The 144,179-nt window shown below is 41.9% G+C and overlaps 6 protein-coding genes and 1 pseudogene across 6 annotated transcripts; 4 read left to right on the top strand and 3 right to left on the bottom strand.

The window, feature by feature from the left end:
* The first annotated feature begins 28,296 nt into the window (after positions 1-28,296).
* Positions 28,297-44,288, top strand: LOC146610136 (hippocalcin-like protein 1). Its single transcript, XM_085346893.1, has 4 exons — positions 28,297-28,392; positions 33,788-34,069; positions 38,348-38,453; positions 44,191-44,288. The coding sequence occupies exons 1-4, from the start codon at positions 28,297-28,299 to the stop codon at positions 44,286-44,288; spliced, it is 582 nt and encodes a 193-aa protein (XP_085203019.1).
* Positions 44,289-47,539: 3,251 nt separating this feature from the next.
* On the bottom strand, positions 47,540-60,070 carry LOC146610137 (keratinocyte-associated protein 3-like). The gene is made up of 6 exons (XM_085345980.1): positions 59,957-60,070; positions 58,617-58,813; positions 55,543-55,602; positions 52,315-52,506; positions 48,758-48,898; positions 47,540-48,674 (listed from the first exon to the last, which is right to left on the bottom strand). Exons 1-6 carry the CDS (start codon positions 59,967-59,969, stop codon positions 48,279-48,281), a joined length of 999 nt encoding a protein of 332 aa, XP_085202106.1. The 5' UTR covers positions 59,970-60,070; the 3' UTR covers positions 47,540-48,278.
* A 1,245-nt stretch (positions 60,071-61,315) lies between these two features.
* Positions 61,316-62,047, bottom strand: LOC146610138 (gap junction beta-3 protein-like). The gene has a single exon (XM_085347059.1). The coding sequence runs from the start codon at positions 62,045-62,047 to the stop codon at positions 61,316-61,318; it is 732 nt and encodes a 243-aa protein (XP_085203185.1).
* A 1,926-nt stretch (positions 62,048-63,973) lies between these two features.
* On the top strand, positions 63,974-64,940 carry LOC146610139 (uncharacterized; annotated as a pseudogene).
* A 398-nt stretch (positions 64,941-65,338) lies between these two features.
* On the bottom strand, positions 65,339-66,240 carry LOC146610140 (gap junction beta-4 protein-like). The gene is made up of 2 exons (XM_085347045.1): positions 65,705-66,240; positions 65,339-65,615 (listed from the first exon to the last, which is right to left on the bottom strand). Exons 1-2 carry the CDS (start codon positions 66,238-66,240, stop codon positions 65,339-65,341), a joined length of 813 nt encoding a protein of 270 aa, XP_085203171.1.
* A 3,112-nt stretch (positions 66,241-69,352) lies between these two features.
* On the top strand, positions 69,353-88,548 carry LOC146610141 (homeobox-containing protein 1). The gene is made up of 11 exons (XM_085345810.1): positions 69,353-69,562; positions 70,482-70,593; positions 72,242-72,671; positions 72,944-73,029; positions 74,697-74,807; positions 76,028-76,246; positions 81,036-81,192; positions 84,222-84,304; positions 85,243-85,338; positions 85,474-85,592; positions 86,674-88,548. The coding sequence occupies exons 2-11, from the start codon at positions 70,512-70,514 to the stop codon at positions 86,818-86,820; spliced, it is 1,530 nt and encodes a 509-aa protein (XP_085201936.1). The 5' UTR covers positions 69,353-69,562; positions 70,482-70,511; the 3' UTR covers positions 86,821-88,548.
* A 27,995-nt stretch (positions 88,549-116,543) lies between these two features.
* khdrbs1b (KH domain containing, RNA binding, signal transduction associated 1b) lies at positions 116,544-129,448 on the top strand. Its single transcript, XM_085345820.1, has 9 exons — positions 116,544-116,937; positions 118,760-118,881; positions 120,407-120,523; positions 120,903-121,049; positions 125,262-125,395; positions 126,294-126,534; positions 126,976-127,043; positions 127,365-127,423; positions 128,138-129,448. Exons 1-9 carry the CDS (start codon positions 116,844-116,846, stop codon positions 128,242-128,244), a joined length of 1,089 nt encoding a protein of 362 aa, XP_085201946.1. The 5' UTR covers positions 116,544-116,843; the 3' UTR covers positions 128,245-129,448.
* Positions 129,449-144,179: the final 14,731 nt, after the last annotated feature.

Consider the following 144,179-nt stretch of genomic DNA (forward strand, 5'->3'; position numbering starts at 1 on the left):
CCACATAATCTGCTCTGATCCTAGTTGGGAGGGGCGTCTTCTGACTGTCAGACATCCAGTCTGATAATGACTGCGATAAGGCCGAGAGAGCAGCTGCTCTGCTGGAGGTGGATGGTTTAAAGCAAAATGCTAAAATCCAAAGATTTTACCTATCAGTCCGAGGTGAACCTCCATTTACTCTGTGGGCTTATTAGAGCATCGGTCCTGGGTAAATTAGCACAGTAGTGCTTTGCATTTTATGAGCATCTTTTGAATCAAGCGAATGAGACATGAAGCTTAATCAAGACTATTGTTCAGGCTCCTTATTGTAAGATCTAGCTACTCTGTCTCAAATCTCTGTCTGAAATCAAAAGGAAACAATCTGAGTTCTGGATTTGACAGAAGTGTTTTGTGACGCTTCTTTTTGTCCTCTAATAAAAGGACCGAAAATAAGTGAAGAAGGAAAGAGCAGGGAGTTAAAACAATAAAGTAGCTAGTGAAAAACAATAAAACAGATCACAGGAAAGCAAGAAGACTCTGAGTGGAGGTTTTATTTATGAAATGACTGTAATTCTGCTTGTTTGCCTCTTGATCTCTCCTTGCCTCTCCTCTTGCCATTAGGAGGCTGAAAGGGCAGCCAATTACTCCCTGAGCTCGGTGTGCAGTTTGGCTAATGAAGCCAGGGGAGGAAAAAAATGTGTGAGAGCAGGTTCTTTAGCATAAAAGGGCCACAAGCTCTCAACTGATAAGGCGTGGTGGGGAACACACAAACATGCACACGCGCTTCAGATCATATCTCAGTGCAGCTTTATCTTCCATGTCTCTCCCAGACCACAAAAATATTTCACTTTAGTGTCTTTAGAGCGATTTCTCTCTTCATCTCTTCCGTTCAATCAAATCTCTTCCTGTCCATCCACAAAAGTACCTCTCTGTCTGTCTCTTTGTCGATTCCAAAAGGCTCCCTAAGAAGCGAAAAGTAGTTTAATTAGTCCCTTCACTCCAAGAAGCTGTACAGTAGGAGAGAAAACAAAAATATCTTCGGTTCTCAGGGCGCTCCCCTGACTCTTCGCTCCTCCGGGCCTTCTCTCTCAATTTAGATGCCTCCCTTCCACCTGAACATAATGCAAGGAATTTTATGGAAGAATAACCACCAGCTGTGTCTCCACCTCAGTCTCATAAACATAAACAAAGTGGTGGTTGTTGTCGCGTCTGTGTTTTCTTATTTATTTATTATTATATATGTCACTCTAATTGTATTGAACATGGAGATAAAATGTTCCCGGTGACAAATTCAGCCCGTGCCTTGGAACAGTCAGTTAAGCGTTGCTCTCCACCAGTAGCCTTCTTGCAGGGCTCCCGCGACAGTAACAGAGAGCCAATCAGAAATAAGAAAATCGATCTGGGATCGGCCGGTTTGTATGCATTTACAAGCAGCCGTAACAACTGCAGACTCATTTCTCCGGCTGCTGGTGCAATCACACAGCAACCTCCTTCTGTCGAACTGTGAGCAAAAGAGCAGCATTATTCTGTGGAGTCTGCTCGGTTACTGTAAATGCGCTTCCTGTCTTTCAGGCCGTGGCATGGTGCTCTTATAATGTGAACAGCTTTTTTCCCCCCTGTTCCCTCATTTGACACAGTCACTTGTATGTTTCTGGAGACTCTTTTTCTTTTGTCTCCTTTGCAGCTGGGAATATGACTTTTTGCATACTGACTGATCACACTAATGAGCACGTATTGATGCTGCTGCTGCTTCAGAGCTGTTGGTTTGAATTACCACTAATCAATGGCATCGTATGAGGAAGGGATCATACAGGTCTGTGGACTCCCTGCGAGTAACTACCTACTGCAACGCTCCCCTGAGTACTACATACCTTAAGGGGCTTTCCTTTTCTGTTTGCCTTCCTACCACCAATAGGAGGGCTAGTGTGACATATTAGTTGGCATAGCAACAGCTAGAATGGTGTCGATGGTAGTAGCCTGCAAAAGGAACTGTCAGAAGGTGGTGGTAGTGCTCCTGAAAAGTGTTTACCAGCCCCCATTAAACAAACAAGAAGGAAAACATGTTACTAAGTTCCAGGTGTGGCAGGTGTGGCGTGGTGACGTTAGAAGCTACTGAACGAGCAGGAGAAGCTTGGAAAACCAAAGACTAATTAGAAAGAACTTAAAATGAAACGTGAGAGAGTGTAACTGCGTAAAGTTAGCCTGTTAGCAGTTAGCAGGGTGGTGGGAGATCTAGTTGAGTAATTGCCAGGATATAATTTTGTATTTTTTCCCAACTTTCCCATCTGTACTGATTAATCTTTTGGCTCACTGTGGTGAGGGATAGCATCTAGTAAAACACAGGAATTCAGATCCACCTCAGCTGTTTTTACTTACTTTATTATCTAATTTCAGATTCAGCACATTGTTTCACTTTATGTGAATACCCAGTCAGAGGAAATGCTAATGAAGCTTTAACAAATTGAAAAAAAATATTTCTCAGGTAGCTAAGGTCCAAATCCCACTATAATGCCACTGTTATATATTTTTTTTCTTATCTGGCAGTTCTCTGTGTCACAGTATTAAAGGCATTCTTACATCCAGACAAATCAGTCTACAGTTACATCACTCAAACGGTCCTCCACAGAGCTGGAGAGTATCTGTCTTGAAATAAAAGGCAAGAAAAAAATCCACAGATGGGGTTCCAAGATCTTTGATAGTTTATTATTCCTTCAGTGTCAATACACAAAAAGGAATACTTTCATTAAAGGTCATAAGATCTCTGAAAAGATTCCTCTGATCCTAAAATACCTATTGATTTGGGCCAGGGCTGAACTGGTGCCATGCAAAATGGTTTACATTACAAACATTATTCTTTTCAGTCATTGATTTCCTTTTCTAATTTGTAGCTATTCTCATGGAGTCAAACATCATTCTGTGACTTCATGATGATAATTGCTGAATCTTTGCAGCACAGTGGCAAAATGCTTTTTCTGACTAAAAAATTATAGCATTATCTTATAGCATAACACTTATACTGTGAAATTTACCCCATAATCATTCTGTAAATAATAAACCACTCCCTAAACTCGCTAGTTTCTGAATGAATGCCGCATAAAAATAATGCTAACTGTAATATCTTCCTTTGTTTCTTCCACCATGAGAAACATGATCGGCTAATTCTCCTTCAAATTACCCTTGACTCTGGGGTTGGCTTAGAGCTGGAGTTGGTCCCTGAGTGCTGCACACAGCTGCCCACTGCTCTTAATACTTGGTTTGGTTAAATGCACATATAGAAAGATTTCCCCATAATAGGATAACCTTACTTAATTTAATATGAATGCTACCTAAACATACTCAATCCTAAACTTAGTTGTGGATTTAATGCCGTTGCTTTCAGCTGTGGTGCTTCTGCTGCATCACTTAACTGATGTCACATGTTACATCAGTGTTTTATGTCCCTGCCTCTGAATTCATATTCAAAGCTGCTAACTTCACATCTCTGTAAAATTGATCCATGGATTTTAATTTTAACTACTTGACTTATTCGAAATTACATTTGATTTATTTTACTGACGTTAAGGCTCTGGGACTACCTTTAGTCTTAATAATGCTACAGATCCAACCGCTGGTGTAAAACTGCCAAATCAAAGATGGAGAGCTAGCTGCTGTGGTGTCACCACAGCAAAAGACCACCCAAAAGCATTTTTATGCTACCATGTTACCTATGAATACGAGATAAGTTAATCTGTTCACCCTAAGTGCCTCAATAGCTCAACTTTGGAACATGAAACAGTTTCACGATGCAATGGTTTATACATTAAACTAAACTACTCATGATGCAGTTAAGAAGAAAACTATGCGCCCTTGCAAACTGCTCCTCAGATGGTTTGGTGATGTATTTATTTTTTTGCCTTGACATACTAAAGAATAAACCAAAATAACCTACTTAATTAAAGGGCAAGGGGGTAGTCCCACTTAAATAGACTAGCTGTAGCTTTAGGATCTGAAAAGCAAAGGTAGTGTTGAAGAGCATTAAACCTGTAGACTTTCTAATAGCCAATAGAAGGTTTTTTTCTGGTTTGAAAAGGAAGTCTGATTCTATAGACACCTATGGGAAAATGGCACGTCTGCTGTCTTGCCCTGAGACCTCAGTAAAATGTTTCCCAACACATTTACTGTCTCTGTCTTTAGTTACATTTTATTGAATACAACACGATGTTTGTTTTATGAATTTTGGTCCCCATTAGAGGATAAGTAGGGTGGGCCCATAGTTATTCTCATATGAGCATGCAGTGTCACGTCCACTCTTCAGTTTCCACTATCGTCAAGATGTTGATAGTGGAAATTTTCTGCCCAGGGCTTCACAACAGAGCTTCACTGACCACCAGTTGCCATCTTTTATATACAGTCTGTGCCTAAAACACTTACACTCCAAGTTGAGGTTTTCTGTTATGGACTGAATTTGTTTTTCAGAAGCAAGTTAGATCTTTGCTGTAGCTCAGAACAAAACTGTACCTTGTTCTTGTAAGTCAGATATTGGGTTGAAATAAGCTGTTTTCTTGTGAAGCCTTTTGAATTTTTTTTCAAATGCATTTTTCCCAAAGGATCCCGCCTTGAATTTAAATGCTGAGTACATTAAACATGCACTGTTTACAGTAAACAAGAAAAACAAGAAGCAGAGCTCATTTCATTTTTTTTTTTTGCCTCAATTTATACCCTGGTGCAGTAAGGAATCTCTCTTCCAGTGGTTGCATTATAAAAACGAGTAACCCGAGCAGCGGCTAAGCAGCACGAATTCTTTGCTCGGTGTCGATGGACTGATGTGTGAGCTTCACAGCCTGCAGGAGACAAAGGAGTAGGTAGAGTGTCAGAACAAGAGAGTCTACAAGCAAGAGACATGAAGTTGCCTGAATGCGTCAGCGTGCCCTGCACTTCAATACACTGCAAGTCACAGCACTGCATTGTGGGATATCTTCATCATGCAGCTATCGGCGAGACGCGATCGTTTCTGAAGGGGAAATTCTTGCTGAGCTGGCTCTCTCCCTTCACGGCAAAGGCTGAGGGTGGGCTGGACTTTTATTTAATGCTTCCTCTGTTTTCATGGCTGGTTCAGTGAATCTGAAAGTGAGACATCTATAATGTGGGAAGGTGTGGAGTGTGTTTTTTAGCTGTCCCTGTGTCTCCTGTCCCAGGCTTAATCCATCTCTCTGCATATGCAGCACTGCATTTAAGAAAGGATCTACATACATTCCTCACTCTTGAATTGTTTAATGTGGCTTTACTTGTCTTTTTATCTTAAGCAGACCAGGGCAAGCAAACCGGCTGCACATTCAGGGACGCGTCATCAGCTACATTCAATCAAACATCGCTGTGACAAGAGAGAAGTCACAGTGAAATAGGCAAGGCTGAGCAGGAGGTAGATTATGGTTGTGAGAACACAAAGTGGGGGTTAAATCCTCTTTATGTAAGTATGTTTGAGGGCAATGTTCTTTGCTTCATTTTAATATGGTGACTTAAGGGCAGGATCTCTCCCTCTTCTGCAACAGGGATACTCATCGGAGCTGGAATCAGTGTAATCACCAAGTGTAACACAGGGAATTTGAATTTGAGGATCTTCTTAGGACAACTCTGCGTTATGTACAGATAATAGGATTATTCTGAATAGCAGCCAAAGACATGCAATGACGAGTAAATATTACATGTTCTTTCTTTAATTACAAGAAAGTTTTAAGAAGTAATATTGTCAAAGCATTGGAACAACATTAGTCTAAATTATTTGGACAGTGCAAAATGGAAGTGATATGAATAAAAATGAACGTCTTTACTCGACATACTGTCACATAATGTGTGAAATGAAGCAATATGGCACCTACAGTTCTCCTACACATGCTCTGCAAACAGAAACACTGCCAGGTTATATATATTTTAAGTTCCATTCAGTACATTCTGCTTTGTGAGTCACGCATTTCCAAAGGATGTGTGATCTCCATATGATGGCTGATGCGAGGTGGAATTCATCCAAGAAGTATGGGGGGGGGGGTTGCTGGTGATTTTCTTGGACAATTAGCAAAGAGAACATGCAACGTCGCCACGAGAGATGTGGTAGAGGAAGAATGAAGGGAACCAGATATGGGGGAAATGAAGTGGAAAGCTAAACAGAGAGCGAGAGAGAGGGGACAAAAAAGCGAAAGGGTCGCAACCTTGTCGTCAGTGTTTGTGCCAGCTAGCAGCTGGAAAAGACTGATGCTCCTGCCTCTCCCATCTGCCTTTCACACCCCGCCCCGCCAACCATCAGCTCCACATGACCAAAGCTTCTCGTTTCTCTTCTCATGTAACTGTGACTTTTTCTGTTTTCTATCACCCGCCTTAAGATCAATCTTAATTTCACTGATGAATAACTTTTGTCTAAGTTTCCCACACGACTTTTTTTCTAACGATAACGAGGCGATAACTAGGGATGGGTATCGAAAACCGGTTCTTGTTGAGAACTGGTTCCCACTGTTTCAATTCCTTGGAATCGTTTGCCACTTTTAAAAACGATTCCCTTATCGATTCCAGTCGCCCCGAATGACGTCATCACGCTGAGTAGCGTCTTTTACCCAGTAGGAAACACGGCGCCTGAGCGGCACAAACGCTCAAAAGTTTGGTTACACTTTATGAGAAAGGATGACAACAGGGCAACGTGCAATACTTGCAAAGTAGAGATTTCATCAAAGGGAGGAAACACTACGAATATGCAAAAGCATTTGCTCAAAAAACACGCGATTGCTTTCAACGAATGTCGTGTTTTTGATCCGCTCCGGACTAGCGAAGCTCAACCCAGCAGCAGCGGTAGCGTTTCCACGTCCTCTCCCGTTAATACTGCAGGTAACTAATCAATTAGCATTGCATATTATGTTAGCGCGATTTACCTTATTACAAAACCTGCTATTACTGTGCGTTGCATTTAGATAACCATGATGAGAGAGACAGAGTCTGGCTGGCTCAGATGCTGGCAGTTCTCGCTGCAGTCTACCGGTAGCGTCTCCTTTCAGGCCAGGATAGACGAATGTCACCCAGCAGTGTCTAAGTTTGTGGTCGAAGGCTTGCACCCATTTGCCACAGCAGATGCCCCCGATTTCACTTTGGAAAGTGAATGTGTTTAATTGTAGGCAGGGACATTACTGGATATTCTTGTGTAATTGCTACAGAATAATTTATGTTAAACTTTGTTATTGCTACAGGAGAATATTTATTTTATTATTTTACATATACATTTTTTTTTCCTGGGGACCCTGTGACACCCCATTGAAGAGCCGTAGGCTGTGAATCTCTTAAGATCTCACTGTTGGGTTTGTAAGGCCATGTTACTCCTAAATTTCTATCTTGTTCAAAGAGAAGATATAAAACACAGTTCTAAGCTAATCGACTTTAGTGTTCTCCTTTTTAAAAAAAAAAAAGAATCGATAAGAGAATCGATAAGGAATCGAATCGTTAAACAGAATCGAAAATGGAATCGGAATCGTTAAAATCTTATCAATACCCATCCCTAGCGATAACTAAATAAATACTAATGCAGTGAAAAATCCATGATGACATGCATTGACACTTTCTTCATAAATGAGACGAAAAATTACGCAGATTGAAAAGCTGTTTGCATAAAAACATACTTGGTTTTTCCAAAAAAGGCTCAGGCTGGGGTCAAGTACATTAGAGGGTTACCTAGGCAACTTGAATGTCCACTTGCCACTGAATTGAGAAGAGTCACTCTTTCTTTCGGACACAGCTTTATACCTAACAGGGTTAACAACTTTAAGGTGTCGCTGTCCATGTAGCGTTAATAGTGTGGTTTTATTTTGTTTTCTTTGTTGTTCTTTGTTTCCTCACTGTAACCATAGGCAAGCAGAATATTTATTTTTTATTCTTATTAGGTTGTTCTCCCAAGTCAGGAAACAAAGAAGATAATAATTATAAAACTATACACACATATAAAAAAAAAAAAATTCCCCACTCGCCCCTGTGGGCGGTCAATCCTTCAAGCTTGGGTCCTCTACCAGAGGCCTGGGAGCTTGAGGGTCCTGTGCAGTATCTTAGCTGTTCCCAGGACTGCGCTCTTCTGGACAGAGATCTCCGATGTTGTTCCCGGGATCTGCTGGAGCCACTCGCCTAGCTTGGGAGTCACTGCGCCTAGTGCTCCGATTACCACTGGGACCACCGTCACCTTCACCCTCCACATCTTCTCGAGCTCTTCTCTGAGCCCTTGGTATTTCTCCAGCTTCTCGTGTTCCTTCTTCCTGATATTGCTGTCATTCGGAACCGCTACATCGATCACTACGGCCGTCTTCTTCTGTTTGTCTACCACCACTATGGTTGGTTAGCCACCACCATTTTGTCCGTCTGTATCTGGAAGTCCCACAGGATCTTAGCTCGGTCATTCTCCATCACCCTTGGGGGCATCTCCCATTTTGACCTCGGGACTTCCATGTTATACTCAGCACAGATGTTCCTGTACACTATGCCGGCCACTTGGTTATGGCGTTCCATGTATGCCTTGCCTGCAAGCATCTTGCACCCTGCTGTTATGTGCTGGATTGTCTCTGGAGCATCTTTACACAGCCTGCACCTGGGGTCTTGCCTGGTGTGATAGACAATCCTCAATGGATCTTGTGCTTAGAGCTTGTTCCTGTGCTGCCATGATTAGTGCTTCCGTGCTGTCTTTCAGTCCAGCTTTGTTCAGCCACTGGTAGGATTTCTGGATATCAGCCACCTTCTCTATCTGCCTGTGGTACATACCGTGCAGGAGCCTGTCCTTCCATGATGGTTCCTCGCCTTCCTCCACTTTCTTGGGTTTCCGCTGTCAGTTGGGGCCATCTTCGTGATGTATTCATGGATGTTCGTTGTCTCATCCTGGACTGTGGTGCTGACACTCACCAGTCCCCGGCCCCCTTCCTTCCGCTTAGCGTACAGCCTCAGGGTGCTGGACTTGGGGTGAAACCCTCCATGCATGGTAAGGAGCTTTCTTGTCTTTATGTCAGTGGCTTGTATCTCCTCCTCTGGCCAGCCTATTACCCCAGCAGGGTACCTGATCACGGGCAGGGCGTAGGTGTTGATAGCCCAGATGTTGTTCTTACCGTTCAGCTGACTCCTCAGGACTTGCCTGACCCTCTGCAGGTACTTGGTGGTTGCAGCTTTTCTAGCGGCCTCTTCATGGTTCCCATTCGCCTGCGGGATCCCCAGGTACTTGTAACTGTCCTCTATGTCTGCAATGTTGCCTTCTGGTAGTTCAATCCCCTCAGTTCTGACTACCTTCCCTCTCTTTGTTACCATCCGACTACACTTCTCCAGCCCGAATGACATCCCGATGTCATTGCTGTATATCCTGGTAGTGTGGCTCAGTGAATCGATGTCTCGTCTGGGTGGGTGTTAACAGGTTGACAAAGATGTGAATTTTTCCGACTAACTGCGCAGTAATGATGGAAGCCTGCCAACACTGAGACCTGAACGTTCTCGCACAGTCACAGCTCAAACCATAAATATCCCATGATATCAATAAAATAGAAGTCATTTTTCTTGTGGCAGTTATCTTGAAGAACCAGACTTTTGTTTTCATAAGATAAAGAAATAAACTGATTCATATTCTTGAGAAAAAAACAGCTTTGTTACCTTGAAATTAGGAATCAGAATACAATTTCCCGTTGACTGACATAAAAAAAATGGATAATATAACTGCGATATCAACAGAAAATGTAAAAAAGCAAATGGTATCATTATCTTCCAAATTAATCTATAACTTTATTGTTGTGTGTCTCTTTGGTAAGTGAAACAAACAAGGATGCAGACACAGTATCGACATTTGGTTTGTCGCTGTCAGTTCATGATCCAAGGACATGAACGATTGTGTTATCATGTAAAAGATAAAAAGGTGCTTTCAGTTCACCTAAGACTGATGTGTATTATGACCAAGTAAAATATTAAAAAGGAAAACTGAATTCTCTCAGGCTAAAATGTGGGAACTGCCACAGTGAAGTCCACGGGCCTGTCTTCCCCCCCCCCCCTCTACTCGTTTCTCATCACAGAGCAATCCTTGACCTGAATAAGCGAATAATTGCCTTCAGCAACAAAAGAAGGAAGCTGATGCTTAGAGAATAATTACCAGCTTCATCTTGGGAAGTGTGTGTGACACTGCAGTGTGTCTTTGTCTCGTAGGACTCCTGCACGCTGCTCCGAGTGCGTCCTTGGGGCTAGTGCAGGTTGCTGCTGTGGGACATGAACTAAAATACACGTTAGTGCCTCGACAGCTCTTCACCCTGGAGGTGTCGCTCCATAAGGGATGTCCCCTTTTTTCGAGCCCCTGGAGAGCTCCAAAAACAGCGCAGTCCACCCTTTCATTCTCTCATCAGTGTCTACAAGACATTTCACTTCCCAGGCAATGTGTTACCGCTTGCAGGTTGAAAGGAGAGAGGTTTCAGTATCTTGTTTAACTTACCATTGCATTATCATCTACATTGTAGCTAAAGCTAACCAGAAGCCTTTCAGAAGATCAGAGAGTTGCTAAAGTCTTAAATTTTTGTCACGTAGAATTATGTTATTCTTGTTTTCCCTGATTGCCAAGACTCGGGCAAGCTAAGGGTTAGCTTTAGGGTTATGGCTGGGGTTGTTGCAATGACTTAGATGGTAGAGGGTTGACTTTACTACTTTGGTAGCTTTTTAATAGTCAGGTAGCTAAAACCAGGACACTGCACGGCACATCTGAACCCACTTTTAGTTAGTTTAATAATGAGGAGAAAGGCCACAGGGCTGGGTTCTAGGTTCTGTTGCCAATTTGCATTGGCAGGAACGGGACAGAAAGATCTAGAGCAGTGACACCATGGGAGCACAAACAGCAGCAAGCTAGCCCAAGGCATTTACTAAAGATCAAGGGCTGTTAGAAAATGACAAACTGACACTAGAAATGGTTTAGAGTGGACAGAAGATGCTGGAAGGAGGACAGAGGATAAGAAAAAGGAGAGGGTAAAAGAGAGGATAGGGAAGACGGGTGTGGTATGTCAGCAGATCAATTCCAGCTAAGGATAGAACTATATCAGGATCCTCCTTCACCTCAGCGACAGGAATAGCTGCACTTGTAACTCCTGGGGGAAATTTGTGGATACTATAGATTTGTTTAGGGGACAGTCTCACAGACACAATTTCAGTTATATCCTTGATGGTGATCTTGGAATGCTATAAATGAGCTGGACAGTTTGCTCCGTTGTCCAGTCGTCCTGTGTTTGCTGCATTGCCAATGACTGATAGTGTCGCTGACCGGGCAGCAGGATGTTAATGTGAGAGCATAGTAATATCCATCCTCTATGGTGCACAGTGTGGGCCCCAAAACAAAACAAAACAAGGAAGGAAGATTAACATAAGAGGATGGATATGAGCCAGGCACTAAAATAGTATTAACTGATAACATTTAGTAGCTCTTTACTTTTTGACCTTAAACCTGTAGGTCTACTATAGGTTGATGATGATAGACTGATCGATGAAGCCACTCACACACACATATTTATTTCAAAGTATGCAGAAGTGTAGGCACGACCTTGTGTGCAGGTGCCTGTGCATGCCCAGACATGCCTGTGCTGCAAATAATGGGTATATGTGGAGATGCGACATGAAATTATAGTGAACTTCATATTAATCTCCCAACATCATCGTCCATCGGCACATCCTGGGGTTCAGTTTATTAAAAATGATCAGTAACAAACATCTGCATCAGATTCAGATAAGGATTGGTGACATTGGGGGTTTTTTTTCTAAATAAGCCGGTTTGTACCAGTGAGGGAAAAAAACAAGAACTTTCTCACTTGAAATTAAAGCTGTTAGAACTTGAACTGAACAGAACAAACACTAAAGATATAATCAGGAACACAACTTGTAGACTGTTGCAAACAAGGATTCAGATATTAATGGTTATTAATCTTAGATGACAGATCGAAGTGATCCATAATTTCCACCTCTACTTCATGTACACTAATATTTTCCTACATGTGGTATCATTGGTGAGAACTGCTCCAATAATCTGCCTATAATCCTTAGTCCATCCACAGGAGGATTACCATGCCCTGATAGCTGTGTGGCTGCTATACCAGCACGTTACCATGGGACTAAATGGCTCAGATTATGATGAGTTAAAGGACATCAGGTTAAATGAGTGGTGCAGCTCAGTCTGATGGGTAATTATTTTGAGTTATTACTCATGCATAGATTAGATTCTATCTCTGCTAGGGCTTTGGTATATATGCATCTGCACATGAAAGGAGACAGACAAGATGTGCATCTGCAAATACCTTAATAACCAAGTACTTTGAGACAAAGTAACAGATGAATATTATTGACAATCCCTCGGCAAGTTTCTCATCCTGTCGATTGGCTCCACAGGCATGGACTGTAGCCAGTAATAGTAGTATTTATGCTTTTTGCTGTTTAAACTCAGCACAGTAGGACATGAACCAGTTCTCCTTCTTGATTTAAAACATTGTGTTTAATTCATGCTGTAGATGGTGTAGCCCAGCACCCTAGAATGTAGCCTCACGTATATCTGACAACAACACGACATAGCATCGCAGACCCTAATGATTGTGATAGGTCTGTTTGGTAGTAAACATGGTATTGATTAGTTCAAGCTTACTTGTTTCTAGCGTGCTCTTGCTAATGCTAATGCAGTTGTAGCCAATTTTCTTATTCTTTCTTATTCTTATTTCTAACAATAATCTAAAAATCACCCCAACTGGTCGTGGCAGATAGCTGCCTGTCCCTGGGCCTGGTTCTGCTGGAGGTTTCTTCCTGTTAAAAGGCGCTTACTCATAGGGGGTCATACGATTGTTGGGTTTTTCTCTGTATGTGTTAATGTAGGGTCTACCTTACAATATAGTGCCACTGTTGCTATGATTTGGCAGTGTATAAATAAAATGTAATTGAATTGAATTAAATATTCTGTGTGAGGGCTTGAGAGTTTCTGAAGTTGTCTTTCTTTTCTTCATTTCAGTGAAAATTTGTTTGAGATTTATTAGCCCCAAGTCCAATATGGATAGCTCTGTTTTACTTTTCATGGTATTACAATGGAGACACACCGGGGGACAAGTTAAAACCTGTCTGATCACAGGACAAGAGAATCACTGGAGGGACAGCTGAATGATATTTGAAACTGATCTACCTGCCCTGCCAGCAGGAAAACACAAGAAAGGAAGGGCGAGTGCTAGCTGGTTAGCAGCAACTGAACTTCCAAAAAGCCAGGGACTGTCCTCTAGAAAATCAATTGTGGTTGGTTAATATACCAGGGCAAATAAAGTCTGTGTGTTGGAAATGTTGATCAGACATGATATTTACCTCAGAACGTTAGTTTAAAAAAAGCTGTGAAAGGTTTCCTAACTGTCAGAAAGCCCGTGATAGTGGCTGGTAGTTTTCTGTCTGGGTTTTCATATTGGTTTTTTCTTGGTGGAAGCTGTAGAGCATGTCTGGCAATGGAAAACCTTCCTGACAATGAGTTAGAAGTATTTAGTTAGAATATTGCCTAATATTGTGTTACAGACTTGCCATGCTCAGCTGCTGAGGTCAAGTTGTCTCCAGGAGGAAGATGAGCAAACTTGCGGCTGTATCACCAACCCTCACCCCTTCTCCCCCATGGGAGCTCGATTCCTGGTGATATAATAGGCTGTCTTAGTAGAGGGCCATGGTTCAGCCTGTCAGCAGCCTGTCTCCTGTCTTGGGTTTGCACAATGAGCAGCAGACCCTATGGATTTTCATATATTATTATGCTCAGGCCCTGTGCTAGAATTACACACTCGCTAAAGGTCAGAGCGGTGCATAGAGCAGATACGAAAACAGACGGCGAGAGGAGGGAGGGAGGGAGAAAGGAAGAGGAAAAAGTCACATTAATTATCCATCAGTGTTCCACTTGTTTTGTGTAGTCTTTTTTTATTGCTCCTCTTTTGCTCTTTCTTTTCCTCCTCTTAATCTGCTACCTTTACAGAGTGAAACCTAACCTCGCAAACATTCTTCAGTCATGATGTCTCTCGGTCTCACATATGGTCTAATCATCGAAAGGAAAAAGCTCGGCTCCCTTTGATGCGCCAACTGTGCCGACACCCTGCTCGCAGTCTCCTCAAACCTGGCCCTTCCCACACAAGCACATGGTGCGCTTCAGTTGGGAAGCTAGCTAGAACACCCTCCCGTGCTGTGAATGTGCAGACAGATGCAGAGCTGACCTGAGCCGTATGCTTGCTAGCACACAAGTCTTCCTCAAAGCAACAGCTCAGAGTGTTCGTGCACTCAGCCAAATGCTTCGTTTTCTGTCTGAACATGTTTACGGTGCACTGATGGGTTTTCGCCATTAGCTGCAATGAAATCAAAAAATAAGGCTGTAATAGCTGCCCGCACCTTCCCGTTTGTGAACACTCTCCCTACTCTGTTTCCATGCATGAAACGGTTAGTGTAAACAGCACGAAGTGCATTACCAAAGGTACTGTTCAGATTCTGTTTCAACCTAAAAATTCATAACAAAAAGTGTGTAGCTACAGCACACAATTGCTTTTGCCTCGGACGCAGCGGTTGTGTGCGTTTGCAGTCGCTCAAGGCAGAATCTCTCTGCAATTCTGCCCCATGCATGTGTGAGGGGAGCAGAATGAAGTAGTTAACAAATGCATGCTGGCTACATGGTGAATTTTGCCTTAGTGACTGTGAAGATGAGCTTCCCAGTGTCAATATTTTATAAGGAACTGCCGTGAGTAGGCTTTCCACCAGTCCGGCTTCTTGAAAAATATTACATAAATATTATATAAATGAATATCTTCTTTCTTTCTTGTCACGTGGGACTGGCTGGCTCATATATCTTTCCTATGAGCAAAAAGTAAAGAATATCCGTACATTCCTGAGTGCTGATATATTTGGGCATGTGCATCTTTTTTTTCTTTTTTTTTGTATCATACACGAACCCTCTGAGGTCTAAATTATCATTTATGGTGACCCTGCACTAACCCTGTGCTACCAGAATATGTAATTTTGTTGTTTTTAAAAACTGTTTCTCTTGGGTCTTGGCAGTCAGGAGAAAGTAGTGAAAATTCTTACTGGCACTCATAAAAATCTGATTTTGATGTTTTTCAAATCAAAGTACTTTTACTTACCCCTAAAACAAAGGATTAGGTTTGGGATTGGAGTTTGGGGATAGGGTTGATGGTGTTGCTGATGATGACTTCAAGCACAAAGAGGTAAAGGTATTTAAGTCATGAAGGTAAACCTTTTTCCCACAAGTCAGTCAAAAACTGGAGCAGTTGGTGGTATGGACAGTAATTTCATTTTGAACCATTCCTGTTCCCATTAAACAAAGTGTTCACGGCTGGATACAGATCGTTTATGGAGTTTCCTGTAACTCCTTACAAACCACTATCACTGCTTTCCAGAGTTTGATTTGTCTCAGTTGGAATGATTATTTTGTGTCTGCTAGCATAGAGTTAAGTTTTAGGGTCATCATCAGATTCCCTAACAGAGAGCCAATCTGTATTCTGCCGATCTGTTGGCGACCCAAGGAAATAGATAAGTTGTGGGGGAGGGGGACTGCTGAATGCTTTCAGTCATGAAATTGAGATTTGTACTCCTGGATGCAGAACATTATTTCCTGTCTTTGTGACCTAGATGGAAATAGCATTGCCCTCTGATGGATGTGTTATAAATGAGGTCAGCCTCCTCTCAGATGGAGGTCTGAGTTTTTGAAAAGAGGTCTACAATTGGGCCGATGACGAAGGAATGCTGGAGGTATCGCAGCATTAATACCACTTGCCTTAATGGTGTGTAGACTGGTCTTTAGACGTCGAAACCACTTTTAGCTGTTTTAGCACTGGGATGTTGGCAATAGATTCTTACATTTCGGTGCACTGGGGTTGGATGATTAATTAGACTTCAATTTATTAAGATGTTGACCTTTAAGAGAAGAGAATCCAGTTAAAATGATTATTTTTCCATATATTCACACTACAAGGTTTTCCCCAATAGGAACCATTTGAATTAAAGCAGTGCTCATTCATCCTTCTCAAAACCCCAAACTTACTTGCCGTTTAGTTCAGATGGAGCCGAGACAATGGAAAAAGGACCTTTGGTCATCAAGACTATATCTGAAAAATGTCAAAGTCATAACAAGATTTCCAGAAGGGAACCTTTGACAAGACCATTAACTGTTCCCGGCAGCTGCCTGTGTCTACAGATCCAGCAGCTTGTGGTGGAGGCTGTGCCATAATTTCTTTATTTATAATAATAATAATAATAATGGATTGCATTTATATAGCGCTTTTCGAGAACCTCAAAGCGCTTTACAATTCCACTATTCATTCACTCTCACATTTACACACTGGTGGAGGCAAGCTACAGTTGTAGCCACAGCTGCCCTGGGGCAGACTGACAGAAGCGAGGCTGCCATATCGCGCCATCGGCCCCTCTGGCCAACACCAGTTTTTTCATCTAAATTAGAGTTTTAACTGGCAAAAATTCCCTGTAAAAAGATGCAATTTTCAAAAAGTCAGTAATGCACAATTCTTGAACGAGTTATTGTGTTACATTAAGAGTTTTGGCATAACAGAGTAGACCCTGTTTCCATGCACTGGACCAATCCCAGTTCACTCTGAAGATCTTGAAGATCCATTTGGGATGCAAGGAGTTTGGAGTCTTGGTCTCTTCACAGTGCTCCTTACTCGTGAATAGTTTTTGTTTTGTGGGTGAATCCGATGGAGAGTGGGACTGTACCAAACAGAAGACTGCTTATAACTGGGGATCTTCTTACTCAACTAAACAAGGAAAAAATATTAGACTGACCGCTGGTCTAAAACTAAGAAACACTAAATATCAAGTTAAATTTGAGAATTGCTTAATGGACCATATCAAAAACCAGTAACAAAAACATTTGAAACCATTAATCACATTCATTCTTTTTCTGTCTTCTTGGTCATAAAAGCAAAGCAACTATAAAAAAATCATAATTCACGATCAGTCACTGAGTAGAGGTTTTCAGTTTGACCTTTCGAATTCACAGTGGGGATTTACTGCTTTTGTGAGTTTCCATGACAGTAAATGGAATATCATTCGACTGTAATTTATAGCATCCTTGAAATCTTTAGCTTCACTATTAATTGCAGCATTAACCTCTTGACATATAAGTGTCTGTGGTTAGGGCTAGGATGATTGTGAGTCTCATGCTAAGCCAGCACATTTTTAGAAAAACGTTATTTTTTAAGTAAAGGATCATTTTTGTATGTCTTCCTTGCAGCTCTTTCATAAGCTTTCACAAGTTTTTCCCATCTCAAATGGGCAAATTTTCCATAAAAAGAGAGCCCTTCCACCAACCGGAGTGAGACACTGCGATCTTGGTGCAAACAGAATAAATAGATATCCATTGATTATGTTCATAAACAGAATACATATTGAACAAATAGGAAAGATTAAACAAACAGTTTGCAGTTCTCTGAATCGATTGCAATAATATGTGAAGAATGATTAGCAGCTATTTCAATCATGTGAAAAGCTCCATCAAAAAAGGCGTCCCTGATTTACCCCTAAACTCTCCTCTTCATCTGTCTGTTTTTCTCTCCGTCTCTCAGAGAGGTGAATGCCACATAAGCCTTTTAAGCCTTAGCCCGCTGCACTTATGTGACCTTAGCTGTTACTTCATCATACCCCAATCTCTTCTTATCGTTTTATACATTAGTCATTTTGAATGAAGGAGGAACGGTTTTAGATCATACTGTATTGCATTGTGTGTGTGTGTTCAGATAGCCGTGACTACTCAGTAATGTGTGTGTTCCCTGTTTGATGGCAGGTTATTATCAGCATTTAGTCCTGCTCTGAAAACTCTCTCTGCAGCAGCAAAGAGCTCCACACTGAGGACCAGTCCTCATTCTTATTTTTAACCACTCCATTAATGTTTTTTCTTTCAATAACTTTCAGTTTCTTCAACAATCCTTCTTCCTGTCCTCTGCCTCTGCTTCTTTATGTCTATTTTTCCCCACTGCTTCTTAAGATGGAAGCACAAGAATTTGGAGACTTGACGAACTGATTTGTATTGATCAGCTGCCTCTGCCAGGCAGCCAGTGACAAGGCACAATATGGAGCAGGTTAAGGAAAGGAAGGATGGGGTTGATGGGAGAATTATTCTTAAAGGGCAATGATCATATTTATTATTTACACAAGAAAAGCTCTTTCTTGGTTCATTTTTGTGAAATACTAATGAATTGTTACTAAATCAACATTCCCCCTATGTTTTAATGAATATTTTAGCATTTTCCAGCTTCTGTCTGATTTAGTCCCATAACATCACGTGTTTGGGGGGGTTTGTCTTATGAGTCTTTATAAGTTTAATAAGTTTTATGAACCCCAATTCAAAAAGCAGACAAAGTAAATAACTAGAAAACTTTTAGCACAGACTTTTGTTGCTAAAGATCTGAACAATCCCTCATTAGTTTTAGCAAACAAGCTAGCTAATGCTAGCAATGAAGTGCTAATGTTACCTTTTGCTTCAAAGGCATTTGCAACCATTTATAAAAGGTGTTTAATGTCATCACAGTTTGTAAAATGTAATTAAAATGTTCACAATCAGAGGACAGTGCTTTACCGCTTTTGCTACATAGCAACCATTAGCATTAAGACCTTTGATCTTAGCCTTTCAAAAGAAATGGTCCCAGTTCAATCATACTCGGGATGATCAGTTATTCCTTTAATCTTACATTACTTCATCTATCATACCACCACTTTGCATTCTGTTGATAGCATTAGGTACTTTTGAAAAAGTTTAAACTTTTTTTTTAAATTAATAGTTAGTAGCTTTAAAGTTGCCAAAAATCTCATCCCAGTGTATCGGTATTTCATTATGCCCAAAACTCTGCTGAATGCTTTAGTTCACCATAAGTGTGCTGTTGAATATATTCAAAGTTTTTTAAACGAGGTCTAAAATTGATTTTCCTCATTGGTGCCTTCAGGGATGCTGCAAAAAAAGATTTGTATTCATGAATTATTTTGCCCTTTAAAGGATAAACCATGAAGAATTCTGGTGGTGACTGGATGTCATAACGGAGATAGGATTTCAGAAGCAATAAAGGAAGAGTGAAATTCAGAAATAAGTTTCGGGAATAAGATTTGCAAGTTGCAGTCAATGACACAATGACCCAGCAGTTCTGATAACTCGTCGATCAGAAATCTTTTTGTTCCTACGTGTTCACAAATAATTTTATTTCCAAATAATCTATTCTTCCAACACTTACAGTTCACTCTTCACCAGCTTCACTCTTTGCAGGCTTGAGAATCTTAACCTCTTAGGATCCTGCTTCCACATATGTGGACATCACATTTTGGGTTATTTAGACCAAAATACTCAATTTTACTTCACAAGGGCCTGATATCCACTTACGAGAACATTATACTGCCACTGTTCTATCGAAATTTTAAATGAATATCCTCATATGTGGCTCTCATTTTTCTTAGAAACAAAAATTAGGTAAAAAGAAAATCTGGTAATTCTTTGTTTTTACATTCATCAGGTCCCAATCAGCCCAAATATCAAAGAGAAATTAAAAATGCATGCTGTGGAAGAGTTTGGGTCTCAGGAGGTTAAGGTGTGTTTTCATTGTTTTTGGTTAGGGTTTTTTGCTGAGGCAGTCCGTGAGGGTGGAAGTTGTTATATAAAAGATATAAAGGAGTGCCTTCAATCTGCATTCTTTCTAATGTACAGTAGGGGACGACTCCTCTGGTTCCAAAAAGAGGTGCATTTGTATAGAATTATATGAGAAAACAGCCCTGCGCTGGATCTGTGAGCTCAGTAAATGCTGTAATATCAATATAATACATTTATAGGTTTGGCTGCTAGTTTTAAATCTCGTTGAATACAACATGATGTTCATTTTGCAAAATAAAGTATGAGCCCATTACATACAATTGATTTATACTTCTGTGTAAAATATTTCTGAAACCTTATGCTGGAGCCTACGCTGTAAGCTAACATGAACCTCCCTGGAAATGCATCCATATGATGAATTGACATAAATGCTGGCAAAGGTGCTGACCACTTGCAAAGGCTTTATTGTAGACTCTACACAGATTCATGGCAGTAAAAATAAAAATATAAAAGTATCATTTAAGCTTTAGAAACTGCAAGGGTACGTAACTGGTGAACAGGAGTGGACCAAACGATGACAATAAAAAGAGAGCAGTTAAGATGCAAATATCTTTCAATCTTTTACTATGTTACCATTTTCTAATTTGTCACCTACACAGTGCACAAATAAAGTTATCATCAAAAGTGAGAAAAGGTGTCAAAAAATAAGACTCAAATTCTTTTGTGAGAACAATCGCTGTGAGACCACGCCAGGCTATCGCTTATCCCTGCAGTGACAGGGAGAAGCACCAGGAGGGCTGCTCCAATAGAAGAAAAGGAAATTGTTGGGCAGAAATTACAGAAAATTGTGAGGGAGATAAAAGCATGAAGAGCAGGACGGGAAGGAAAAGAAAGCGGCCCAGCATCTCAGGTGGCCTCTCAGATTGCTGCTCTTTGGCTCTTTGAGAAGAAGCAACGGGAGACGGCAGACTGAAAACACTCGAGTGGAGAATAATAAAATGAAATCAATGGTGCCTGTCAGTTTTTTTGATCTGTCGCTCTTTTCACATGGCACCAGCTTAGTGTGCTTTATTCAAGTACCGTACCACCCCTGTTGTCTGTCTTCTCTCCAGTCCTCTTGCTTTTTTTCCCTCCCTCTCTCTATCCCTTTTCCTCCCTAATGACTGAGCTACTGGCAGGCGATATGAAGGCGGCATTTTCTCATCGTAAAAGCATATTAACTCATTCACTGCCAGCCATTGGCAGTGAATGAGTTAAACCCATTGACTCATTCACTGCAATTGACGGCTATAGACGTCAATGGCAGTGAATGAGTTAAACAGTCAAGAAAGAGACCAACTCTCTGAAATGTTAAATTGAACTTTGGACTTATCTCTAGCTTGCCTTTTTTTTTTTTTTTTAAACATTCATCCTTTCTCTTTTCCCATTTCCACCTCTCCATCTCAAACTTTTCTGCCTCACTACTCTCTCTTTCAATTTATTGCTGCTAAAATTGGGCAGATGTTCTGTAAAAGCCTTTTATTAAAAACCTGATATTGGCCAGCCAATGCCATCCTCCTCTTTTATAATGGCAGTGCCTCCCTGACCACAGTTAGTCAATATAGTTTTAATACTTTTTATTTCACATGGGCGCCCAGAGAAATAATTTCAGCCTGGTGTGGGAGGATTTTACTGAACGGTCTGTAAAACCTGCAATGAAACCTGCTTCAATCCTCCTTAAGGAGCAGCTTACACAACTAGAAGAACTAAATTACTTGTAGAATCAACTGATGTGCTCTAAGGTACTTCTGATGGGTTTTCTGGGTAATATAATTGTATCTATCTATCTATATAAAATGTATCTAGCACATACAGTGGGGCAAAAAAGTATTTAGTCAGCCACCGATTGTGCAAGTTCCCCCACTTAAAATGATGACAGAGGTCAGTAATTTGCACCAGAGGTACACTTCAACTGTGAGAGACAGAATGTGAAAAAAAAATCCATGAATCCACATGGTAGGATTTGTAAAGAATTTATTCGTAAATCAGGGTGGAAAATAAGTATTTGGTCACCTCAAACAAGGAAAATCTCTGGCTCTCACAGACCTGTAACGTCTTCTGTAAGAAGCTTTTCTGTCCCCCACTCGTTACCTGTATGAATGGCACCTGTTTGAACTCATCATCTGTATAAAAGACACCTGTCCACAGCCTCAAACAGTCAGACTCCAAACTCCGCCATGGCCAAGACCAAAGAGCTTTCGAAGGACACCAGGAAAAGTATTGTAGACCTGCACCAGACTGGGAAGAGTGAATCTACAATAGGCAAGCAGCTTGGTGTGAAAAAATCAACTGTGGGAGCAATCATCAGAAAATGGAAGACATACAAGACCACTGATAATCTCCCTCGATCTGGGGCTCCATGCAAGATCTCATCCCGTGGGGTCAAAATGATCATGAGAACGGTGAGCAAAGATCCCAGAACCACACGGGGGGACCTGGTGAATGACCTGCAGAGAGCTGGGACCAAAGTAACAAAGGTCACCATCAGTAACACACTACAACGGCAGGGAATCAAATCCCGCAGTGCCAGACGTGTTCCGCTGCTGAAGCCAGTGCATTTCCAGGCCCGTCTGAAGTTTGCCAGAGAGCACATGGATGATACAGCAGAGGATTGGGAGAATGTCATGTGGTCAGATGAAACCAAAGTAGAACTTTTTGATATAAACTCAACTCGTCGTGTTTGGAGGAAGAAGAATACTGAGTTACATCCTAAGAACACCATACCTACTGTGAAGCATGGGGGTGGAAACATCATGCTATGGGGCTGTTTTTCTGCCAAGGGGACAGGACGACTGATCCGTGTTAAAGACAGAATGAATGGGGCCATGTATCGTGAGATTTTGAGCCAAAACCTCCTTCCATCAGTGAGAACTTTGAAGATGAAACGAGGCTGGGTCGTCCAACATGACAATGATCCAAAACACACCGCCCGGGCAACAAAGGAGTGGCTCCGTAAGAAGCATTTGAAAGTCCTGGAGTGGCCTAGCCAGTCTCCAGACCTCAACCCCATAGAAAATCTGTGGCGGGAGTTGAAAGTCCGTGTTGCTCGGCGACAGCCCCAAAACATCACTGCTCTCGAGAAGATCTGCATGGAGGAATGGGCCAAAATACCAGCTACTGTGTGTGCAAACCTGGTAAAGACCTATAGTAAACGTTTGACCTCTGTTATTGCCAACAAAGGTTATGTTACAAAGTATTGAGTTGTATTTTTGTTATTGACCAAATACTTATTTTCCACCCTAATTTACGAATAAATTCTTTACAAATCCTACCATGTGGATTCATGGATTTATTTTTCACATTCTGTCTCTCACAGTTGAAGTGTACCTCTGGTGCAAATTACTGACCTCTGTCATCATTTTAAGTGAGGGAACTTGCACAATCGGTGGCTGACTAAATACTTTTTTGCCCCTCTGTAATAGCAGGGTGCAAGATGCTAGCAGGCAGGGCATTCATGGAACGCTATAACCAAGTGGCCGGCATATTATGACAGCAACATCAGGAAGAAGGAACAAGAGAAGCTGGAGAAGTACCAAGGACTCAGAGAAGAGCTCGAGAAGATGTGGAGGGTGAAGGTAACAAGCTAGCCGAGTGGCTCCAGCAAATCCCAGGAAGAACATCTGGTATCTCTGTCCAGAAGAGCACAGTCCTGGGAACAGCTAAGATACTGCGCAGGACCCTCAAGCTCCCAGGGCTCTGGTGGCAGACCTGAGCTTGAAGGATAGACCGCCTGCAGGGCCCAGAGGAGACATTTTTTCTACACGTGTTACATAAATGCCTGAAATCGTGAATGCTACGAAAAATAACTTATCATATTAGTTTTCCAATTACATAAAAGCAAACAACAATAAAATGGTAAATAGAGCTTTAGCATCAACAGCTAACTTAATATTAATTTAACATAAGCATAAATAACACTGAGAAACCCAGTTATGTGATTCATTAATACTGCAATGTATGTCGCTAACATTAGCAAGGCAGCTAACTTGTTGACACAACTTTGTTCGATGGGATTTGCATGGTTTGGTTAGTCTGTATCCCCCACCTCCAGCTCTTGAGCCAAGCGAGCTAGCTAGCTTTGAACTGTACGTTTTGCTGAATGCGGCGAGATCACTTCAACACCTCGATCAGACTCCCTCTAAAACAGCAAAGCAACAGCAAACTAAGTACCAAGCTTTTAAAGAAATGGGCCATTAGGTGATGTGAAGTTATCAAGACATTAGACTGTTACCTAAACAGGAGGGGCTACTATGAACCATACATCAGCTACAAAGGGACGTATAATGAGTGAATCGCTTTGTGTTTACTCAAAAATACCACATTTCTTTTTAATTAGTGAGAGTGTCAGACTGCAGTGCTCTGAAATTGCTCTGAAATGGTGTTTTTGGATTTTCAGGAAGGTACTTGGAAAAAACACAGTTGCAGATACTGTAATAAGTTTTGGTAGCACCTCTAAATCCACAGATCTGACTTTCTGTCACCTCTTTTCCCTTTCTCTCTGTGATCCTGTCTTTGTTCTTAAGCCATTTGTCTGTGTAGCTTTGTCTCTCTTCTTCGCCTGCCTTTCTCTCTTTTCTCCATGCGACGATCATCAGGGTAGAAGTCAGTGACCCGCTTAGCAGCTCTGAAACAGATGTTCACAGGGTTTGTGTATGTGTGCGTATGGACTTATGACGGGGCCTGACAACAGCAACTAACAAGCAGTGGGCACTTAAACTGGGGAGATGGATTAATGTTTTTTTCATGTTTCAGGATGGAAGGATAAGCAATAAAGGGACAGTAGGGATTGGGTTTGGGAGTTAGATTGGGATTAAAATAACTGTGGCTGTGGCTTCTTTGACCGACTGACATGCACACAGAGTTGTTGTGGATCACAGCTTGGTTAAAGAACAATTCTAAGGGGAAAGAAGAGAGTTGTGAGTTCACAGAAAAGGTCAGTGTGCTAGAATAGGTTTTGTTGTGCAGTTGTAGCATAGAGCACTGTCAGTCAGGCTGTCACTTTGTATTATTGAGTCTTTAGGACAGGATCTGACTGACTCGTGGCAGTAGCAATTTTTGTCAGAGCTTTAGGGATGGTCTTGATGAAATAATGTAAAATATGATTGTAAAGATCACCATTGTGTTTAATACACAATGCTAACAATCTTATTTGTTGTGAAGACTCAGATCTAAAAGCCGAGCAGATTGCAAAAAAGCGCCATGACATTCCAGATTTTTTCATATGCGAACTTGTAACATATAATATGTTGTATAAGATATACACACATGGAAAGGATTGCATTTCTGCATTGTGAAAAAAAAGGAAGTAAACATCAAGTGATTATGAGCTGGTCCTGATATTTCAAAACAAGAAAAGGAAGAAATAGAGGTTCAGTTCTCAGCAGAAGGCAGCAACGGGGAGGTCTGAAGAGTTGAGGCTGTATGACGGCTGCTTTTGTACACATTTCAGGATGTGAGTGGGGCACTTTCAGCTCTTCACTTTCAGTAGAGGTGGGACCACATCAAAATTATGCAGGTGGTGTGAGCGGCTGAATTGAGAATAGTCGAGGCCCCAACATTTCTTTAACACACAAAATATTTTCTGTGTCCGGTGTGTAAAGGCCTTGAGCGTGACTACGAAGAACACATGCCTAAAGTAAAGTCCTTATAAGGTAACTGTTTGTTTGTTTTTTGTTTTTTTAAGTCAGTTACTTCAAAAGCTGGATGAGCTTGCTCATAGGATGCAGCTGTGGTTCCCATTCTGAGCCTTTCCACCAACAATAATTGCAGTGGACCTCCATGAGAAGAGGAAAATCCCATGATCTGAGGATCTGTGGCTACATGTGGCGAAAAGTTCTCAAAAATCCTGATGTGAACATTTTAGCAGGTCTTCACAAACTCACTCACTTTCTGTTTGTTTTGTTTAGATATCAGCCCAAATCATCTGCAGCGTTTCACAGAGACATCATGTGGAAGCAACCCTCGTGGCTAATTGAAGCAGAGGTTGACTGTTTCTGTTTGTCATCGGGAAACCTTTGTTGCTGTTATTTAATCACCTTTGTCTCAACAATTAAATTTCACATTTGGGCAGCGTGGGAAGGAATTATTAATCGTTACAGGAACTAGAAAGTGTGTGCATCAGTGAGTGCGCGATGGGTGTGTGTTCTCCAAATGCTCATCCAAGGCACAACGGTGCACTCGGTCTGTTCAGCTAAAACGTAAATTACTGGTTTACAGCAACTACCTACTCATTTCACATATAGCCTTCAGCAGTGCAGGCACCACCACCCAGTTACTCCTTGAGGAGAAATAGATTTATGTCTGTCTTTGTGGTTGGATTGCACATGATGTTTAAGACAAACTGAACTCTGCTCAGAGTAAAAAAATCAAAGGTTTGTGTGTTGAAAATTTGATCACTCAAACTATTTAAAAACATCCTGGACTTAAAATTTGAAACAAGCTTTTCTGGGAAAAAACAAAAAGAAAGCACTGGTCCTCAGGTGTTTCTAAAATAACCTTCAAAACCTGACGCCCTTCAGAATCAAAGCAGCTCCAAGGTGTGAACTTGACAGGAAACACTGGCGTTGCGCCAAGTAAACTGCATTTTTCTGACAGCTGGCAAAGGGTCGAAAATTGCAGTGCATTCTGGGTAGTTGCCACCATGTTGGTGTTCGCTCAAAACCTAAACAAAGATGGACATCAACAGGTAGTTACTCAATATTCAATGCTGTACTGTAATGTGTTTTGTCTTTTTTCCAATTCGATAAAACACAACATTTCCTTATTATTACATACTAATATTTTGTAACCATGTAACAATTACTGTAGATGTGTAACTGAAGTGCAACGACAGCACGAAGTCGGGACTGCAGAAGTTTTAAAACACGAAAGTATAAAGCTTTTGTTTGATTCAAGCCATACCACCATGTAGCTACAGCCTACATATAACTGCCACATTTGTAATGTAGCAAAATCCCTACGATGTCTTCAAGCCGTACATCGTCGGCTTCATGACCAGAGCAAAAGTCTTCCTCCACTCTGTAAAACACGGCTGTGCCACAGCAGTTCACCATTCTGATGACCCAAAAGCATCTTCAGTCTCTGTATTTGCTTTTTTTCAACTTGGATTTGCACGAACAATGGTCCCATAATGCACTTTGTTGGTGACGACACGATCCCAACCTCCGTCACATCCCAGTCCTCCCTCTGCAACTTTCACCAGACCCCAAACAGGAAGGACTCATAACTGATGGTTGCAGTTCCAGCGTCAGCAGGCTGGGGACTGACTATAAGAATTACTGTCAGTGCTCAAGCGTTTACAGTAAAGCCTAATTTTATTAGCCGAGTAAAGAGATGGTTGAGTGCGTGGGTTTCGCTTCTGCGATGGTGCAGCTCTCGCCAGTCAGTGATAAACACTACGCCGTCCACCTCAAATGCCCCACCAGCTTACTTTGACTTTGTAGAGGTCACGTAAACACAAACAGGCCCGCGCTTGTTCCCGCTTCTTTGGGCACGTACACGAAAAGCTGACGGCGTAATTACCGAGCTCAACCGAGGAGAAAGTGTAGGTCAGGAAGCGTCTCGTCAGAGGTGTTCAAGCCCCACTGATACTGTAATTTTAATTTGCATTGCCACACACACAGAAGTCACAGAACACTTTGATGGCTGAGCACAAGCTAATTAGTGGTCCAAAGTAAGGAAACAAAGTTAACAAGCACAAGTTTGTTGGACCTTTTTTTTTTTTTACTGAAAGATGTTACAGTGCAGAACTATATAAATGTTTGTATAGAAAGCTCTACCACAAGAAATACCACAAAGACATCATTTTAAATGAGGCAACCACTGCATTTCAACCCTAATTGGTGGCAATTTAAGGTATATTTAGTTTTTTTTCCTACTGTTAAAATCTCTTACTCTATGTATTTAATCTTTAACCACTATTGCAATGTCCAAATTGCCTCCAAAGTACCTTCATTACATTATTAATAGGTAAGTGAATTGGATTTTATACAAGTGATGTACTCCTTTTCTTAGTAATGGTTTTATTGTTTAGTTGAATCATTGAAATCGCATTTTGTGCAGCAGGTTGATCTGACATGAAGATTAGGAGATCTGAAGGCACACACCACACGGCTGATTTGACACACAGACACGCAGCTGGCTAAATAATCCCATAAAAATGTGATCAGTGGGCTAGCGCTTGACGTCACCGGGGCACGCTCAGGATTATTTAACGTTTTGCGACTGTGATGCGGCAGTTTAAAGACTTGCGTAACATCTTGTGTCAAACGGACTGGGAAACAATACCGTCACAAGGCTTGCTTTGATTCCATTAAAAGACTTTGTGTGAGTTGCAAAGCTGTGCTGTCTGTTTGGAAGTGTCTATGTTACTGTTCCATGGTTTGCCCGATCATTTTATTTGTTCAAGCAGAAAGCAGCTGCTGGTTTTAATTGTAGCCAACAGTCGACTGTGCGAACCCTCTCTTCTAATCCCTCATATGTTTTGTTTTTGTTTTTTTCGTCTGTTGCCGAGCAGCTTTGGTGACGTTGCGCTGTTTGCACTTCTCAATTGTCACTCGAGTTCACCCTCCTCTCTTCTTAATTGTTGCTGACCTCCCGTTTCCTTATCTCTGATTGACAGGTGTGAAAAGCAGCCTGGCTAGTGCTGTAGTCGCTGTTGTTGTCAAGGAAACCCAAAGTCCCATCCCGTTGCCATGGGGAAACAGAACAGCAAACTGCGGCCAGAGGTGTTGCAGGATCTCCGTGAGAATACCGAGTTCTCCGACCACGAGTTGCAGGAGTGGTACAAGGTGCACAATTCACACCCTGAACACTGTGCAAAAGTCTCGAGCCCGCCTTCAACTCTTTATACTCTCCTTCCAAGGAGCAAGACTTTATTGTAAATTTTTAAAGTGGTCTTGAGCAATAGTTCTCCAGGCTTTCTGAAGGTGTTCAAAGTTTTTCTTTAGACATTGACTCATTTTCACAGGAATGCTTTCTCTTGTTTGTTGAGCCACATAACCCTGACGTATGATTCATTCTAGGATAAAATGGCACCTAATGCCACCTAAAGGCACCAAACCTGTGTTGTGTCTATACATAACAGACCGCAGATCAGTAGATGAACAGTATCTGAAAGTCACATCCCTAAGAAACAGAACAAAATCCAGCAAAGACCTGACACAGGACCTGAGATGCCTGAGAGATTACAGCTGGCTCTTCAGCTGTATTTTGTGTATCAATGTGTACAGAGGAGGTCAGGATAGAGGTACAGATAGTCTGTGGCTGCATCCATCTGTAAAACATGATGGAGGCTTTGTCGTGGTTTGGGGCTGCATTTCAGACAGTTGTGTCAGGGATCTTTTGGATGATGATGGAAAAGATGGAAAAGTACTATCTGATTTTGATCCACCATTCAGTACCATCTAGAAGGTGTCTGATTGGCCACAGCTTCATTTTAGAGCATACAATGATCATAAACAAACTGCCAATACAGTAAAAATCCTTCCTGGTAGAAGAACTAACACAATGGAACACTTTCAGTCATGGATTGGCCTCCCCAGAGCCAAAAATCCAATGTTTTGAAGCAATGTGGGATCATCCTAACAGACAATAGAACAAAAGCCAACATCTAAAGAAGAGCTTTGACTGTCTTTCAAAGGGTTTGACGAACTATTCCCAAAGATACTTGATAAAATGATAAGGAAGCTGACCTAAAAGAGTTCAAGCTGCGTGGGAGAGTAAGGCTAGTCATACCAAATATTGACTTTCAAGCTCATTAAAACTATACAAACTTTAAATTTAAAGCTTTAAATACTGTATTTCTAATTGTGTTCCCACATGCTGCAATAAATTGCTGCATGAGAAGGAATGCAGAAAATAAAAAGAAATGGTGAATGGCTCAAAACCTTTGCACAGTACTGTACTATATTATAGCTGTAGTCTTACACTACTGTACTTCTAAGAGAAATACTGTATTTTTTTGTTTTGCAGATTTATATTGAATTGTATATAATGACAGATCTGGTATTTATATGGCATCTACATAAAATGGACCAGTAATACTAATATAACTATAAGAGGTATCGTTTGGCATAGATGTTTATAAAGCCGTACGATGAAGCCAACAGCAAAGAACCAAAAACTGCAGTTTCTCAAACGGCCATCTGAGGCTTGAGGCTCAACTTTAGTACAGAAATAAACTGCCCAGGTTCTCTGCATATGGCAACTGTGCAGGCGGGGTTTTTTTTCTTCAGTTCTTCCATTTAACATTATACAGGAATAAATGTTAGCTATTAATGAGGGTGGGGCAACTTTGAGTTACAGAATAGTGCTCACCTCAGGCAATTTATCTCTCTTAAATTCTCTTATTTGTGGTGTCGGTGCCTTTTGGAGCATATTCACTGAAGTTATCCAGCAAATAATATGGATTTCAGTTTGGTTATTATACAGACAGATTGTCCAACAAATCCATGATCCTGTGTTGTTTGTTGACTTACAATCTTTTATTCGATCGTGGGATATCTTGATGCATGCTCGATCATCCATGTAAGCAAATCCCAAAAGGCTGATTCTGTTCATCTGGACGTAGCGTTTTCACTCATCTGCAGGTTTCCTCAGCCTTCAGTGGGCTGGTTTCAGTTATTGTGCAAATGTACTTGGGGAAACCTGCAGTCAGTTAAGACTGAAGAAGTCACTTGGATGAGCGACGAAACGTTTCTCCGATTGAAAATGCTACGTGCAGATGAACAGAATCAACCTTCGTGGGATATGTTACTTGGCTTAAATACAGATACCAGGTATCTGTACGATCTACTCATACAATGCCAACTAAGCTTGCTAGTGTTAGCTGATAACACAACCATTTTTGTCAGATTCTTTGGCTATTTGGGAGCAACACAACTAGCTAGCAACTAGCTCAGGGGTGGGCAATCTCAGTCCACGAGGGCCGGTGTCCCTGCAGGTTTTAGATGTGTCCTCAAACCAATACAGCTGATTTAAATCTAAATTTGCTCCTCAACATGTCCTGAAGTTCTCCAGAGGCCTGGTAACGAACTAATCATGTGATTCAGGTGTGTTGACCCAAGGTGAGATCTAAAACCTGCAGGGACACCGGCCCTCGTGGACGGAGATTGCCCACCCCTTATAGCTGAACGCATTAGCAAACTAATAAAAGCAATAACCCGGAGCATAAAGATGAATAATCTGGTCGATTTAAGTAGATTCGTCACCTTGCATGTGACACAGCACAATCGGATCAATTGGTGTTAGAAAAATATTCAATGTTGCACCTTTAACTACCGTCTGAACAGCATGGCTTGAGTTATCATCTTCTGATATCAAAGTTGCATGTTTTAAAATAAGTCTCTTTACCTATTGTTTCTCCAAAATCAGAATCTTCCTGATCTTCAAACATTTCAAAAGTGCTTTGGATCCTTTCATTGTTGGTAAAAATAAGTCCTAAACTAGGCAAATATGTCACACAGCAGAGTTATGATTTATATCACGATTGTTAGGACATCCTTGCGTCTTCTGTACAGACATGTTTCTATCTGTGATCTGTAACACTGACAGCAGTCTTATCTCCGTCCACCACAGAGCACTGTCTAAACCCAGTCCTTTATTCAGTGGGGAGCTTAGCATTATGAAATGCCACAGTGACCTGACCTCACAAGTTATCTCATCTTATGCACATGGATATATGTGTAGTGGCTGCAGAGCTTTACACGTGGGTTAAACCTATGGAACAGCTGTGCGTGCTGTCCTGAATAAGAGTTGTACAAGTTAAAGCCCACCCCTCACTGACCTGTCACAGTGGTCACAGCTCTCAGCAGATCAACTGCTTCTGAGTGTGGGAGATGCTGGATGCTTCACTAAACACAGTGAAATTTTGAACACTGTCAATTAAAAAATATTTATTAGGAGCACAACCCTGCTGATTTTTCCCCTCCAGTTGTGAGTAGAAATCCCAGCCATCAGAAATGGTTTTGTTACCTCATTGCCTCTATTTTAAAGGTCTTTGTAAAAGAGCTTTATTTCTTTTGAACAAAGACCAGGGATAGAAGTGACTTTTACCTCCCTTTTTTTCCTCAGGCACAATTCCGCTTTATCAAATGTGAGGGCTTGAATAGAAGATAGCGTTGGCTTTTCTGATCCAAGACTAAGCTCCTTTTCAAAATCATTCTTATCAGAATAAGAAGTTAAATGATTGAAAATGTTACTACTCAAAGTTTTGATTGAGAAATTTGATCTCTGACTGTTCTGATGTTTTGAAAAAGTTATGTTAGTTTCCTGGCTTCTTGCATATACAGTTGTGGTCAAAAGTTTACATACACTTGTAAAGAATATAATATAATGGCTCTACCGAGTGTCCCGTTATTTCTAAAACTCTGATTTTTCTCTGATAGAGTGATTGGAACAGATACTTCTTTGTCACAAAAAACATTCATGAAGTTTGGTTCTTTTATGACTTTATTATGGGTTAACAGAAAAAAGTGATCACATCTGCTGGGTCAAAAATATACATACAGCAGTGCTAATATTTGGTTACATGTCCCTTAGCCATTTTCACTTCAATTAGGCGCTTTTGGTAGCCATCCACAAGCTTCTGGTTGAATCTTTGACCACTCCTCTTCACAGAATTGGTGCAGTTCAGTTAAATTTGATAGCTTTCTGACATGGACTTGAAAACATGTGGACAATGCTGTTCAGCATTGTCCACATGTTTTCAATGGGGTTTAAGTCAGGACTTTGGGAAGGCCATTCTAAAACCCTTATTCTAGCCTGACTTAGCCATTCCTTTACCACTTTTGATGTGTGTTTGGGATCATTGTCCTGTTGGAACACCCAACTGTGCCCAAGACCCAACCTTCGTGCTGATGATTTTAGGTTATGTTGAAGAATGTGAAGGTAATCCTCCTTCTTCATTATCCCATTTACTCTCTGTAAATCACCAGTTCCATTGGCAGCAAAACAGCCCCACAGCATAATACTCCCACCACCATGCTTGGCTGTAGGCATGGTGTTCTTGGGGTCAAAGGCCTCACCTTTTCTCCTCCAAACATATCGCTGGGCATTGTGGCCAAAAAGCTCAATTTTTGTTTTGTCTGACCACAGAACTTTCCACCAGAAGGTCTTATCTTTGTCCATGTGATCAGCAGCAAACTTCAGTCGAACCTTAAGGTGCTGCTTTTGGAGCTAGGGCTTCCTTCTTGCACGGCAGCCTCTCAGTCCATGGAGATGCAAAACACGTATGACTGTGGACAATAACACCTGTGTTCCAGCAGCTTCTAATTCTTGGCAGATCTGCTTTTTGGTGATTCTTGGTTGACTCTTCATCCTCCTGACCAATTTTCTCTCAGCAGCAGGTGATAGCTTGCGTTTTCTTCCTGATCTTGGCAGTGACGAAACAGTGCCATGCACTTTATACTTACAAACAATTGTTTGCACTGTTGCTCTTGGGACATGCAGCTGCTTTGAAATGGCCCCAAGTGACTTTCCTGACTTGTTCAAGTTAATAATTCGCTTTTTCAGATCCATGCTAAGCTCCTTTGACTTTCCCATTGTAGCGTTTGTGGGCGTTTGTATCCAATGAGCCCTATTTAACTGGCCTAAGAGAAGTCAGCAGCTGTAGTCACTCATAATCACTCACAAGTTAAGAGGCCATGCTATGAAGCTCAGTTCACTGACAATTTTGTAAGTCACCAAAATTGCTAATTCATGTTGCTGTATGTATATTTTTGACCCAGTAAATGTGATCACTTTTTTCTGTTAACCCATAATAAAGTCATTAAAGAACCAAACTTCATGAATGTTTTTTGTGACAAAGAAGTATCTGTTCCAATCACTCTATCAGAGAAAAATCAGAGTTTTAGAAATAACGGGACACTCGGTAGAGCCATTATATTATATTCTTTACAAGTGTATGTAAACTTTTGACCACAACTGTATGAGCAACACAATGCTGAACTGCATACTGCATTTATTACAACAGCAAGGCTTTATAATAGAAGAGTCCAGGTACTAGACTGGCCTATCTGCAGTCCAAAATAGACACTGATCACCTAGAATTCAATGCATTTTATGCAGCATCCCAACTTTATTGGAATTGGAGTTGTTTTATATTATTCTATAGACATAAAGAAAAAGTTAAAGGTCTTATTTTGAACCCTGTCTCACCTAATATCTGCTTTTTTTTAACCTCAGGGTTTCTTGAAGGACTGCCCCAGTGGAACCTTGAATGTGGAGGAATTCAAGAAGATCTACGCCAATTTCTTCCCGTACGGCGATGCCTCAAAGTTTGCCGAGCATGTCTTCCGAACTTTTGACACCAACGCCGACGGGACAATAGACTTCCGGGAGTTCATCATTGCCTTGAGTGTGACGTCACGAGGAAAGCTGGAGCAGAAGCTTAAATGGGCCTTCAGTATGTACGACCTGGATGGAAATGGGTATATCAGCCGCGAGGAAATGCTGGAGATTGTAGAGGTAAGCAAGGGAAGCTGGTTAGTTTTGGTGGAAGTAAACACTTCTTCTGGCCTCAGGTGCTGGTGGAGGGGTTGTCACATGTAGACCATGCGATTTCTCTCAAAACCTTCCGTTATAGCTCATTATGACACTTTTATTAGGGCCACAAGGTTACTGCCATTTAAAAGCAAACTGTTGTTGCAGTGCTATCTACTGCATTTAGCTAGGTCACACATCACATTTACCTCTTGACTGTATACGCTTACCTAATTGCATAGTGAGTTGATGTTGGTGGCATCTCCCCCACCACATAACCAACAACAAGCTAATTAACTCCCTTTAAATGGAAACTCAGGCTAGATAAAAAGTTAGCCATGGCAGTTTTGAAGTTGTAACACTGGAATCATTAGTAGCATCCTAGTTTGCGAACATGAATTAGAGTGCCTTAGCAGCTCACAGACACTTAGTATCATCACTAAATAATATAAATACTTGTGCAAAAATACTTTGTCATCTCCCTAGCAGGCCTTTATATTAGTGCTGTCAGCATTAATCTCGTTAAAATGACGTTAACGCCATAACCGCGGCAAATCTCCGTTAGCAAGTTACCGCGGATCACCCCGTGCGTGGGGCTGCAAGGTGTCAACGTGTTAACGAGCTAACCGAGTACATTAAATCATGAATGAAATCACTAATGTAGACTCTACAGTATGCTTGCCATATGTGTAGAAGATCCCTTCTTATCTGTAGCAGTTGTAGCTCAGGATATAGAGCGGGTCGTCCACCAGTTAGGTGATACTCAACCCCCAAAATTGCCTGTGATGGACCTGTGGGCATGCTATGCGAATGTAGCTTGTAGTAAAAAGCACTCAGTAAGAGTAGTAAAGCACTTTGATTTATGGTCCATTTCAAATTCTAAATCCCCAAACCTGATTTCATTTTCATAAACACACATCATGCGACTGAAACAGGAATGTTCTTGAATAACTAATTTGATCTCACCAGGAGTCTCAGTATGTTTTCTTGCTTTTTCCTGCTTGTTCTTTCCATTGGTCCTTCAAATTTTCATCTAGCACATGGTGCAAACTACATTACAGTTTGTATTGATCAGCCAATCACAGAGATTTATACAATACTAAGAAAAGACAGAGCACCTTTAATAAATACTCCCATTAGTTATGTTAAGTAAGTTAATGCATTCATTTAAGTATGTGGATGAATGCATTAATTTACTCTAATAGGCACCCTGAGTGCAGCATTGGCACAGGCAACAGTTTGCAGGAAGGCTGTTAAGTAGTGCTGCATCTAATCCTTTCACTGTTGAAGAGAACAAGCAGAAGGACTCATATGTCAAGATATTGGACTGAGGATCTCGCTGTGTATTCTGTGTGTGTGTGTATGCACTTCTGGATTCTCATGGATTAGCAAGTTAAATTTAACTTGAGTTTATCCCTGAGTGTGCAGAATGCTAGGATTATCTACAGGCTCACTGAGGTTACACACCGTTAGGGAAAGGAGGGGACCATTATGTGCTGAGAGTGAGCAGGAGAGTGGAAGGGTCATGACTGAGGTCAGATTTGTTTTACACCACATTATCAGATTAATAAAAGCTCTACACTTTTGCTGATCAATGGACGTGTCCATCATTATAACCACAATTTCAATTTCTTGCATATTGTGAGTTGTATGTGGGTGTGGACACACAGGAAGGAGAAAAGGACTCGTGCAGATTGGTTAGACGGAGAGATCGAGGTGGAAACGACGTGCAGCAGGTCAGGGTGATTAAAGATAGATATTTGCTAACAAGCAAAAGTTTGCTGAGAAAATGGAAGGAGCAGTTTGAGGAGCTGATGAATGAGAGAATGGGGAAAGATGGTGAACTGGGAAGTGCAGAGGATTAGTAAGGAGGAAATGAGGGACAGAGGGCGGTGGACTTACTAACCAAATTGTTCAACACAATCCACAAGAGTGAGAGGATAACTGAGGAATGGAGAAGCCTGCTGCTACGGATTTTCAAGAGGTGTCATGTGCAGAGCTGTAGTAGTGATGAGCCAGCCCAAGAAAATATGGGAAAGAGCTGCTGATGCTAGGTTGAGAAGAGAGGTGACGATCGGTGAGCAGCAGTGTGGCTTCATACTGACAAAGAGCTCTACAGATCTGATGTTTGCTTTGAGAGTGTTGATGGAGAAGTGTAGAGAAGGATCTCCACTGTGTCTTTGTGCATCTAGAGAAAGCAGATTATAGGGTGCTAAGGAGTGTCAGGAGGGAGAGATGTATGTGAGGGTGGTGCAGTGCATGTATGAGAACAGCAAAGACATTGGTGAGGTGTGCGGTAGGAGTGGCAGGGAGTTAACCCTAACACTAACCAACATGGAGGTGGGATTACATCAGGAATGAGCCTCTTCTTCTCCAGAGGGTTGGTGTGACAGAGGAAGATGTTAGTGATAGGCTGAGATATTCAGATGATCTGCTGTGGGGAATCTTAAAAGCAACAAGCTGTGCCCTTCAGTGAATCCTTTACAGACTATGGCCTTGCTATGGTGGAGTCGCTTTTTCTACTCTGGCACAATTAAAATTGGGTGACTTATTAACAAGTATCATAACTGCTCTTCCAACATATCTTTTCTGTGAAATTCATATTTTAGAGTCCACGTCTTTACTCATAACCTGAATTTGAGTAAACACCTGCAGTTCAATCCAAATGTGATTTTTATCAATTCTATTTTTTTGTGTAAACCTTAATATTCACATCCATGAAATGTGCTAAAGATATATAATCCAAAGTTGTAATACCATTTTGTACCACAAGATGGTGCAAAGACTCACTATAATATTTAATGTAACCAGCCAAATCGATTGAAAACTGAGCACGGGAGGAAGTAAGAGGAATATCAAAACATCTCAACCATCTACAGTCATTCATCTCAACACAGTCAGTTGTAAAATGCTGCCCCCTGGTGTTTAAAGTTTTTTGTTTTCCTCAACAAATGCAGGGATAACGTCCACATCCCAAACCGTGAACTTGTGTATCACAAAACCCTGTTTTCTCACTAATTTTCTTATGTTCATTTTATTTTATTTTTTAACTTTCTAGCTACCTTAGTAAGTCAGCTTAGGACAATATTAATCAAATATTGAGCTAACGCTGGTTTGAATGCTGTTTGTCTGTCTTAATGATGGATGGATGCTACAATATGCCCTTAAAATGGTATAAAGTAAGAGTACAGCTGGGCTCCATTTCAACTTGAGCTGATATCTCTGCAGCAAAATCCACAGACATCTTGGACATAACGTCATCGCTGTTGTGTCTTCAGATTCTGTTGTGGTCCCGAGTCATTAGTGAGCCTTCCTGGGAAGCACATCTGAGGATACCTCTCATTACAGGGAGCCACCTGGCACACCTGTTGGCATTAGCTTGACATTCATTGTTGGTGAAAAGATAAAAGGAGCCAACCATGAAACTGAAGGGTTGTTGCACACTAATGATGGCATAGCTGAATCATCTGTGCTCAGACTTAGGGCAGTTAAAATACCTGATTATTTCTGTGTGCCTGACGCCTTTGTCACTATTTTTCTCCTTGGAGTTTTTTTCCCACAGTTTTTTGAACGACGGTGTGGGCATGAGACTTTACAGTCAGAGGAGATAACATTTTAGAGCCAGTGTATCTTTCTAAAAAGCACAGAGGGCTCATTTCCTGCGAGCTCCCTGCCTCTGTGACGATGCTCCTGTGACACCGATCTACAGTTGCTTTTACACCCTATACTCCCAGCGGAGGAGATTTAATAGGCACGTAAGCTGATTTTAGATCTGCGCCTGAGGCCAGCTGATACTCGGAGCTTCTCTTGCAGAGGTTAATTTAATGCTATCAGGGGACGCGGCGTGCTCATATCGGTCAACAGATAAAGATGTATGAAATCAATAGTGTAAGCCCTGCTTGTAAGCCCTCCGTCCCTTTACCCCGCTGCCACATGTGACCCATGTCACCGTGGCGCGATGGAGCGATTCTATAGGCACACAAACGCTGCGTGGGTATTTCTGGAAAAGCTGCCCAGGGAGCAGCTCTTAGCATCAGGAGCAACAAATGTCAGTGAATCATGTGGACTTTCAGAAAGGCTGTTTATCAGCATCTTGAAAGCTGCAGTGACTTTATTTTTTTTAGTTCAGTTATGTTTTACTTCTTTCCTGCTGAGTCTCCTTAATGGGTCCCTGCTGGCTTGAATTCACTTATCTTTCTTGTTCTCCTGTCACCGCCCACCCAACCAATCTCTCTCTCCTTCTTTTTCTCTCTCATCTCTCAGGCCATCTACAAGATGGTGTCATCTGTGATGAAGATGCCAGAGGATGAATCCACGCCGGAGAAGAGGACGGATAAGATCTTCAGACAAATGGACCTCAATAATGATGGTGAGAGGAGGAAATGGCAAAAAGGAGGGTGCTGGGGAGAGACAGAAAAAGAAATGAGGGTAGCGCTGGGTGAATGTGACAAGATCATCTTTGAAATGTGCTAATTTTGTTGGGGACAAAAGACTTTGTACAGAATTCAAACAGCATATATGTGTCCAACATTTACAAAAAAAAAATGTGGCTTTCATTCACACGTGAAAAACAAACCATTTTGTGTGTGCGCGCATGTGTTTAATGAAAGCAATTAGTCTTTATGTGTCACCTTCTTGTTAGAATAGCAATAAACAGTGCAGATGAGGCCAGAACTATTAGCCATCGTCTGAAATTGTATTTGACTAAAGTATTTCCCAAGTGCTGTCAAACAGAGCAAGGGTTTTTAAACACAGCTCTTTGAAGGTTTGATTTTGGATTCTTACATTATTTTTATTTTTTTACACAAAAGCAAAATTATTTACCCCCCACCCCTCCCCCCTGCCGTTAATTATCAGCCCCCTGATGGTAATAGATACTTGTTGGTATCTTTTTTTGCTGGATAACAGTCTGCAGTCATTTGCTGTAGTCTCAAAAACACTTCTGAGCTCTCCACACTCCACATATTTTCAATGCAGTGCAGGTTGATGCAGCTTGGGGCTTTGTGACTTTAGGAGGTTGTGCTTCACCAGGAGCGACATATATTTTGGGTACTTGTCATGATGAAGGACAAAGTGCTGATCCAGACCTGGTTTTACTGCTGACTGCTTGAGGCTTTCTTTCAAAATCTTTACATCCTCCTTTCTTCATGATTCCTTCCACCTTCATGCATTTCTCAGTTCAAGATGTGCTGAAGCATCCTCACAGCGTAAGACCCCCACCACCGTGTTTCACTGTGCTGAGGGTTTTCTTTGGGCTGTGCATCCCTCCCTTCTTTCTCCAAACATAAGAAACACCTCTGTGGCCAAAAAGCTCTAGTTTCATCTAATCTGACCAAAGGATGTGCTTCCAGTACGCATAGTCTTTCTCCAGGTTGTCCTCATATGGAAAGAAATATGTCTCAAAAGAGTTGCAAATATGGACGATATGATATAAAGCATAAACTAAGATTCACGAATGTGTCCAATGATTTATCTTTTGCTCAGCTCACAAATCCAATAATTTTCTCTTTCAAAAACCTTTCTGTGCACAAAAATGTGTAAAACTACACGTACCATCTCTCGCTCACTCACAAAACGTGTGGCGAATTACCAGATGCGCACAGATCACACCGCATGAGACTGATTTAACGCACAAATCCACAAATGTATGCTGCTTTCAAGTCCCAGTGTAAAACTGGGACATCTTGCCTTCCACTGTATAGTTGAGGGTTTGTTTTCTTTTTGTTTTGCTACCATTACCACCATGATTATTCATTACACTAACATTAATGTTAGCCTGCCTTTATTAGTGAATGGTGACATTAACATTAAAGTGTTATTCCACATTATTTGCCTTAAATATATATTCAAACTATACAGAGATTAGTTAGCATACACTCAGTCCAGAGGATGATCCACAATGATGTACAATCGTGGTGTTCCATATCTGCAGCTGAGCACTGGCTGACTTTTCCCAGAGGAAGAACGTCCAGCATGTAACACCAGATTATTTAAACCACATATTAACCTTTATAGGCTGCTGTATAGTATCTGTAATTGTAAGTCATGTTTTCTAGTTTGTTTTTGTTAGAAAAAGAAACATCAGGTATACAGTGGAAGCCCAGATGTTCCAGTTTTACACTGGGACTTGAAAGCAGACATATTTCTATCTATATCCTTAGCATACTTTAATGTGGTTTGAAGGTGTGTCTTCTGCAGAAGAGCAGTTTTTCTTGGTCTGTAACCTCTGCAGGGTTCTAGTGGTTGTCTTCTTTGAGACTACAATTCCCAAAGTGGTTATGAGAGTCATCGTGTCTTGGCAGATGTTCTGGGCTCTTCAGAAACATCTCTCACAAGTTTTCTTTCCAGAGTCTGAAATCTTTCCTCGCTGAAGTTTTTATACTTTGTGTAAATTGGAAGATAACCATGGTAACTGTAATTTTGTCTGATATTGTGTGCAAAAAGAAATAACTTCACAGACTATCACTGCCTATTGTTGTGCATCCTTTATGGCCTTGGCTTCTTCCAGCATGCACCAAATCCCAAAGCAAAAGTTATGTGAAAATGGTTTCATTGGCATGGGGATGTGGCTTTACTGTTGGCTGATTGACAAATATATTGGTTATCATTGGTTGACAGATCTTTGTTGAGATATTTTACTAAAAGCTAAACTTTTGGGTAGGTTTATCCTACCCAAAAAGCATTTCTAAGGCATTAACTGCAACTCTATGTATAACGTAAGCACAATGAACTGTGGGTAAATCTGCGAAGTCAACAACAAATTCAGACATACCAAAAGTGTTTGCCAAAGAGCCCACGTGTACGTAAAAACTTGGGGTTGGAACAGACATAAGCCCAGACTGATTTAGCAGGAATGCAACTCAAACTCTGTAAGTCTGAGAGTGTGGACATTGGGATTGGGCTTCAAACTCCATGACGCAGAGAAGTAAGGGTTTAAAGGCTGTAATGATGTAGCTGCACAGGAAGAGGCCAGCAGTAATAAAAATTAGAAAAATGTTGCAGTAACTGTCGAAATAAACACTGGATTGATTCAAATATGATTTAACCATAATTCTGACATAAAACACGAAAGATCGTTACATGATTCTGAATAAAAATCTTCCACTTGGTTCTAGTGTTGGTTCTATTTATCTAAAAACAGAAGAAAAATGAAGGCAAGAAATAAAATACAAAGAAAAGGAAGATGAATGGGATGTAAGGATCTGTACTTATGCCTTACCTACCTCCATTAAAAGCTAACTACATAATTGATGAAATACATATACAAATACAAGACAGACTACTCTCACATGCTTGGGGGCAATTAGCTTAGCCTCGCATAAGAGCAAAAGAAGGAGCAAGTGTTTATCAGGTGGTTTCTGCTGGTGTAAAGATACACACCAAACACACATGTATCATTATACATATATATTCTATTATACATTATAGCATTAGTAAATGTTCAGACAAACTGTTTTCTGGTTGAAATTTTATGCTAACATAAGCTGCTACAGAAATGGAATTGTCAAAGTTCCTGAACAGAAACACCACAGCATGTATGTAGTGTTCAAGCTAGCATAAAACAATTACATGATCATAGCTAATGCCACTAATGGAGAGCTAACTACATATTTGAAGCTACACTAGTGTTTTGGTGCCACCATGTTTTTTGTTGTTGTTGTGGTTTTGTTTCCTGCCAGAAGCAAAGAGCGCTAATTTATCAGCTATTGCTAGCAAGCTTGGCTAACTGCCACTACCCGATCCGTACCAGAAACAAGATCGGTACCACGCATGTGCAAAAGGTGTCTACTTCTGGCCGAAGCTTTTTACGATAGTTACGGGTCAGAGTATCTGTTAAGATGTTAAGAATAATAAGTATAGCTTAAAATGTTTGCAATAATGAAATATTTCAATATAATGTAGACAAAAACTAAAAATAAAACGACAGTTACGGATCAGGACTCCCCGATCCTTACTGAGCATGTGCAAAGTTGGACTGTACAAATTGGTCTACCCGATCCATACCGCCCATGTGCAATGTTTTCTTCTTCTTCTGTTTTGTTTAATGGCAGTTTACTCCCCAGTGTATGAGGATACTGTCACCTGCTGACCGAGCGAATGAGCCCTATTGTAAAATGAACTAGCATCATTACAAACGCGTGTTAAATTTGATTTAGTGATAGTCGTGTGTTTATGCTTGTCTGTGTAGAGAGGATTGTTGGAATAGTAATGATGATGTCAGCTATCACTGTCAATTGTCATTAAACACTTAATCTGACTGATGAATCTTCACGTGACATATTACTAAGTCAGTATTATTAAGTCTGTAATTAGGCGCCATTCTTCATACTTTACGGCGCTGTTGTTCAATTGTGGGACGATCTCTGTTGAGGAGAAAAGCATTAATTTGTTTGTATACGAATTATCCATTGTTTAAATGTCCCGGGCAGTCGAAAAGGAGGCAGAGCTGTTGAGAAATGCTATGAGCTAACTGGGCGCTAACCGTGTCACTCAAATACATTAACTGTTGCAATCTTGGCAAAGAGAGGAAGTGACGTAAGATTTGCGCATGCGTGGTACCGATCAGGTTTCAGGTACGGATCGGGTAGTGACACTAACAAGTAGCACTGATAAACTGTAAGGATACAATGTGCAGACACATTGGCTAATTGTAGTCTGATAATCCAATAAAATGCTTCAAAAGGTGCATTTTAAACAGCCCAAACACACACACTGTATATTCTGTAAACATACATTTTAATTCTGTAAAGTTGGCCATTTCACACGGAAATACCATTTTTCCCACTTGTATATTTGAGGAGGGCGTTGAATACATTAGTAGGTTAGTTTGGAATGTGCACTATCAACTAGTCACCAGCTGTAGTATTGTGTAGAACAAGCAAATATTTGTGGACATGACTTTGTTGAGGCTGACACACCTCTTTATCAGAACATTAGTTATAGTAACAGTGTAGGTACAGAAGCTGATACTTCTTAATCATACTTCCCTTGCTCACTCTTTTTCAGCATATTACCAGTGTTGGTCAAGTTACTTGAAAAAAGTAATCAGTTACTAATTACTGATTACTTCCCCAAAAAAGTAATCCCGTTACTTTCAAAAGTAATTAATTACTTAGTTACTTGGTTACTTTTTAAAAACACGATTTACAACCTGAATAGGTGATAAAGCAATAGATCTTTCAGCCCAATTCTACTTTTTCTACATAATCCATCATACAAAATGTAATCAAATGGAAAAGTCTCTTTTTAAAACTTGTTTTATCAGTTTTAATCTTTTAACTTTATGCATCAAGCAAATATTAAATTATATGCAACATTCTCTGACTGGAAGAAATTTGTTTAATATTTAAACCTATTTTCTGCACATTCCAGCATATAAAATAAAATATTTTTTTGTGTTTACACTCAGTCTTTCAAATAGATGCAAGTAAAACACAGCAGGAAATAAATAAAGTCAAAGACTAGCGGTCCTGTTGCTCTATTTTCACCTGTAAAGCAGGAGTAGGGTAGGCGGAGGTTTACCCTGGTGCAGGTGTGCCGCAGCGGTCAGTGGAAGAATCCGCGAGTTTCTCTGCGAATTTCCCATTACGTCGTAGCGCACTCGGTGCTTGCTTGGAGGTTTAGGGGTTTTTTTTCGCTGTAAAAAGAAGTTTTCTTCCCACGCACAACGGATTCTAATATTTTTGTCACTTTTTATGGAATCAAACTTAAAGTAAGGTCAGTACTTCCACGCTTAAAAAGCTGCACGCTCATACTCTCTCCCGCACTCGATATATGATCCATTGTTGATCTGCACACAGCTGTTGTCACGAACGTCGCACTTGCTTACGTCACTGTCATGAGACATTCTCGCAAAAAAACCACGGTTTTAGTAACGCAGCGTTCCTACGGGAAAGTAAAGGTAATCTAATTATCGTTTTTGCAATAGTAATCCCTTACTTTACTCGTTACTTGAAAAAAGTAATTGGATTACAGTAACGCGTTACAAGTAACGCATTACTGCCCATCTCTGCATATTACACACATTCATCTTCAAAATATCTCCACAAATTAATAACAGCATTTCTTTTGTTTTTGTTCTTCTTCTCTCCCTGTCTCTCCTGCAGGCAAGCTATCCCTGGAGGAGTTTATCAAAGGTGCCAAAAGTGACCCCTCCATCGTTAGGCTACTCCAGTGTGACCCCAGCTCGGCCTCCCAGTTCTAAAACTGTCCCTACTGCAACCTTCTTTTTTTTTATCCACAACTTTGCTCTGTTGCTCTATTGAAACAGTCAATCAAATCAATGCATGATGGTTCTCGTCTCTGATATCTTTCTGTTGTTGTTGTTACTGTGTGCAAGGATGATAGAGGAGGATAAGGAAAGTCGTCACTGTCATTTTACGTTTATGTTTGGGAGAATGAAGGGACTAGGTATGACTGACAGAGACGCCTGCTAATGTTCCATAATATCTGTCTCTCTCTCTCTGGAGCGTTGGATTTCCAAGGAGCTTGTGACGGCGTGTGGATGTTTGTTTGTTTTTTTCTTTTTTCCGCAGGGAGAGGAATCAGTTCCTACTCCTACACATATGCACATGTAGATGTACATCATGTATATACTGTACGCCTGTATATCATAAGATAAAGTGCATCTGTCTTCATATAGGGGCGCACACTCTTTGCCATTGAAAGGCAGTATTATGTAGCGTAGCTTCCTGGTGGTCCATCTGAATGGGCAGTTTAAGGGGGTGGGATGGGGGCGGGGCTTGTACATCAGATTTCTTTTATTTTATTTTATTTTTAATTTAAAATGCTTTTTATTTTCCTTTTGTACATACTGTTTTCCTCCTTCATGGTTTATTTATTCAGTTTTTATTCTCATTATTGCGCTTTTACTTTGATAATATCGAGATGATCAAATTCCAGTTTACAGTGACGGGGAGAGAGAGAGAGAGAGACAAAACTAGTCAAGATTGACCTCTTTGTGGACTCGAGCGGAGGAATTCCTGTAAAATAACGGGATCCCATTTGTTGCATTTGATCAATGACACCAGTAGCACATATCAGTCGAGCCGCCATTTGTTTATATAAAGTATGGCTGTGCATTTGGGTCTGAATGCGTGTGCGTGCATGTGGACACACACACTGTATGCTTGAGGCTAACTTTTACAGTATTATCTTGTTGTGTTGTTTCTTAATTTGTAAGTATTTTAAAGTTCTTTAACGATGAGCAGTAAACTTAAGATAGCTGTAACCGTTCGCTATACTACTGCATGATCCTTCGAACCCGGCGACGACAGAATCCACAGACACAGTTTACGCACAGCGGTAACTTTTTGTAGCTCTTCAGCCTCCTCAGCATGGACCCCAGGCAGAAATGATTCGATATTTGTCTTGCTCTGGGACAGCACGGGCCTCCTACCCCCACGCTCTCTTTTCCTCTGACAGAACGAGAACTCACTAAGGGCTTGTTCATCACTCTCTAGCTTAATGATTTTTTTATTATTATTATTTTTTAACCTCCTGGATTAGTCTGCTTGCAGAGCAGTTAGATGAAGGGACGTGTTTCACAAGATTGCAGCGAGTCCGGAAATGTGTTCTAATTTGGATCTGTTTGATCTTATTTATAGAGCAGAAAGAATGTTGAATATATTTTAAAAAATTTAAAATTATAAACTTGTCTCCTGTATCAGTGACAAATAAGTATTGTGCGTTGTTGAGGTTTTAAAAAGACCAGATGCAGTTGTGAAGAAGACCTGAACCTGAAATAAACATAGTCACTGGTTGCAGCACGGCCAGCACCATTCTCCTTTATCACGCCTTAAATGCCCCGATAGTCAGATCACTATTGCCCTCTTGTGTTTTCAAGGTAAAACACACACACTCAAATTGAAGCAATGGGACAAAGCTAACAGAAAATGTGTGGATATGGCGCATAAGGAAGTTGGACTCAAGGATATCAGTTTGTCATGATGGATTTTGTCATCATGGGTGTCGTGATGAGCAAAACACAAAATCACGTTAACGGTATTTCAATAGTTATAGAAAATAATGCTCTCGGTCAAATTTTTTGTCGTCTTTAATGAACACAGCAGGGAGGAGGTAGGAATGTAGTCATGAATTCATAAATACTCAAACAACATTGATATTTTATTTTTAAATATCAGGATTATTGTTAATTCAAAGTTAGCATGGCACCTCTGGCCTGTAATATTAGTTTCAATGGTGTGTTCTGCAGACAGAACGCCAACACGTTGTCTCCTTTCAATTTTATCTTGACATCATTAGCCAGAATTTAGCTAACTTACTGAATACTACTGTAGCAGTGGGGGCTGAGAGTCGTCCTGGTGCTGCTGCATCTATGTGACATTTAACTAGTACCAAACACTCGCACAGGAGCTTCCTAACCAGCCGCACCTCTGCTTTGGGGATCCTTTAGTATCACTGCCTTCTGCTGGTAGGATAAAGAACAACAGTTGCTACTCTCTGATCTATTACAGTGTAATCCTTTTCTATTCTCACTGCCTCTGATAAACTGGTACTTTGTGTTGGATAAATACGAACCTCCTTTCTTCCTTCCTACTTTTCTGTTGCATGAAAACCTCATCTGAGGATGTCATGTTTATTCTGTTGAACCTGAAATCGAAATATATGTGTTTCTAAGCTGCACGTGTGCACTGCGTCCTCATTTGTGGTCATTTTGGATATGTGTGGAAAACGTTAAAACAGGGGTCGACATACAGTCTGCTTTTGTCTTAACTGGATCAAACCAATGAAACTCTGTGAAACTGCTTAGAGTTGTAAACCACTGACATTGTTATCATATTAAAACATTTAATTATCTTAATATAGGAATAAGACGCTCAATTTTAACATTGTCTCATTTTGTCTACATGATATAGAAATGTAGAATGCAGTTTTAAAGAAAAACATCTGCTAGCATTAATCTTTGGGCTTAAATTACAAGGGGAAAAAAAATCAGCAGAAAAAAGTAGGTCATTGCCCAGACGGTCCTCTAATTATGGAGCAGAAAGATTTTTGTTAATTCACATAAAATAGCCTTTTTTTGCAGACCCATTGTACAAAAAAAAAAAAAGAAAATCCAACATTTATTCCTTTCTCTCCTTTTTTTCTAAGCAGCCCAGTCGACCGAATTGGGAGTCTGTGGTGGCCCAATTCTGGTCCCCAAGCCTTATGTTTGAGCAGATCGTGTCTGATCTGACAGCTGAACTGTAATATAATTAAAACATGACATATATATTCCAGGCACTTCTTGACGTGCACCTGCAGATGGTTTGTACCAACCTGGCTAAAAGTCATGCATAACCAGTCCTACCTGTCAGGTCACTCACGAGCTGCTGGGGTTACCATGTGCTAAAAATGTTTTGGTGCCAAAGTTCAGAAACAAAACACATAACAATGGTGTGGTTTCTTGAATAAAAACTTTATTTACTTAAGAAATAAAAAAACAACATGTGCAGTGCTAATTTGACTTGAGCTAAAAGAAGAAAACAAAATGCATCTCATACCCTGTTAGGCAAACCTGAGACTCTATCCTCAACAAAAAAGAGGAAAAGCATTGTAACACCAGGAGAGCAGCTCATTTACATCCCAACAAAGTCAGAATAAAGAATATTTTCATCTTGTTCTTCCAATTCTGTTGGCATTGTGCAAAAGAACCCACCAAAAAACCCCAAAATGAAAACATTTTGTGGTCACATTTTGGCGTGTGTGAAATACTGAGCTTTGAATTGTGGTAGAGATTTCAGTGTTGGAGAGCGCTAACTTCCAGATTAGCCCTGCCTCATGGCTTTATAATGGGAAAGTGTGAATCGAGTTTTAAACAGGTCCGAACAGCTGACATCACAGCGACATCGGATCATTCATCCAACCCTTGACAACAAACTGACCAGCTATTTCTCATAATCCCATTCAGACCCGGCACTGTGTCCTCTCTTTGCAGCATCTCTCCTCCTGATGTGCATATTTTGTTCAACACGATGACAAGAATGAGAACTGACAAATTCCCATAACTGGGAAATAATCTGGGCCTCAGAATATTCATAGATCACTTCCTCTTAAAGAAACATCTTCATCTGAGGCCAGAGCTTTAAAGTACTGACAGGTTATGAGCATGAAGTTTGACTCCAAGTACTGTAGCTGGAACCTCATAAGACTTTTTCTGGCTCTTCGAGTAGATCTGCTGCGTTAAATAACGCTATATCCAGAAGCTGGACCTTTCCAGCGCACCCCTTTGCAAGAGCCGGTGTTGCTCCGTCGCCATTTGCTGGCTTCCAGCTCTTGTTACTTGCCTTTCTCTGTCTGATCTCACTCTGTGTGGCTGGCGAAGAGGTTGCCTCTCCGAGGGAGGAAGACTGTGGTCCTGACGAGGAAGATACTGTGGAGGGGTGGGAGTTCGGTGCTGGCGTTGTGGAGTTGCTGTGCTCCTTCTTGGTGGTTGGCTGTAGGTTCTTGGTGGTTGGCTGTAGGTTCTTGGTGGTTGGCTGTAGGTTCTTGGAGGCTCTGTATGCCCAGGGGCAGGTTCATTGTAGCTACTTGGAGGTCTAGAATAGTGAGGAGAAGCACCTTTCTCGATTGGCACCACAGCGTTAATCTACAGAGACACCAAAAAATGGCTTTAGTTATAGTGCACAGACTGCCAGTAGAGTTCAATAGATGCCCGAGTCAAAATCTCACCGATCTGCCTCTGGGTCTCTTCCTGGTAGGACAGCAAGGCAGACCCAGAAAGGAAATGCAGACAGCAAGGCAGCGGGCACAAAACACCAGCTGGATGAGACAAGTCACGATTAAAGGCACCCAAAGGATCAGAGTCGTACTCTGGGGAGGGAGAAGGTGAAGATGAGCTGGGGGGAAACACCAGCTGGACCATTCAGAGAACAATATCTGTAAAGGTGCTCTGCAGTCTCACATAAAATGGGGAAACTGTATAGATAATAATGTGATACAGAAGTGAACGTGTTCTCAGATTGCACAGCAGGGCTGCAAATCAAAAAACTTCTGGTTTGCAGCCCTGCTGTGGGAATTTCAGTTTGCACAGGAGAGGCTGGATAAAATATGCAGAGCAGAGTATCAGCATGAAATGCTACAGAGGGAATTCAAAGAAATAGAGATGCCTTTTGTTGTTGGGCACACTGACTCGCAGACTACAAAGAGAATAAAAAAGTGCACCGCTCGAAATTTGGAGCTCTCTTTGTAAATCATGATGAAATATGCAGGAAGCACAGAACATAAGGCTTGCATAACCATCATTACTGCTTCTAAGCATGCATGTGTGCCAGAAAAGTCCAAAATACACTCTCAGGTGATGTAATGTACCCTCCGGCAGCCATATTGGAGGCCGCTAGCTAATACACAGCACTGAGTGAACAGCATGGTCTGCAGTCTCAATAGACTAAGACAAAACTTGATGCTCTGGGGTCCAGCTTAAATTTGGTCCATCACAAACTTTATGTGGCTGTAAAATGAGGAAGAAACACACCAAAGATGATAATCCAACCCTCATTCCAGAAAGAAAGCAGAAGAACTTGGGTTTAAATCTTACAACTTGTCTAAATTTCAGATAAGTATTGCTCAAGTTTTGTTTCACAGCTCTCTGTTGACTTATTGAACCCATTTTCTCTCTTTTTAATAAGCTTTGATGGTAGCTACTTACTATATTAACAAAAGTATTGAGCCACACCTCTTAAGATTTGAATTCAGGTGTTTTTAGTCGCATTGCCACCGGGGAATAAAACCAAGCACCCAGTCATGCAGTCTGTCTTTCCAAGTCTTTGAGGGTCGTTCTAAAGAGGTCAGAGAATGGTACTGTAATAGGATGGCACTGCTGCAGCTGGAGAGTTTGTCTTCCCTCCTAGATATTTCAGGATCACCTGTAAGTGGTATGATTGCACAGCAACGCAGCCGCAAAGTGTCAGCAGACAAAGATGGAGAGCGAGGGTCACTAAATACAGACTCCGTAACCACAATCTTCCTCTGGCATTAACATCAGCACAAAAACTGTGTGCCAGGAGCTTCAATAGGAATCCTATTATTACGCTTATTACGCAATAATTCCCCCACTTTTCCTTTTAGCTTCATTTCCTTCTACCACTCCCGTTCACGTCCTGTCAGACTGTGGCAGGTTCACACTGATTTATTTATTCAGAGGAATTCTAAATAAAACACGAAGAAATCCACATAATTAACAAGACAAGTTTCTTCTCTTTGCTTAAATTCTAATAAATGTACTTGTTATTAATTATTTTTAGGTCTATGAGCAATTGTAATCTCAATATTGAACAAAATAATTCTGTATATACAGTGGTCCCTCGTTTATCGCAGGAGTTACTTTCTAAAAATAACCGGTGATAGGTGAAATCGGCAAAGTAGCCAACCTTATATTATTTTTTACATTTATTATAGATGTTTTAAGGCTGTAAAATCCCTCACTGCACACTTTATACACTTTTCTCAGACAGGCATGAACATTTTCACACTTTTCTCTCAAAGTTCAAACCTTCGTAGAAAAATAAGTTCAGTATTATAGAATGAAACCAAAGGCACCCATGGTTTCCTTTGACGGTGCAAAACATTTCATCGACATTGTTGTGTTTGTCGGGGAGAAAACTTACATACTGTACAGCACTTCAGACTCACGCTGCTAGCGATGGAAGATTTATGTAAAGTTGACAAGCTGAATGAAAAGTGAACCGTTATAGCGAGGGACCACTGTAATGGAATAACAAGCAGCACTAGTGCATTTTTGGCTTCTTCAGCTATACTATAATGTGAAAACACCTGTGTTATTTAAAGCAGCTTGAATGTCAGGGTTTTAAGGTAGTACGTCTGAGTTAGTCGTTGCTTTAACTGTCTTTTGTGATCTTCAGGATGATTTGCCCTGTTCTCATCCCAATCATCCGGTGTAGGGCACTAAATAAAGTAAATAAAAGCACGATCCACAGGCGGTTACAATCATGGTTAAATGACTTACACAGATGTATTGATTCAAACGGAAACATATCTGTTCACCCAGAGAAACAATGTAGAAACGAGGCATAACATGCTACCCTGTGATTACCGCTCTCTATCATGATGAGTGACGATCTGCACTGCAGACACGACTGCACGATGGCAGTCTCCTTTTCAATATTTAGACAAGTGAAGCCCTCCCACTCACTGAGCCACACAATTGACTGAAAGAATACAAACACGGTGGCGGTGGGGACTGTCTGCCCAGGGCCGTGTCTGTGCTACTTACAAATGATAACCTACACCGCGTGCAGCAGCTGTGCCATTAACCCCCCGTGCCAAGAATAAATCCACTCTAAGATGAAGGTGACTGATGCAACAAATTGTCAACTACATTGGGTGTTAAAACGCCAAAGTGTTGCTGATGTGTGGATGTTTCCGTGAGGCTTAGTGCGTCTGACAGCGTAACGGTGTCTGGACGCAGCCCGGAGCTAGCTGACGGGGTCAGGTCAGCGTTTGTGCCACCAGTCCGTCAGCCGCACAAGCGCGACAGCCTGAGTGACAGAGAAGACAGACACCCAGCCTCCCACTCCTTCTCCCACACCCTTATGATGGACATTATGGACAATGCCAGGCATCCTCTGCACACGGCCATTAACAACCAGAAGAGTCTGTTCAGTGACAGGTTGCTTCTCCCAAAGACAAGAACTAACAGACTTAAAAACTCCTTTGTCCCACACGCCATCAGACTGTTTAACTCCTCTCTGGAGGGGAGAGGGAGGGGAAACAGGAGGACAAAGGAGGGGGGAACAACTAAGCTGTAGTGCCTCTTCACCTCACTGTACAATACCTTGTGCAATACTTTTGTAAATAGTCAACGGTGCAATAGACTCAATACTTGAAATGTGCAATTCACTTGTATTTTTATTTTTATTCCTATTTATTCTATTTATCCCCTTCGTATATTTTATTTATATTGTCTCTGTATTTATATATGTGTGTGTGTATAACTCTGTAACTTCTGTCGGTGCTGTGCTTTTTTGGAAATCGAATTTCCCAGAGGAACCCACCCGAGGGATTAATAAAGTTCTATCTTATCTTATCTTATGTACACACACACACACACACACACACACAGTACAAAAGGGAATGCTGCCACCATGATGCACAGCCTCTGTTGTGATTATGTCACAACAGTCAGCTGTTCAAAGAGCCATCTGCTGCAGAAAAGGTCACAGGTCACGCCTTGATCTCAGCATCTGTGGCGCGCACACTAATGCACTCACGTAGATGCGTGTGGGGTCAAAGGGACACTCGTTGGTGACGCTGGAGTAGCCGGTGGCGTCAGGGAAGCGGCAGAAAGTCATGAAGCTCCGCCCACCGTGAACAATGGCCCTCACCACGGATACAAAAAGGCCAATGGCTGAAGCCGCTGCCGTGAAAGACGCAACCAGACTCACTGTGAAGAGAGACCACGTCTAGGGGAAAGGAAGAGAGAAGCACAACTTAGATGATCAGGAAAGAAAAATTCTCCCAGCTGGGAAACTGGGGCATCTCCGGCTGGAAATAGACTTTAAAAAAAAAGAAAAGAAAAAGACAGCAAAAGAGAAACAAACATTAGTAGAGCTGAGATTATTCACAGCAGCCGCTCTGACATGTCAGAGCAACAAAAGCACAGGTGTATTAATGATTCTGGTTCCACTCCTGCTACTGTGCGTGCTGATTCACTGCCATAGACTCCTCATCCTCCCCACCCACAACAAGAAGTTTGCAATACAAACAGGGTTAGTTAGGATAGTAAAGCAAGCAAAAGCAGGAGCAGGATTTTGACTGATGCTCATAAGGAAATATGCAAAGAACAGCAAGACTAACTCGACAAAAACAAACAAAACAGTTTGATATTTAACAACCTCACTTCAACAAGGGGGTGCAGTGTGGAGTTTGCATGTTCTCCCTGTGTCTGTGGGCTCTCCAGTTATACTGGCTTCCTCCCACAGTCCAAACACACAAATGGGGTTAGGTAAATTGACCATAGGTATGAATGTGAGTATGAATGGTTGTCTGTCTCTCTTTGTTAGCTCTGTGGTGGACTGGCGTCCTCTGCCTCTATGATATGATCCAGCTGCCTCCGTGACCCTTAATTGGATAAGCAGAGGAAAATGGATGGATGGCTGGACTTTAACCATGCTTTTGATTAAGTAGACTTTAAATTGTTGTGTCCCTCCATTTATCGCAATTTGTCATTATGCAGCCTATCAGATTTCATATACCAAGATAAGTGTTCTTGTCAAAAGAACTCCTGTGTCTGAATATTGTGTTTCTGTCTTCAAAGAGTTGAGCTCCCTCAACACACAAAAAAACAACAACCCTAAATTACAAAAAAAAAAAAAACTAAACCAAAACCCCAAAAGAAATCGGTTTTTCTCTGCTTGGACATGTTCTCTCGCCTTGCTTGTCCTGACTGCACTGCCATAACCTAGCATAGCGTCGCATAGCGTAGCGTAGCATAACATAATAGGCTCTCAAAACACATTATGATTTGAATGTTGATGGCTGCACAGTAAAAGCTACAGATAGCAGCCTTAGGCTCACACAGGATTAGAGAGCGTTAAAAGACTGCCTGGCAACCATTGGTTGTTATTAAAAAAAAATGTTACCCAATCTGTTGCAAGTACTTGCTAGAGGCTGCTGGCAGTTGCTGTGAAATCGACTGCTAAAGCCCCAATCATACAGGCTTAAAAACCTGCAATGCCTTCTGCTAGCCCCTAGTTGCTAGGGAAAAATTTATATTCCCTAAATTGTTTGCAAGTGGTTGCTGGAGGTTGTTAGCTGCTGCTAGGTGAAACTAGTTGTAAGAACTTATACAGCTGTGCTGACAACCTCCTTGCAATTGCTTTTGTTGCTAAAAACATTGCTGTGGTTGCCTGTTTGTATGTTGCTCCTTTTGCCAAGTGTTGGTTTCAGAGGTTGGGGGTTGCTGCAGCACTCCTTCTGTGACCCATCACAACAAACAACCTCCAACAACCACTCACCAACCAGTCGGCAATTAAGATAGGCCTGTGTGATTAGGGGCTTAGCAATCCATCCATTTTCTACCAATTGTTCAGGGCCGGTTGGCGAGGACAGCTGGATGCCAACAGAATCACATCATCTACAAAAAGCAGAGATGAGATTCTGAGGCCACTAAAGTGAAAGCCTACTGCCACCTGGCTACACCTAAAACCTATGTCCATAATATCTGAAAAGAATGAAAAGAATCTGTGACAAAGGGCAGGCGTAGCAAAGTCCGACACCCACTGGGAACGAGTCTGGGTTATTGTCAGTAGTTTCGATCAAGCTCCTGCTGTAGATCTACAGCAAACACCCCATAGCCTGTAGCACCCCCAACAGGACACTCGGAGGGATGCGGCTGAATGCCTTCTCCAAGTCCACAAAACACAAGTAGACTGTGGGTTATAGATTTGAAATGAAAATTTTGATTTGATCACAATAAAAAGCTTGGGTTAAAAACAATTTTAAATGGGAACTAAAGTCCAATTTAACCATGAACACAAACATTGCAGTTTATTTCCTGATGTTTTACAAATGGTGTTTCCTAAGTACAGTCATCGCCTGTTCTAAGGAACTACTTATGATTTGTTTTAAAAAAGAAAAAATAATAGTAATCCATTCAGGATGTAGCACGCCTCTTGGACAATGCAACAGGAATAAGCTCCAGCCTCCATGCATGATAAGAAGATAAGAAAATAGACTGATTATGCAAGCCTTAGCCATACTTGTATTACAAATGAATGATGCACGATAATGAATGATACACTGGGTGGAGAAACCTATCCCGAATTTACAGAAGGTGAGATGCAGCTAATCAGCGTGCCCAGATATTTAAAGTCAATTTGCGAAGATGACTGAGCTGTTAAATCAAAACCCGATAAGGCCAGTAAAAAGAAAAAAAAAAAAAAAAAAAACACCTACAGCAGCCACATGTAAGAAAGGCCCGTGTTCACTCATCACTTGAAGTGGATGACTGAGTTACATAACAAGATGTAATGGACTCAAACTGCCGCCTCACAGCCTGCTTCACAGAGGCACTCGCTAACAAAGGAAACCGGAGTGGTTTATCAAGCTACAGCTCACTCATGAGCAAGCTGCCTCGTCAGTCCCGTCTGAGCAGCCCGACAGCTAACTGAATAAACATAGAGGAGATGCAGGGAGTGAGAGGGGGGGAAAAAAACAGAAACACACACACAAATCCAGCTCTGCAGGGCTGAATTCAGACACCTGAGGCAATGTGCAGGCTTTTTTTTAAGTCACGACAGAGAGAAAAAGGTGAGGAAGCTGTAAAATATCAAAGCAGAAGCAGGCGAGCAGAGTGCTGGAGCGCTGTGAAGGTACCGCTCTGGCACAGTAATGTTAGATCAATAAGAAAAGCAAAGGAGAAAAGGTGGATAACACAAGGAGAAAGGAACCTACTCTCCAGATATTGAGATTAAAAAGCATACTGCAGAGATACTAACCAGGGATTTACTCTTCTTGTTTTTAGAGAGGACGATAGCCAGAATACCAGCAACAACTCCCTGCGGAAAGAACACAGATGACATTAAAAAAAACAACAAAAAAACCCCCCAAAAACAAAACAGGGAACGCACTGCAAGCAATTCAAACACATCTTTAAGTGCCTCTGTATTTTTGAAAGATATTTTTAGGAGACCTGAGGAGCAGCATTTTCACAGAGTGGCTCAAACTAAGTGAAAACCACTCAGATTCCTACACAAGCCACATTTTTCAGAGAGAGATTAAACATTATTCTAGAGTTCTTTATACATTAAAAATGGTTTTAATGAACTTTAACACTGACCTATTTTCACATACAAACAAATGTGCTGCATGTCATTCTCAGAATTGCTTCCTCATAGCAGCAAGGAGAATCATTTATGGCACAAACCCAAAGAACGGCCAGAAGTGAACCCTGTCTTAAAATGTGGTCACATCTTACAGCAGAGTCATTGTGACTTTGTTTCATTCTTATATGTAACGAGCACATCACATCAATCCCCTATGAACGACATCAGCAACTTTTAACTAGAGTTGGGGTAGTCCAATTAACCAAAGGCCGGAGCTGCAGATTAGAAACGAAAAGTCAACTTAAGCCTGTGATATTTGTCCAGAGATGGCAAAAGTGAGCACATTCATCACTAAAGCAGACATACAGATGCTTGTGATAACAAGTACTTTGGTAAATGTTAATGTACTGATTCAATTTATTAACTCAAGTAAGAGAGAAAAGGCAGAAAGTAAAAAGTAACTCTTTGGATATTTCTACCAGCTTTTTGAACCTCCCACAAACATGAATACAAACCTTATCATTTTAAAATTTGAATTCCGATAACCATCTGTTATTTGGAAGCAAAGTGACATTCAGCATGTGAGGGCAGCGTAAAAGCCCGTCTTATCTGTCTTACATCTTTCTCCATCTCTGATTGAGCGTATCTGGCCATATCCCTGTGTTGGTGTTAATCATGCATTATGATAATAATGTTGTTCCAGGATCGACATTGCAATTGATTGATCACGTTGTGTCATAACTTTGGAATTCGGAGAAAAAGAAAAAGAAAAAAGCCTTTGTTTATAAGAAACTCTCGTCTGGAAAAAATGTAAGCATGTCAAGTGTTTCCTTTATTAAGTTATATTATATAATGTGTATATTATCAATATTATCAGCTTTGCTGTTACTCCAAATTTACGCTACTCATGCTGGTTATCTAGCAATAGTTTTTAAAAGCATTAGCTAACTTCCTGGCTAATGCTAACTGACTCCTCAGACAACATCATTGGTCAGCTGGAATCTTGATCCTGGACCGATGACGATGCAGGATCAACGGGATTATCAGATGGTAGCTCTGAGTGAACTTATCGAGCACTCTTCTTTTCCTGGGAAATACAGCAGCTGGATCTTTAGCCAACAGACGTAACGCGTGACCAACTGCATACAAATAGATAGTGTATTTGTTGATATCTCTTGAGCTTTTAGAAACTTATTTGAAATTACCTGCTACCAAAACAAACCCCTGAACAAACAAAAAGTTACTTAATTTACGCTAGCGCCTCTTCTGTAGCGCTAGCTAGATGTTTAAGTACTTCAACCACAACTTTTGGACGATCTGCACCAAAAAAGCCATCCCAGATTGTTCCGGCCCACTTAACCCCTGAGTATAGTACAACAAATGATATAATGTGTATAGATTATATATTTGGTTTTTTTTTGCCTCTTAGATTTCTTTGTAATAAGCACCAGTGATGGAGACACCAGCAGGACTGATTGTCCTTTTTCTTGTTCTCCCCATTTAGCCTCCAATCACTTTAATGTTTGAACATTAGCAATGTCAGGAAATAATAGCCCCCTCAAAAGCGTTAAACCTGGAGTAAAGAACTTGTTTGGAAAATGTAATGAGTAGAAAGTGCAGATATCTTGGTTAAAATGTAGGGAGTACAAGTAAAAAGCTGAAAAGGTAAAGTAAAGACATCTGAAAAATCTTCTTAAGTACAGTAAAGTATATTTTTACTTCACAGCTGTGAATTTGTCTACAGATTTATAACTTATGAATCCTGAAAAACAGTTAATTCTATTGTTTTTTGTGCTGTCATCACCACGAGGGAAGGCAACATTGGTAATACTTTAATAAAACGTACGCACGTAAAAGAATTCTTACCCTGCACAAAGAAAACAAACAAGCACGCACACACACACACAAAATCACCATCGGCTTTACAAAACCCGCGCACCGGCCTGTCGCGTCTCACCACCATCTTTATCTGCACACTGCTCCACGTGACCTTAACTCGTCCACACTGTTTTGGATGTGTGACACTCAGGGTGACAGAGTATGATCAAGCAAATAAAGCTTTAGTCACAAATGACTATTCCCCGACTGAATGGGAGTGGCAGCTGAAAAGTTTACACTGGCTGCAGCACTGAGAGTGAACTTTTAGTCTGAGGGCAAACTTCTTTCCAGTCTGTTGCACATTTTCAAGCTTTAGCATCACTAAGCTAACAGAAAGCATGAAAAACTAGAATATGTTTATGTTTGTATATTGCATGTTGTAGCATATGGTATTTTGGAAAACCCTAACTATAAATAATAACGAAAAGGCAATATTTTATCATTATTATTATTATTGTTGTCGTTATTGTTAGTGATAATAGTAGAAGTAGTATTCATGCCAAAGATTTATTTTTAAATAGTTAAAACCTGTTCTAAAATCACAGGAGTGAAGCAAAGATGACATTTTTTTAACCAATCCTCCAGAGAGGAGGATTGGGGGTGTTTTGGCTCTTTTTGAATGTGGTCTTGCAGGTCAGTTCTCTTTGTTACCTTCAGGGCATCGTTATACCTTACCTGCTAGTAAAGGTTTTTGATGCTTTAGCTCACGTGTTTGTTTGGATGTTACTGTGTTTTATGCACAACAAGCTTCTCCGAGCTAAATTAGCCACAGTGGGATTTATACAGTTATTAATAAAGATTAGATTTCCTAAAATTCCCTCCACAGAGATGTCCTCTAGCTCTATCCTTGTTAGTGCCAAAATGCTCACCAGCATGCCAGATGTGATGGCCACCACGTTGGCGATGGCGTACTGCATGGTACGGTCCTGGTTTTTGATGCTGATGTACCTGAGCACCACGCCATGCACCAGAGCTCCCAACAGAAAGTTCACGTGACCGACTAGAATCACGCTCAGACCCATCTTCATCAGGGCCTTGGGATCCTGCAGGCTGTCGCAGCACAGTCCTGATGGGAGAGGGAGAAAAGAAGCAGGTCGATCCACAGCAGCAGAGCAGAGAGAGGTGACTTTACGTCATCCACGCCGTATTGATCAGAAACACAGGGGCCAGGTCAAAACCACGGCGGAGATGTCAGCCGTGTTAATAATTAGCTGCTGAGCGCAGGCTGTCCCAAACAAGTGTGTAAGAGGTGACCAAAGATTTCCAAGACAAAAAAATCTACACTTGGCCTGTTATGCTTCCCCCCCCCCCATCTTTTCAACCAGTCAATGCTCACAATAAACCCACATTAGCTTCATGTAATGCACAATAATCCCTCTTATCCAAAAGCGGAAACTACAGATACAGTTCCTGACAAACTTATCTACTCTTGGCTCTGTGTGATGTCATCAATGTCATCATCTAAGACACACGCCCTGTTTGTGTCACTTTTAGGCTTGCACATCAACTTTAATCTCATCTTGTGAAAAGCCTGTTGTTGAAACCTTCTGTTTACTAGAAACAGCCAATCAGAAGAAAGCAAGCTTTAAGGGAAGGGGAAAGGCGCTAACACAGACGCTGGATAAAATCAAGGGATGCTCCAAGGCCCAGTTTAATAGAAAGAAGGATTATTCTGAACTGCCAAAGCTGCTCAAGTAGAAAGTAAAATTATGAAGTAGAAAATTTGCATGAACAGGGCTCCCTTTCTTATGAAATCTGGATCACATCTCAATTTATATAATAAATATTGATGGGGTTTGTGTAGTCACGTGACACCGGTCCTCGCATACATTTCGTACGGCGATCCATCCAAGTGAGATCCATATTTATTCCTTTATTCCAGCCACAACAGTTTCACAACTAAATATCTGGTCAATGTTTACTCGCCTCTTGCCACGTGAAACATCCACGCACACATACGCACAGGCATGACAGTTGTGACAATGTAACACGGTGCTGGGTTTGTTTGAATCTGCCAGTAAAGGGTGATAACGTTTAGAGAAAATGCCCAAAGTAAGCAGTCACTCTGTTATTGCGGTATTAAAAGTGACCTGATAAACTAGTTCCACACCACCACCACCACCACACCCAAACAAACACTGAAGTCTGGAACACTGACAGCACTTTACAGGCGATTAAATCCCCAAACCCCCACACTCCTGTTTGTTACCTGTGTCGCCCATCTCTGTCAGGTCACCATTCGGTAGGTTTTTTTGTTTGTTTGTTTTAAATTATTTTAATTCAAAAGACAGGCTGTCCTGGGGTGGGACGGTGTCAGCGTGCTCTCGCTTCTTCTTCAAAGTGATCTCCACAATCCCGTCGGACAGAAAGTCACAGTCTCTGACACTCCTGCACGACGCTTTTCAAAATAAAACAATGATCCCTGAAAGTGGAGCATACTTGATGAGTTTTCAAAACTGTCGATAAGCTTTTTTGTTATTATGAAAAGACACGATGAATTTAGTACTTTAAACTGATTCTTTCTTGTGTGGAAAAATAAATTGGGATTAAAAATTTTCTCCCCTGAATAAATTGTTTTAAATACATGCTTTTATTTCGAAAGTAAATTCAATATATAATATTCTCTAACCTTGATGCAGACAGGGCACTGCCTATAGATTTCTTTTTAAATGTAAAAATATTTGAATGATTGTGATGTAACTTTTGACAGTTTGACAGTTGCCATTAAAAAAAAGTCCAAACTTCAATATATGTGGCTGGTTTGAATAAATAAGTAAGCTGCACAAGAGTAAAAGAATGTGTAGCAACTACAGCAAAATAATCTTTTAAAGAAGCCCAAATAGTAAACAGTCACAAAACAACGGAACTCTGGGGATATCACTGATGGGTTCTGTCCCTTCATATGCCAATAAGGCTTGACTGCCACCAAGTGGATCAGTGACGCTATTGAAGAAATATGAAGCTGAATGACCATTTTACAGATTTTTACAAATATATACAAGTTGTAATGTTTATTTTTGTCACTTTGAGCGACTAAGTCAAACAAATTAATAGTCACTTTTGCTCAGTGTTGTACTGTCTGTAGTCACAAATCTGTGAATGTTCAGCCCATAATGTGAAAATCAGTTCTTGATATTTCATCAAACATTTATTTGTAAGATCACAACAGGGAATTAAAACATTTACATTAAATTACATTTTGGAAACTTTATAAATGTAAATACAATAAACCTGAATGCGTTCACCTTTTTTCATGGGTGCTTTTCAACAACACGCAGAGGCCTAAATTATCATCGTGTCCATTAGGGCCGTGGAGAGATCCCTTCTGAAGGTTAACAAAACACACACACACTTAAGTTCAGTTGAAGCTGATATGAGGTGTCAGATGTCAAGTGGATAATCTTACATTTGAATGATATTAGGAAGGGATCTTCAAATGTGCAGAACACCATATCAAAGATTTGAAAGCCAAAGGTGAAACTACTTAACATTTAATGCATAAAAATAGGTGATTAATAAGGGGCATGAGAAGATTTCTTGATTTTTAGTTCCCCAAAAGGGTCTTCAGCTATTCAGCGTGAGAGGACTTGCAGGCGTCGCAGTCCACTTCAGGGCGGACCTTTCTCGATGCAATTCTGATGCTGCCGTGTTGTTTTCGATTCACCACTCTGGTCGCAATCATGTAGAATATCTCACAAATGTTGAGCACCACACACAGGACGGATGCCCCCACCATGAAGTAGGAAAAAACGGTTTTCTCAGTGGGTCGAGACACGTAGCAGTCGACCAGATTTGGACAGGGGCTGACATCGCATTGAACCTTCCTGGGCAGCTTAAAGCTATCGTAGATGTAGTGGAGCAAGTAGAGAAAAGTGATCTCGAAACCAGTTTTGATGAAGAGGCTCATCAGGTACGTCCACCACAGGCCGCCATGCTTTTGTCCCGGGTTGTCGTAGAGCCGAGTGTTCTCGCCGTGCTTGGCTCGGTACTTGCGTTCCCGTTCTTCCCGGTAAGCCACGTGGAGCACCACCATGAATGAAGGGCAAGTGATGAAAACAAGTTGGAGGGCCCAAAGGCGAATGTGGGAGATGGGGAAGAAGTGATTATAACAGATGTTGGTGCAACCAGGCTGACGGGTGTTGCAGTCGAAGTGCCCCTGCTCGTCGCTCCAGACTCGCTCAGCAGCCACCACGAAGATCAGCACCCGGAAAACAAAGACCACTGATAACCAGATCCTTCCGAAGGCAGTGGAGTACTTGTTGACTCCGCTGAGAAAACCCTGAAGAACTTTCCAATCCATGAGTTCAGGCTTCAATACGTTTCTTTTAAGCTGTGAATATTTGGGGAGGCAGGAAAAAAAAGAAAACATAAAGGCAAAGTTATGCAATCATCCAGAGAATATCTGTTCCCAACAGTGGGTCTTTCAAATAGGTGTTCCCATTTCTGATCAAACTTTTGCTCGGAAGCTCTGAAACCTAAAGCTCTCCCACTTCTCACAGCATGTTTTCACTTATGTTCAAAATTTGACACTTTTAAAGAAATATGCCATTAATAATTAATGAAATGCTCACTGGTTTATAACATAAAATCCCTCGACAGCACAAAAGATACTTGATTCTCTACCTCGGCTACCTTTAGAAGAGTTTAAGCTGAAGCTTGCCTCAACTGTGTTCCACGTTTAGTTCTTCCATTAAACTTAAGGATTTCTTTTTCTAAATAAAGTTTTAAAATGAAAAATAACTTATGTGAGACTGTATCTAAAAGAAACTTACCTTATGACTTCTGTTCTTGCACGCAGTCTTTCATGCGTCCAGTCTGGGAAATAAACTTCCTAAAAAAATAAGTTAAACAGGTAGCATTGGTTCAACCTCTGGACGGATTGGTCATAATCTAGAGGTGTGTCCACTTCTGGCATCTACCCAGCTAATCGGAGTGCTGGACAATATACTACCTTAAAGTTATGAATGCAGCAAAAGAATTACAAAATACACATACGTAGTGATACGCTATCATTTAGCCTTAATAAGGCACATTTTAAATTGTATTTGTCCACTGTGATTTGAGTTTCTTATGTTTCTTATCAGTCTCATGAGGCAGTTGAGATGTGAAGATATGTCCTTGGGTAGGTGCTTAGTCAACCAGGCTACCACCTAACATTTGTTTGAGCAACAACTCTAAAATGCACCTGAGATATGGAGAGTTGATATCGCTAAACAGTATATGCATTTGTTTGTTGATTTTCTAAGGTTAGGAAGTGCAGCAGTCACCACCTTATAAGTACACTCAGTACAAATCTGTTCTTTGATATGACGCTCGTAGAAGGAATGCCAAATGTAGTTTTTACTGAGGTGGTGCGAAACTAGTGTAGGAGTAGTGTTTGTTTTTAATGCTACTCCCTTCACTTACCACATGAAGTTGTCATGTGGATACATCACATTGTGGTTTTGCTGACTACTTTAAAAGATCTTATGGAATGGTAGTAGCAGTCTGGCTCTATTAGTTCATTTTACAGCATTGCAATTTGTCTCAAGCACTTAACCAGAACACCAGTGATCTGTCTCAGCTTTGGGTTGGGTTTAGCCACTTGCTAAGTTTACAGAAACTAGAACAGCATTTCAAATAAACTTTTATATATTTTGGCGTGACGATTTTTCTGTTGAATGTTCCAAACAGGTAAAACATTCTGTAGAAAGTGATGGAATTTAAATGAAAGTCTAACCATGGTGGATAACTAAAAAATGATAAATTGTTGAGAAGTTATAATGTCCAGCCTAATTCTTTCTGAGTGTAGTTAAAGAAAAAATCAGTTTACTTTAATTCATTCAGCACAGGTTCAGAAATTTTGTGTTATGTAGATTGGAGAATCATAACGGTTGGTTACATTGTAACCCAGGTTCTCTGAGGTGAAAGACTAGATCTACACTGAACAAAAATTTAAACGCACACTTTTGTTTTTGCTCCCATTTTTCATGAGCTGAACTCAAAGATCTGAAACATTTTCTACATACACAAAGGACCCATTACTATCAAATATTGTTCACAAATCTGTCTAAATCTGTGTTAGTGAGCACGTCTCCTTTGCCGAGATTATCCATCCCACCTCGCCGGTGTGGTATGTCAAGGTGCCGATTAGACAGCATGAATATTGCACAGGTGTGCCTTAGCCTGCCCACAATAAAAAGGCCACTCTGAAATATGCAATTGATCACACAGCACGAGGCCACAGATGTGGCAAAACCAGTCTGTATCTGGTGTGGCCACCATTTGCCTCATGCAGTGCAACACATCTCCATCGCATAGAGTTGATCAGGTTGTTGATTGTGGGCTGTGGAAAGTTGGTCTATTCCTCTTCAATAGCAAAGTTGCTGAATATTGGCTGGAATTGGAACACGCTGTCATATCCGTCGATCCAGAGCATCCCAAACATGCTCAATGGGTGACATGTAGGGCGAGTATGCTGGCCATGCAAGAACTGGGATGTTTTCAGCTTCCACGAATTGTGTACAGATCCTTGCAATATGGGGCCGTGCATTATCATGCTTTAACATGAGGTGATGGTCATGGATGAATGGCACAACAATGGGCCTCAGGATCTCAACACGGTATCTCTGTGCATTCAAAATGCCAGCAATAAAATACACTTGTGTTCGTTTTCCATAACATACGCTTTCCCATACCACAACCCCACCCACCATTGGTCATTTGATCCTGAGACGGTTTCTGACAGTTTGTGCAGAAATTCTTTGGTTATGCAAACCGATTTTTGCTGCAGCTGTCTGGGTGGCTGGTCTCAGACGATCCTGGAGCTGAACATGCTCAATGTGGAGGTCCTGGGCTGGAATGGTTACACGTGGTCTGCGATTGTGAGGCCGGTTGGATGTACAGCCAAATTCTCTGAAACACCTTTGAAGAAGGCTTATGGCAGAGAAATGAACATTCATTTCACGGGCAACAGCTCTGGTAGACGTCCTGCAGTCAGCATGCTAATTGCACGCTCCCTCAAAAGTTGCGACATCTGTGGCATTGTGCTGTGTGATCAATTGCATATTTCAGAGTGCCCTTCTATTGTGGGCAGGCTAAGGCACACCTGTGCAATATTCATGCTGTCTAATCGGCACCTTGACATGCCACACCTGCAAGGTGGGATGGATAATCTTGGCAAAGGAGACGTGCTCACTAACACAGATTTGTGAACAACATTTGATAGTAATGGGTCCTTTGTGTATGTAGAAAATGTTTCAGATCTTTGAGTTCAGCTCATGAAAAATGGGAGCAAAAACAAAAGTGCTGCGTTTATATTTTTGCTCAGTGTACATTGCTGAACATGTGGAATATGTAGAGTGGAGAGATAGTCTTGACATATGGTCATATACATCCAAAAAAAAAATCATTTTGATAGTATCAGATTAAACGTTTATTGAAATAGCAGTACATACATGCTCAACACATCAATGTTGGGGAACAAAAACATAAAATAGTTAAAATGTAAAATTGGTTTCAAAATAACCAACATCATCTGTTTGTAAGCATTTGCTGATGATTCTGATTCTGATATTTAAAAATTCATTATGTCTCTCAGGACATAATGAGCTCAGGCTATGGTGTAGGGCGGGGCTGAACCCTTCTGGCCCGGTTCTCCATTGGTCACACTCTTCTCCAGAACCGGTTCTTTGTAGGCTGAGTTTTCATTACCACTCAGAGGAACTCTGGTCATCATGAAGGAGTTGTCTCTCATGGAGCGAGGTCCTTTTTTGCAGCATTCCCGGAACCTCTTCCCACACAGATATAACACCTCACAAAGAGTGAGGAAAATGCACACAAAGCTGGTCACCACCATAAAGACAGTAAATATCTTCTTTTCCGTTGGCCTGGAAAACAGAGTGTAAGAGATAAAACATAATGTAGGATTAAGCGTTTGAAATTTTTGGCCATTTAGAACCTTAAAGGTATCCCTTACCTCGCAATGTAGCAGTCCACCACATTGGGACATGGCTCTTCTCTGCATTTCACCAGTGGAGGAAAGAAGGCAGCTTCGTAGAGGTAAAACAGCAGGAAGACAAACACGCCATCCACAGTTATCTTGAACAGCAGGCTGAAAAAGTAGGTCCACCAGAGACCCCCTCGTTTCTTTCCTGTGTTATCATACAGAGGTGTGCAGTCTTCTCCGTACTTTAGCCGGTGCTTACGCTCCCGGTCTTTTCTGTAGGAAACGTGGAGAGTCACGAGAAGGGATGGACAAGTCACAAAGATCAGCTGGAGAGCCCAGAGTCGGGTGTAAGAGATGGGGAAGTAGTGGTCATAGCAGACATTTTGACAACCAGGCTGGCGGGTGTTGCAATCAAAGTCCTTTTGTTCGTCGCCCCAGACCTTTTCACAAGCCACCAAGAAGACCAAGAGCCTGAAGATGAAGACAATGGCAAGCCAGATTCGACCAAACCTTGTGGCGTACTTGTTAGTCCCACTGAGGAGACCCTCCAAGAAGATCCAGTTCATCGTGTTGTTTCAGATGTCAGTTGAACCCAATTGTAGAAACAGAGCACTAAAAAAGAAAATCCCAAGATGTGGGACCCACTGCTGAGGTATCGCTCGCTTGGACGCACTCTGAACTGGGCATGTCAAGCACGAAGGTGCTTTAATATGTTTCTTAATACCTGCCTGTGCCTTCTTGGCACAGTCAGAAAGGGAGGGAGGTACACAGAACAAAGCAAACATAGACCCATTCTTCAGCTAGAGTCACTTCTGTAACTGGTGATAAAACACACACACACCTTGACTAGTTCAGTAGTTCACACAGGCTCTGCACCATCCTGGACGCTACAAGTCTTACATTCAAAGAAAGCCAGTTAGCCTGACTTAGAATAAATAAGGAAAGGTATGTGATACAACGAGCCAGGTTGTGTCAAAAGATACAAAAAGTCTGCCTATCAGGAAGTTTCTTAGAAAGAGACAGATGAGTATTCACTTCTGAGGAAAGTTTTTATACACACCAACCTGTCTTCTCCTGACTTTAGCGTTACTGTATATTTAAAATGTGGCCAAAAGTGTACGATCCTATCCTTGGATAAGTTGGAAACAAAGACAAAACATCACAGGTGATTTATACAATCCCATCCTTCCTGTATGAGGAACTCAATTTTATTTGTATAGCATTAAATCACAACAACAGTTCCTCAAGGTGGTTTGTATTGTGAGGTAAAGACCCTGCAAAAATACAAAGAAAACAGAGGTTATAATAAAATATAATATTGATTCACTCTTTAGCTAAATTATAATTTGGGCAAGACACTTCACCCGTTGCCTTCTGGTGGTGGTCAGAGGGCCCGGTGGTGCCAGTGTCTGGCAGCCTCGCCTCTGTCGGTGCGCCCCAGGGTGGCTGTGGCTACAATGTAGCTTGCCATCACCAGTGTGTGAATGTGTGTGTGAATGGGTGGATGATTGTGTATAGTGTAAAGCGCTTTGGGGTCCTTAGGACCAAGTAAAAGCGCTATACAAATACAGACCATTTACCATAATAGAAAGGGGAAAAACAAGAAAACAGAAAAAGACACAGCACCTCTGTGAAATCATTTTATTTTATTTTTTGCAAAATCTGTTACAATCACAAGACAAAACTTGTCAGATTGGACAAAATGCAACACAGTTGCAACACAAATAATAAAGAACCTTGAACCTTGAGTTACAATAACCTTATTCTCAATTTTATAACCTATGAAGCTGGTCCTAGATGAACAACCTTTTTGTATATCAACCCTTGCTATTAAGGCGGTCTGCTGGCTGGCTCCACAGCTCTACAGTGCACAATAACTTTAGAGTGGATATAGAGAACCACATCAGCCAGAGTCAAGTAATCCTTTGGGTTTAGACCACAGACTGTATAATATGGTTATGACATTGTACGTGTCTGCGTGAAGCTGGACAATGAAATCCAGCTATATTAGATTAGATCAGCAGTTGATATTCACTCTTGGAGAGTACTGATGTACAAAGACGCAACAACGCTATAGGAAGGTGTTTATGTCTACAGCCTACACAGACGGAGAGGCCCAGGAATACCTGACTCATTATTATTATTTGTGGATTAATAGTTATACTAACATCCATCCATCCATTCACTTCCGCTTATCCTTTTCAGGGTCGCGGGGGGCGCTGGAGCCTATCCCAGCTGTCATAGGGCGAGAGGCGGGGTACACCCTGGACAGGTTGCCAGTCTGTCGAAGGGCCAACACACAGGGACAGGCAACCATTCACTCGCACATTCACACCTAGTGGATTATCCAATTAACCTATCCCCACGCAGGGAACCCACGCAAACACGGGGAGAACATGGAAACTCCACACAGAAAGACCCCACTGATGGTGGAATTGAACTCAGGACCCCCTTGCTGTGCGGCAGCAGTGCTAACCACCATGCCACCGTGCCGCTATACTAACATAATGTATATTATGACATTATAGGTTTTTAGTAATTCTAATTTATAATTCTAATTAATTATTATGAATTATAATGACACGTTTCATGTAGATGCCCTGAGTGATAATGGATCTCTTTTAACACTAATGCTTTTTTTTTTACTACAAGTAATCAATCAATAACTACATACATATACATCTATCTATCTATCTATCTATCTATCTATCTATCTATCTATCTATCTATACTGTTTTATACTGTAAATAAAATAAAGTTTAGGATCAATTTCTTTCTTTGCACTGAATGAGAGGATATATTTTATAGGCTTTTGGTATAGCTGCAATAAAAAAAAAAGATTTCCATATTTAAAAAAAGATTCTGAAGGAGTTTGACTGCCGGACTTGGAAACACGTACCTTCATATTGTAGTATTATGATTCTTACTTGAAACAAGAGTCAAATACTTTTTCCAACATTATGCAAAAATAGTTAATTCAGAATCTTTTTCAAACATTTGTGCACAGTCACCTTTTAAAGTCATACCATCTGTATTAAAGTACAGGGTGATGCCCAAGAACCAAAAAGTTGTCCCCAATTTTTTCTGTCCATATTTGCATTTAATTTTTATAGATTTTTCTGATTTTCTATACAGGCTCCCACTGACTGCTTTGCGAAGCACAACCTCACAAAGCTGTAAATGCTCCTTGCAAATACATATTATGGTTAAGTACATTTCATGGTATTCCAAGCCAAGAACAGCCACACTCTCGTTTTATCCACTCATTATAATTGTTGTTTACCTCCTGTTCATATGGCTTCTTCTGCAAACGCTTGCGAGGAAGCTTATTACAGTCTGCATACAGACCCACTTATGTATTGGGCGGTGATGCGTCAAGGAAAACCGATTTAGTGACATATTTCCTAAGTACTTGTCCAAAATAAAAGAAGAAATGTTTTCATCATGGGCATTAAATGCCGCTAAAGCCGCCTGAGCGAGATGTACGCACGAGCATCGTTACATTTTCAGTCACTTTAGTTAAAATGTTACTTTTGGCTTCATGTCGCCCTGCAGCCGTGCTTGAATTTAGGGTAGACGTTTTCTAGCATGCACTGTACAACCGGAAATCATAATGATAATTCTTGCTGCCTTCACGGTACTGTCGGGTGAGGGGTCACAAATCGAGACAGACTCCTCTCGTTTGCATATACTATTTCCCCACTGCATAGCGAAAGACAACATGACCCCGCATCCTTCACCCTCTATTCGTTAACTTAACCGTCCGCCTTCAACCCAGGACTTATTTACTATAGCGGAGTTGAGTGGACCGCTACTTTTTTTTGCCACTTTTAATTATCTGCCCTGTCCGACCAGCCGGCTGCAGCTGTCTCTCTTCAGCAACGGGAGGTAAGAGAGGTGCTCCGCGGCGGGACAATCCGCTGCTAGCCACCAGCTAACTTAGCTAGCAGGCGAGCTAACCCGTTAGCAGCTGGCGGTGGTCCCAGCCCTTCGACTTAACGCATAAAATGTTTGGCGGTAGCACTCTAGAACGGTGATTTTTTCGTAAACGGTTGCTTGTTTGAAACATTGCTCAGATTGCCCTTAAAGTGCAAGTTTTGGGTAAGTTGTTAGCCGAGACAAGACAGACCGTTTTATCAAGGTAACCAGAGTAAGTAGCATCGTTTCCCGAGTTTTTCAAAATAAAAGTGTAATTTGCGCTCATCATTGGAGCAAAATAATAGTTGTCATTTCAGTAAATGGGTCAAAAGGTGAATACATTTAACTTTCTAAGCGTTTCACATTCATCTTTGTATTTCTATGTGTATAAGTGGATAATGAAATTTGAGAAAAGACATGGCATGTGAAAAGTATTTTACTTTATTTATGTTTGTCGTTTTACAGCTGAGTTAAGTGTAAAAACCTAACATTACATTGAGACATAATTGGAAATAGCCCCAGATAGAAAGAGAGGTGGAAAATAGACTCATTTTGAAAAATAGCTATAAAATAGCTATATGCTTCCGAATTCAGTTTAATTCTGTCTGTGTATAATGTGAAAATGGTTATTGTTATCGAGCTACCAGTTTGTCTTACTTTGAAGGTTGCAAGCATCGCTTCCGCTTTCTAGTCTCGTTCTGGCTAACAGGACAGCTAAGCAGCAGTTGATGGGAGGTTGGTGCTCAGGGGAACCAACTGGAGTTGACGGCGCTAGCTTAGCCAGCACAGGCTGCTAGGGGAGTGATCTGTTGTTGCAGGTTTGGCAAGATGCTAATAGAGGCGATTTAACCGCAACACACTGCAGCAAGTCTCCTGTGTGACTCCTCAGAGGTCCAGCCGAGCTGAACTTCGCTGAGCCATGCGACAGTGGTGTGTCCCCGTTGCGACCCCACGCACTGAACCACTCCCGGGGCGCCTGTCCGTGTCACCACTTCCATCAGGTAAGATCTACAACGAGACAGCGAAACTGTCAAAAGTCAGCCAGCTGCTGAGATCTGGATGTTACAGTTGTGCTTAGAGAGATCCGTGTGTGGTAAAGGTGGGGGGTTAAATCACTGCGCGCTGCTTTGGGAGCGCTTGACTTTTTAAGCAGAGAGTTTTGTAAAAAAAAAAAATCCAACAACTTAACTTTTTCCAGGCGGCAGTGTTCTGGAAGTTTCCTCGTCTTGCAACACATTTAACAAGTTGAACTTTTTCTGTTTGTTGTAGCAGCATCATTATCCATTATTTACAGTTATGCAAAAGTGGAAGAAATTATTCGAGTAGATTTTTGTCATCCAAGAACAGGGCAGGGTGTTTAAAATGTATCATCCTGCTTAGGTGAAAGTGCAAAAGTTTTATCATCATAATGTACTTAATGCACTTCAAGTGAAAGTACTCATGCAGACTTTCATGCAAGATTAAAATCATCTGCAGCTGGAGGCTAATGTTAGTTACTGCTGGTAGATTCAAAAATACATATTAAGGAGACAGATATTTTAGAATACATGCAAAACCTACTTTAGAAGTACTTAAGTGCATTAAACATACTTAATGCTGCTACCTTATTTCCAGAGGTGTCGCCACAGTGCAGTGATCCATATATTTTATTTGGCACAGTTTTTTCGCCATATGCCCTTCCTTCCACTGCTGTACTTCCCTAAAGTACTTGAGTAAATGCACTGAGTTATTTCTACCACTGGTCCTATCTGTACTAACATCTAGTGGCACTGATCATCATAGAAAATCAAATTTGAGGGGGGCTAATGCTACCTGATGCCCCATCTCTTAATACCCATGCTTTTCATGTTAGCAAGGTCATGTCAAATTCCTGCAATTCTTTAAAAAAAAAAGTTTAATGTGATCTTTACTTTTTAGTGCATCTTAGTCATAGGTGAATACTAGGATAAGGCTCCCTGCAGACTTGCGGGACTTAAAAAAAAAAAAAAAACCCTAAAAGGATGGATATGACTCAGCCGAGGTGGGACCTGATGTTAGGTTACGTATGCCAGGGTGATCTTACTTTAATTCCACCCAGGACAAATGGAGCAAGGTTAGCCTAAGTGCAGTGTTGCCAAGCATTTGAAAGGTGGCCAAAACTTTTTTTTTTTGAATGACCCAAAGGGTTCCTCGCAGGAGAACAGTGCGGAGTGCTCTGTTCTCTAAGTGCAGTTTTTTTTATTACCGCGTCGTGTTTTCACTCAAAGTTATTTGGGTTTTTTCGAGTATTAACGTTACTAAAATACTTGGATCAGATTTGCATTTAAAGTGTCATTATAAATAAACTCCTTCAAAGTGCTTGAATCCTGCTGCGTGTGCCTTTCTCATCTATTAATATTCCTTTGATCATTTCTCTGCAGGTTCTGAAAAAGTCTGCAACATGTTATCTCTATTTAAGGTCTGTGAATGGTGTTGAGTGGGGATAAATATAGCCGTTTATGTCTTGGTAACACTGTGAAGTCTCGTGGTGCTGTTTATCTGGTGAGAAATCAGCCCGTCCGTGCTGCTCTCGGGTGTATTAATAGGTTGATGAGTGGTTCAGACTCATTCACAGATTTGGTCTTGTGTCTCATTGGTTTCACCTCGATAAACCCGGCTCATTTACTCTAGATGCCAGAATGGAGTGCTGTGAGGTGGAGCCCCGCTACACCATCGAGCAGATTGACCTCCTGCAGCGCCTGCGCCTGTCCGGCATGACCAAACCTCAGATCATCCACGCTTTGGAGTCCCTGGAGAGGCTGGACCCCGATCACCGCCCGTCCCACTGTGACTCTCACCCGGCCCCTTCCAACAACGCCCCCGCCACTGCTGCCCCAGCCCCGTCCTCGTCGTCATCATCCTCCGCCTCCTCGCTCTCCCTGGCCTCAGCAACCACGCAGACCTCCGGCCTGGACGGCGCCGCGCTGTCCCCAAGCAACAGCTTCGAGGCCTCTCCCCCACCCCTCTATCCTCCCACTGTGGCAGTTCAGCGGTCTTTCAGCTACGACATGATGGGGGAGGAGGATTGGGACCTGGAGGAAAAGGTGGAGGAGTACATGAGGTAAGGAGAGGGAGAACGGGAGGATTGTGGTGCAAGAGAGACCAAAGGAATAGTAGAGAGACTATTATAACATCAGATAATGACAGCTACTATTCCCAGAGGCGAAGGCTTATTCTTCAGAATTTACATGCAGTTAATTCAGGTCAGGTGCTCAGGGATGGCTGAAAAAGGAGAAGCAGCAGTGAATAAGGTTAGTCGGAGCAAAGGCTGGTGTTTTAACCACCGTGTAATGGTTCTTCTGGCAGTGATGGGGCCTTTTGTTGCTTTCGCAGGAGAGACAGCAACCTGGTGAAAGAAGAGATTAAAACTTTCCTGAACAACCGCAGAATCTCTCAGGCGATCGTGGGCCAAGTTACAGGTACTCTGCTTTGCTGTGACATCCCCGATCATTAAACTGTTGATCGTGCAGTGAGAAACACAGGGGGGCTCAGCATTTAATTAGAGTTGAACTTTTGCTGTCTTGATTTAATTCAAACAAAATGCTAAACCAAACGATTCTGTATTGAACAAATGAAAAGCTGATTTCAGGCTTTTTGCTCTTATTCTCTCTGCCAACTCATTCACTCGTGTTTCTTTTTTTTAAACTGCAAAATGAAGTGTAACTGGCTCACAGATGCTCCCATCCCACTTTCGCCAGTTTCTATTCAATACTTGAACCTTGGCTTCAGGCATCTGCTGATGCGGAGTATTGATACTACTGAAACTACTGCAAACTTAAAGCTGTTAAAGTTGTGAAATCTCTCCAAGCTGCTCTTGTTTTGTTGTTAACTCCCTGTTGGATTAAATTTGTTGATAGTTTGAGACCGTTAGGAGACCACGCACACAAAGCAACATTATTGTGTACAATGAAATTGTGGCCGCGTTGCTTTTGGTGGTTTTAAAGATGGCGAGCATGTCTGCAACATGCAATCATGATCAGTTGTAATGAACTAGTGGAAACTCCAGTTTTCACTAGTTGAACATCATAGACTCAGAAATTCAGAAACCTATATAAATAGTGACATAGTTGCTGCAATACGAGGATTTAACTGAAAAATTATTTGGGTGCATAGCAACCTTGCTGGTATAGTAATATAACCAGTTGGCAACCAGTTGAGTCGAGTCCCCTACTGCAAAGAGACAAATTGCACTTATCAGTGTAGACTGATTCAGGTTAATGTCAATGTATTGACAATCTCTCTGCTTTTATAAATGAGACGGCAACTATTTGCAAACTTTCAGCAGTCTGAGTCAAGACTGTTTGGAAAAGACTTGCCTCCTATCAGCCAACCTGTGCAATCACCTTGCGATTGGAAGTGGTTTCCACATCTATTTGCGATCGGTCACCAAATGGGGGAAATTCCACGCCATCACAGATGCTTAGACATGAGTTTCACACATTCTGTTAAAACCTAACCATAAACTACCCCTCAGATACGTCAGGTTTCCATTAGTGGGCTAAGTTAATGTTGTAGCTTATATCTAAAATAAAGATCCTAAAACACAGAATTTCCTGGTCTTGGTGGTCATTTTAGGGCCATCGAGTTGGTAAAAAACTTGAGAAAATATTGTGATTAAAGTGTTTAAATTAACTGCTTTGTCTAACAAAGTTCAGAGAGATTCACTGTACTGTCGTGTAGGCGCCTAACTGGTAACTGGACTTGCTTTCAAAGCCTGAATACAGTTGAGTACCTGAGCACAGTCTGACTTTTAATACCAAGAAAAGGAAAAATAAGCACACAGAGTCAGAAAGATTTTAAAGAGCCTTTTAATGGGCTTCAGCTAATGCCAGCTGTATTATGTGTGTTTGCAGTAGCAGCAGGTTCATGTCAGTAAACTTCTACTCCTTCCTTGAAAATGGATTGCACTACATCACGTCCTTAATTAAAGTATCGATGTCGGGGGATGGCTTCATTAGCTGAACAGGAGTATTCCAGAGCTGGAACGCAGCCGATCTCTCCAGCAGCGCCGCCGCCGATGGTGCGCCGCGACATAAATCATTGTCCTCAACCTGTTAAAATAACGTGTGTCACCTCCCGCACGCAGGCATCAGCCAGAGCTACATTTCTCAGTGGCTGCTGCAGCAGGGCCTGGAGATGAGCGACTCCAAGCGCAGAGCTTTCTACCGCTGGTACCTGCTGGAGAGGAACAACCCAGGTGAGACGCAGGCCAAGAGGTACAAGCGTAACATGTAACTTTTACAGAGGAGAGGAGCGGGACACAGATCCTCCCAGGAATAATGGATTTTGGATTAATTATGAGAAGGTACAGATCAGTGCCTCAAGGTTGAATGTCAGGTTAATGATGAAAGATTACACTGCAGATTAGATAACAGAAGGCTCGTGTTAGAAAGGGATAATATGTCTTGTGTGTCTTGAATGCGAACCACCGCTTGCTAACCCTTCCCCATCCACCTCTCCTCCTCCTCCTCCGCTTTACCCGCCCACCATCCTCCCGCATGGTAAACCCGCACACCTTTAATTCCTCCCGCTTAACCCCAACCTGGTCCACAATGGCTGCGAGGTCGAGAAAGGACACGAGACAAATCTATATTTTCAGCTAAAGGTAGTCCCGTCACAGGAGATTCTAATCGATAACGTTAAGGCTTCTGGTTGGGAGATGAAACTTTAGCGGGCGAATCCGGCTTCTCTGCGCAGGCTAGAGTAACAGCTCGGGTCAGCGCTGACCTCGCCTCGTCCTGAGATGCAAATTCGGCAAGCATTAAAACGGCGACGGCACGACAAACGGGCGTCAACTCAAGATGCTCCCTGCTTTTATTGATTATTGTCAAACAGCATGCTCCCGCACCAAATCATGTCAAAAAGTCCCATCTTTACATTGTTAGTGTGTGAAATAAACAAAGCCGCTGATGGACCATCTGCCGTCCCTGCTGTCTCCTTTCATCTTAATGCTTTATTATTTCCCCCCCACCCACATCGTCCCACTCAGGCTTCGCTTTAGCTCCTCTGTAGTTCCCAGCCCTGACGCTGGAGGTACTCTGGTGCTGGTTTTCATTCCCACATGGCTAACAAACAAGCTATTAACAGTGATACTAACAATAACTACTTTGTCTGCAATGTTTCTGAGCCAAAGTGGCCACAGCGCTTTGCTTCTTACATGAGCTCTTATTGACCTGTCCTCCATGAATCTGTAAAGAAGCAGTGTTGTCTGTGAAATTGATTCCTGATCGGCCAATCCACTGAAATTACAGCGCGTGTATTTGTTGATAAAGTTACCATTTCAAGGCACGTCTGCAGGAGTGTGTCACTTAATCCAGAGACATAGATGCAAACTATCAGCCTCCAGTTGTTGCCACAGCTGGTGTCTGTGTCCCGTGGCGGTGGCCTGCCTGACTATTGGTTTTGTCCCGACTGAAGGGCTGAGGTGGAGTGAAAGCCAGCACAGCGTGAGTCCCAGGGCCAGGGGAGGGGACAGAGACGGGACGGTAGCAGGGGCAAGCGGCAGCCTCCCCAACATCCTCCCCAATCCCAACACCAACCTCAACCCCAACCCATCGTGGAGCAGGCAGAGAGAGCTGCTGATGCACTTGCTGCCATGGTACACTGCTGCAGCCGCAGCTGCCCAAGCCCAGCCAGGTAACTGCGCCCTTACTCGCGCACCCCCACCCCGCCCTCCTTGGCATCAGCAGCTTGCCACAGGAGACACATGCACCACAGTGGGTCTGCATGCTGATCAGCCTGGACCTGCTTTGTCAGCACGGGGTTTTACAGCAGTCTCAGATGGCTCCTAAACTTAGATTTCTAATGCTAAAAAGAAATGGCTCCAGACGTTTCATATCCAGCTCACCATTATAGCGAGTGGGTGTGGTTTAATGTAGTTGTCTCTGTGTGTTCTGAGTCATCCAGGTCATGATAATCTAAGGAACTTGGAAAGAAAAGTGAATGGACTTCTTCAAGTTTCTTAAAGATGTTTCACCTCTCATGCGAGAGGTTGTTCACACGTTTATTTAGAAGTGAGTTTCTTACTCTCTGTTTAAGACTCCCTTTCTGTTCCATTCGTGTCAACCTTTCTGTGACAGTGTTTTCATAAAGCTCGCTTAGTCAAAGTACAGATGGTAAAAAGTTCTGATAGGGTTTGACATAAAATCCCACATGCACTGTGATTGGTACCCCAAATTCTTTACATTCACAATCAGATACTAAACATAGTTCAGTATAACGAAACCATTTTTTCCCCTCTTCCCTGCTACATTTAAACTTTGAGCTTTTAAAAGCTTTTGAAAAGATTCAAAGTCTGTGTCATGCAAATTGTGTTGATATCATGTCCTTTAAAAACCTGAGACATGAATGTGATCTGAAAAGAATAAGACTTGACTTTACTTGACCACTACAAACGCCTTCTGTTTAGGACTGTTTAGGACAGGGCATCATATCAGAGTTTTTTTGTTTGTTTTTTTAAACAAAAAAATCCATTCAAATGCATTTCAGAAAAGTATTTGATCCCTTTGCAAAACATACTTTAGCACCTGGTGGCAAAACCTTTGTTGGCAATCACAGAGGTCAGACGTGTCTTGTAGTTGGCCAAACGTTTTTCACGCAGAGGGGATTTTGTCCCACTCCTCTTTGCAGATCCTCTCCCAGTTATTAATGTTTCGTGGCTGTTTTTTGGCAACTTTAACCTTCAGCTCCCTCCACAGATTTTCTATAGGATTAAGGTCTGGAGACTGACTAAGCCACTCCAAGACCTCAATATACGTCTTCTTCAGCAAATTCTTTGTTGCCTTGGCTGTGTGTTTTGGATCATTGGCATGCTGGAATACCCACCCATTACCTGTTTTTAATGCCCTGACTGAGGGAAGGAGGTTCTCACCCAAGATTTGACGGTACATGGCCTCATCCATCCTCCCTTTGATGCAGTTTGGTTGTACTGTCCCCTTGGCAGAAAAACACCCCCAAAGCATAATGTTTCCACCTCCATGTTTGACCCTGGGGATGGTGTTCTTGGAGTCACAGGCAGCATTCCTCCTCCTCCAAACATGGTGAGTTGAGTTGATGCCAAAGAGATTTTGGTCTCATCTGACCACAACACTTTCTCCCAGTCCTTCTCTGAGTCATTGAGATGTTCAGTGGCATACTTCAAACGGGCCTGTACATCTGCCTCCTTGAGCCGGTGGGGCCTTGTGGACACTCACCGAGCTGCTTGGCGATGGTCTTGTAGCCCATTCCAGCCTTGTGTAGGTCCAAATTCTTGTCACTGACATCCTAGGAAAGCTCTTCTCTTCTCTTCTTTTATACAAGAAACAAGTAGGGTTGGGTATCGTTTAGGTTTTATCCAATACCGGTGCCAAACCGGTACTTTTGAAACGGTGCCGGTGCTTAAACGGTGCTAGAACCGGTGCTTAAAGAATGGAAAACACAAACTTTGTCCAAAAACTTCTTATGTTTTTATTTTTTAGCAGTTTCTTTTTATCTGCAAAATGATAACCAAGTTAGCCTTTTCTGTTCATACAACATACCACCTTTGGTTGGAACTGGTGCTTAAACAATGGAAAACACAAACTTTGTCCTAAAACCTCTCATGTTTAGCTGGGGTTTTTTTTGTTTTGTTTTTTGGAAAAAGATTTCAATGTTAGCCTTTTCTGCAGCTATAGGACATATATGGTATCACTCTATCAAACAAGAAGACAGCCGCATGTAACTACGATGGTGTTTGCTAGTTCACCTTACATGCATTAATGTAATAACGTGGTTAGCCTACTCAACGTAAATTACACACGAACAACATTAAGTTACTCACGCAGAGAAGAACGGCTGCTGCTGCATCATCACCCGTCATCATTTCTGCTACACTGGCAGGGCTAGGGGCCAGGACTCTACTCTTCAGGTTCTTGGGATGTTGCTAACTCCGGGTCCGATAACAGGCACCACACCCGCAGTAGATGTGCTGCTCTGTGTGAGGTCTGGCAGCAAGCTATCAAATACGGTGCATTTCTCGGCTTTAAAAAAAACCGCTATGCTGCCAGGTGTTTCATCAGATTCGAGGTGTTACCTCCTTTGCACAGTATCACCTTAAAGCACTTGTTGCAGGCTGCTGAGTTTGCATCTTTTGCTGTGAAGTACAGCCAGACTTTGACCACTTCACCTTGGGCATTTTTAATCTGCAGCTCTGCTTTAAAGGAACGTACATACCTGGACCCGCCGACTATCCTTGGAAAGGTAAAATGATTGGCTAGAATCCAAAGTGTATGACATCTCAGGAAAAAAAAGCACCGAAATAAAGAACCGAAATGTGCGCTGCTTTTCGGTCTGGTTACTGTTTATGTCAGAACGGTGCCATAATGGCACCGGATACCGGTACCCATCCCTAGTAGCAAGTTGAAAAGGCTGTCATTGTCAGCTTTACCTGTATAAAATACACCTGGGAGCCAGAAATCTTACTGATTTATAGGGGATAAAATACCTATCCTTCATGAAAATGTAAATTAATTGATAACTTTTTTGAAATGCATTTATTTTGTTATCGTTCTGTCTCTCACTGTTCAAGTAAACCTACCATTGAAATTATAGGCTGATCAGTTCTTTGTTAGTGGGCAAACTTACAAGATCAGCAGGGGTTCAAATAATTTTTTCCCTGACTGTATGTGCTAAAATATGCACCGAGGCTACATGAGCACTGTTACCTTGTGCATCATTTTAATTTAGTTTTATTTATACAGCGCCAAATCACAACAACCGTTGCCTCAAGGCACTTTATACTGTAGGTTAAAGACCCTACAATAATACATACAGAGAAAAACCCAACAATCATATGACCCCCTATGAGCAAGCACTTTGGCGACAGTGGGAAGGAAAAACTCCCTTTTAACAGGAAGAAACCTCCAGAACCAGCTCAGGGAGGGGCGGGGCCATCTGCCGCAACTGGAAGGAAAACAGGATAAAGACATGGTGTGAGAGAGAGAAACAGAACCTAATAACAAGTATGATTCAGTGCAGAGAGGTCTGTTAACACATAGTGAGTGAAAAAGCTGACTGAAGAAGAAAAACTCAATGCATCATGGGAATCCCCCGGCAGCCTACATCTATTGCAGCATAACTAAGGGAGGATTCAGGGTCACCTGGTCCAGCCCTAACTATATGCTTTAGCAAAAAGGAAAGTTTTAAGCCTAATCTTAAAAGTAGAGATAGTGTCTGTCTCCTGAATCCAAACTGGAAGCCTGAAAACTGAAGGCTCTCCCTCCCATTCTACTTTTAAATACTCTAGGAACAACAAGTAGGCCTGCAGAGCGAGAGCGAAGTGCTCTAATAGGGTGATATGGTACTACAAGGTCATTAAGATAAGATGTTGCGCAAATGGAAGAACGCAGTCTTACATATTTGTTTAATATGTGCGTTGAAGGAAATATCCTGGTCAAAGATGACTCCAAGGTTCCTCACAGCATTACTGGAGGCCAAGGTAATGCCATCCAGAGTAAGAATCTGCTTAGATACCATATTTCTAAGATTTTCAGGGCCGAGTAAAATAACCTCAGTTTTATCTGAATTAAGAAGCAGAAGGTTAGTGGCCATCCAGGTCTTTATGTCTTTAAGACATTCCTGCAGTTTAACTAATTGGTGTGTGTTATCTGGCTTCATGGACAGATAGAGCTGGGGGTCATCTGCATAGCAGTGAAAATGTATGCTATGTCTTCTAATGATACTGCCTAAGGGAAGCATGTATAATGTAAACAGAATTGGTCCTAGCACTGAACCCTGTGGAACTCCATAATTAACCTCAGTGTGTGAAGAGGACTCTCCATTTACATGTACAAATTGGAGTCTGTTAGATAGATATGATACAAACCACTGCAGTGCAGTACCTGTAATACCTACAGCATGTTCTAATCGCTCTAATAGGATATTATGGTCAACAGTACCGAACGCTGCACTAAGGTCTAGCAGGACAAGCACAGAGATGAGTCCACTGTCAGAGGCCATAAGAAGATCATTTGTAACCTTCACTAAAGCTGTTTCTGTGCTGTGATGAGCTCTGAAACCTGAAACTCTGAAACAGTTAACAGATCTAACAGATCTGTTAACTGTTTGACAACTAGTCTTTCAAGGATTTTTGATATGAAAGGAGGGTTGGAGATTGGCCTATAATTAGCTAAGACAGCTGGGTCAAGAGATGACTTCATCAGAGTGAAAAAAGTTATTTCAGAAGACTGAAATAATAATAATTTTAATGGGTTGTGTCTGGAGGGACAAAAACATGATAAAATGAACAAAAATGAGTAAACCTCAGTTTTTAAATGCCAAAAGGTGTTACACATCGGATAAGACGATGTCAAACCTTCCGCTATAAAGAAAAACATATTGAAGGACACAGCAACGCCCTTTGTAAAGGTCTGGTCTTGGAAAGTGAAGTTGCATGCTCTCCCTTCGACAGGTGCTACCTTATCAATGCGTTCTTTGGTGAAGGAAGAGCCTGACTGGAGGACGGGGATCATGACAGGCGACAGAGCAGGGATAGTGGGCGGTCCACTGAGGCTGCGCAGAGGAAGCCGTTTCACCTGGAGAAAGGAATGCCAATCAATTATGGAGAGGTGAGGAAGGTTTAGCACTAATTTAGACTTGGCTTATGGTTTTCCATTCAGCTTTATTTTCTGTCGTGTATCAGGTTTGGATTGTTGGAGTAGCACTTTAAGCAGAGATTTTCAGACTAGGGATGTTCCTGGTGACAAAAAAATTAGACTAGCAAACTAATGTGAAACTAATAAACACTTAGATGTCAAAAACTGTCAAAGACATTTGAAATCATTAATCACATTCTTCAATCATACTTTAAATGCTGCTTAACTATGTGGCACCTCACATCATGGATTATGAATATGGCATTTTATACATTAAAATGAAAATTAAGAAGAAGGAAAAAAAGAACAGCTCATGTTGAATATGATATGAAAATATGTTACTGAAAAGATGTTCAAGTCTCATTATTATCCATCAGTACATTTTCTTCGACTTGTCTGGGGCTGGGTCACGCCTGAGCAGAGCGGCCTCCTCCAGCTTATCCTGCGAAACACTGGGCGTACCAGGCCAGCCGAGAGAGTAATCTCTCCAGCGTGTCCTGGGTCTACCCCTGGGTCTCCTCCAGGTAGGACACCTCATCCAGGAGGTGACCACCTCAACAGGCTCCTTTGGTGCCAAGGAGTAACAGCTCCAGTCTGAGCCTCTCCCAAATGGCCGAACTCCTCATCCTCTGTTATGGAGAGGCCAGCCACCCTTAAGATAAAGCAGATTTCCACTGCTTATATCTGCAATGTCATTATGTCGCGTTTAGAACACTAATAATAATATGCTCAACAAAAAGATCAGGTTTAGATGAAGAGCCTTGTGGCGTTTTTCTACAACAGTGTCGGGACTGCAGCGCCATCTGATGGCAGATGGCTGCATAATATTTAGGACACAAAAATTTACAGACGATGAATATCAAAATGTTAACAGAATAAATGATACTGAACGAGCAATGATTAATCATCTGGTCAACTAGTCACACCCAGACCTAGACCTCCCTCCCCCCAGCCACTTCTTCAAGGATGGGAGGGACACAGAGATGTTTCCAAGCCAACAAAGAGACATAATTTATCCAGCATCATGGGTCATGGGTCTTGAACCACCTCACCTGGCTCTTCGATGTGGAGGAGTGGTGGTTCTACTCTGAGCCCTTCAGAGTGACCAAGCTTCTCTATCACTAAAGGACAGGGTGAGGTCCACAGGAGTGTGTGACCCAATACCCTTCAGAGGAAGTTCATTTCACTTGCATCCAGAATCTCAGTCTTTTAGTCCCTGCCCACAACTCCTTGCTATAGCTGAAAGTATGAATGTAGCCACCAGTAAATTGACAACTTCACCTTCAGCCCTCTGTTCACCATGACAGAGCAATATAATCTCAGCATTACTGCAGACCATCTGTCAGGCTTATAGTTTGTTTTACCACCGTCTGTAGGTCCTCACCTCTGACAGATACCCTTTGTAATCTGGTCTTGACTGGTCCTGGCTGTAGCTCAACGAAAGAGCATGTGAGTTTGGCTTTTGAGGGAGGGGCACCGATGGGGAAGGGGTGTGCTTTATTTAGGACACAAGATATAATTTGAGCTTTGGTTAAAGAAAATGAAAAGTCACTGTTTTATCCTGGTTGTCTTGTTTTCAAAGTTAACTTAGCTGAAATTCAAATTCAGTTAGTCACGCACTGCTTCATAGGACCGAGGTTATTACAGTAAACTAAAACTAAATTCAAATCTAAAACCAGGTGGGACAAAACATTTTATATGAACTAAAAATGGCCTTTGGAAAAAAAACAAAACAAAATAAAACCGCTCAAATGATTTTGTAAATTTCCAAAATTAAAATTTGCCACAACCCGCCTAACTAGGGTTAGTACTGTGTCTGTTCTGTTGTTCCGAAATATTTCCGCTGACAGCTGTCCCGTCTTCATAAGTGCAGTGACCAAAACAAATAGTGAAACTTACAAACCTAAGGTCAAACTACATAATTAGAATAACTCTGGATGGATCCTAAATTGTCACCATAAACATCTGCAGCCCCTTAAACAATGACTGGAAAATTCCCGTGGTCGCCTGTTGTGCTTAGATAAAGTTTATGTGCCGCTCTGAAGTAAAAAAAAGGTCATAGAAAGCAGCCGAGATCGGCAGAACACTTTAGATGACTCGGAGCACATCTGTGCTCGAGTTCTTGGAGCAGAAGCGCAGCGTCGCTTAAGCTAATGGTCAGCATTATAAACCTTTCCAGTATTTGTGTCCTTTATGGCTTCTTTGCCGCGGCTTCCTGCTCTCAGTGGCGAGCAGAACCGGCTCAGTTTATGATGTCATTTTTCATTAAGGCTGCTGTGACCCTGCTTCCCTGGTACGTATTTGTCCCAGACAGTCTTCTCAGTAACCTAGACGGATGCTGAGAAAGAGGAGCACGGTGCCCGCTGTGTGCAATTGATTTCTCTATTAAATGGTTGCTGTAAGTATAGGGTGCAGTCTGGGCACTCAAAGTAATAAGAGCACGCAGACAACACTCACCAGCAGTACCCCGGGATTACGCAATTCTACTGCAGTGCTGATCCTTATGAGCTAGTTCAGATCCAAGGACGATACAGTAGAGGTGAAGATGATGTGTGTGAGGGAGGGAGGTGAAAGGATAGGAGAGCTGGGAGAAATTGATCCCTGTGGTTTTTTTTAATGTGAAATAATGATTCTTTTTCACTGTTAGACAGACAGGAAAAGGAAAGAGATGAGTAACACAAATTTGCAAAGAAAAAGATAGAAATAAATAGTTGTATTTACGGGGTTAGAGTTTTGAATGTTGAAAGCTTAAAATGAATCTGCTTAATGGGTTCGTTAATCTGTCCCTTCACGGCGTGAACCCTCCCCGCTGCTCTCTCGCTGTGTAAACATTGTCTTTAACTCTCCTGCCGCTTACTGCAAAAGCCTGAAAAGTTGATGAGGTGTAAAATTAGGGCGTAACTAGCTCGGCTCAGACCGGCGCTGCGCGTCGACTAATAAATGCCCGTGACGCCTGCGTGATTGAGCTCTTTGCCAACAGAGCGGCTCTTCATGTCTTCCAGCTTCTTCATGGAGAACCAGTATCCAGATGAGGCGAAGCGGGAGGAGATCGCCAACGCCTGCAACTCCGTCATCCAGAAACCAGGTAGCAAGAGGGGTTCGTCAGTAAAGCGCACTTTTCTGAGTTCTGAAAATACATCTTGCTGAATTGATGTCAGCTGACAGGTGATTAGTCGCTGACGTTCATCATTATTAGTCTTTTTTTTTTTTTTTAGTTAAAATGCTACCTGCAGCTTATCGAACGGGAACACCTGCTGCTTTTCTGTCATGCACATCATTCATAAACGCTGTTGGAGAAAGCAAGTGAGCAAGAGCTTTAGCTTTTTCCTGGAGTTTCTGATTGGACCGTTCGAACCTTCTGAAGATGTTTTTCCTCATCACAGAACTGCTTCACCACTCCTGAATTCTGAAGCTGCTTCGAAGCTGATGGTCATATGTCAACAGTTTAATTCGCTCTCATCAGTCGTCGCTAAAGGTCGCTCATCTGGAAGCTGTTGCTCTGTAACTGCGTTCGACTTTCCAGTGCCGGTCGCTTGTTTTGCTTCAATCACTCTGCAGCATCTTTAAAATCCACAAACTCCGTAGACTCATTCTTTGAAACTTTCAGCTCCAGTTTAGCTCCAGTTAGCCAAATTCTGTCTTATTTTTGAGGTTCTCTACCTGCAGATTCACAGGCTGCTGTTGTGGCGGTCCTCCACGTTACTCAGCTGCCTTTCCAAGTGAGTCTCTCCTACTTCAGACAGACTCTAACTCCACATTGTTATTCTGCTCTAAAGATCCACTGATGGATCCACTGGAGAGCCACTTGAACCAGTACCAACAGTAGGGTGGTAACTGTTGGATGCTTCAGTCCAGAGTGGGAGTAGGGGCAGCTGAAGGACATTTTGGACTATCATGTTAACAACATAGCCAGCCTGCAGGCAGAGAAACAGGATGTGTAAGCAGCGCCTGGAATTGCAAAACAAAATCCTTAGGATTTGCACATTTAACTGTTTTGTATGTTTGGTTTGTTTCAACCTTCAGGCTGTAAGCTGTCAGAGTTTGAGCGTGTGACGGCGCTGAAGGTTTACAACTGGTTCGCCAATCGTCGGAAGGAGATGAAGAGGAGAGCGAATATAGGTGAGGAAGATGGAAACATAGGAACGACAGATTAAGGCTTTTGGAAATGTTAGCTTCTGCTGTTAATTAATTTATATGCACATTTTCTACACATTATATTTATCTCACTTCTGCTTCCTCATCTGACCCAACCAGAAGCTGCCATTTTGGAAAGCCATGGGATCGAGGTACCAAGTCCAAGCTGCCACTCGAATGGGGAGGAAGGAGAGATGCAGGAGTTCACGGATCAGGTGACTCATCGATTCTCAGAGCAAGTAAGTAAACACGGACTTAATTACATGACCATATTCTACCCAAGGAGAGGCCAGAACAAATAACTAGCAGGAACACGTATAGGCCGGGTAAAACTGCTCGCGTTGATGCTCCATGTCGCACTGCTCAGAAAATTAAAGGAACACTTTGAAAATGCATCAGATCTGTAATCATGCTGGACATGTATGCAATCAGAGGGCTGAGTTCAAACAAGCCCCCCAAATGTAGAAAATGATGTAGCAGGTTAGTCCGTTTTACCCAAATTTCATTGCAGCAACTCAAAATGGTGCTCAGTAGTTTGTGTGGCCCCCCTGTGGTTGTATGCATGCCTAAAGCATCGGGGCATGGTCCCAGTGAAATGACAGGTGGTGTTCTGGGGGTCTCCTTCCAGATCTGGACCAGAGCATCACTGAACTCCTGGACAGTCTGTCCCAGAGGTGTTCTACAGGGTTAAGGGTTAGCTAATACATTACTCAGCCCATAGTAGTACAGATATTCAGCATAATGTTTTTCCCATTGAGATAAATTTTCATTTATTAATTAATTAATTTTTTGAACAGTGAATTTACATCTTTTCCACTAAAAGCACAGAGCGGCGACGGTCATCATGAACAATATTCACGAGGCTGAATTGTAAAAGCAATACTGAGACCACAAGAATCCTAGTGATGCCGTACCTGCTTACACGTTAAGAAAACGGTGCATTTTTCACACATTTTCGAACGCCTTCAGTGTGAACAAACACGGAGCTGCTGCTGCTCTGCTGACACGCTACGCCTTCTGTGCAGACACAGTGTAGCAGCCAGAGTTTACTAAACTGTACAAATTGCAGGAAGTCACTGGGGCCAGAGCAGAAGCTGGGGCCAGCTGTTAGCTGGTCACAGCAGGCAAGGCATAAACACAGTATGCAGCACTTCCACAGCCGCTTCACTGCCCTTAACAAGCTGCCCAAGCCCAAACTGCTGCCTTAAGACTGACAAGAGGGCCTGAGCTGCTATACGAGAGAAAAGGGACCCACTTTTTGAAGTGATATCGAATAAAAGCGACACTAAAGTCCCAACTGTTTTGCTTATGCATCCACAGGAAGACACGTCTTCCCAGAGGATTGTCGACCAACAGGATCCCGCCTCGCTCGCTTCTACGGAGGTGGCAGCCTTGCCGAGCCCCCGCCCTCAGGTTCTGGAACAGAAAGAAGAGGATTCAAAAAGGGAGAGCGTGGATGAAGAGTGACTGAAGTCGGGCACGTCTGTGTTCGAATTTTATTCAGATGAAATAAGGAAACATTAAGTGTCTCCTGCTCCACCAATGCAGGGCCTTTTCGGGCCTGAGTCACCCAAATATGAAAGGGAGGAGGGTGCGGAAGCTCGCTGAGGTGCCTCAGATGGTAAGGAGGCCACTGTATTTATCAACAGTAATCCTGCTTATATTAACGGCAATATACAGTATATAAACATCTAAATATATATATCAATATATATAGTGCATTCCAAGATGGTATTAAAAAGCCTAAATTCCTTAGAGGGAGAATCATGTAAGTGATACCTCGCCTATTTTAAGCTAAGCGTTTTCTGTTTTTGTGCTCCATGCCTTCTTTGAGCTTTGTTTTTTAAAGGGTGGCTGTTTGATGGACTGTGGTGACGGGAATGTGCTGAGCCTGCAGGTCGGGTGTGTCGGGGTGGTGGGGATAAAGTGCGACATCAAGGATCTAGCGTGCGGCGAAACAAACGCCCTCTGTTTTCTTGAACGTCTTGACCTCTTCCCCCCCTCCCTCCATCTGATCCGTAAGACTGCAACCTCAATCGGTCAATCGATTGAGTCAATCAGTCGATCAATCAAGGAGTGCTGTTGCCATCAAAAGCCCTGAGGGACAACCGGAATCTCAGGTAATCCCAAAAATCGTGGATAAAGGCGGTGAAGAGTTGCACCAGGTTTCTTTCGTGTCTTAACGTGTGCTTCGTTTTCTTCGTCTTAACTGTTTAACCGAAACAGGAAGTGTTATTTATACCTTTTGATATTAGCCAGACATGCCTAGGACTAAGTATCACACTATCTGTCTTCTTTCTTATATTTAATGCTGCTGTCTCCAACCTCAGCCAGTGAAGCTAGACTAGAAACATAAAGTCTACTCAGTTTTTTTTTTCTTGTTTCTTTTTTATCGTTTGAAAGAACGCTAAAACAAATGTGATCAAAAATCATTGTGCAACAACATAAATGCTACAAGTTACCCTCACTTTCTATTGGGATAAGCTAAAGCTCGAGCTTGTAAATTTCTCAGGCTGCAAAGCTGCACTTCGGAGTGAATCTTACTGGAATTGTGTTCGAGGAGCTCTCCGACATGTACATAACCCAGAAAAAAAATCCCGCACCTATGGGTGCTTTCCTTTCAGTCCATTAGCAGTATATAGAAACTTATTTGTCAGACTTGAAATATGAATAGCTGAACTTTGCATTACATAATCCCTCATATATTCACTGGCCTAAGGCCTTGGAAGTTACCTCCTTGATGTTCATATAATGAACAAAAACTCATGTTCTCAAATTGCGGGTGGGGGCGGCTACCATTTTACCTCCTAATGCCAAAGCTATGCCACGGTAGAGAAACCAGGAAGTGATGGTCACAACACTATAGCTATACAATAGATAGGTTTATTTGCTCAGTACAACACTAGCCAACTCAAGCTTACCTCAGAGTTCCTGTGTGACAGGCGTGCACGACGGGTTTAGTGTCACGAAGCTTCGACAGCAGCCCTCATTGTGACTGTTTATGATATGGACAGTGTCATGTAGCTTTTATGGCGCTGGGGTTTGCCCTGTGTTGATAATGTATTCTCACCTCAGACAGTTCCCTCGTCCAGCTTTGGACAGGAAAGCTGCACACCATTATGATTATAATGCTCCTCTCTATCTCTCTGCTTTTATCTGACAAGGGAAACCAGTAACGATAATAAAATTGTACACAACCAGTGGAATATGTCTTCATTTATTTCAAAGGATGTAATGTTAGGTTAGGCTTTTCCTTATTTCTTTTTTTATATTTATACTGTTATATTACAGCTAATGTTTCAAATGATGAGGTTGGTGTAGGCGTGAGTAACCCCCGTCAGGCAAAAGCTCTGGCTTCAGATTCCTCTAAACGTGTGGTTTAAGAAAGTTACTTCTACTGTGGGCTTGGTATGATGAGGACCTTAATATGGTCATTTTAGGTGCACAGCTCTGCTCATGAGCACACAAGCACCTCCGACCTGCTGTAAAACCTTTTCCTGAGAGGGAGCCAGTCGGAAGGAAGCTGAGCTAAAAGGGAAAGCAGCTAAAATGTCTGCTTTCAGACAGGCGGCGCTAAGGCCGATATAAGATCAGTAGAGATTATTTATGAACTAAGAATCATACAAAGCTGTTTTAGTAGATTTTTAGTTATGTGTAGTTATCTGGTAGGGCTTACCAAAGTTATGTCATCATAATGAGATACAAAAAAACAGTTCATGATGTTCATGAACTCATGATTTTGAGTTCATGATCATTTTTTTGTGTTACATCAAGAGCGAATATCCCCAATATAATCTTGTTCCTGCATGTGAAGAAGGGAGCACAGAAGCCCCACCCACCTGCTGTTCAGGCTTTGTGTTCAAGAGGGGCAGCCAATCATAAGAAAGCCGGCTTACTGGGAAAGAGTACGGGGCTAAAACAGCTTGTTTCAATCAGAGAATAAACTGAGGAGCTCATTAACAGCCGAGAGCAGTAGGTTGGGTTTGATTCTGGAAGGAGACACAAATCAAAAATGCTGAGCTACCTGCTGTGGTGGCCCCTTATGAACAAGGGAGCAGCTAAAAGCAGCTTTATTCAAAACCTAACCCAAAATAAACGGGGATCATTGTGAGTCATACAAAACTACTCTAGCAGAGTCCCAAGAATAAAAATCTAAACTAAATGTGAAAGGCCCTCTTTAAGGTTTTGTTTTTGGAATGGGAACATTCACTGAGGGATAAGAAGGTGAAAACATTTCAAACAGTTTTTCGTCACACACCAATTAGAACAGAATTATTATTATTATAAATAATTTAAGAAAGAAATTATATAGTTAGTAGTTCTAACTTAATGTTAGTCATAATTCAATGTTAGTTTAAGCGAATGGTTTCTAATGAGTGCACCACAGATGTCAGGAGAAGTGGCAGCACTGTGATTTTTATCTGCCAGAGCAGAAAGTCAGGGTCACAGATGATGTTGGCAGATAACAGATGTAGTGGAACAACACGGTGAGCAAATCTTCCAAGCATTAGCTGCTAATAACTCACCAAACCTTCGTATCCAACATGACTGAAAATGTTCAACTCGAAGCACCAGCGGCCTGCAGGACTGTTGAAGCATGTCCTGTACAAGAAAATAAAATGCATTTGACCTCAAGATCAAATTTGAGTTCATTCACACGTTGAGCTGGTGTCCAAATTTCACCTGTTTAAAGTGGTGCTTCATTTCTCACCACAGGATGGCAATGTTATCACTTAACTGTGCATAAAAGATGCTTGAGTGAAGAAAGGGGATCAAGCCTGAAAAATGTGTAAAGGCATTGTAAAGCCTATCAGCTGACATGGTATATGTTATTATGAACTGGGCCTGTAATGCTGTGATAAGCAGTTTGTTGGTGTGAGCTGAATGTTGAAGGGTACCTTAAAAGTGCTGGATACTCCTATTAAACATGGCTGAGATTTCATACAACACCAAATATAAGAAGAAAATGCTCCTCTCAGGCAAAGAAGCCCCCACCCTACTGGGTTTCACAGCTTTTGTTCCTCAGTGGCAGCCAATCAGAAGAAAGCTGATCTAGATGAAGGTTGTTTGAGACTGTGACAGAGTGAGTGCACCAGGGCCAAGTATAAGGTAAGTTAAATATGAACTGCGATTTCCAGTAGAGTCTAAGAATAAATACGAATGGGAATGAGTGTAATAGCAAGATAAAGAGCTGAGGGAAGAGTAATTAAGTACAAACAGGAGCCAGTTGGTAATTATTTGGAAGCTGATTCAGCAAATACAGAAGCTGATATATTTGGAATTACCTATGTGATCTCTGCACCAGCTGAGATCCTTATGGATGGGTATGAAACGTGCCCCACGTTTTGATTGGCTCCAGTTTATTAGAAATGCACTGATTCCTGCTGAGACCCAACGACGATTACAAGGCAGAGCAGCAGCTGAAAAACACAGTTTTAACAGCTATTCCAAAAGAAATAATGAATGCATATACAACTCAATCATTTCTGTTTATATAAGAAATTGGGGAAACTTTTGTATAGTGTCTGTCTGCCTCCCTGAGCCTGGTTCTGCTGGAGGTTTCTTCTTGTTAAAAGAAGGGGGGTCATCTGTTGGGGTTTTCTCTATCATTGTAGGGTGTTTACATTACAATATAAAATGCATTGAGGTGACTGATTTGATTCTATATAAATAAAGTCGAACTGATTCTGAGATTTTAATAAACTTTTAGTAATGCACTGCAATTCTGTACTTTGAGTTGCACAATTTCTAACTCACTGAGTTTTAGCAGTGTGCGTGACACAACTGCACAAGGTTAAAGAGAAAAATACTATTTAGAAAGACCACTCCATTGACCATGAACACACTGACAACATGATAAAAGTGATGATTCTAATCCTTCAGAAATCTAATTGTTTCAGAAAGTGCTGGAAGTCTGAGTCTCTACTATTGTTGTGGGTCCTTGTATGCTTGCAGTCAACAGCTAAGAAGAGTTCCTTTACATGTTGTTCCATCCTTAAACCACATGAGGGAGACATTGTCTGCTGCTGATTGCTAGGCCCTGTCGTCAGCAGACTGTTCCTACTGTACCTTAAGGCAGTAGTGTTAATGTTGAACTGTTGGATCTTCTTTTGAAAAGGAAAAGAAAAAAATCTTACCCTGCATGTTAAAAATGACTTGAAAGAGAAAGTGCTTTTTACTAAGACATCTTCACATTTCTTTTTGCCTCCTCATGCTGGTATAAGACAATATGATGAGTGTCAGCAAGTGTCAGAAATCACACTGACGTATTTGCAAGTCAAATCAGCTCGGCTCCCTTTGTTTTTTTCTGTTGTCGGGCATTTTTTGAATAATCGTGTTGCAGTAAAATCCTCAACCATCTGGTACGTTTAGCAGCCCGCCTGAAGCAAACTCCCTATCCTACAGGCCGAATGCATCTCACTGTGCATGTGTTCAGTTAATTCATGCTGTGAAAATGTGTCAGTCTAAAGTAATTTTGTGATGCATGGCTTCAGCTGCTTTTATTTTATTTATTTATTGTGATCTTATGATCATCCAGTCTAGATATGATCATCAATATGAAAAACTCTGATTCAAGAAGATATATGAGTCAAGATAACACATGTTGAGATGATGCAAACTGTAGTAATTTGCTTTACTGAAAATCTTTTGCTTTTGAATCAAATCTAAACAGGTAAGTGAAAAGATCCACGCCACTCATTTCTGTGCACGCCAAGCTTAATTAAAAGCCTGATAACAGGTTGACAGGCCTGCACAGTCTGAAAGACTAAACACGTGCCATTTAATAGCTTTATATTGACTACATTACATGAGCTGAATGTCGTCTTCGCCTATCTCGTTTCTTTTTTAAGTGGTCACGCATTGCTTTCCTTGCTTGTCTTGATTGCCCTTAAATTTAGGGAGGGTTCAACGAGACCGCTCTCATTCCCAACGTGTAACATACCGACGATTTGTCACATCCCGAGGCGTCCCATAGGAACCCGAACGGTAACCTTCCGCGTCCCTATGATACGCACCAGATTGTGGATGGAATCCAATAGAATGACGCTCACGGCGGTAACACATCCGGGTTAGCCGTGTATTCCAGCCCTAACCATAACCGAAATCATTAGATAGTGTCTACACACGCACTAGTGTTTTAGTGCGTGTGTAGATTCATTCCAAACAGTTCTTATGTTTCTGAACACATAACACACAGACGGGTTGGGTGGCCGAAAGCTTAACATACCAGTGATTTGGCACATAGTGTCATTATGTTGCGCTTTGGGATGAGAACGTGTTGGTTTAACTGAATACTGCTTTAAGCTGAACTGTGTTATTAGGGATTAATGCTGAATTTACCCATGGTATTGATCTGATATCAGTGTCTGAATGTTTTACCTGGATGATGAGCTGCAAAGATAAAGTGGACATGTTTCCCCATAGATAGATCGATATGATGGTGAACGCTAGTAATAAACCTGGACCAAACTTTTAAAAATGAGTGTGACTAATTCCTGTAAATGCCCAGCTGTTCTCCCTGACTCTTGTGTGTATGATTTCAGTAATGATTTCATGTTTATTCCCAGCAGGAGCATTTGTCCTTTGCATTCAGTTTTGTCCTTAACCTGTGTATATCTCAGAGATACAAACAGTCTTGGTAAAACTGCATTTGATGCCCTGAGAAGGAGAGCAGGTTGGTAAATGTTGGGTAGCCAAGCTAGCTGGTCCTAGCTTCTGACTAGCAGTCCTAAAGAGTTTTAATAATGACCCATTTTCTAATGTATTCTTACTTTCTCTGTAGCCACTGATTCAGTTTTTACTCCACTGACAGCTGCCATTTATTGTGATGCATAAACATGGGCGTCATAATAAAATCTCACTGAATTTGAGTTTGGGTTGTCACTGTTACCAACTATTAATTTGTACTTAGTTAAATAAAAACATCCCCTTTCAAAGTTCTTATTCTGCTTTGATTAGTAAAATGTAAAACTGTTTTGATTGTTTTGAAAGCTCAGTTTAAGGCCGTTAGTATCAGCAAGTTTTTCAGTCATGTGACCACAGACCACTTACAATAATTTGTCTGCCATTTTGGTCATGCAAGCTCGAATGAAAAAGGCCTCATTCGCACAGGCGTAGAAACCAGTTGGCAAGCATCTGGCAAACACTGGCCATGGGGAGAAAAAATGTTCCCAGACTGGTTTGCAAGTGGTTGCTGGAGGTTTCTGGCTGTCAGTGTAAAATTAATTGTTAAAGCCTGATTGACACAAGCCTAGAGAGGAGGTCACTGACTGCTGAGACCATCGCCCTTCAAGATTAACTTTGCACACTTTGAAATGAGACACAATTTTAACTCTGAACTATAAACATTCTCTGTTTTGTGTTTGAAATGCACTTTTCAAGTTTTGCTATTAGTAGTAGTAGCCTATGTTTTTCATACAAAACAGTATCTTCCATGCAAACTACGGGGTCACTTCGATAATCTTACCTTCAATGAAATGTGCATTGCATAATCTACTGTAAACTTTAGGCTCCCACTGTTTGCGATTCACCGCGGCAATCCAATTTGGGAGGAAAGTGATAAAAACAAAAGTTCTCTTTCTGTGCTTTATGATTGCTAAAGCCAACAGGGCAGCAGAAAATAGTTTTAATTCACAAATAAACAACGTGAGTTGTGTCAAAGGTCATGTCAGTAGGTTGTATCACATCCAATATGACGGACAACTCTCAAGCAATGTGTTTGCGACATGACACAAGGAACATGAATTGACAAATCCACAGTCGCTTTCATCTTCGTGTCTTTCATCTTTATTTCATACGTAAAATATTTATTATAATTTTAATACTGCATTTGGTAGATCTGTCATGGGATATCCAAAAGGAACACAAGACTGGGACTTTGAGCAAAACAAAAGGCTTCTTCAGAATGGCAGCACCAGAAACCCATCTTGTAAGTGGGATAAAATGGTAACAAGCTTTTTTCCAAGGACTATAAAATGATGTATATTTAACTCATGTGTATTTATTCTTTATTTCATCTTTGTTAATATACCCACCAGTACTCAAAAGAAGAACGGCAGCCTTGTGGAGATGTTAAATAAAGCGAATGCTCAGAAACAGCAGTCTCTCTCATCCTTCTCTCCGACATGATCGTAATGTAGAACGACTGCACAGATATACGAGATCAATCATCTCATATTGATGCTGCTCTATATGTTGGAGCCTTCTTCTTTTTTAATGACTCAAGGTCTTCCTCTTTCCAGTTCCCAGGGAAATCAGCCAATCATAGACAAAGACCAGGAGAAAGAGACTTAATTACTGTGAGTCAGTATTAGGTGGCACCTCTGTGTTAATACGCGCACAAACAACAAAATGTCTTTTGAAAGCTGTACACTGAAGTACACCCAAGTCCAAATCCAAACCCTTTCAGGTATAAATACCCGCCCACAGACACTTTGTTAAGCAGCGTGCGTCCAATTCAGTCACACAAACGCACACACAGTGGGGTGGTTTTGGCAGCGTCAGGTTTTGAGGCCGGCGTGCCCGTTCTATCATTCATTCCCTCAGAAGTGTTTTTCATCCTCTTTTACCCCTGTGGAAAAACAGAATTCATGACCTGCCACCTTTTTTTGCTGACTGCACAGGCCATCCGCTGCCTCGGTAAACGATTTTCCCGGCTTTTTTCAGGCGCCTCACAAAACACTTGATGACACAAGTGGCATGAAAAGTATGCAATTCAATTTGTCAGTGGTTATTACTTCGCAGCGTGGACAGTTATAGTTATGTGTTGATTACAGGCAGATTTTTATTTTTCCTCCTGTCGAGCTGACTGTCACTTCAGGCAGTTGGGAAAAGCAAAAGTGTTTATTTCTTCCCTTTAGCAATCTATTAAATGCCTGATTAAATATCATCTAATGGTGAGGCTCACCTTTTTGTGAGGTGTCTCTTTGTGTGGCTGGAGAAACAAGAAAGTGAGAAATGAGGTGGGGGAGTGGGGTGTTACATCAATGGAGGATAAAGAAGCAGAAGGGGAGGTTTTCTTCAGACTGGCAGCAGACTGGAGAATTTGTGTGATCGTAAGAGGAAATACCGTCTGCTTTGATCTGATTTCCACTGGAGTGTTTGGCTTGGGTGTTTAAATAAAGCACTGGCTATAGTCAAACTCTGGTATTTGCCCTTGAAAGAATAACACTGGAAGATATGAGTACAAACCTTTTTTTTTTGACCATGTCCTATTTTGCAGGACAAAAAAATGGAAACTACACACACACACACTTAGAAAAATCGCAGTGACACACTGTGCCCTGAATCTGTCAGGACCTTAGTCCCCCCCTCTCTCCTCCAGTTAGATAAGAATTTCCACAAAGGACCTGTCGCAGTTTCACCATGCTTTTTTTTTTTTCCTCCCCTACTTCCCATAATTCACAGCATCTCTCAGCAGCACGGAGCAACTTCTCAAATGAACACGAGCAGGTTCAAATAAAATGAGCAAAACCCGCCTCTCCTCGGAGGCTTCTCCTCTGAGCTCGATATGAGTTTTCCTTTTTTATTCTCTCCCTCCCTCCACCCCGTCTTCCTCTCCGGCCCCTGTAACTTTTTCTCTTTACTTTGCTCCTTCCATCATCATCCCTCTCAGTGGGGTTGCAGGCTGCAAAGAAAAAAAGAAAGGAAAGAAAGAAAAAACGGGCCTTCATGTTGAAAGAAATCCAACCTTTAGTTACTGAAACACCAAACCTACTGCTGTCAAATGTTCAAGTAAGACACAAACGACAGCTACACATATATTTTTAACCTTCATTTTATCTGGGGAAAGCATGTGTGCGCTTTGTCTCACACACTGTTGCACACATTCGCAGTGGGATCTGCCCCCTGCAGCCCCAGGTGTCTGCTGCTGGTCAATGAATAGATCGCCTGCAGCGTGCGCCTTCCTCCAAAGCATTAAAACATGTTCTACCTTTAAATTCTTTCAGTCCAGACAGTTGGTCCACAAGACAGACTATCCTTGGCAGATAAAAATGTTTTTAGGTGTCAACCCAGGCCATGAGTAATGGGTCTGATTTCTTGGGTTGTTGCTAGGTTACTGATCGTTTCAGCAAAGTGGAAATCTCCACAGCAGGAAAATACATAGGTGGAACAAATTCCCACCAGTGGCCACTTGAGGCTGGCTCAAAAAGCAAGTCAATCCCAATAGAGTCTCATGTTAAAATGGCCAACTTAACAGTATTAAAAAGCGTGTGTACAACCTGGTAAGAACTGGGTTTTTGGTCTCTATGGTGAATTTTTATATCACCCATTTGGTTTTTCTGAGACTTAATGTTAGGGGGTGTGGCCACATTTATTTAAAGAAGTAACTAACCATAACATCTTCACTGTGTTTATGATGTTGGTTCCTTTTTGACCATTTTTAATGGAATTATCTGAGAAATAACACGGGCTGCTGTGTGCTGCAAACTCTTCAAGAGTTTTTTGCATCTCTGTGTTGCACTAATACAGCTTAGCTATACAGCTTGCTAACCAAGCTTCAAAATGAGTCTAGAAACCAACAGTTGACACCACTGTGGTTATATCCTTTTCTACACCAATCGGGCATTACATTATTACCACTTGACTAATATTATGTCGGTCCCCCTGACCCACTGAGGCATGGACTCCACTAGACTCCTGAAGGTGTGCTGTGGTTTCTGCACCAAGATGTTAGCAACAGATTCTTTAAGTCCTGTGAGTGTGAGGTGGGGCCTCCTTTGATCAGCCTTGTTTGTCCAGCACATCCCATAGATGCTCGATTGGATTGACATCTGGGGAGTTTGGAGGCCAAGTCAATGCCTCAAATTTGTTGTTGTGCTAAAACCATTCCTCAACTATCTTTGTCTTTGTCGCAGGAAACATTATCCTGCTGAAAGAGGCTACAGCCAGAAAGGGATGCTGTTATCGTTCCCCAGGTAAACGATACGCACATTGGCCATGTACGTTAGCGGTCCCCAACACCTGGGCCATGGACCGCTACCGGCCCGTGAATCGTTTGTTACCGGGCCATGAAAGTTGAGGTTCGGGTGTGAAATTTATGGTTTTCAGCGTTTTTATTGTTATTTTTTTATCGTTAACTCTGTTTCCCTGGGACTTTTCCTGTGTGTTATGAATAACTCTTCTTTTGCTTAGTTCCGGTACTGGTTTTATTTTGTTGTATTTATCCGCGACACCTTAAAGACTGGTCCGGGAAAATATTGTCGGACATAAACGGGTCCATGGCGCAAAAAAGGTTCGGGGCCGCTGCTCTATGTGATGTAAAAGAAAATGCGATTCATCGGTGTAGGTCACCTTCTTCCATTGTTCTGAGGTCCAGTTCATTGTCGGTGCTTTCGATGGTGGGCAGGGGTCAATATGGGCACTCTAACAGGTCAGCGGTTATGCAGCCCCAAACACAGCAAACTGTAATTTACTGTGTATTCTGACACATTTCTGTCAGAACCAGTATTACATTTTTGGCTACAGCATCTCCTCTGTTGGGTGGAACCACACAGCCTTTCCTAAACTCACTCAAATCTTTATGGTTTTCCATTTTTCTGCTTCTAACACATCAAACTGTTCAGGTCCCCTGATGAAGCAATAATCAGTTCACCTCACCTGTAAGTGGTGCTGATGTTATGCCTGATAAAGTGTGTGTTTAATGCAGACTGCAGACCTAAAATCACGTGACATGCGACATCTCATGAAGTCGTCTTTGAGAAGCAAAGGCTGATGTAATGTGACTTGGCAAAACCTTCCTAATGTATCTCCGGATTGCAAACAAAGTCAAAGTGACGCCTTCAGCAGCTGCACTCAAAGTCAGTATACGCTGCATGGCTTGAAACCACTTCTACTTTCCGAGCACAAGTCCACCTGAAACACAAAGGTCTGTTTGATTAAACAGGAAGCTGGAGTGAATCACAGTTTAGGTTTCTATGGGTTATGATCACATCGTACCCTCCAAAGTAGCTGCAGTCATGAAGCAATAGGCAGGGTTTGTTTTTTTTTTTGTTGTACTAACATTTCTCCAATATAAATGATGATTGCACACTGTAGTAGTTATGGAATAATGACACCATTGCAAAGTGACTTTTATTTCCAGCCATTTCCATGTTCAGCAGTCCACGCGATCATTTAGAACTGTGAGTGTAACTAAACCCCAACCATCAAGGGCCATTTGCATAGCAGATCATATGAATCATGTTGGTGGTTTTGACAACAACAGCACACAAACTGTGTGATTGGAGGACTTGACAAAGCCAGTCTACATAATCTCTACATATATATTAATATTTTTTACACTCTGTATTATGCCGGCTTACCGGGCGACACACCCTCACATGAGCTCGTGTTCCAGCCACCCCGCTGTTTCATGAGGCTGTGGGCTTACCGGCAGAGGGACGTGTGAGATGAAGCACCTGAGTGTGCTGAGCTCCGTAGAGTGCTACTCTGCCCCGCGACAGATAAGCCTCCCGTCTCCGCCAGCCTCCTTCGCCACGCGCTCATCCCTCAGCGAAGAAGATTGAAAAGGAAGATTTCCCAGAAAATTTCAAAGCAGCAAACAGGATCAACAGCTTAGACGGCTTTTCACTTCTCAGCAACTTCCTCGCTCCTGATGTTTATGCTTTTTTTTCTCTTCTTTTTTTTTGAAGGAGGATGCAGCTGTGTGTGTGTGTGGCTGTGTGTGCAAGTGTGTGGAAGAAAGGGTGGTCTAGTGAGGGAATTTATTCCTCTGTGTATTGGTGTGTAAAAGATGCCAGAATGCTGTCTTTCACTTCACTGATGATGTGCGGCAGCCACATGAAGCGGGAAAATAACCCCCCGCCCGCCCAGTCTCCTTAACCATCATACACGTTGTGACATCCATATAAATATACCCACTCAGTACATTATTACTTTAAAAAAGGCCATTACATTAGGCTTCCCTCTTATGTCACTTTTATGGCCGCCGCTGTCGTCATGTGAATGCAAATGAGACCGTGACTATTCGGCAGATGCTCAAACACCAGCAACCTGGAGAAGAAAGCTCACAGCTACCGCTGCCAAAGCCTAGCGGCCATGCGCTGATTCCTCTTCCTGCCTCGATATTGTTTGCTGGAGTAAAACAGGCATGCGGCAGTCCTCGCTGTGAAGCATTGAAGTGGCTTCCCAGATGTTCTCTGTTTGCAGAGGATGAATTTCTAATGGCGGTAAATTCCACGTCGCTGCCAGCAGCTGTAAACAGATCGATGGAAAAGAGAGGAGGGCTCAAGGGAACAGGATCAACTTGGTTGTTGACGGAGGACCACAGCAAGAGGGTCAAACAGCTAAAACAAGAAAAGGTCTGAGCAACAAACAGTCCAGCGTGATCTGAATCCCAGACCAAACACACTGTGCGCTCAGAAAACAGAGTACCTTGTTTTACCTTCAGGGGCGTCTGAATCGCCTCACTTAGGAGGCATTCTCATTAGATGCCTCGACCTCCTCAGCTGGCTTTGACGTGGAAGAGTAGTAGTTCAACTCTCAGTCACTGTTTAATGACCGAGATTGTCACCTTATGTCTAAGTGAGAACCTGGACCGCCCTGGAAGGAAACTTATTTCAGCCACTTGTATCCACAGTGTCATTCTTTTTCACCTCATGGGCATAGGTGAGGGTAACAGTGTAAATCAGCAGTCTTGCTTTCACATTCAGCTCTGTCTTCACCACAGCAGACCTGCACAGCATCCTCATTAACATCTCTTCCTTCTTTCCAAGGAGGAAAACAGTTCAGCCACGATAATAAAGGAGCAGCTGTCACTGCCCAGCAGTCTGGGAAGCGCTCAGAAGGCTGTTTCTAGACAACTTGAAGTCCATCATTGTGCAGTGAGAAAGCATTTATTCACAAGTGAAACACACTCTGACAGTTGTCAGTCTTCCCCAGGAGTGGACGTCCCAGGAAATTCGCCCGCGATCAGACTGTTACATCTTGGGTAAGCGCAAATAATTTTTTAGCCATAGGACCCGAAATTCCTTAGAGTCAAACATGAGGTTGTCGGTCTGGCAGCTAAAGCTTGGCCTTGGGTCATAGATGGATGGATAGACAGATAATCTGTTGGGCAAAATGTAAAAGTTCTTTGCTGACAGGGTCGAATAGCCCAGCAATCAATGAGAGGATCCATCGTTTGATGTTTTTTTCTAAGGACTATTGGACACATTTGCTCGTTGATGACCAGCTGGGTCTCATCTTCATTTTCAGAAGTCTAAAGGACTTCTTTCCCACTCCAAAAAAGCTTTACTGCCAAGAGATAGATGAGAAGATTCAACCCTTTGAAAGCACATCAGGCCATTCTGTGATGTGACAATAAAGGCTGTTTTAAATTTTTTGTTACATGTGAAGCATTCTCAAGACCACCAAACAGGCTGGTATTTAAAATTAGTGGAGCTCCCCTTTAATGAGTTACCGTATATGACCCTATGAAAGAAACAGTGCAGTACCCAATCAGGGAGACAGAGAGAGAGAGTGTGTGTGTCTGTGTCTGTGTGTTTGCAGTCTTGCTCATCTAAACTGACAATCATGATTACAGGTAACCAAAAGGTTTGGCACATTTTTTGGGGGATGGAATAGGAAAGCTTGGGAAAGCATTATTGTCAATTCCTGCCCTCACAGAGATGGCTGAACATTAGCCGTGGGTGTAGTCCCTCCACCTACACAGCGTGGAGCAGCTACGGTTCATTCTGGGGCAGACGCTGGTAATGGAGGAAAATTTGTATCCAAAATTACGAAATCCAAACGAGCTCAAACGCTGGTTCTCGGCAGTATGTTAAAAAAGAGCAGAAGAAGAGTCTGAGAGAAAATTCTGGAATTACTAGTAAGATGCTGGATGTTGTTGGGCAGTCTGAAACACAATTTTTTATTAAGAAAACCCCTCAAAGTTCTGACTGCTATACAAGTCAAACGCTTGCTATCATGACAGAGCTGCCGATTTCTATGAGGATTCTGAGGAGAAAGAAATGAAATCCTTCTGCTTGTTCTGCTTGTTATTTGGGCTGTGGGCAGCTCCAGCTGACCTGTGCTGACCTCTGGCTGTATGTGCTGCACACACTGAGCCGATGCTCTTCTTTTCAGGCTCTGCTTTCGGCTTCCTCCTCCAGAGCTCGCTGAGAGAGTGCACCTACGCCCCGGCACGCCCAGAGCGACACATACATCCATGTTAAAATTCAGAGAAGTTAACAGTGCTTAGTCTGTGTGTGTGTGTGTGTGTGTGTGTGTGTGTGTGTGTGTGTGTGTGTGTGTGTGTGTGTGTGTGTGTGTGTGAGAGAGAGAGAGAGAGAGAGAAAGATGTGTGGTTTGATGTTTAGTCGAGCGAACCCCTTCATTGTGAGATGCGTGGACAGGTTGAAGCCTCGACATGCTGTGTGCCGTCTGTTGAGCGTGCGAATGTGGAGAACCGGCCCTCTGACAGTGAGATAATTAGAAACGTAAGCATCGGGCCGTGATTTCGTTCAGTCTCCGGGAGGATTTGCAGCCATTTCCTCGCTGCCTACCTTTGTCTGATCACCACTCCCTCTCCCCTTCGTGTCCTCTGGAGCCCTGCTTGACCTTGTATTATTCTAATTATTCTCATTACAGTGTGGCTTTCGAGACCTCCTGCAGCAGGTTCCGTGCTAACAGCGGAGTCTCGGCCGACCTTGGAAACAGCGGGAGGATAATGGCTCATTTAAACGCGGCCATCCTCGATTTGTGCACACGTGTGGGAGGACGAGGCAAGGGGGCGGGGAGGGTGGGTTGCAGGCTCACTCTGGGAGCTGGTTTGTCTTCTGCACAGGTAATTAATATGCTTATTAACTCCTCTGCTCAGATTATACTCAAAACCACAAGGAGAGAGTGGTGGGGGCGGAATATCTTAATGGAATTCGTGCTGCTTTAACTCACAGGGTTGAGCTTGAAGGAGGAAAGGGGGGAGAAAAAAGTAGTTAGGTTTAAAGGTGACTGAATCACTGAATCATTTCACTGAGTGTGCTGTGTTTATGGCAGAGGTACGCATACGGCACAGTTGGGCACGCTGAAGTGTGCTTAACCTGTAAAGGAGGACGAGATCTTGTATTTCACTGGAGAGTGACGAGGGAGCTGAAATGGGCCGAAAATGGCATAATCAGCTGGTTAGTTTGCCAGGCAGGAGAAGGTAAACAATATTCAGTGTTGTGAAAAAGTATTTGCCCCCCTTCTTGATTTCTTAGGTTTTTTGGGTTTTTTTTGCATATTTTTCTGTACTTAAATGTTTCAGCTCATCAAATAAAGTTTGCTACCACACAAAAATACATTTATTAAGGGAAACAAGATATCCAAATGTACCTGGCACTGTGTGAAAAAAGTAATTAGTCATCAATCAACCACAGTTTTTTGGAGAGCTGAGTTCAATTTCTCTAGCCACACCCAAGACTAATTACTGACCTGCTAAATCATGAAATCACTTACATAGAACCTGTGTGACAACTAAAGTAGGCTAAACGATCTCAAAAGGCAAAAATCTAAATAATCTAAAGAAAGAGCTGAGAAAGTTATTAACATCTATCAGTCTGAAAAGAGTTACAAAGCCATTCCTGAGGCTTTGGGATGCCAGTGAACCACAGTGAGCCATTATACACAAATGATGAAAACCTGGAACCTTCCAAAAGTGTCCAGCCCACTAAAACTACTCCAAGAGCACATTGACGACTCATCCAGGAGGTCACAAAAGAACCCAGAACAACATCAGCACTGCAGGCCTCACTTGCCTCAGTTAAGGTCAGAGTTCATCATCAGAGTTCAACAATAAGAAAGCGACTGGGCAAAAATGGCATCCTTGGGACAGTTCAACAAGAAAACCACTGCTGACCAAAAAGAAGACAAAGGCTCGTCTCACATTTGCCAAAAAACATCTTGATGATCACCAAGGGAAAAAACTGTTCCGTTACACCCACTATAAAACCACCGCAGCATTTCGTAAAAGTAACCTCATTCCAAGAGTCAAACATAGTGAAGGTTGTGTAATATTCTTTTGCTCCCTCAGGACCTGGATGACTTGCTGTAATTGGTGGATCCATGAACAGGAAATCCTGAACAACAATGTCGAACCATCAGTTTGTGCCCTGAAGCTCAAGCTCACTCGAACTATGCAGAAGGAGAATGATCTAAAACACCATCAAGTCCACCTGTGAATGGTTCAGATAAATGAAGTGAAGGTTTTTGAGTTGTCTAGTCAAAGTCCAGACTTTCATTTTGAGATGCTTTGACATAACCTTAAACAGGCCATGCTAGTAAAAACGCTCCATGCGGCTGAATTAAAACAATCCTGCAAAGAAGAGTGGTCCAAAATTCCTCCACAGGGGTGTGAAAGACTCTGTCATTGCTAACGTATGATTACAGGTCTTTTGTCAAGAGTGGGAGAACCAGTTATTAGGTTTAGACACAGTTACTTCTTCACACAAAGCCAGGTAAGTTGGATAGCCTTTTCCCTTCAATAAATCAAATCATTATTTAATCACAGATTTTTTAAAAACAGGTTATTAGTGCCTAAAATTAAATATGTTTGTTGATCTGAAACATCTAAGTTTGATAAATATGCAAAAAAACAAACAAAGCCCAACAAACCAAGCTGTTTCATGCCGAGCTAACAGAGGCTGCAAGGTGCACCTTGCAACACGACTGTTACGAGGTGCGAGTCCAGATAGCGAAGAGTTTGTCCACAGAGTGAGGGGTTAACTCGATTCCATTTGTATGTGCAGATCACTTATTTGCATTATGAAATGTGAGCAGTGAAGGCTGAAGCAATCCTACTCAAAGGTAAAGAGGCATCCACGTTGGAATTGAATCGCTTGCATTGCTTTTGAAGATGACCGTTGCTTGGCAGGGTCCAGTTACCTAGGTAACGCTCAAATCTCTGGTCACCACAAAGCTGCAAATTGCTTCCTGTTTGGATGACCCTTATGAACTAAAAGCAGTTGAAGTGAAGTCACTTTGAGGTCCATTTGAAAGTTGTGTAGACATCTAAGTGGAAGAATCTAAAATAGCTAAATTTAAAGCAATGCAGTACAAGACCTGACAGCAGGTTTAGTGGGTATGAAGACTAAATGACAAAAGGCTCAAAGAATGGATAACAGATGCCATACTTGTTTCTCTCGTCCGTGTATATCAGCGAGGAATATCAGCATTAAAACCATTGATCTAATATTTTTTGAGGTCCCCTTGTGCTGCCAAAATGGCTTTGACCCATCAGGGCATGGACAGAGGACCTGTGTTAGCTGATGCTAGTAGCCCATCCTTTGTACCTCATGCTTGATTTGATTGGTATGTGGGGAGTTAGGAGGCAAGGCCATCTTGGGTGTGTTCCAATAGATTGCAGATTGCTGTAATTGAAGTCTTAATTTGTATAAAAGCACAGAAAAACTTGTTCATGTGAAACACTGTTAGTCTGTTAATGTTTTTGTCCAGATTTTTCACCAGGGGAATTTATGGACCTCTGTTTTGTTTTTTAAGCATAATTTTCATGTCTCCGAGCAGTCCATGCCCATGCTTTATTAGTCTGTTTCCTCAGTGAAATAACAGGGGCACACAGACTTTCACATTCTGTTCTCACCACATGACCCCTGTAGAAATCCATAGAAAATATAGTTTTTAGCTGTTATTTGCTGACTTTGCCAGTAACACAGACTTTACTGAACTGCCATTCCTGGATGAGGGAAAGAAGCTCAGGGGATTGGATGCATAGAGCTCCACAGAAGTCTGCAAAACATTGCAGCAACAAAATAAAGCTTTCTTTAAATTCATCTAAAGTACAGCCTTGGCCGCTGAGGCTGGATGGTCTGCCTGGCCTCACTACTGTAGGAAGCACTGCAGGTAGCTTTGAGAGTCCATTGAGAATGCAGAGTTTGAGCCGCCCAAGGCCACATCAGACCTCATCAGGCCAGCTGTCTGGATCCAGGTGTTGTTTGAGTCGAGAGGGTTCACCCTCTGCTTCGCCCACAGCTCGCGTTGGGTGTATTTTTACTCAAGGCATGTGTGCGCATTGTTTGTGTGCGCCTTTACTAAAGGCCAAACTAGACAAATTCGACTGGACACCCGAGGAGGACCACGTAACCTCGACGTGAGGAGGGGATCGAACCCGCCAAACAATCAGGTTAACCAAAATGACAGCACAGTGATGGAGGACTTGATATGGGAAAAGACAGAAAAACTCCCCGAGGGATTTGATTGATGGTCTTTTTGTTGTTCATGTGAACTGGCATTAAAAACAAAAAATCTTTGAGGTGAGAAACAAAGTGTTGCCGGTTTGTAGTCACGAGTGTATATCAGCTCAGCGATTCCCAGATTATACAGAGGGAGATGCTGCAACAGCTTGAAAATATGACTTTGTGGAGAAAACTTTGAAAACAAAACAAAACAAAAATCTCAGTTTCTTTGCTTCCAGCAGAAACGAATCCTTTACCAGCACTGTTGCCGCGGTTCTGTCCGAGTGTGTCATGAACCCTGCTTTCACATTCATAATCCCGTTTGCTGATCTTTATATTTTCTTGAGCGTTTGGGAAGGTTTAGTTCTTATCATAATTTTGTCTTAGTTTTAGAGCTTATTTGTTCCCTCAGTGTCAACAGCTTGAAAAAAGAAAGCGACTGGACTTCTTTAAAAGAAGAAAGAAGTCCAGTTGCCTTCTGTTTTTTTCGAGCTCTGAAGACTACCTTGCCCTGGATGACTGAGTAACTACATAGACTTATTCCGTCGGTATTCCCCATCCTATCCTCTTAGTCATTTTCCCCAAGTCAAGTTTTATGTGTCTGTGTTTCCCCATTTACTTACAGCTTTAAAGTTCCTCTTTTATTTTGATATTTTTCTGTCTTTTGTGCCTTTGGTTTTGCTTCCATGTGTCTCCTTATCTGGACTGAGTTAGTGTTGAGGTAGTTACTCAAAAACAGTAATGTATTACACATTACTCCTTACTTTTTAAAAAACGAATTCAGTGAGTTACTTCATTATTCACTGGTGAAAGTAATTTGTCACACTACTAGTTACATTACTATCTCGTGACCAGAGACCATGCAGCGTTTAAAACGTGGATGTACTGACATTACTTTAAGTTTTAGTCTGTAAAAAGTGACAAAAACATTAGCGTCTGCTGTACACTCTGTGTGGGAAGAAAACTTTCTACAGCGAAAAATTAAACTTCAAATCTGAGCAAGCACCTAGCACGCCACCACGGGAATGTGAAATTCACAGAGAAACCCCCGCTGTGACACCGGGCAAACCTCCACCTGCCACACTCCTGCTAAACAGGTGACAATAGATTTAAGAGCGACAGGACTGCTGCTGAATCTTTGATTTTATTTATTTTCTGCTGTGTTTTACTTGCATCTATTTGAAAGAGTGAGTGTAAACACAAAACATTATTTTATTTTGTATGCTGGAATATGCAGAAAATAGGTTTAAATGTTAAATAATTTCTTCAAGTCAAAGACAGTTGCATATAATTAGATTTGTGCATAAAGTTAAAAGATGAAAACTAATAAAACAATTTTTAAAAAGAGACTTTTATTTGATTACATTTTATATGATGGATTATGCAGAAAAAATAGACCTGGGCTGAAAGGTCTCTTGCTTTATTACGTATTCAGGTTGTGTATCATGTCTTTTAAAAGTAACTAAGTAACTAAGTAACTAATTACTTTCAAAAGTAAGTAATCAGTAAAGTAATGGTATTTACTTTTTGTAATCAGTAATTAGTTACTAATTACCTTTTTCAAGCAACCTGACCAACACTGCTCACTACTCTGTTAAATGCCCTGAAACACGCTGTCCCATAATTATCAGTTAACAACATAAAAACACACAAACACAAATCCCTATCCCAATGCTGACACACATACACTCTTTCTTGCTCCCACCGCTCCCGCCCTTCTAGACCACTTTCTTCTGATTGGCTGCCTCTCGCAAACAGGTTTGAACTGACCATCTTAAGCACATCCCCTCTCTGTGACATCACAAAGAGCTGAGAGTAGAAAAAAACCCTGAAACCGAGCTTTTAGAACAGTCTGAGGAAGCTCTCAGCTCGCAGGGATTATACGCACCCACACTGACCTCATTAGTTGAAACTTTGGTCACGTTTAATGTGAGCATCCATCACTGCAGCGGTATACATATGAAATAAAGTAAGGAAAGGAATAATGGGTCCCCTTTAATAACTAGGGAGTGAGCCGAATGTCACACAGATGTGCTTCTTTATCGTGGACGGCTGCAGAAAGCTGAGTCAGAACATGAATATTGTTCTTGGGGAGCGAGCAGGGAAATGTCTCCTCCCTGCAATTACAAGTTTCCATGAATAATTTTTAGCAATATGTGGAGCGGAGAGGTGATAAATTGCATTCCTCTGCATTCAGTGCGTGCATGAAACACTCAAAGCAAAGGGGGGTAATGACGCAGGGAGGGTGGTGGTGGGGTTGGCGGTGGAGGTGGCGCTTTCCTTTTTCTGATTTGTCTTCAAAGTTCTGTCTGAATCATGTGTCATTAGCTGGGAAGAACCCGATCATGTCATTTACACACACATGCACACACACACTTCCTATATATGTATATATACACCACGTAAGGTAGTATTTGATCCCAGATCTTTAGCTCTGGGGAACACGGTGTTTTTCTTTACTGTTTACATGAACACATGTCCACACCCACACACATATATACAAGCGCACAGCCACACACGCTCACGCCTCGATCAAAGGGATCCCTGAGAAGAAGCTCAAAGGCAGGGCTTCTCTTTACCCCTCTATTTCACCTTAAAAGAATACCTGCTTTGAAGAAGCACCATGAAGAGGGATGTATCATTCACAAACATTAAAAAAAAAACTGAATGTGGGATGAGTTACGGCTGCGTTTGTGTAAATGCCCCGAAGGTAGAAGGCAGGTGAAGGGTAAGAAAAAAAGAAAGAAATTCTCAGTAGTCATGACATTTCATTACAGAGCTTTGACAGTTAAGAAAGGGCCTCTGATCTCCATCTGCAGCCAGCCTTTGAAGGCCTCGATGCATTTCTAATTATTAGTGCACTAAACCAAGTGTGAAATCCTCTTTTGGTTTTGGAGATTATTTATAGTATTTGTGCATTTGAGATGCTGTTCAGTGAAGAGAGGCGGGAGGGACCACGGTCTGAGATATCAAATGGGCTGAGAGCCCTGTTTGATGTTGCTGTGTTACTGAGGCAGCAGAGTCTGACCGTGACCATCCAGCTGTGGTGGGTCAGGAGAGCCTGAGTGGAAAGCCAGAAGATGAGTCTAAAGGAAAATGAGTGTAAAGCATGTCATATTTTAAAGGAAAAGATGATATTTTGAAGGAAAAAAAAGACCCACTATTGGTTCTGGTTATAAATATTTCTGGATTCAGACTTGACACATGCTAAATGGTGAACTGGAAGGAAGTCATGATGGTTTTTGGTAGATTGTTCTGAACCCGTAAAGCTCGGCACAAAACCACTAATTTTCTCTATATCCAGTTCCAACTCAGCGTAATTGGACACGTAACTCAAATTAAATGTCTTTCTGATGACACAGGAAAGGGCAAGAAAACCTTGGGGTTAAATGCCTCTACACTCTACCACAACTGCTAGTATGGGGCTGGATACCACAATCCCACTCAACTACTGTGGTTCTCTTTTGTCATTTCTATAACTACACAGCCACCACATCTACTTTGGCAGCCAGCATTCAGTTGGCAATTTGGATCAAACCATTTCTTCTAAGATGTAGTTGATAGAATCTATAAATCCTTCAGACAGGCACTTTGGACAAGGAACAAGGAAAAGAGAGAAAAACAAACTTCGGAGCAGAAAACATAAATGCATATAATAAATATCCTGAAGTCCCATTAAAATTATACAGATCACTCTCTAGAACCGGGGTGTCGAACATCGGCCCAGCAAAGACTTCAGTCCAGCCCACTGGACAGCTTTGGAAAATGTGAAGGACTGCACAGAGTTTCAACTTTCAACTGTATTTTCGTAAGTTTTACATCTGTCTTATTCATAAAAATCATAAAGGCTGTAAAACCCCTCACGACGCACTTTATGCACTTTTCTCAGACAGGCATTGTCACGATGAGTTGTGTGGCTGTCGGTGGCTGGACCCACGTGCAGGACTCTGAGACAAAACATTAACTTAAACGACGGCTTTATTTGCTGGAGAGTCGCCTTTGGACGATACATAAACAACAACTTAAACTAACTAGACAGGAGATGCTGAAGGTAGACGACCATGGATACACACAACAAACATGGAGGACGCAACAGCTGGCAGGGAAAAACACAGGGCTTAAATACATACTGAGGTGATTAGGGAATGTGAAACAGGAGGAGAGCACAGCTGGGACTCATCAGACATGACAAGACAAGGGGAGGCAAAACTCAACACATTGACATAGTACACAGACTTTCAAAGTAAAACAGGAAACTGAACAGACGAGGACTAAACTAGGGGATACAGTGACAGAAATCAAACCCAAGAGAATCAAAACACATCATGAAAACAAAGATAACTAATACAAACAGAAAAACACTGAGTCCACAGACTCAGGACCGTGACAGGCATGAACATTTTCACTTACTGACCAAGCCAGCTAGTATTAGATTTAGCTGAAAGCGTCACAAGTCTTATCAAAAATAGACTCATGTCTGGTTTATACACACAGACAGATCCTTACACAGTGGCAAATATCAAATTGACAAACTAGAAGCTGAAAAACAGTGGGTGGTGACCTTGCATCCATCTTTTATATACAGTCTATAATTTTTCCTCCCCTGACAGCGTGAGCCATGAGGCAGACTATATACTCTGAGTATAGAAGATGATGTATTAGATGAGCCAGACACTTAGGCATTAAGTTCTCAGTGCTCATGTTTAAACAGATACAGCGAAAACCTTTACAGTGCAGGATTTGTGGCGTCATCATTACCCTGGTTAAAATGAAGTCATTCACCTTTTTCTATAACATACCCTCCGTGAATCAATCAGCTGGAAATCGACTTCATTAGTTGCCACTCAAAAATAATAATCCTGCTCTTCTGCAAGGAAAAACCAGCTACCGGCGGATGTTGACATAATATAGTCATACTAATAAAAATCTGCACGTAGGACCCGTGAGTGCAGCAATGACCCACTTCATTATTAATAGAATGAAACTGTGTTCACACAAGGAGATGGAGACTAGTAAATTCCATCACGCTGACAGTTAAAGTGTGCCTACAACACAAGGAAATCTTCATTTCATCTGTTTTTGGCACCACCGCCCTGCCCGAGAGCCAAAATATCTCCCCCAGCCACTTTACTGTTTGCTTACTGATGACACAGAACCAGAGCTGAATGCAAACCGTTACTTAAAGTCCTCCCGAAGGTAATACAGGATATGAAAACTTAACGAGCCACGGGGCATTATGATAAGATATATATATGTCTATAAACACCTTGTTGGCTTTTCATTTGGGTCCAATGAAGGTGGCCGGGTACCATAAATCAATACTGTACGTATACCTTTAGCAAGAGAGTGCTAAAGAGAGGACTCGCATCAAAAAGTGAATAAAAGAGAGGGAAAGCCCCTGAGTGTAAAGCACGTTCTACATATATCACATACAAGTGCCCACCTTTGTGTGCACACACGCTGACAAATAGAGGCACTCACGGAGAAATCAGAACTTTGATGAAAACAACAAATGAAAGCCTTGAGTGTGAGTAAACAGACTCCTCTGCCTCCTGGGTTAAGAAATGGCCTACTTATTTTCACCACAAATCACAGCGGTGAGACAGACATATCAGATATCATTACTCTTTAAAGCTTTAATCCGAGTGTTTGGGATGTTGGCAAGGTAGTAGGTTTACATTATTTTGAGTGTCAGGCAAAAGTCTTGTCCCCTGGCGGTTCAATCTAAAATGATGTAATTCACACTTAAACTTGCTATTTTTAGTGCACTTGTGTGTTTATGTCAACTAGTACTGTGTGATATAATGCTCGAAAAGTTTATTAAAGGACCTTGTCTACTTCTCAGCCTCAGTAGCAGGAAGGGGAGGGACCCAGGATGTGTCATCAGCATCGACAATTACTCCAATGCTAACTATCATCACAGATAAAAACACATTGCCTTGTAGTGGTGTTTGGTGTTTATACATCATCAGTTTCCATCTTCTTAGTAGAAAGAAGCTTACATTATCATGTACGGTCAGAGGCACGTAGAGTTGCAAATGTTCCCAAAAATCAAGTTTGTAGCTCAACATCTGCGCTTCCCATAAGTGTGCAACTTGTTGTGTTTGATTTGTACTACATTGTCCATTTAATGTACTACACAAGTAAGAAGTGTACATAGTGTACTGCATGAAAGTATCCAAATTGAGACATGCTATGTATATGCTGCCAAGTGTTTAAATCTGCATTACTGTGGCATTTTGTGGCACTAAGTGTGGAAGAGAAGCAACTGAGTTGGGCTTCTGGCACCTGATAAAGCCAAGTGTCCGTTCACTGCTCTGTGAGTTCAGTTCAGGACAGGGCTGTTAGCTCAGAAGCTAAAGTAACGTTCCTTAACACCTGACTTGCTTCTTTTCTTGATTGTCCACCATTTGGGAATATGCAAGTTTTCTTATTTAAAAAGTGCTCACTGCTACTGAAATACACTCATTAAATCATTCTGTGTGCATTATGTGATCATTAGTTAATGCCATCTCAAACTGCTGGTTACTGTTGTTCAGAGTTGGCAAAAGGTACCACTGCTGACCAAGGGTGTAACTTTGTGTTCAACACTGGGGGGTTAAGATCCCCACTCAGAAGGATAAGGGGAGTGTCTGAGGACAGGCAACCACACCGTACTGCCAAAAGCATTAGGTCGTCTGCCTTCCCACGCATATGAACTTGAGGGGCATCCCATTGTTAATCCATAGGTTAGTCCAGTCTTTGCAGTTATAACAGCTTTGAGGTTTTCCACAAGGTTCAGGAGTGTGTCTATGGGAATGTTTGACCATTGTTGTGGCCATTTTTGTTGAATGTTTATAAAATGCAATTTGTATTCATTTTTGTTTTTTCTTTAAAGGTGTAAGAATATTCTGACCTGGTTTTGTTATGTAAATTTGTAATAAATTTTATTGGAGAAGCTTTTGGAAAGTGATTGGTTTATTAGCTTATGGACCCTCCCATTAATCAAGAGATTAAGAGCACCCTGGATGGGTGTGGTAAAGAGGTTTTTCGTTTTTTGTTTGCCAAATGTCAGATGGGAAGACGGGAGGGTTAGAAAATGATTTTTTGACCACTTTTGAAGTTGTTAAAGCAAATTAAGTTAACTTTCGTTTAATTTTAAGTTTTAAGAAGTTATTTGGCTGATTTTTGTTTATAATTTTCCACGAAATAAACGGCATATGATTTTTAAACAATGGAGTCAGAAGTGCATTCTAAAACAAACCTCCCGTTGCCACCCACGGCCTTTTCTTGGACTTTTTTGGTGTTTGGAACGTAAAAGGCCGCGACAACCATTCTTCCAGAAGCGCGTTTGTGAGGTCAGACACTGATGCTGGACCAGACTTCCAGTCTGCACTCTAATTCGTCCCAAACGTGTTTTATCAGGTTGAGGTCAGAACTCTTGCAGGCCAAATAATTTATTCCACGACACACTTGCTTATCCATATTTTATGGACCTTGCTTTGTGCACTGATTCACAGTCACGTTGGAACAGGAAGGGGCCATCCCCAAACTGTTCCCACGAAGTGAAATATTCCAAAATGTCTTGGTATGCACCTGTGGACATGGGAGAACACCTGAATTCAATGATTTGGATGGATGACTGAATACTTTTAGCAATATAAACAGAGTGAAGTGATTTGCAAATCTCACGGATCCATATTTTATTCATAGTAGAGCAGAAGAAGCATATCATATATTTCAACTGAGACATTTTACTCTTTTATGAAAAATACTGGCTCATTTTGAATTTGCTGTGCAGCATCCCCTCTGTTTTCAACAACAGTTCATAAACATCTGGGAACTGAGGAGACCAGTTACTGGACTTGTGGAAGAGGAAAATGGTCCCATTTTTGTCTAGAATTCTAGATCAGGACTTATGACAGGATCCAAATTACTTGGACATAAAGTACTTCTTTATTTACACCAAAATGAGCTAATACACTTTTTAATAGAGGAGGGGACAGTGATATATCTGAAATAACACAGCAAGAGTGTCACATTACTTATTTACTGAAGCAAAAGATGTTGCAGAGAAAATTAAAGTTTTTGACTGCTGAGTCTTTGGCATTTCCCCCTGTTTTTGCAGTACCAGCAGAATATGTAAGTAGCCTCACTAATAGCTTTTCCTTGGACTCCTGTCTCCAAGTAGTAGAGCTCCAATTCTAATAATAGTCTAGAGGTATAGCATAATGATACACAAAGAGGCAGGCATTTCTCTTTAACAAAACAAAGGATTTGCATCAAAAATCAAAACAACCTGTCTATAAATTTTAGCGATTTAGTGTTACTTCAGCATTTCTTTTGCTTCAATTCCTCTTCTGTAAACCATCAAGAAAAATAATCGCCCTGCCGAAAGGACGGGGGTGTAAAGTAAAATCTTGCACAGAGGTGAAAGAGAGAGTTGTTTTCTGTGGCGGCTGAGCAGTGAGGGAGGGATGGGGAGTGTAGAAGGGTTGGGAAGAGGTGGGGATAGAGGAAGAGGAAGGGGAGGGGGGTGGTGTTACAGACCTAAGCAGGTGTGACAGTTCTGAAAGCTTTCATGGGGAAAAAAAGGTTTCTCTGGCCTTGTAGCGATGCTAAACTGAGCGTGACCCTCAGACTGAACCCAGCCATCTTTCTCGCTCACTCTCACTTGCTTTCGTGCCTAAACCTCCCAAGAACAGGAAAACCCTCCGCTGACAGTGTGAAGACTAAAGGATTTAAGTGTACAAATTCCTATTCTCCTTCTATTTGTCCTGCCACCGATTTCATTCTATCTCTATTTTCCCTTTACCATCGTGGCTGGAGGAAACATACTGTAGAGATAAAAGCTTTCCATTTACAATGGGATATCATCCATTTAGTGTCTCTTCTGATATGATGGTTTCCAACATGATTACATTTAGTCAATATGCATTGAATTATATTGGTTTTATGCCAGATACCAGCCAGAAAACATTATTGGAGCATGATATGGGAGGTTTTTAGCAAGCAGCATTTTTCTAGGAATTTGTGTGTCAAAAAAACCAACAGTCCACTGCTCTATACTGAAATACATTTTGACAAGAACATGACTTATTTATTCTAAATTCGTGGTCTGAGAGGATGGATCCTTTAGTATTCTTCTGAATTCTCATCAACTTCTAACAGCAAATCACACGTTTCACTAGAATCTCAATAACTATATGGAACTGCATGGTTCTCAGATGATGTATCGAAGTTCATTTGGTAACCCTGTAACTGTTTCTCCGGTGCCACTGGGAGGCTGTATGGAAGAGGATTAGGAACACTAGGGAAAAATGTGGGGATGTGTTTTTTTCAGTCATGCTAACATTTACCCTAAAGCACAGCTGTGCTGAAGTCCAGCTTCACTGAGGCAGTAGTCTCCAAGTCCTGTTATACTGCAGTTTGTAAAAACGGCAGTGAAACCTGCCATAAGGAGCTGCTGAGAATTTCATTAGTTTGACTTTTAGTAGAGTTTCAGACTCCCATGATGCTCCAAATGCTGTTTCACATGCTCTTCTGCCCTAACAAGGATGAAACTCCAGGGGAGCGCTGAATTCTTGCCACTTTTACGAATCTGTGGGGCATGAAAAATGGTCAGATGCAAAGATCTGGAATAGTGATGGCTTATATAAGCCTAACCCCAGCGTTTACCTCCTTCCATCTGCCCCTGTTTATCCCAGACTGTGGCCCTGTATGTTAGGGGACATGGGAAGTCCACACGAGCAGAAGGCAAGAGCACAAGCTATCCGATTGGAACTCCTCCACCTGCCAAGAGAAGTAACTCTTCCTTTTATGAGCCAATTGAAATTCAGCTCACAGGCGATCCATTCTGTCAATGACATGAGGAGTCAGGACAACCTTGCAACCCCCAACACTAATAACACTGTAATGGTCAGAGATAGATCAAGCTGAGCGCTGATAGTTAGAGCAGGTCTTCAGCCTCTCATAAGTGTTGACTGCAGTCAATTTTTGCCTTCATTTGTTTTGAGCAGATGCATGCCTGGGTACACCTGCGGTCGATTGTAATAGTTTTCAGTCCGGCGGCCGACTGACAAATGATCTGCAATTTCAGCTATTCGCTCAAAGAGGATCTGCCCAGGCATAATGCATGCCACTGTATGTACTCAAATAACCAATATACAGGAAACCGCCTTCTTTTACTTTGCATGGACCAGTCAGCTGTACCCTCTGACACCATGTGCTCCACAGAATGGCACTGCAAGGTTCATTACCGCTTCCAGAATCAATCCTTGAGCTGTTTCTCCCAGACATTAGGCTCACGGCTGCTTTTCACTCACACATAAGTGTTTTTGAATCAATAGACAGCTGAGAGGAAAACGTGTAATTCGACTGAGAAAGGGTTTCTGTTGACAGACCCACTTTAAGCTGCACAGAGACCCGCTCCTTGTCGTTGTCGTCACTGCCACTAAGGGGCAGTAGAGAGCCTCAAATGAACGCGGCACATCTTCAGGGCACACCATCTTCACTGAAATTCTGTTTACTAATTAAACACTGTGGGTGTCATCATCTATTATTATCCTGCTCACACCACTTAATATACAACCGATGTTAAAAGGTCCTGTACAACAGCACATAAGAGATAGAATATTTCTATTGCTACATATGTATGACTTTAACTGCACAGACTAATTGTATTCTTCATGTGAGAAAACGATAATATCCACAAGACAGATTGAAGTATTGTGGCTTACTTCTACAGACATCACAGCAAACATATGAGGACATATTTTAAAGCATGTGGCCTCTCTTGAGCACCTCTAGTTCAGCAGGCCACCCTATTGTATCTCTAAGTTTCCCCTAATTTAAAGTATGGGGTGGAGGGTGTGGGGGAATTGAACACCTTGTGGGCAGTCTAGACGTTTTTATTATGACAGTAACTCGCTCCAGAGCGGACACACCCATATCACTATTGAAAATCTGATAGTGGGATTGTCGCTCCTGGAGGCGGCGCATCCGAACAGCACACAGTAGGCGGCGTCAGTCCGGAGAAGTACGTCCCTCTGAGCTCACTTCCGTCGGTTTGAGTTGGCTGTTCTTCCAGCGCCTCGCAGCTTTTGTTCTCCCATTTCCAACTAGCCAGCGCTGCTGAGAAGAGGGAATCAATCAGTTGGGAAGCGGCAAACAGTAACGGACCCGTCGGTCGCACAAAAACGCCACATGCAAAGCGCGGTCTGCAAAGAGGATACGCGGTTCTCCGTAGTTACATAATTGGACTACTTTTTCCTCCCCGTATACTGTTGGGTTTATTTTTCTCCACGCTTTATTTTTTGCACCGAAACTGACTGCCCCCCCTACACCTCCAAACTCAACAAAATGGAGAACGACGACAAATATCTCCCCGAGCTTCTGGCAGAGAAGGACAGCCTGGACTCGTCGTTCACGCACGCCATGAAACTTTTAAACGCGGGTAAAGTACTGTTACACTGTCTTTATTTTTGTTTTGTTGTGAATTTTTCCACCGTACGCTTTATCCTCTGGAGTTGAGGAGAGCGGCGCCATGTGTTTGCGGACGGGACGTGAACTACCCCGTTCACCGCTACGCTGAGACGAGGTCCTATTCATGGCTCAAAAACAAAGAAAAATACGTGTGGGCGTTAAAATCTGTAGTTAGTGAACGAATAGCGTCTGAAAGAGTAAACCGCTTAAGGCTATCGCTACACCACGGAGGAGCTACACTTTTCAGTTATTGCGACTAATATCCGCTTCCTCGCGTGCAGCTTTTGTCGCACCTGCTCTTTTCTGTAACTGTCGGTGCTCGCGCGAGTTTAAACTTGGGCACGCGGGCTGTTTCCGTCGTGTGCTCTCGAGTCCCTGTTGATATATGTTATTGCGCAGCAGCCTGTGAATGTGCGCTAGTGTCCAGGAGCGGGGGTCACCTCAGTACTTTAAAGCCGAGAATCGGCCTAGCAGAGGCGACAAAGAGCCTTTAACCGCGGTGCTTGCCGATGGCCACTGCTTAAGTGTCCTTGAGCAACAAAACTGCAGCCATGGCCGCCCCGGGACTGCTGCCTTGCAGCTGTGTTGAAGCGAGGACAAGTGGACACACACACCTACCTAGTAGTACTGTGTGAGTTGGTCAGCTATCCGTAATACAAAAAAGGATGTTAAAAGCTAGCTATGACTGCTTTATATAAACAAATGTGATTATATAGTTATGTCAGCCATTGGCCATGTGCTCTGTCAGTAATTGTGAACCATTTTCTAAAACTGATTTTATTTTATTTATTTGCTTAACTCAGGTAGCCCTGGTGATAATGAAGTTGACCGTTTGGTAAACGTGATTTGGCGAATCTAGGCTGCGTGTGTGAAATTTGGAAGCGTGGACTAACCAGGAAGACAAAGTGTGTCAGGGTGTGCAGTGTGGATGGGTTCCCTCGGTGAAACATCTACTCAGGCTTCTCCTGATCTGCAGCTGGTAGACTGTGGTGTAAGGAGTTGTCGGGAGTTGTCACAGTCAGGAGGGCGGAGGTGGTTTGAGATGGGAGTACTGCAATGGGTGCTGGAGGGGGAAAACCAGGTGCTCTGCCACAAGGAAGAGGTTACAGAGGATGCTCGCAAATACTTCGTGTTGATTTGTTTCCAGTACAGATTAGAGTTGGACTGTTTTGATTTTTGTTAAAGAATGAACAAGGTCTGAGATGATTTGGCTGATCAGCTGTTTAGGGTGACATAATCACAGCAAAATTGTCTTTTAGAGTGAACAACAGCGAGAGAATGGGCTACGATTTGTTTGATAAATGGCCGAAACTATTCATCGGTGGTCAAGTGTTTGCCTTTTAATGGTTCGCTAAGCTGTTTCACTGCTATTCAAATGAACACAAATGTGCAGAGTGAAGCAGTCAACGCACTCAGTGGAAACTGCCGTTGTTTGGCATTCAGTTAATGTGGATTTGCTTGTGAATCAAAGACTTGCAGAGGTGTGTGTTACAACCACAGGAACGGGCTAAAAAGTCAGACGTGTTTTCCCCTCAGAGGGCCACAAATCATAGAAGTGATGCTGCGCTTTACACAGTTGGGACCAGATTTGTATTAATCCAACTCTAAACAGCTGATGAGTGTATGCACAACTGGTTTTTAAGATCAGGTTTTAACTCTATCCTGGTGGTGCTGAATCCCTAAAGTTGGTGCTTTCTGGTTCACGTAAGCGCACATAAGTGCTTCTCATCATTGTGTTGTATGTTGCCACTCTGACTGTTTGGTTGCCTGAAATGATCCCTCTCATCTTCCAGAAATTGACAGAATCCAGAAAGGTGAGACTAAAAAGGAAACTGAGACATACCTGGACCTTTTCACGACGAAGAACATCAAACTCAAGGAGCGAGTGCTCATACCTGTCAAACAGTACCCGAAGGTGAGCTTTCTTTGTCTCCCCTCTTTTCTCCTCCTCCTCCTGTCGTCTCCCGCTTCCCAGCGAAACCCCTCTTGATTTAATTTATCCTGCAGCTGTGTTTCAATTACACAAAGCCACGGGGTTACTTGGGAGTCTCAAATTACTCCTCTCAACCCTGATCTTTAAGCTCCAGAGTATAATTACAGCCGATACTGGCATGTTTTTAAAATCTCACTAAAAGGGATCAAAATGTTAAAATGAGTATAGCTGGGATGGCTCTATATTTCAGTGTAATTCATACTGGTGCTCAGATCTTTTCCTGTTTCCATCCCGAGCCTTACTTAGGTTTATCATTTAACCTCAGGTGCATTCAGCCATATCTGTTCAATCCATATCTGGCTCAGACGTAAGGCTGCATTGATTTTAGGATGACTGTTTGTGATAAAGGCTGTAATCTGTCCTGTAAAACTCAGAGAGCATGCTGCAGCTGCACAATGCATCATTTGCATGCTGCTAAAAAAAAAAAAAAATAAAATAAAAAGATTAAGTTGCCAGAGTCAGTGTGGTGTCTCTTTTATGGCCCATTGTGTAACTTCTGGTGTTCAGTGCTCTTTTTGAATAGAGCAAACTGCTTTATAAAGAATGAGATCTGTAGGTGCTGCTTCGTTTTCAGCGTCGGATCGATGAGCTGTAGGAGCATCTCCTGTTCTGTGAGGGTCTGATGACTGTCTGATCTCTCAGAATGGGGATAGACCAAATTGGATGGACTCTTGTCTGCTCCACTCCAGTGAAGCAGTCAAGAGGCAGGTGAAGTGAGATAATATTATTCAACGCATTATGTTCCTGCAAGTGCAGCGAAAGCTTCCAAACTTTTAAGCCGAGCCAGCGAGCGACAGAAGCTGTCAGAGAGGGAGAGAGAGCCCAGTTTTGTTTTTTTTGTTTTTTTGGACCAGTCGAGTTGTGATTGAGTTTAAAATAATTGCAAACATGCATTTCAGACATTGGCATTGCAGGTGTGTAATGCATCCAGTCTGCTGACCCTTTAGGGTTTTGAGGTGGGATAGGACTGATGTATTCCAAATGCAGGACAGGTGCATCCCTAACACCGGCCTTGGGTTTTAGTTGTTCCGTCACACTGCTGTGTCGGGCACGACACAGCTAATGAGCGATTCCGATTATTGGAGCTGCTTTTACTACTTCAGGTTGAAGTGAGGTTCCTTTGGGGCGGCTTTTTGTTAAACGTTTCTGGCAATGACAGCTAATTGCGGGACGCATCATACACACGGTAATTACTTTGTTGAAAGATCGAGGAGGTAAAGTTCTGGCTCACTGCATGGATGATTGCAGTGAATAGCAAACGGCAGTATTACAGCCCTCGGGGGCTCATATCGACTTTGTCTGTTAAATCTACTACTTAAGGCTGCAGTATGTGCAACAAGAGCCCTGACAGACAGACGGTGATTGCCTCTCCCTCACTCTCCTGGTATTAAACTCGCCTCTGCCGTGATTGTCAGGCTAATTTTGTTCTGCTTTGTTTTGCTGTTAGTTCAATTTTGTGGGGAAGATTTTGGGACCTCAGGGCAACACAATCAAACGTCTGCAGGAGGAGACTGGAGCCAAGATCTCTGTGCTGGGCAAAGGATCCATGAGAGACAAAGCCAAGGTACACACACGCTTACACACATCTGGTCTTATGCACCTGTGGGAAGGTTACCTGAAGCAATAACACATCTGGCCTTTGCTTGAGCGGGATGACAGTTAGTGAGCCCAGATGGAGTCAAGTTGCTGGATGGCTCAGCTGAACATTAACACTCAGCCAAGGGCATTCAAACACTGCACATCTGCTCCAGAGTCTTCAGGATAGCCCACTAAACCTGTTATCTACCAGTTTGATGTAATTATCAAGCTATACAAAGGAAGGGAATACTGCATGTAAGCCCTGTTGCTCTCCGAGGTGGAATAAATGTGATTTTTCTCCTTGCATTATTCATTAAATGTTTGAGCTGGCTTCTTCTCACTCTCTGTGATGGTTTTTCTTTCAGGAGGAGGGGCTGAGGAAAAGCGGTGAGCCCAAGTATGCCCACCTCTCCATGGAGCTGCACGTGTTCATCGAGGTTTTTGCGCCTGTGCCCGAGGCTTACCTGCGCATGGCCCACGCCATGGAGGAGGTCAAGAAGTTCCTGTTTCCGGTGAGTTTGCCAGTTCTGCTTTTGGCCATCTGTGAACTTGCCTGTGTGGAGTTTAGTAGAGCGTTTTGTGCCGTTTATTAACTGCAAAACTAAGCCTGTAAAAGGTCAGCAATGTGGAAAACACTCAGCACCTTAACAGGGGGAAGTGATGTCAGGAGATTTCTCAATTTTAATACAGAGTCAGAGTGAGAATAGTTGAGGTTAAACATGACTTTGCCATGAGAATAGAGGCATTTTCGTTGTAGCTTAAAAGAAGATGCTTCGTTTTGTTTTTTTTGTTTTTTAAATTATGGATTTGCTTTCCAAAGATCACCTCACACAAACACTGTTTTGAATCCAGGATTTGCTTCTTCTCTCCTGTATAAGTGTATTTTTATATTTGTTTAATTGAAACAGCGCTTCCTTTTCTCAGTGATATCTGAGGCCTTGTACAGGCTGAGCTCTGGCTGCAGTAAACGATTATTTTCATTGATCTGGGTGCCCATTCTTTTCTTAAACATAATCTAATAAATGCTATTGAAGATGATAACGGTGCCGTTTTGCTGTCTTAAATCCCAGGTAGATCTTTGAAAAGGGTTTTGTCTCATTCCCTAACATGACTGTCTTCACCGCCATACAAGAGAGGGAAATATAAATAGTCAACCCAGTTAAGCTGGAATTGGGGAATTAATTGGTATTACTTCTTGAACAACAGGAGATTAATTGAATCACAAAGTAGTTGCCTCTTAATTTTCAACTAAGTAATTGGCTAATCGTCTCAGCTCTGATTTGAGCTGCATGCACGCAGTCAGCAAGTTTTTCTTCAGGCCCATTTGCACACAGATGTAGGAGATGTCAGTTTCGTAATATGACTTTATTTTCCGCTTGGTTTTGATTCAAGATTGGTTTTTAAGCTCGTTATTGATTGAACTTTGAGCAAATCCTCACAAATGCCTTTAAATCTGAAAATCACACTCACCCATACCCACTTTAATGCAACTTCATGATTTCTTTAATTGCAGAGGTTAGAAGTTGTTTTGGATTGTAAATGCAGTTTCCCCATCGCCAAGCTGGGAAAAGTTTGTGAAGCTACACCGAAAGTGTTCTCGTGGTAATCGAGTGAAATTACGTTTCAGAAAGGTGGAGAGAGCCGCAGCGTGCTGGTTAGACAAAGCTTTGGGAGGAGGGCCTGCTAGGACAGCCGGAGGAGATTGAGTGGGTATTTACCTGGAGCAAACACATTCTGCGGCACAGTCCAGGCACGTAAAGCAATCAGCTTAAGAGGAGGAATTGGGCCACTTTCACTGTGTCAGCAGGGTTGCCCCCTTCATGTGGCTTGCCTACTTTTCTGCTTTCACCTGAGTCTCATTCTTCAGAGAGGAGAATCGGCCTGGAGTTGTAGAGCTTCGAGGCGGATATGTGGCCGTATTCACTGTACGCAGCCCACGTCTGCTTTGTTGGTTTTATGCTGAGAGATTCTTGAGTGCCGGCCAGCTCGGTGTGCTGTCGGGCCCAGCTGAAGCCCACAGTCCTCTCACAATGGCTCTCACCAAAGCAGGCCAATAGGCCCAGGGGTTTGTGAGCTGCCTTACATTTTTTTAATTAGTGTGCAGAGCACTATAGAAAGAATAATTTGGAGGCTAGATGAATGGGCTGATGAACCAGCTGCGGTGTTGGTGTTGCTGCGTTATGTAAAAATCAGCCGCTTACAGAAGCTGTCGTTACAGTTTAAGACCATAATCTGTCAGGCGTGACGGCCTTCATTTAGAGCAAGGCTGTGTTTTAATAAATGACTCAGATGGAGAATGGGTGGATGTAATTTGTTGCTGAAACTTTTATGTATTGCCTGTACTTCTGCTTAGGTATTCCACAGGGATGTTCCTGGTGACTAATTTACTTTTTTTTTTTTTTTTTTTTTTTTTGGGAGGGGGGCTCAGATTGATGGAATGGCCTCAAAGTAGGAAAACTGAGCATGGAGGTGGCTGAATGCATGTTGATTGTTGATTTACAAGCCATTTGAAATTAGAGCAGGGCGATATGACCAAAAATATTTATTACGATATACATTTGAAAATTTGCCATAACGATATAACTGACGATATAATTGACACTAGACAAAATACTTTACAACTCCACAACTTGATTAGTGCAAAAAGAAAAAACATCAATATATTTTCACATAAACAAGCAGCTGTTTTTTATGTGCATGAAAGTTATATAAAAATTTAACAGTGCAAATGCAAATTCCTTACTGACAGTTTAACCAAAAGCCATTTCCAGTGGAAACTGGCCGACATATCCTCAGCATAACCATGTATAATATCCACAAAACTTAAAGAGGTTATACACACACAATACGGTAATATTATGTTGAAGCACAGTACGTATCACTCCGCGAGGCTCCTGCCTACGACAGCTGTAATGCTCCGACAATCCATCAAGCGGTGCGGCTTTGTAGCTTAGCAAAGTCGTACTAAAACATTTGACAGATTTTCGAGCGCTGTGTACGACATAAAATCGTTTCGAGGTCAGTAAACACAACCAGAATTCATTCATAAGGCACATGGGATTATAAGGGGCACTGTCGATTTTCAGAAAAATCAAAGGATTGATTTTAAGTGTGCCGTATTTTCCAAAAAACACGGTAATAACGACGGCCCGCTAGCATGCTCTACCAAAAATAGTGCTTTGTTGTGTATCTGACGGACGAAAGCTAAACCAGTTCCACACCACTGAAGTTGCAGCATTTTTACAAACCAATTCTGGTTCATCCGTTTCATTCAACGATCTGCTTTCGCCCTTCTCATTCTCCGCCATGTGCGTATGAAAACAAAGGCACTGCGCATGCACGTTTTGCCCATATTCTATTGCGATATTTCATTTTCTTATCGTTGCCCGACATTATACGTGAACGGTATGATATGGCCCAGCCCTATTTGAAATGTCATTCTCCTATAATTATTTTAAATTGGTGCAGGTGTAGTCATATGTAGATGTGTCAAACAGCAGCTCCACTGTCCGTGCAGGTTCGAAGCCGCATGCATGTAAAGAACACAGTTAACACATTGCTGCATTGGAGTGGCTGTGTGCCAGTTTACTCTGACATGCAACTGTTTGTGTTTTAGATCACAGCAGTTTTGGTGTCATACTGGTCCACAAGGCTGTCAGCTGTCTTACTTCTCACCTTGTATGTTTGTAACTTCCTGTCAGAGCGAGAGAGGAGGTTGCTGCTGCAGCCCAGGCTAGTGGCGGGAGGGCTGAATATCGGCCATCTTAGACTTGAGTTATTTTATTTAAAAAAATTAGTTTATTTGACTAAGACAGTGAGTCTCTCACAGCCCTGTGATTTCAGCAGGGTTTGTCTTCTTTTTTCTTCCTCATCCTGTTTATTTGTGTATATCTGCACATCGACCAACGTGAATGCAGAAGGATTTCTCTCTCTTCTATTGATCGTAACGTCTACAGATCCTTGATTAAACTCAACACCTTGTTGGGTAAAGACTTTGCATCCTCTGCAGCATCAGCTGGACTGCTCCTCCCTTCAGATGAATTTCTAATCAGTCAAATGCTCTGCCTGCTTTTGCTGCAGATAAGTTGAAAGCTGATGTCTGCATCTCATATTCCAGTAGCTTTTTTTTTTTTTTTTTTGGACATCATTAGAGCTCTGTCACTATTCCAGTCTGGGGAGTGATATGAAAAAGAATTGATTGGGTCACAGTGCAGCTCTTGTGATTGCTCCCAGAAGAAAGGCGGAGGATTGGGCTGCAGGATTTGTGCTGCTGAGACAGGCAGCTTGGCTAATCCACCCCAAGTTATTGTTTTTGCAGATAAAATAAGGTAACTGCTCATGCAGTCACACCAGACTTGTCAAGGAGTGTGCAGAGAAGTGATTTACATTTTGTGCATGATGGAGAGACACAGGAAGGCACGGAGTGTGGATGGATGCTTTCCAACCTCCAGCCTCCCACATCCACATCCCCCCCCTCCTCTCTTTAACACTCTGAGTCACTGGCACTGAGACTTTTTCTTCCAGTCGCTCTGTTAGCCGTTGGGAGGGGTGGCGTGTTTTGAGCAGCTCGGAAATGATTTCACTCTTTTATTCATCACTCCTCTTTCCACGCTGTCTCCTTTCCTTTCTATTTTTTGTGTTTGCACAGTCACTTTTCCATTTCTTTTCTTTCTTTTTTTTTTTGTCTTAGTATTATCGTCCTCACTGTGTGTGTTTGTGTATAGGATATGATGGATGATATCTGCCAGGAGCAGTTCATGGAGATGAGCTACCTGAACGGAGGCCAGGATCACGGAGCCCGAGGCCGAGGTGGCCTGCCAGTCAGGGGCCGCGGTGTCCCCCCTGCAGGAGCACACAGGTGAGGAAGTGCACACAAACACACACAATTTCTCATGACAGCTGCTGCATCACTGAATATGTATGTATGTATGTATGTATGCACATACATACATTTTTATTGTTGTTGTTTCCCTCTCAATGATTTGGAATGCTTGGGGACCTCTCAGGCCCAGCAGGCTGCCCGGCTCTATATGCCGTCAAAAGCCTAAGTTTGATACGACATCTTAATGGTTAATATTAAGCTACAACCACCTACCAGTTAGCTGAGCTTAGTATTTAAAAAAGAAACATATAATCAGCTATACTTACCCTGCCAGGAGTTTAAAGATCACAAATAAATAAAATTTTTAAACAAACTCATTTTCTTGGCTGGTATCAGATTTTTACATTTTTGCCAAGTTTCTCTGTCAGCCTTAAAAATCCTGTACCAGTTGGGCTCTAGAGTTGGGTTGCTTTTTGCCCCTGCTGCTGTCTTTATGCAAACCTACCTGTCTGTTTTTTTTTTTTTGTTTTGTTTTGTTTTTTTTAAAAATATTTATATATTTTTAAATATGAAGGCAATGTGAGCAGGAAGCACAAATATGTTGAGGGATTGGCTGCGTTTGTTCAGTAAGGAGTTACTTGTAAAGAAAACTATTTGCACTACAAAAACTAACGTGTATACTTTTATTTTGTTTAAAAAAAAAAAAAACTATAGCAGAAGTGCAGCCACGTGTCTGGTCAGATAGAAAAGTACCATTTTGTTATGTTATAAGGCTTCAGATAAGAGTTCTCACCTTTGCAGTTTTGTCTTATTATACAATATTTTAAATAAAAGTAACATCCACAAATATTTCCAAAGATGTAGTTCAGCTCGTTTGAGTTTGAGACTCCTGCTGTAGATCATCACGACAATAACCCAGAGTTCTTGGTTCCAGGGGCAGGGGAATGCCGCCTCGTGGTGCTGCCGCCAGGGGAGGTGTGACTCGAGGTGGCCCAGCCAGAGGTGGCGCAGTGAGGGGTGCCCCAGCAGGCAGAGGAGGACCTCCCGCAGCACCTGCCAGGGGAGCTGTGGCACCCCGTGCCAGACTCATAGCTGGAGGACCTCCCCAGAGGATGCCACCACCGCCTCCACACCAGCACAACCCCGGTGCAGCTGCAGAAGGCTATGACGAATATGTAAGTACCACTGCCAGTGGAAATGAATTTATCCTTTCACATTTATTTTGTAGGTTTATTATTATCACACACAAACGTCACTTCTAGTGTTGTATTTGATGAGCTAGATATAAGAAATGTGCAGAGACGCCTCAGTTGTCTGTGTAGACGTTATGTTTTCAGGTTTGACGTTGCTAAATCTGACCTCTCCACTGCTCGTCTCATCTCAATAAGATCTTTCTTGACGTTCTGTTAGCTTTGAATTGCTTGTCCGTCGTCATAGGAATAAGTCATTTCAGATGCTCGAGACATAAGGGGAGCGTGTCTGCTTTTGTACAAGTGGAGTTCTTTGGGGACATCTTGACATTCATGAACAAGACTCTCCTTAAATCTCATCCTGTTTTTTCTTTTTTTTTTTTTCCCCTTCTCTCTCTTTCTCTCTCTGTTTCTTTCCCTCTCCAGGGCTACGATGAGAGCTACACAGACACGGCCTACGAGTCTTACGACAGCTATTACAGTCAGCCGCAGGCGTGAGTGAATCAGACGTCTCTTTGGTTTTCACCTGCTTCTCACAGAATGCACACACATCGCCTAGTTGCTAGTTTCACTTGAAATGAACAAATTCAGCACAAATTCAGCGTTGATAGTACTTTGTGTTTCATGCTGTGGATGCCAGTGTTATTTAGGACCAGCCGGGACTCAGATGTTCCATAGTAGAGAGCCAAGCTTTGATCTTATTCGTAGAAGCCAATTAGCGTCCCCCTAGACATTACAGTCAGCTGCTTGATGTTTTTCAAAGATTAAAAGTGATTTTTCTTTTTATTCTTTTTTTCCCTGTTTATGACCAACAGAGAGCCAGAATATTATGACTATGGACATGGGGAGACCACAGAGTCGTACGAGTCCTATGGTAAAGAACAATTTTTTTTTTATTACAATAAACGACAAACATCCTTATTGAATTGATTGAATTGATCCTCTGTATATTTGTTATTGCGTGTTGGTGTCTGAAATATGCATGCACGTCAGCCCATAATGTCTCTGATTGTCTTTAAAAACAGTAAAAATAAATAAATAAATCATCAGCCAGATTAAATTTTCCAAATTGTGCATTGTGTCAGCTAATATTGACTTTGATTGATATCACTGTCAGCTAATAGAATGGCACTGATACTCAGATCTGTCAGCATCAGTGCCATTGTGTCACATTATTTTCTGCTGCCTAAATGTTAAACATGTTGTAATGAAGGCTGAAAAAGACAAAGCTATAAGGAAAACATTGGCATTGCCAGATGGTTATTTTAAAGATCTGAAATTGGACAAAATTGATCATCCACAATGTGATGGGACAGTTCTTCACCCTGATCCAAACTGACGGCTTTATTTCACAGTTAAATATTCTTTAATGCTAAAGTCACACTGTAGAGTTTTTGACTTCTTGTTGATGTGTTGTGACGTGTTGTAGGTGCCGTGCACGGTCAGATGTAGGATTTAGTGCTTTTCCAACATGTCCGATAAACTGAACGGTGCCACAGGGCAGCTCTAATGTGCGCTCAGTCAAAGGCTCTTTGTTAGAAATGTTGAATTATTGATGTGTCTATTTTTTTTTCCGCTTCCACTCCAGGCCAGGATGACTGGAACGGCACCCAGCGGACAACTCCAGGGAAGGCCCCTCCCCCCTCTCGAGGCGGCAAGACGACTTACCGGGAGCACCCATATCGACAGTACTGAAGTGGACTCGCCACCCTTAGTGTCGCCCTGACAAGCGCCTGTCTACCACGGCAGCTCTCGCTTTAAGAAGCCCGACAAAAGTAATTGTCTGTTTTGTCTTTGGTTTGGTCTTTTCCTACGCCGGACTTTATACAAGAGAGCAAATTGGGAACTGAAAATCGGAACTGGTTTTTGAGATTTGACCGCGAACTCCCTCCCCCACCCCTTCTTTGTCGCACCAACCAACCATCCAACCAACCAAAGCGGCTTTTAGATGGGTCAGAGATGAGAAGTTGGCGTTCTATATAGTTTTTCTTTTTCTTTGAGTTTTTTTACGTTTTGCTGTCATTTTTTCCTCTGACCCTTTTTACCCTCCTCTGGCTTTTTTGCATTGTTGATCGTTAATTTTTAATTATTTTTATTTTATTTTTTTAACTGTGTGGGAGTAGTCGTTTCTAGTTGAATTAGTGGCTCATTATCCACTTGTCTAAGGAATCCATTTTAATTGTTTTTATATACATATATATATAAAGAATCTGTTGAGGGTCAGTTGCAGATTCCCATTTAGGCTACATTTCAAAATTCTGTTAATATAGCCAAATAAAAGACCTTTTAAACGTTCAGTTATGTAATATAGAAACAAACAAAAACCCAAATCCTTAAATGAAGCAAAGGCTAACTCAAGTACAATTCATTCTTGATTATGGTTTGTTGTTTAAATAGTTCTAAAACGTTGTCCATTTAGACTTAGGCAGCAATATTTGTCATTGTACTTAGAGTTTTGAAATATAGCCCTAATAGACACTGTTGAGATGGACTGTCCTCATATCCTCAATTTGTTTGTCATGTTTAAAAAGACAAAAATTAATAATTTTAAGACTGAAGACAAAATGTTTGTTTAATGAGAACACGGACGAGACCTGGTCTCACCTGTTGTGCTAAAAGAAAAAAGAAACACGGTTCAGGTCTTGATTTTGTGATCTGACTCTACATAAACTGCATGCACAAAGTACACAAAGAAGGATTGGGACAAAAATCTCCACATGGGTCTTCTCTTTCTATAGAGAAGGGATCCTGCAGCTCAATCCGAACTCTTGTACATATTTTAAAACATCCTAACTGTACTTATTCTGCCACTAGTATCTGTACCCTCTCCATAAAATGCATTATGCTACATGTGTAAGCTTGCCTAAATAGGTTACTAAATCTGTCCAAAAGATGTTTTGCAGCAGTTTGTCAATAAAGCTTAGTTTGTTTTTTATGAAACTTAACTTGCTTTATTTGTTTCCTGTCCTAGTAAAATTCTGAAATGGCCTTTTTTAAACCAGCAGTCAGATGTAGGTGTTTTCCTTTGTTTCTCATTCAAAAGCGCTTTTTAAATCTAAATGAATGTATTGACGTCTGAAGACTTTAACCCTACTAAATGATGTCTTGATTGATTATCAAAAGAGCACAACTTATTCTTTCTCTCTCTTTCTATACTTTTTAAAAAGGACCCAGAGGTAAGACCTCTAAAATAACCTGGATAGCTTCCTAATGTGTATAGAGTTCTAAAGCATTGAATGCCTGGGTACGTATAAGACTTTTTCAATCCTCCTACCTGTGGTCGTAATCCTTAATGAGAATTGCTTTTATAGCATCTGAAAATTAACTGAGTTCAAACCACCATTCAGGTCTAGGCTTCATTGTCATGAATGACAGCTGGCGCGATGGCTACTTTAGTACAGAGTGTAATGGCAGTGCAATGGAGAGGATGGTTATAACCTAGAGAACTCCACTGTAAAGGTAACCTAACCCTAAATGTTTAATTTCTTAGTGTGTTTATCCTTTGACATAAACTTTCTGGTAAATGCGTACAATTTCTTAAAATATCATTACAGTCATGGCATCAAAAAAGAATCGACTCAAAAGTAAGAAAAACGTAACTTCCAATATCATACAGTAGTGGATTTCATGTACCAAAATAACTGTGCTGTGTACTAACAAAATATAATAGGATAGTGTTAATGCAACTCTTGCTAAAAGGAACAAAGCCAAATCTGTCATCATCTTCTGTACAGTTGAGCTGCTGTTACTTTTTTTATTTGCTGTGTAAAAGTTGCTTACTGTAATATTTCAAAAGGTTGTGCCTGTACAGAGTTATCTGAAAAAGAAAGCTTGAGTTGCATGAGCATATCTTCTCCTGTAGATGTTGCATGATCTGTCTCGAGTTTCTCCCAGTGTTTTTAGACAAGGTATTGATTTGGGGTTTGTCCTTCCTTCAGGCACAGCTATCGGTCACTGAGTGCCCGGAGACTGACGGTCGGCTGGACAGAGACCATGCAAACGTCAGGTTGGTTCGCTGCTACGCCTCACCCATTTAAGAGCTGCGCTGCTGCAGGCATCATCTAGAGCCCTGTTTTTTCTCTCTTGTATACCTCAGACAGCCGTTGATGCTCTTACATCACAGCAGGAATGTGCGTCTTTGCAGATGCTGTGTTTGGAGACTGACTGATATTATTGGCTAAATGCAGACATTTACTAATATTTATGGTGTTTGGAACAACAAAATTTAAAAAGCCAGCAAACGGCTGATCTGAACAGAGCCAGATTAAAACAAATGACTACACACAAGTCTGCTGGTTTCAAATGTCTGACAGGAGGAGAGGAAAAAAATGCTGTGTTTGAATATCAGATTTTTATAGGTAGTTAACAAAAATCATTGGCTAGATACACCTTAGTTAAAGGTTATTTTGCTGTTGACAAAGACTAAAGCTAATTATTTATTCATTTGTTATTCATTGTTAACGAAGCCAACATCGTTATTTGGAGAGGTAACTGTTAAATGGTAACTGATACCCATAAAAGGTAAACTGCTGATTAAACACTTGTGCATTTTTGACATGTTTAAATGACTGTTACAGAGTTAGAATTCATCCTCATAGGTTTAAAAAGCCTCTAAGTTTGTCTTGTGGTGGTTCCCATTTAAATCTTTGCAGGTTACTACAACTCTATGTATACACACATTTCTAAAAAGGTGCACAAGTAAAGGGTTGGTTTTCTGAAGGATTTTATGAAGTACTGATGGCAAAGATTTAATGCAAAGGATTCAATTTTCAATTAGATTTTATTTATACGGCACCAAATCACAACAACAGTTGCTTTATACTGTAAGACCCTGCAATAAATACATACAGAGAGCAACCCAGCAATCATATGACCCCCTATGAGCAAGCACTTTGGAGACAGTGGGAAGGAAAAACTTCCTTTTCCACTTTAGGAAAAGTCATAGTTTGAGTTAAAATAGGCTCATTAACAGTATCACTTCTGTGCGTATCTCTCAGATTCATGTGATTTGACAACTATTGAAACCTTTGTTACAAAATAACTAAGTTTGCTAATTGGTAACATATTTTACCCTTAGTAAGAATAAATCCGCAGTCGTGTGTATCACTTGTGTCGGTTGTCATTAATAGTTATTGATGACAGATATAAATGTTATTCTGAAAGGACTCTTCTTATAATATTTATATCAGCGTAAGTGTAAGACTAGCCTGAGAGTGTCTACACAGTTTGTAGGTAATGTTCTTAAACATTCAAAGGCACTGGTACGGCCATTTAACTCCCCACCCCCCCCGCACTGCTGCAAACGCCTCTGGCTCCGTTCAGCCGGTGTAACATTATGCAGCAGCAGCACGTTCATGATATTCACAGCATTTCAAAGGTTGGTTGATTCTGATGATTGCCCGGGCTCCCGTAAGTCGCCTCTGCTTCTCACAATGCCTGTGAATTGGTGTGTGGCCGCGGCTAGCCTTCAGCAAGTCTGAGCGAGCGAGGAGAGCTCGATGCCCGTGTCGGGGTGGTCTCAGGAAAAGTGACTAATGAGGATCTGTAGCCTCACTCACTCTGACTGAAGGAAAAGAGCAGCATGAGGACTCTGGCCATTCCTGAAATGGAACGAGAGGGGTTGGGCGGGGGGTGTTTTTCTTATGATGTCCTGTCTGCACCTTGAAGGCAGGAAAAGTTGAATGATGGCTGGAAAAGTATTGCTCGGTGTTCAGGCTTTTAGAAGCTGGCAGAGAAAGTGGATAACAAAGCATTTAAGGCCACTTTAAAGGAGGTGTTTTGACAGAAAGGTCACCCACTTGTTAGAAGAATGTGCTCAATATGACTATTTTTAGGAAGAAAATCCTTTCTTTAAAAAAAATTATATATATATCAAAATCCTCTCGTTCCAGCGGCTTCAAGTTCAGGCGTCTCAGAATTGTTGGATTCCGCTTCGTGTTTCTTTCAAATTGCTGGAAAATACTCTGAATCAGAGCGCTGCGAACACATTAGCTGTTGATTGAAATGGTAATGCGCTAATCCAAAATCGGCAGTCTTGCCAATAATTATGTTTCACTTAAAATGTTGCTTAGTTACAGCAGAAGAGCTGTGCTGCTTGGCAGGAAAATGACCTTTTAATTATTGCAGCCAATGCTTAAAAATTGAATTAGAAAAGTGGCCTCGTATTTTTTTTCCCCCTTTTTCATTCTAAATTGCCGCAGAGCAGGAAACAAGGGACGACTTAGGGACATTAAGAATCAGCATTGTGTATTTACATGTCCTCTCATGCCAACATCTTTTTTTTTTTCCTTTTTTTTTTTTTTGTCTCCTCTGCAGTTGAAGCCGTGCACGGGAGCAGCTCAGCATGGTGTCGTGGTCAGACGGAGCTGAAAAGGAGTGGCCTCGAGGCCCAGTTCTGTTCCTGGCAGGGGTTGTGGGAGGTGATGGGGGTGGGTGGGGGAAGGGAAGAGGAGCAAATGGGTGGTGAGAGGTGGCCGGCTGCCATGTCATCCAAAGGAGCCAGCTGATTTAGAGGTTGGGGGGAGATGAGGAAAAAGAGAAAGGAGCCGGTTGAGACTGCAGCTGGTCAGTGAGCAGACTGAGAATCCAGAGACTCCCATTTCACGTGGACTCTTTCCTCCTATTTATATATTTCTCGTCACTATCGAATTAGAGCACATTATTCTCGTGTTAATTATTTTCAAGTCTGGAAGACGCCCACTCGAAGCCTGCGCTGATTGTGCACACTTTTGCGCGTGGCTTCCGCAGACCACCCCGTGGTCCGAGCAATGTAATTGTCACAGCCTAATTTACCATAAAATGAGCGCTCCTGTTATAGCAGGCTGTGAAATCATTTTTAATTTCCTTTAACTGTTGAGTTTGACATAAAAGGAAACTCTTACTTTCCACCAAGGCGAGCTGTATCCGTTTCACCAGCCAGCAGTTTTGTATCCCGGCACTGAATTAGAATCCAGGCTCAAGAGTTAGAAATGATCGGTGTCTCGCTGAGGACGAGTTCGCGAAACGCACTCTTGCCACCTCTCGCACGAGCCCCATGCGACGCCGCGGATAATGAATGCTAATGCTAAGCACATGCAAATGCTTCCTATTTGCATGTGCTTGCATGTACCCTCGCCGCGTATGTGAAAGGCTTTCATAAGCAGCGCTGGCCTGTTCTTTGCAGTTCAGCATCCAAGAATTAGAATTCGACGAGATGGAGTCGCATGTGAGAAAGGGACAGAGGGTGAAGGCAGACATTACTAACATCCCTGCCATCCATCTATCCATCATGCTTGTGTTGATTTGATTCCCCTCTCTGCCATTTTCTGCCATTATCACTGATGATATTACAGCTGCCTGTGGTGCTGAGTTACATTTAGAGGTCAAAACTGTACTTTCCTGTATTAAAAACAAATTTGTGTCCCGATCCGCTGGTCAGAGGCAGCATTAGCCAAGTCAGAGGCTCCATTTCGTTTATTGAAAAAGCCAGCAGCTCTGAGGATAGCACATTAGATATTAGGATAGAAACCATCATTTGAGATGAAATGTCAACGGGCCATAGCCAAAACAGACCATTTTTCAGTCTTTATGTGCCATTATGTCTAAAATAATGATTTCTGCGTCTCCTGTAATCTAATGAAAGATGAGTGATGGTGTGGAAGCCGCTTCCTTTGTTTGGATCGATGGAACTGTCAAAAGTGTGAGGTTTGGAAGTAAATACTACTGTGCATTGATCAATAAAGGTTGACTTGAATATAAAAGAGCTGTGTATCGGTCATCTGCATAGGTGTAGCTTCTGGGAGGGAGGGGTGGGCACAGACATCACATCCCGCTAGTAGGGGGAGCCCCCCCCCCCTCCAACAAACTAGTCTATTCCCAATCTGGTGATGTCACAATATCAGGTTATAATTACCATAAATGTTTTCAGTCAAAATTGTTCTTCTAGTGTTTCATAGAAGTTTTTCACTTCAACTGGTTGGGTGCAGTGTGGTTACGACAACAGACTATACGAAGAGTGGAAGTCTCTGTGATGCTGTCTCCTGCTGGGTTTGAAGTCTGCATTTTGAAGCATCAACTTTGGTGACTTTTGGAGTCAGATGGCATCAGATTTGGATGAGAGGTAGAACAACAGTTAACTGAAGCTAGCAAGCTTGGTTAGCAACCTGCTACCATAAACTGTACAATGCTACAGATTTATACATCCTAACTTCTGGATGCAGCAGGCCAATAACATGAGCATACAATTTTCACTAAAACCCAAACTTTTGTTTTAAATAATGACATTAAGATGGTCAGAAAAAGGCCAACAGCTACTTAAATCATTCACATTACACGAGGTCAGACCTAGCAAACGCCAATCAGCTACAGCTGCCTGTGTTGAGAAAACGGTTCCAACACTTCCTCAACTCGAATGTCAGGTGGAATAATTGCCAAAAAAATAACCCACAGTTAGAAGGGGTCAATTAAAATTAAGTTTTCTTTTTTTGTCAGTTTGTCAGCTCAAAAACAAAACAAAGTTGGCCTTTTTATTTATTTTCTCTTTTTTTTTATATTTTATCACAGATTATATAAATAATAAATCAGGGAAAAATAGCAATTAAAAATATATAAGAATGTAAAAAGCAATTTTAAAAACCAAACCAAACTTGGTTAAACCAGCATAAATAAATGTCACTGATACACAGTACTTTAATACAGCTGGCAAACTGCAATGACTCAGTCATGCCAGCCTCAAGGTGTAAAGACGCCTGTGAGTCAAGCAGCAGCGTGTTAGTCCAGAGATGGAGAGAAGCCAGGAAGCAGCAGAAGTGTCGGCACCAGGGTGGAAGAACTGGACGGCAACTATCTGACAGAAGGCGGCATTTGGATCACATTGCTGTTTAATGAAAGAAATAAACTATGAAAGAGAGATGTGCATTTTTACCCAGAACAGCTGCACTTCGGTAACATGTTCGCAACACACAGGTTGTAAGATGCACCAGAGGAAGCAAGGACATTAAACCTAAACATTGGGCCACTTCAACAGGCTTTACAGCAAATTCAAAGATGAACAGGATCTGAACTACATCATAAATCAGTATATATAATCACGACTACAAACACTACATAGTGTAGTTCACAAAGCTCAGGTAATTTTATTAAGATAGATGCTTGAGCGTGGTTGTTGAAGAAATTGCCAAGTGTGCTTTTATATTACTTTAACTTTACCTAATTAAATAAAGTCTTCCACACATTGACCATTTCCTGTGCTTTGATTGGTGACAAAACTGCAGCTGTATGTGAGTTTGCAGGTCTGTTGTTCAAAGGCTGCCTCACCTTGTGTAAGTTAAGAGACTCCATTCTTCAAGTTCAGGAGTGTTGTTGATAGTTTCCTAACTAATGTTGCCCGTTTATGTTTTTCATACTTTGGTGAGTTAAGACAGTGATAAAATGGCAAAAAGACAAACTGCTATCAGTCTGTAATTTATGATTGAACTGGGTAAAGATGGCAATTCCTTGTTATTTTTAATAACATGGTGACTGATGGAACTGAAAACGTCCATTACCTTCGTGCACTCAGATTTAAACTAGAACCTTGTAGATTTAAAACAGAAATAACTCAACAAATAGTTCAATTCTAAATTACTTAAATAGTGCCAAATCCCAGCAACAGTCACCTCAATGTGCTTTATACTGTAAGTTAAAGGAGAAACCCCAACAATCAGATCAGACCCTAATGAGCAAACACTTGGCGTCAGTGGGACGGAAAACCTCCCTTTTAACAGGAAGACACCGTCAGCAGAACTGTGCTCAGGGAGGAACAGCGATCTGTTGGAGGTTAGGGGAGGGACTCGGGACAAAAGACACACTATGGAATACAGCCAAAACAAAGGGTGACATAGCTGCTGCCGGACAGTAACTTAACCAGAATACAACCATCTGGCAATCACTTGAGTGCCTATCCCAAATAATTAATTGCAACATGTTGGTAATCTGTCTGCATTAATAAATTAGAAAGCAAAGGTTTGGCAGCTTATCTGAGAGTGCAGTCAGTCCAACTTGGACTGTGATTGTTTGGAGACAACTTGCCTCCCACCTGGCAATCTTCTTGCAACCAGTCTCCTACAACAAAAGTGCAATCACTGAACAACCACCGATTTCTTTTCCCTTTCATTGCAAAGAGGTTGCCAACCTGCCTTTACTCTAGTGTTACTGAGCCATTACTGTTGAAGCTGAGAGTGGAAGAAAGGCAGTGAGACAAAAAGACCTGTGTCCTTCAACTGTCCTTTTTGACGTGAGGGGGTAACGCAAGCACATTTACTAACCCAAGCAAAATACAGTCATCAAATTGTTTTGACCCCAACAAGAAAGAAAAGCAAACCCTGTCTGTATATGTTACCTGTGAAAATGAGTGTAGAAAATGCAGCCAAAAAGGAAGTGAAGTGAATTTCCTCGACATTATACACAAGCAAAATGTGCATGTGGACATCTGTGATCTCCTTGCAGCTGTCTGTGTCACACACAGCCCCGTGGATACTGCCCGCCTTTATAGTCAACTGGCGCTCTGTGATCACATGTGGGAGAACAAGATGGATGGAATAAGCAAGAGACAGGAGGCAAGACCGTCCTGTCTTATTCAGGGTGGGTGGATGTGTTAAAATGCTCTGAGTGTGTGTTAGAGGTGGAGATACTGTGGGCAGATATGTTGGACAGCTGGATTGAATCTTCTGGTCCTGACGGATTCACACCATCAGAGGAACATCGCACGCTGATGCCTGTGAAGACAGTGACAATCAGCCTCCTCCAGATACACATCAGCTGCTGTTTCCTCAGCAAAGGCAATAATCTAGGTGACTGGTGGTGCTTGGAATGAGATGGGATGAACCCCTGAGGGTCATTGATGTTTCAGGGGAATTGAAGATGTGTACAAGTGGTTTCTATAAGTCTGTGTCCTCACGTTCATGTTAAATGGGTAGAAAAAGGCTCAGATGATGGGCCTCAAAAGTATACAACGGAGGGTAGTTGACAGGCACCTTAGGGCGCTTTACATTGTAACATAAAGACCCCACGATAATACAGGGTGGGCCATTTATATGGATACACCGTAACAAAATGGGAATGGTTGGTGATATTAAAGTCCTGTTTGTGGCACATTAGTATATGTGAGGGGGCAAACTCCTCAAGATGGGTGGTGACCATGGTGGCCATTTAGAAGTCGGCCATCTTGGATACAACTTTTGTTTTTTCAATAGGAAGAGGGCCATGTGACACATCAAACTTATTGGTAATGTCACAAGAAAAACAATGGTGTGCTTGGTTTCAACGTAACTTTATTCTTTCATGAGTTATTTACAAGTTTCTGAACACTTATAAAATGTGTTCAATGTGCTGCCCATTGTGTTGGATTGTCAATGCAACCCTACTTCTCCCTCTCTTCACACACTGATAGCAACACCGCAGGAGAAATGCCAGCACAGGCATCCAGTATCCGTAGTTTCAGGTGCTGCACATCTCGTATCTTCACACCATAGACAATTGCCTTCAGATGACCCCAAAGATAAAAGTCTAAGGGGGTCAGATCGGGAGACCTTGGGGGCCATTCAACTGGCCCATGACGACCAATCCACTTTCCAGGAAACTGTTCATCTAGGAATGCTCGGACCTGGCACCCATAATGTGGTGGTGCACCATCTTGCTGGAAAAACTCAGGGAACGTGCCAGCTTCAGTGCATAAAGAGGGAATCACATCATCATGTAGCAATTTCAGACCAATAGCGGTGGTTTTGTTTGTTAACTTCACCATTCACATAAAAGTTTGCCTCATCACTGAACAAAATCTGCGTGAACTGAGGGTCCTGTTCCAATTTTTGTTTTGCCCATTCTGCAAATTCTGTGCGCCGATCTGGGTCATCCTCGTTGAGATGCTGCAGTAGCTGGAGTTTGTAAGGGTGCCATTTGTGAGTAGGTAATATCTGCCGAAGGGATGTTCGACTAATGCCACTCTCCAGTGACATGCGCCGAGTGCTAGTGTGGGCTCTTGCTGAATGAAGCTAGGACAGCCACTGATGTTTCTTCATTACTGACAGTTTTCTTGCGTGCACATCTTGGCAAATCCAACACTGAACCAGTTTCACGAAACTTAGCAAGCAGTTTGCTAACTGTAGCATGGGAGTTGGGTGGTCTGGTAGGGTGTCTTACATTGAAATCTGCTGCAATGACCCGGTTACTGCGTTCACCAGATATCAACACAATTTCGATCCGCTCGTCACGTGTTAACCTCTTCGACATGTCAATGGCTGTGAACAAAGAGAAACTTGTAAATAACTCATGAAAGAATAAAGTTACGTTGAAACCAAGCACACCATTGTTTTTCTTGTGACATTACCAATAAGTTTGATGTGTCACATGGCCCTCTTCCTATTGAAAAAAAAGGTGTATCCAAGATGGCCGACTTCTAAATGACCACCATGGTCACCACCCATCTGGAGGAGTTTGCCCCCTCACATATACTAATGTGCCACAAACAGGACTTTAATATCACCAACCATTCCCATGTTATTACGGTGTATCCATATAAATGGCCCACCCTGTACAGAGAAAACCACAACAGTCAAGCAACCCGTGGGCAAGCACTTGGCAACAGTGGGAAGGAAAACATACCTTTTAACAGGAAGTAGCCTGCAGCAGAACCAGGCTCAGGCAGGGGCAGCTATTTGCTGGGGTGGGAGGAGGGAGATGGGACAAAAGACTTTGCACTGCAGAGTAAGAGGTTAATAACTAATGATTAAATGCAAAGTGGTCTATAAACACATGAACATTCATGGTGGTAGCCACACTGTTCCAGGTGCTAGAAAAATAGTTGATATACCAGCGATGCTTCCTTTGACCTTGCATGCACCTTTTCTGTTGATAAGTCAGCCATTCACCCTCAACTTGTAAACATTTGCACTCAGATTGGATCAAATTGTGACAGAATTGAGATGCGTGCATTCTTAAAGCAGATGTGAACGCAAAGACCCATAAAGTGGACATAACGCATCAAGACACAGCTGCATGTAAGAACCAGATATAAGAGGAATCTTTGTGACCAGCTTTGAGTCTTTCCTCTACAGTAGCTCGTCTGTTGGATCAGACCACACGGGCCAGACTTTGCTGCTCATGTGCGTCAGTGAGCCTTAGGTGCCCATGACCCTGTCACTGGTTCACCAATGTTTCTTCCTTGGACCGCTTTTAATAGATGCTGACCAGTGCAGACTGGGAACACCCCATAAGAGCTGCAGTTTTGGAGACAGTGTGATCGTCTAGCTATCATAATTTGGCCCTCAAATCCTTATGCTCGCCCAGTTTTCCAACTTCAAGGACGAAATGTTCACTTGCCCCCTAACATATCCCACCCACTAACATGTGCCATGATAAAGAGATAATCAATGTTATTATCTTCACCTGTCAGTGCTTATTATGTTATGCCGGATGGGTCTATATAAGGTATACAACCGTGATGGGCCACCTGTTGTGAAGCCTTGAGCTGAGCATTTTCACCATTGTTGTCCTGCTGTTTTCAATCTGGACATGATGACCAAGGGTGTGGAACTGACCGAGAAACTAAGGACAGTTAGCCTTCATACACACCCTGTGTCCTCATCTGTCTGAACACTAATTGTGATCATCATTTATTAAATAAAGATCATTTTGGAGCCAGTTACAGTTGCAAACAGCGTCTATAATCATAAGCTGATCAGGAAAGTGAGCCAAGTCAGTTTTCCTGGAGACTACGTAACTGGACATGTTTCTGAAACCTGCAAGTCGCTGACTTTGATTTTCTGACCTGGAAGCTCAGTTCATCCAAGTTCTATCTCATCACCTCACAATGCTTTCATTTTTCTTTTTCAAAGAACCCATCTTAGGTGCATCTGCAGCTTCACCACTCAAACGTACTTTCATATTAAAATAGACTCACTTTTATGTAGGTCTCTCAAAGGCTTTATTAAGTAGAACGCAGAACTTTCAAGACTAAATGTTGGTGTTTGCATAGGGATTTTGTCCCCCTTCTCTCCTGCTCCGTGTAGTCTGCACAGCGCCCAGTCGTCATCGTGGATGGCAGTGCTCAGCGGGGGCTGGAGGAGACAAACTAGGCCAGCTATATAAAGTGGATGAATCTTACTTTTGAAATGGTTGCCATGGAATACTTACAAGATGATGCAGTGAAGGATGGGATACTCAAGAGCAAGGCTGCATGTCTGTTTGTGTGAGCGTGAGTGTGCATGTGTGTGAGAAAGAGCCTGGAAGAACATCTTGGGTTGTTTACTAATGAAAGCCAAAGAGAACAGCCTCGGTGTGTATGCATATATCATTTTTTTTCTGTAGGAACACAGAGAGAGAATGAAGAGCGCCTTTCCTTCTCTACAGGGGAAGCTATCCTCAGAAAATGCCATACCTGTCGTGTTTCCTAAAGAACATTTATCAAACTGCGACATTACATCTAAAGAGCAGCATGGCCGTCTTTTAGTGTAGTTTACAATCTGAAGGCTTGCGACAGCCAGACCTTTCACTAATCCCATTGATATTCAAACCCGCGTGTGTTTTGTGCAAGCTTGCGCGGCGTGTTCACATGTTGAATTCTTACATTTCCCGAGTGGCAGGCAGAGATCAATAAGACTCGAGCTTTACTGAAGTCAGCTTTCTCTTTAATGTACAGACAGCTCAGGTACGGAGTGGAGGGGAAACAGCGAGTGCTCAAACCATTACAGCTTGTCATGTCCTCATGCTGCTTTGTCACGTCTGATTTCAATCAAAAATAATGAAGTTACTCGGCTTTGTCTCAGCACAGTAGCAGAGCCGATTGTGCAGATGCATCCGTGCCTGAAGCTCGCTGTGAAGTAAGTTCAAGTGAAGTTAGAAGAGGGTATTTAGAACTCTAAGTCACTGCTTATTACGAGACCTGTTCATGTTTTTCCCTGTTTGGAGCTGTCAAAAGTGTACCAGTAATGCTTCAGCCTCCATTTAGCCATTTCAGTCACTTCCTTGAGCAGAAAAATGAAAACTAAACTTGTTTGAAACGGCAGCGAGTCAGGAGCTTTGATGAACTAAACCCGGCTCCGTGGCTATTTTGCAATCAATGCTAAATGAGCGCAGCAGTTAACAGAAATTACATGTTATTACCCAAATTGTCAAGAGTAGGTCAAGGGATCCAATAAAGTGTGCAATTTTTCCTGCACCTTTTTAACACATTCATGAACCCAACCTGTAAATTTAGCTGTGCTATCATGGTTGCAGCTTCCGATGGCAAGCGAGTGCACTGGGCCCAGGCAAGGTTCATTTTCCAGCTTGTTCGATGAGCGTGATCACTGCGTTCTGTGGCCGAGTGTGGTTAAACTGGTGGGCTTCATTTGGACTTAGGCACAGCACACACAAGTAGTGCGATCGCTAACAGCGTCTAGGCACAGAACTCTAACACTTCCTCAGTGGAAAATGCGGTGTTAAGTAATTAACAAATCTGTAATGCATGTGAGAATTCAGTGTCACTGTTTCTAAAAGTTGCTCCAAATAAGCGACAAAATGCAAAAAACGCAAACCTCATTGTACTCGCCAAAAATGCCCGTGTGAATGAGAGAGTGCACGAGAGAGGACTTGAGATGCCGAGACACAGCGAACCAGAGTCAGGCGTGCATTGTTCAGGGCCTGTGGAGGGCACGGTGCGAGTCAGCCATGTTACTGTGAGTTCACCGTTTAAGAACTACGTTTTTTTTACGTCTTGTAGTCACAAGCCTAGAAATTACTACTACTCTCCAGCATATAGTACTCAGATTACAAAGACTGGCTGACCATCTGTTCAGATAGCAGTAGGGAAAACCAACACAATTGTAAAATGTAACACTACTTTTCTTTTAAAATAGCAGTGTCAAGGGAATTTTTGGCAAAATAAGCAAAACAGTTGAAAAACTGAACGTTATCCATTTTTGCTCAGTAATCCTGTGATGGATAGTCAGTTTGCAAATATTGGCCATCCTATTTACAAAGGCAGACGGATTGCTACCAGGTTGTAAATCAATCTGAACTGTTGCAACATGTTGCTTTGCAACAGGGGGTTGCCTCGGCTGGTTGCCAACTAGTTTCATTCTGCTTATTGTCCTATATGAATGCAGCAAGCCTGTGCCTATATCGTTTTGCTGTCATTTTTGCATTTTGATGTAGTTGCTGCAGGATGGAAACTACATCCTTAGTTGTGGGTAAATTTTTGGAGTTCTGTTTCAAATATGAGGTTCTGGTGAAACCTTATATTTGAAGGTTCCACAGGACCTTCACGGTAAGTAGTTACCGTGAATTTCTCCATGTGCAGACCCCAGCAGATTAGCAATTTTGGCTGATTTAAGACAGTTAATCATCAGAATGCTACTAATTTTGGTCATGCAGTGATATCCAACCACTGTTTTCCCTGGTGTGATTGCAGCTTCAAGCAACTCAGGGTTAAATGTTTCTACTTAGTTACAAGCAGTTCCTAAAATGTTGTAAAGCTCTTGTGCCTAAGAGTCCCTCATGCTGGAGTGTGTTCTAACATTTGCAGGGAGAGCTTTTCATGCATTTCTATTTATTCCTCTCATGGCAGTCCTTCAAGGAATAATCTTTACCTTTGGCAAGTAGTCAAGGAAGAAGGCAAGAGCCACACTACAGCAAGTACAGCTCATACTGTATGTTGGAATAATGGAGAGCCAAACGTCATGGCTGACATATTTTCCAAGCCAACTTTATTTAAAAGGCACTTTTAAAAAAGTAACCACTAAACCAAGTGTCAAATATCAGGAAAAAAATAGAATAAAATAAAATAAATAGAATTAGAGCAGCACGGTGGTTAGAAGGACCAGTCAAAGTTTGTATGTTCTCCCCGTGTTTGCATGGGTGGCTTCCTCCCACAGTCCAAAGACATGGAATTAGGGGGATTAACTGGTGATTCAAAATTTCCCATAGGTGTGAATGTGAGTGTGAATGTGAGTGTGAATGGTTGTCTGTCTCATGTGTTAGCTCCGCCACACACTGGCACACTGTCCAGAGTGTGCCCCGCCTCTTGTCCCATTGTAACTGGCTCCAACTCCCCCCCACACACACATTTAAAGCTTATTTAATTAAAGCAGCTTATTCTTAAATCATGGGACTTCCAGGAAAAGCATTTCATCAACTATCAAGGCCATTTATATTTAATACTGTCAGGCTCAGGAGGGACTCGGAGGCAGACCGTCACTTAAGTTCGTGATTTATTTACACACACAGACACCAGGTGTGAATATATACAGGTGAGGGGGGGCACAGGAAGAGGGTCTCCGGGAAGCACAGGCACGGGAAGAAGAGGGCTATGTACAAAATCCACTGAAGCTCAGGTAGCTCGGACTCCGGCTTTAGCTCACCAACGGCGGTCCTCAGGCTGGCGAGAATCCTGGCACAGAGAGGAAAGGCAGGTAAGTAGTGGCACGACAGAAACTCGAAAAACGGCTCAGATGGGTGATGACACTGACGAGTGTTACACAATAATCCAGCGAGGAAGCACTCTCAGCAGCCGCCTTAAGAAGTGAGTGAGATGATTGCTTGCAGGTGTCCGAGCCAGGGGCTGGAGCCGTCATGACTCCGCCCCGGTAGAGCGCAGTGCAGGGGAGAGAGAGAGAGATGCAGCACAACAAAAACAC

Source organism: Diplotaxodon limnothrissa, linkage group LG22, assembly GCF_057381915.1.
Source record: "Diplotaxodon limnothrissa isolate DT_005_m linkage group LG22, D_limnothrissa_male_GT1.1, whole genome shotgun sequence".
NCBI lineage: Eukaryota > Metazoa > Chordata > Actinopteri > Cichliformes > Cichlidae > Diplotaxodon > Diplotaxodon limnothrissa.

Coding starts and splice junctions, on each gene's coding strand:
- LOC146610138 (XM_085347059.1), bottom strand. CDS start 62,047: ATGGATTGGAAAGTTCTTCAGGGTTTTCTCAGCGGAGTCAACAAGTAC.
- khdrbs1b (XM_085345820.1), top strand. CDS start 116,844: ATGGAGAACGACGACAAATATCTCCCCGAGCTTCTGGCAGAGAAGGAC. Junction 116,938..118,759: donor CATGAAACTTTTAAACGCGG/GTAAAGTACTGT, acceptor CTCATCTTCCAG/AAATTGACAGAATCCAGAAA. Junction 120,524..120,902: donor CCATGAGAGACAAAGCCAAG/GTACACACACGC, acceptor TTTTTCTTTCAG/GAGGAGGGGCTGAGGAAAAG.
- LOC146610136 (XM_085346893.1), top strand. CDS start 28,297: ATGGGGAAACAGAACAGCAAACTGCGGCCAGAGGTGTTGCAGGATCTC. Junction 34,070..38,347: donor AAATGCTGGAGATTGTAGAG/GTAAGCAAGGGA, acceptor CTCATCTCTCAG/GCCATCTACAAGATGGTGTC. Junction 38,454..44,190: donor AATGGACCTCAATAATGATG/GTGAGAGGAGGA, acceptor TCTCTCCTGCAG/GCAAGCTATCCCTGGAGGAG.
- LOC146610141 (XM_085345810.1), top strand. CDS start 70,512: ATGCGACAGTGGTGTGTCCCCGTTGCGACCCCACGCACTGAACCACTC. Junction 81,193..84,221: donor TGCCAATCAATTATGGAGAG/GTGAGGAAGGTT, acceptor CATGTCTTCCAG/CTTCTTCATGGAGAACCAGT. Junction 85,339..85,473: donor GAAGAGGAGAGCGAATATAG/GTGAGGAAGATG, acceptor TGACCCAACCAG/AAGCTGCCATTTTGGAAAGC.
- LOC146610140 (XM_085347045.1), bottom strand. CDS start 66,240: ATGAACTGGATCTTCTTGGAGGGTCTCCTCAGTGGGACTAACAAGTAC. Junction 65,616..65,704: donor GTGGACTGCTACATTGCGAG/GTAAGGGATACC, acceptor TCTGTTTTCCAG/GCCAACGGAAAAGAAGATAT.
- LOC146610137 (XM_085345980.1), bottom strand. Junction 48,899..52,314: donor TTGACCCCACACGCATCTAC/GTGAGTGCATTA, acceptor CTCCCTCCCCAG/AGTACGACTCTGATCCTTTG. Junction 48,675..48,757: donor AGAGACCCAGAGGCAGATCG/GTGAGATTTTGA, acceptor GTGTCTCTGTAG/ATTAACGCTGTGGTGCCAAT.